Genomic DNA, 114,486 nt, shown 5'->3' with positions numbered 1-114,486 from the left:
TATCTTTATCATCCTCCCATCATCCTCCACTATCATCCTCCCCCACCACCTCCCCATCATCTCCCCTATCATCCTCCCCTTCATCCTCCACTATCACTTCCTCCCCCATCATCCCTCCCCATCATCCTCCCCCATCATCCTCCCCATCATCCTCCCCAACATCCTCCCCTCACCTCCTCATCATCCTCCTCATCATCCTCCCTCATCATCCTCCCCATCATCCTCCCTCATCATCCTCCCCATCATCCTCCCTCATCATCCTTCCCCATCATCCTCCCCCATCATCCTCCCCTATCATCCTCCCCATCATCCTCCCCCATCAACCTCCCTCATCATCCTCCCTCATCATCCTCCCTCATCATCCTCCCCATCATCCTCCCTCATCATCCTCCCCCATCCTCCTCCCCTATCATCCTCCCCCATCATCCTCCCCTATCATCCTCCCCCATCATCCTCCCCCATCATCCTTCCCCATCATCCTCCCCTATCATCCTCCCCCATCATCCTCCCCCATCATCCTCCCCTACATCCTCCCCACATCCTCCCCCATCATCCTCCCCTATCATCCTCCCCCATCATCCTCCCCCATCATCCTCCCCTATCATCCTCCCCCATCATCCTCCCCCATCATCCTCCCCCATCATCCACCTCCTCTCTCCAGGTCCAGATCTAGTCTGGAGCCTCCAGGGTCTACAGTAGGAACACCAGGGAGACGACCAGGAGGCTCCAGGACCTGCTAAATTGTTTACTCTCCTGGTGTCCAGAAGCAAAATGAAAAAAAGCTCCTCCGTGAATAAATATTTCTGCTCGTCTTCAAGTCCAATTAAAGGCAGAAGACGCCGCGAGAGGAGGATTCGACGGAGATTGAAAGAGAAACTGAGGGAAAAGTTATTTATGGTGAAGCCCAGAAAATAAATAAAAGTCGCCGGAATGAGTTGAGATCTTGTGAAGTCCAACCATCTGGAAAAATACTTCAGATGCTGCTTCCAAGAGTCGAAGAAAAAAGAACCAAAAACATAAATAAAGAATTAGAAAATACATTTAAACTCTTAAACATTTTTGGCAACTTTTGAAAGAATTCACACAAATCCTTGAACCTGTTTTATTTCAGACATTAAATACACACTTTTTTACTTAATGTTAAAGTTTTATTCGTTAAAAAAACACAATCAATTCAACTAGAAGAAAAACAAAAGACCTGGAAGCGTTTTCGGGATTTTGAGTGATTGAAAGTTTTGTTGGTGAATTTGTAGTTTGTTTAATTGATTGTATGTATATATATATATATATATATATACATATATATATATATACATATATACATATGTATATATGTATATATATATATATATATATATATATATATATATATATATATATATATATATATATATATATACATATATATATATATATACATATATATATATATATATATATATATACATATATATACACGCCTGGTCTGTGATACCTGGTGACATGAGGTCACAATACAATATCAAACATGTTTTTAATACTTTTATCAATATTTTATCTCTAGTATCAACATATAACTTGATAAATATCTTTTTTTTCCTGTTCTTTCTTTTATTTTTCTGGGTAACGTTTTCAATTTCTTTGGGAAATAAAGAGCTTTTATATCACATTTAAAAAGGAATTTATATAAAATAAATGATGACGAAACGTATTTAACATTATAATATATATTTTTAAATGACATTTATTTACTTTTACTATTGTAATATTTGTAAATATACCATTTGTTTCTATGGAATCTTAAAAATAACTAAATAGAGAGAAAAGAATGAAATGATATTCAATCAGAATAAAACTTAAACCTATTCAAGAATGTACTTTTATATTTCCCCTTAAAAAAAGAGGGTCCCTTGTGTCTTTCGTGTTGACGGCCCCTTATATTAGTCACGGTGTCTATTGTGGCCCCTGCTTTAGTATTTGCCTTAGCACTATTAGGTCTCTTGTCTCGGGAATGTCTCGGGGACCCTCGGGAAGAGCTGGACGACGTAGTTTTAAAGAGGAAAGTCTGGGCTTCTTTGAGAAAACCTGCTGCCCCTGCGACCTGCCTCTGAATTAGCATAAAAAAAGGACCACAAGGATGATTTTCGTTTTTGTTGTTGTTTCTTCTCGGGTGAATTTCAAGTCTTTGGTAAATGAAACGAGACAAAAGGAGTTTGGAATCGATCGCTGATGAAGGGAAACTGAATACTTCCTCGAGGGCCGAACACAGTCGAGGTGTGAAACATTCGTGGTCGACGCCGAAAAGGAAAGAGGTCTTCGGACGCACTCCTTCAGACTAACTCGCCTCGCAGTTCAAAGGGAAGATCTGAGGCTCTCTGGATCCGCGGCTCCCGCCCAGGACCGGGACCCTGCTGGGACACGAGTCTCATCAAAGACCAGAAGATCCCGACGTCTTTAAAACATCACGGTTTTCACGTGATCCCACTTAAACCAAAACAAAGAGCCGGCGGTCTCACCTCGCGCCGCTCATCCTCGAAGCCCTGCCCCGGCAGACGAGGACAGGAAGGGAGGACATCCTGGTACAAGTCCCTCACGTCCTCGTAGGGTCGGCTGCGAGGGTCCCGACAAACCCCCCCGCCGGCTTGAAGCACGAACGGGAAAAGCAATCACGTTCCCCGAAGACGCCGCGTTATGAATGACTTGTTTACTATTGGCCGCTTAAATCTGCGTCATATCGAACTCACCCGCTTCCTCAGGATGTGGACGCAGCGGCGGCAGGTAATCAACGGACGGATAATAATAATGGGAACTTTCCTAAAATGAACGTGAGACAAAGGAAAGATTAGGTGACGTCTCCAGACGACACTTCAAAATGTGTCTCTCGGGTTAGACTTAAACAAAGAAATCAGTTCTGGTTTAAAGTCACACATTTTACTTGCACGTCAATGAAAAAGTAAAACAGAGTTTACATGTCAAATGAACTGAAGCGCGGAGCTGTTAGTTCGCTGTTATATCCCCGTAGCAGTTTCACAAACCGTTAATTATCGTACTCTAAAAGTTTCCACCGAAAACAAAATCGGATCAATTATTATCCTCAAGGTCGGGGTGTGGAGTTTACTCCTTCAGAGACGTGTCACAGAGACAACAAATGTGTTTGTTGGATCCCTTGTTGTCTCAGGGTCAAGGTAACCTAAAGGCCTGAAAATAAATGTGCTATTATTATTATGTGCTACTAAAACAGAGTTTACATGTCAAATGAACTGAAGCGCGGAGCTGTTAGTTCGCTGTTATATCCCCGTAGCAGTTTCACAAACCGTTAATTATCGTACTCTAAAAGTTTACACCGAAAACAAAATCGGATCAATTATTATCCTCAAGGTCGGGGTGTGGAGTTTACTCCTTCAGAGACGTGTCACGGAGACAACAAATGTGTTTGTGGGATCCCTTGTTGTCTGAGGGTCAAGGTAACCCAAAGGCCTGAAAATAAATGTGCTATTATTATTATGTGCTAGTAAAACAGAGTTTACATGTCAAATGAACTGAAGCGCGGAGCTGTTAGTTCGCTGTTATATCCCCGTAGCAGTTTCACAAACCGTTAATTATCGTACTCTAAAAGTTTCCACCGAAAACCAAATCGGATCAATTATTATCCTCAAGGTCGGGGTGTGGAGTTTACTCCTTCAGAGACGTGTCACGGAGACAACAAATGTGTTTGTGAGATCCCTTGTTGTCTCAGGGTCAAGGTAACCCAAAGGCCTGAAAATAAATGTGCTATTATTATTATGTGCTAGTAAAACAGAGTTTACATATCAAATGAACTGAAGCGCGGAGCTGTTAGTTCGCTGTTATATCCCCGTAGCAGTTTCACAAACCGTTACTAAAAGTTTCCTCCGAAAACAAAATCGGATCAATTATTATCATCAAGGTCGGGGTGTGGAGTTTACTCCTTCAGAGACGTGTCACGGAGACAACAAATGTGTTTGTGGGATCCCTTGTTGTCTGAGGGTCAAGGTAACCCAAAGGCCTGAAAATAAATGTGCTATTATTATTATGTGCTAGTAAAACAGAGTTTACATGTCAAATGAACTGAAGCGCGGAGCTGTTAGTTCGCTGTTATATCCCGTAGCAGTTTCACAAACCGTTAATTATCGTACTCTAAAAGTTTCCACCGAAAACAAAATCGGATCAATTATTATCCTCAAGGTCGGGGTGTGGAGTTTACTCCTTCAGAGACGTGTCACGGAGACAACAAATGTGTTTGTGAGATCCCTTGTTGTCTCAGGGTCAAGGTAACCCAAAGGCCTGAAAATAAATGTGCTATTATTATTATGTGCTAGTAAAACAGAGTTTACATGTCAAATGAACTGAAGTGCGGAGCTGTTAGTTCGCTATTATATCCCCGTAGCAGTTTCACAAACCGTTAATTATCGTACTCTAAAAGTTTCCACCGAAAACAAAATCGGATCAATTATTATCCTCAAGGTCGGGGTGTGGAGTTTACTCCTTCAGAGACGTGTCACGGAGACAACAAATGTGTTTGTGAGATCCCTTGTTGTCTCAGGGTCAAGGTAACCCAAAGGCCTGAAAATAAATGTGCTATTATTATTATGTGCTAGTAAAACAGAGTTTACATGTCAAATGAACTGAAGCGCGGAGCTGTTAGTTCGCTGTTATATCCCGTAGCAGTTTCACAAACCGTTAATTATCGTACTCTAAAAGTTTCCACCGAAAACAAAATCGGATCAATTATTATCCTCAAGGTCGGGGTGTGGAGTTTACTCCTTCAGAGACGTGTCACGGAGACAACAAATGTGTTTGTGAGATCCCTTGTTGTCTCAGGGTCAAGGTAACCCAAAGGCCTGAAAATAAATGTGCTATTATTATTATGTGCTAGTAAAACAGAGTTTACATGTCAAATGAACTGAAGCGCGGAGCTGTTAGTTCGCTGTTATATCCCGTAGCAGTTTCACAAACCGTTAATTATCGTACTCTAAAAGTTTACACCGAAAACAAAATCGGATCAATTATTATCCTCAAGGTCGGGGTGTGGAGTTTACTCCTTCAGAGACGTGTCACGGAGACAACAAATGTGTTTGTGAGATCCCTTGTTGTCTCAGGGTCAAGGTAACCCAAAGGCCTGAAAATAAATGTGCTATTATTATTATGTGCTAGTAAAACAGAGTTTACATGTCAAATGAACTGAAGCGCGGAGCTGTTAGTTCGCTGTTATATCCCCGTAGCAGTTTCACAAACCGTTAATTATCGTACTCTAAAAGTTTCCACCGAAAACAAAATCGGATCAATTATTATCCTTAAGGTCGGGGTGTGGAGTTTACTCCTTCAGAGACGTGTCACGGAGACAACAAATGTGTTTGTGAGATCCCTTGTTGTCTCAGGGTCAAGGTAACCCAAAGGCCTGAAAATAAATGTGCTATTATTATTATGTGCTAGTAAAACAGAGTTTACATGTCAAATGAACTGAAGCGCGGAGCTGTTAGTTCGCTGTTATATCCCCGTAGCAGTTTCACAAACCGTTAATTATCGTACTCTAAAAGTTTACACCGAAAACAAAATCGGATCAATTATTATCCTCAAGGTCGGGGTGTGGAGTTTACTCCTTCAGAGACGTGTCACGGAGACAACAAATGTGTTTGTGAGATCCCTTGTTGTCTCAGGGTCAAGGTAACCCAAAGGCCTGTAAATAAATGTGCTATTATTATTATGTGCTAGTAAAACAGATTTTACATGTCAAATGAACTGAAGCGCGGAGCTGTTAGTTCGCTGTTATATCCCCGTAGCAGTTTCATAAACCGTTAATTATCGTACTCTAAAAGTTTCCACCGAAAACAAAATCGGATCAATTATTATCCTCAAGGTCGGGGTGTGGAGTTTACTCCTTCAGAGACGTGTCACGGAGACAACAAATGTGTTTGTGAGATCCCTTGTTGTCTCAGGGTCAAGGTTACCCAAAGGCCTGAAAATAAATGTGCTATTATTATTATGTGCTAGTAAAACAGAGTTTACATGTCAAATGAACTGAAGCGCGGAGCTGTTAGTTCGCTGTTATATCCCCGTAGCAGTTTCACAAACCGTTAATTATCGTACTCTAAAAGTTTCCTCCGAAAACAAAATCGGATCAATTATTATCCTCAAGGTCGGGGTGTGGAGTTTACTCCTTCAGAGACGTGTCACGGAGACAACAAATGTGTTTGTGAGATCCCTTGTTGTCTCAGGGTCAAGGTTACCCAAAGGCCTGAAAATAAATGTGCTATTATTATTATGTGCTAGTAAAACAGAGTTTACATGTCAAATGAACTGAAGCGCGGAGCTGTTAGTTCGCTGTTATATCCCCGTAGCAGTTTCACAAACTGTTAATTATCGTACTCTAAAAGTTTCCTCCGAAAACAAAATCGGATCAATTATTATCCTCAAGGTCGGGATGTGGAGTTTACTCCTTCAGAGACGTGTCACGGAGACAACAAATGTGTTTGTGAGATCCCTTGTTGTCTCAGGGTCAAGGTAACCCAAAGGCCTGAAAATAAGTGTGCTATTATTATTATGTGCTAGTAAAACAGAGTTTACATGTCAAATGAACCGAAGCGCGGAGCTGTTAGTTCGCTGTTATATCCCCGTAGCAGTTTCACAAACCGTTAATTATCGTACTCTAAAAGTTTCCACCGAAAACAAAATCGGATCAATTATTATCCTCAAGGTCGGGGTGTGGAGTTTACTCCTTCAGAGACGTGTCACAGAGACAACAAATGTGTTTGTGAGATCCCTTGTTGTCTCAGGGTCAAGGTAACCTAAAGGCCTGAAAATAAATGTGCTATTATTATTATGTGCTAGTAAAACAGAGTTTACATGTCAAATGAACTGAAGCGCGGAGCTGTTAGTTCGCTGTTATATCCCCGTAGCAGTTTTACAAACCGTTAATTATCGTACTCTAAAAGTTTCCACCGAAAACAAAATCGGATCAATTATTATCCTCAAGGTCGGGGTGTGGAGTTTACTCCTTCAGAGACGTGTCACGGAGACAACAAATGTGTTTGTGAGATCCCTTGTTGTCTCAGGGTCAAGGTAACCCAAAGGCCTGAAAATAAATGTGCTATTATTATTATGTGCTAGTAAAACAGAGTTTACATGTCAAATGAACTGAAGCGCGGAGCTGTTAGTTCGCTGTTATATCCCCGTAGCAGTTTCACAAACCGTTAATTATCGTACTCTAAAAGTTTACACCGAAAACAAAATCGGATCAATTATTATCCTCAAGGTCGGGGTGTGGAGTTTACTCCTTCAGAGACGTGTCACGGAGACAACAAATGTGTTTGTGAGATCCCTTGTTGTCTCAGGGTCAAGGTAACCCAAAGGCCTGAAAATAAATGTGCTATTATTATTATGTGCTAGTAAAACAGAGTTTACATGTCAAATGAACTGAAGCGCGGAGCTGTTAGTTCGCTGTTATATCCCCGTAGCAGTTTCACAAACCGTTAATTATCGTACTCTAAAAGTTTACACCGAAAACAAAATCGGATCAATTATTATCCTCAAGGTCGGGGTGTGGAGTTTAATCCTTCAGAGACGTGTCACAGAGACAACAAATGTGTTCGACCCAGAGACAACAGGGGATCTCACAAACACATTTGTTGTCTCTGTGACACGTCTGTGAAGGAGTAAACACCCCAACCTTGAGGATAATAATTATAATCCGATTTTGTTTTCGGTGGAAACTTTTAGAATACGATAATTAACGGTTTGTGAAACTGCTACGGGGATATAACAGCGAACTAACAGCTCCGCGCTTCAGCACTAGCACATAATAATAATAGCACATTTATTTTCAGGCCTTTGGGTCACCTTGACCCTGAGACCACAAGGGATCCCACAAACACATTTATTTTCAGGCCTTTGGGTCACCTTGACCCTGAGACCACAAGGGATCCCACAAACACAGGTTTCTCGCATTGGTCTCAAAAGAAGTCTCGGCTAAACAATGTGAAACGTGTCGCTAATAAAATCATGTTTCGAGCAAAAGCCTCAGAACTCTATCTATCAATACTCTAAAAATATTAGAAATTGGTCTGATGGTGGAAAAATATTTTTTTAGGAAAACCTGTGTTTTGTTCAGTGAACTCTGACAAGATACTCTTTACACACCAGACTCGTGGCGACCTTGAGAGTCGCTGCCTATTCATGGCTGCGGGAATAAAAAGGTTTCTATTGAGCGTCTTTGATAAATTCATCATCATATTACACTTCAGAGGTTTTTTCCTTTTGGTAATTCAAGTGTTTTTATTCGTTTTTTTATTCACAAGATGTGATTTTGACAATTTTTCTGGACACATTTTCACGTCCAAAATTAATTTTTACATTTCCTTCAAAGGACGCAATGAAGAGTTGAGTGCAAAATATTTGAGGAAAATATTCAAACAACATCCAAATTTAGAAAAAGAGGAACATATTGTTTGCTAAATTTAGCATCGATAGATACAAATGGAGAAAACAAGTGTTTTTTTGTTTGTGTTCCATCAATGTGTCAATCACACAAGGGCCCAAAATATAGAAGTCAAGGTTGGGGCCAAAAACAGTAGGATATTTATCCTAAAGGTTCAATTTATCAGAAATATTTCCCTACAAAATATGTTGGAATCCAGTTTTATCATTATTGGATTATCTTTGATGTTTGTTGTTTTTTATTTTATCTGAAATTTATCTCAAACACACAGATCATCAGATCAAAATATATATATATATATATATATATATATACAATATATATATATGTATATATATATACAATGCGATAAAATAATGCGATAAAATAATAATATTATTATTTATCGCATTGCTTATATATATATATATATATATATATATATATACAATATATATATATGTATATATATATACAATGCGATAAAATAATGCGATAAAATAATAATATTATTATTTATCGCATTGCTTATATATATATATATATATATATATATATATATATATACAATGCAATAAAATAATAATATAATATCAAAACATTCCTTAATTATTTATTTTTTCCCCCATTGATATTCTCATTATAATAATATAAAAATATAAGTTTTAAATTCTATATATATATTTTTTTAATTTGTAGACATTTAAATTCAGTATAAAAATGTAGTGTAATAAAGAAACTATTCCATTAATCCACGAATAATCTACTGCAATAATAAACACTGATGTACTTCCATGTAATCTAAGCAGAAACCAACAAATTAACAAAAATCCTCGTAGCTGAAGAACACGAAGCATTAGTTCAGATAAAAGTACAGTTTGGATGTTTTCCTGAAGCTTGTGTGCAGAGTGAATGATAATGACGGAGCATTGATCCGAACATCTGAAGCTTTCATTAGTTTACCTTCCATTTCCCCTGAATGATGATGGGCTGCCAGACTCATCACATCCCTCAACCCTGTTGACTCAGCGCTTCTTACCGCAGCCACGCTCTCGTAGATATTACTGTCCGTCTCCGACCCCGAGTCCACGAGCGTCCGTCGCGCCGCCGCGTTGATTCTCTCGCCGCTCGAGTACCTGTTGCTGGACCGGCTGGACCTGTGGATAATGGTGACCTCTGACCTCAAAGTAGAAGCAATAAAAGCGCCAAGACTGAGGAATCAGAGACGGATTTGTGCTGCTGATGAAGGATTTATGTCGACGCAGTCTTGTTGTTCTCGCCGCCTCCTAATCTTACTCTGGATATTTGATTTTAATACCTCTCGTCCTCCGTCTTCTTTCCTTCCTGCAGGCTGGCTGCTCTGGCTGCTGCAGGGAGAGAGGGAAGAGAGGGATGAGAGGGAAGAGGGAAGAGAGAAGGATGAGAGGGAAGAGTGAGGGAAGAGAGAAGGATGAGAGGGAAGAGAGAGGGATGAGAGGGATGAGAGGGATGAGAGGGAAGAGAGAAGGATGAGAGGGAAGAGAGAGGGAAGAGTGAGGGAAGAGAGAAGGATGAGAGGGAAGAGAGAGGGAAGAGTGAGGGATGAGAGAGGGAAGAGAGAAGGATGAGAGGGAAGTGAGAGGGAAGAGAGAGGGGTGAGAGAGGGAAAAGAGAGGAAAGAGAGAGGGATGAGAGAGGGAAGAGAGAAGGATGAGAGGGAAGAGAGAGGTGAGAGAGGTAAGAGAAGGGGAGAGAGGGATGAGAGAGGGGAGAGAGAGGGATGAGAGGGATGAGAGGGATGAGAATGAGAGAGAGAGAAGAGAGGGATGCGAGGGGAGATAGAGAGAAGAGAGGAAAGAGATGGAAGAGAGAGAGAAGAGAGGGATGAGAGGGGATAGAGAGAAGAGAGGAAAGAAAGGGAAGAGAGGGATGAGAGGAGAGAGGGAAAATACTTGTTCTTTAAAATAATATATGAAATAAACATAAACAAACAACACACTTGTAAATAAATACATAAATAAAATTGATGCACAAATAATATTGACGATGGAAAAAAAATCCTTAATTTCAAATCCAGACAAAGTGACTATTTTTAGTGAATCAATCTTATATTTTATGAGAAGTGAAAGAAGAAAAAAAAATTTTAAACGTCAAACAAACTCTATTATACTCACAAGTATTTCTTATCTTTGAAACCAGTGTTTGAAGGTCATTAAAAATATATGTATTTGATAAAAGAACGACATCATGTGACTCAGTGTCCCTGACGCTCTGGCTCAGGAATGTGTCGCAGCCTTCAACTTGTTTATACTGCTGAACGTGACCTTGTTAGTTAACTGACTAACTAGTCCTGACAAGACGTCGCCATGGCGACCACTGAGCGACGCGTGGCGTCACAGTTAGGATCATGTTCTAAACACCTCGTAGTTTCTTCTTCCTCCTCCAGCGGATTCCCAGGTAGCAGCCGAGTGAGTTGAGGACCAGCAGGACTCCTGAGACCACGGTGAAGACTGAGGTCAGGTACATGGACAGACCTCGCACACCTGTCGCACACAAGAACCACAACATCATTTGTACAATCTGTTCATTTTTGTGTTGCAATCACACTAGAGGCCACTAGATGGCAGCAGTCATTACGTCCTCCGCAGATAAATGAACAATTAAATCGTACAAGATCCTAGGGATGACTGAGGATGAGAGGATACAGCTTTTAAAGCTGATGTTTGGACATATTTTTGTTTGAAAACAAATGAAATTAGTTACGACTTCGTCAAGAGTCATGTGGTCTGTAAATACTACAACACCAGAGTCTGGTACCAAAGTACTGGATAATACTACACATATATACTTGTTACTACACTATCACAACACCAGAGTCAAGTACTGGACAATACTACACATATATACTTGTTACTACACTATCACAACACCAGAGTCAAGTACTGGACAATACTACACATATATACTTGTTACTACACTATCACAGCACCAGAGTCAAGTACTGGACAATACTACACATATATACTTGTTACTACACTATCACAACACCAGAGTCAAGTACTGGTCAATACTACACATATATACTTGTTACTACACTATCACAGCACCAGAGTCAAGTACTGGACAATACTACACATATATCCTTGTTACTACACTATCACAACACCAGAGTCAAGTACTGGACAATACTACACATATATACTTGTTACTACACTATCACAACACCAGAGTCAAGTACTCGACAATACTACACATATATACTTGTTACTACACTATCACAGCACCAGAGTCAAGTACTGGACAATACTACACATATATACTTGTTACTACACTATCACAACACCAGAGTTAAATCCTGGACAATACTACACATATATACTTGTTACTACACTATCACAACACCAGAGTCAAGTACTGGACAATACTACACATACATACTTGTTACTACACTATCACAACACCAGAGTCAAGTACTGGACAATACTACACATACATACTTGTTACTACACTATCACAACACCAGAGTCAAGTACTGGACAATACTACACATATATACTTGTTACTACACTATCACAACACCAGAGTCAAGTACTGGACAATACTACACATATATACTTGTTACTACACTATCACAATACTAGAGTCAAGTACTGGACAATACTACACATATATACTTGTTACTACACTATCACAACACTAGAGTCAAATACTGGACAATACTACACATATATACTTGTTACTACACTATCACAACACCAGAGTCAAGTACTGGACAATACTACACATATATACTTGTTACTACACTATCACAACACCAGAGTCAAGTACTGGACAATACTACACATATATACTTGTTACTACACTATCACAATACTAGAGTCAAGTACTGGACAATACTACACATATATACTTGTTACTACACTATCACAACACTAGAGTCAAATACTGGACAATACTACACATATATACTTGTTACTACACTATCACAACACCAGAGTCAAGTACTGGACAATACTACACATACATACTTGTTACTACACTATCACAACACCAGAGTCAAGTACTGGACAATACTACACATACATACTTGTTACTACACTATCACAACACCAGAGTCAAGTACTGGACAATACTACACATATATACTTGTTTCTACACTATCACAACACCAGAGTCAAGTACTTGACAATACTACACATATATACTTGTTTCTACACTATCACAACACCAGAGTCAAGTACTGGACAATACTACACATATATACTTGTTACTACACTATCACAACACCAGAGTCAAGTACTGGACAATACTACACATACATACTTGTTACTACACTATCACAACACCAGAGTCAAGTACTGGACAATACTACACATATATACTTGTTTCTACACTATCACAACACCAGAGTCAAGTACTTGACAATACTACACATATATACTTGTTTCTACACTATCACAACACCAGAGTCAAGTACTGGACAATACTACACATACATACTTGTTACTACACTATCACAACACCAGAGTCAAGTACTGGACAATACTACACATATACACTTGTTACTACACTATCACAACACCAGAGTCAAGTACTGGACAATACTACACATATATACTTGTTACTACACTATCACAACACCAGAGTCAAGTACTGGACAATACTACACATATATACTTGTTACTACACTATCACAACACCAGAGTCAAGTACTGGACAATACTACACATATACACTTGTTACTACACTATCACAACACCAGAGTCAAGTACTGGACAATACTACACATACATACTTGTTACTACACTATCACAACACCAGAGTCAAGTACTGGAAAATACTACACATATACACTTGTTACTACACTATCACAACACCAGAGTCAAGTACTGGACAATACTACACATATATACTTGTTACTACACTATCACAACACCAGAGTCGAGTACTGGACAAAACTACACATATATACTTGTTACTACACTATCACAACACCAGAGTCAAGTACTGGACAATACTACACATATATACTTGTTACTACAGTATCGCTGTATTATGATACGTATCAACAGATTATTGTCAATACTCACTCCTTCCTCGCAGAATCAACATTCAGATGCAGACATTATCAAGTTTTAACCAATAGAATCAGGTGAAAATTATAACATCCCCGGGAAGAGCTCCCTCTGGAGGCTGCACTGGTGAATGACATACCCTCTGCAGTGATGTCATCCTCGGTGAGGGTCTCGTCCAGCTGTGGTCTCTCTGAAGATGAACAACACAAGGTCAGATGAAGACGTGAAAACATGAAACTGGTCTCAATCCTATCTGTGACGCCAAATCTGGTGGGTTCACACGATGGACTGGGTTAACTTGACCGACCTGTGGTTGTGACGGACAGAAGCGCCTCGTATCTGCTCTCGCCCATCTTGTTGCGGGCGTTGACGGAGAAGCCGTAGGCGGCGAGCGGCTGCAGGTCGCCCACCGTGAAGACGGTCGCCCCGGGCGGGAACACGTCCACGTACTGGTAGCTGCGCGACTGGTTCTGCAGGAATCTGTACCGGGTCGGAGAGGAAGAACGCTCGCGGCCCGACCTTTGACCTCACGACGGATTCTTCATACGGACCTGATGCGGAACTTCTGGCGCAGACCGCCGTTGAAACCGGGGATCCATTCCAGAGTGACCGAGTCATGGGTCACGCTGACCCGCTGCAACATGGAGGGAGGGTCGGGCGGACCTGCAGGAAGACACGCGACACTCTAGGATCTGTGACTTTAAACACAAATCATGTTCAAAGTATTACAGTTTTACAGGTTTTTATCTTGGTCAGATAATACATTTAAATAAAGATAAATACTTTACATTATGGATCAGAGAAACGAGGGTTTTGGTCAAAGACTCTTTACTCTCTGTGGTGCAGCAGGAGCAGCGGAGGAAGCTCCACGTCTTGCTCTCTTCTGAGGTAAAACTCCGAAACTCTACTGCCCCCTGCAGTCCCATCGAGATTAAGGATTTTTTTTTTAAATGATGCAAAACAAAAACAAAAATAATAAAAAATCTGTTACAATTTCATTCATTTTAAACCAATAAACTATTATTTATATACAATTACATACATTTACTTAATCATTATTCTTATACAATTTATTAAATATATATATGTATAAATAATTGTTATTTTAGCTAAATACGTAATGACTGCTGCCATCTAGAGGCCTGAGGTTGAATTTCAACACAAAAATGAGCAAACACCGTGAATATTTAGACGTTTATTGTAAAAAACAAATCTTTAAAACTGATTTGGTTGTTCTTTTGTCATTCTTTATATATATATATATATATATATATATATATATATATACAGTACATATATATATTTATGCCACTACAAGGACGAGAACGAGGCCAGTTATATATAACTAGATATTTTTACTTTAAACAAATACTGCGAAAAATAAAGCAATCACCATTAAAACGTATTTTACATGACATTTTATTTAAAATGAAGTATTGAAATTATGGAATAATACAACAATAATGAAAATTAATATATTTTAACGAAATGATACTTTAAAAAAAATAAATAGACTTTATTAATAATTGTATCATATAATAACATTTTGTCTGAGTTTATCAAAAATTACATTTTAAAAACGTTCTATATAGTAATAGAAAGCACTCAACTAAGGAAAATATATCACTTGATTAAGAAATACTACACAAAAACGTTTAAATTACTTGTTCACTTTCAATATTTTGTGATATTTTCTATTACTGGTTTAAAAAAACACAATTTATTTATCGTGAAACTTCCAGAACGAAGGGATTTCTGGTGTTTTTACTGTGGAGTCGTGGAGACGAGAGAGAAGATGTTCTCGGACAGAGACGTCAATACTTCATATGAAAAGAGACAATTTAGACGGTTAAAGATTTGGGTTTGACCTGAAACTAGGATTGTCTCGGCGAGCAGCAGCAGCTCGACATCAAGGTCACGAGGGTCGCGTTGATTATTTCATGAGAAACTCCGACCGACGAGCCAAACGTCGTATCTTCTGGAAACAAAAAAATCGTCGATTTGGCGTTCCGGCCGCGTCGACCAATCGGAGGCCGGGAGAGCCGGGGCGAAGTTGAGGGGTGTCAACAGTGTCGGTCTCGCTCCCACAACAAGCCTGTGTTGCCGCTCCTCGCCGCGAGCGCCTGATTCTGCATGTGGAGCATGGAGAAGCTGCTGCTGCCGGGCCACGGGTCTGAGATAGTGCGGCCGGGAAACGCTCGATTCGTCTCTGGCTGCAGGCGGCGGCCCCGGTTTGTGGAGTAAATAATTCCCACTATCGGCTCGGCTCTTTAAATTCAGGGGCGAAGGGGTCAGACTCGTCTCCATCTCCCTGATAGGCAGAAGGAAAAAAAAACCCCGGCGGGCTCCCCGAGATAAGGAAGCATTTGAAACTAATTATACGTGGGTTTAATTGGGATTATTTACAGGGAATAACAGACTTTATCATGGGATTGTACTGTTCTGGTTTCTACGGCGATGTTAAACGTGTCGAGTGGCGTCTGCGAGCGGAGGTTGACGATGGCGGCGGCGGCGGCGGCGGCGGCGGCGGCGGCGAGGACACGGCGCTCCGAGGCGTTTTTAAAGCACGTCGGCGGCGCCACGAGATCGGAATTAAGTGCCGATAAGGTCCGACCACGAGTTATTCGAACCGCCGCAAACCGACGCAAATCTTCGATCGGTCGGACACACCGCTCCGTCGCCGCCGTGACGGCCCTGATAACGCCGCTGACGGCCCTGATAACGCCGCTGACGCGTGGCGTGATGAGAACGTAAGAAACGAGAAAAAAACGTCCAGTGATTGAACACGAAGAGTCAGTTTGATGATGAGTCGAACCGGATCTGGATTGCAAACATTCATGTTTTCACGGCCGGATCAGGAACAAAGCCGGCGTCCCGGGATCCGACGTGTCCTCCCGGCGTCTGGCCGTGACCTCGTCGGTCGTAACCGTCGACCTTGAGCGACTCGAGGTGCCGATAATCCCCGGAAGATTTCGGTTAATTCCTAAAAGCCCACCAACCACGAAGCGGGCGAAAGAGACACTTAATCTCTTAATTCACAGGATTAACGAGCTTTTGTTTGTGGCTTTAATGACCGATATAGTCGAGTTGGCGAGTTTCCTTTCATTTTCAATTTGTTTTTGAGGGGAAATAATTCTAGCTGTTTGTGTAGAAGAAGTTCACGTAGTCGGGATCAGAGTTCAAGAAAGGCGAAGAACAGAGTGCAGGCGGGGTGGACGGAAGAGCGAAGGAGACGCTTTCGTGACTGGCATGAAGGCGAACCGTAGAGTTGGAAAAGGTCGGAGTTGAAGAGGTCACGACGAGGAAAGACAAGCTCACGGCCATTCTGCTTTTATTTTGAAAGCCGGACAAATTCATTGTTCATTTTTATTGAAAATTATAATCGCATTACAGCTAAAATCTAACAAATTTGATAATCAGTGTCATGTCTTGTCATTTTATTGTGACACACTTCCTGTTCCGCTTCTACTAGTTTGAGTTTGTTCAGCACCTCGGCGCCTGTTGCTGCAGCTCTTCAGCAATTACTCCATCGGCTGGAGAGTTTAAAGCCGAGCCTTTTCCCAGCAACAGGCGCCAGATTATAATCTACGATACATGGTTTTTATTCTCCACTCATTCGACTTTCTGGATTTCCTCTTTTTGTTGTTCTCAGTTGATCCAGTGCCTGCTTTTTGTTGTGTTTTTTCCAGTTTCCCTTAGTTTGTCCTCAACCTGGTTTGTTGTGCGCTTCACGTTATCTTGGACTGAGATGTTGACACTTACGATTCTGGACAATTCTTCGTAGGAATCTTGTTTATTTTGTCGTAGTTGTTATCTTAATAAAAACGTGTGTTAACTCAGTTTTTGTTGGGAAAGTCGTCGGTTTTCTTGAACCACTTTTGAATCACAAAAAGCAAATCTTCCCTTATTCCATACTTTCTATTCAAGGCCAGAAGAGACGGAAGCAGAAGAAAACACGACATGAGAGCTTGAGGAATGTGGTGAAAGGAGAGGACAGTCGTGACTCCAGAGGACAGGATCAGAACCTGAACTTGATAGCTTCCACCGCCGGGAGCGACGTCAAGATTCCAAGACGCCACAATAATGACGCACGGACGGAGGCGACGAGTCAAGAACGGTCCGTCGTGAAGGAATACAAAAAGGAGGTACAGAACTTGTGCTGACGAGCTGGACGGCCAGCTTGTCCTCCCCCAGGACGTTGCGGGCGATGCAGGTGAAGACGGCGTAGTCCAGGAGGGCGCTGACGTTCATCACTCTGACGGTGCTGGTGTAGAAGGATCCTTCCCGGACGCTCCGCTCCTCATACCTGCTTCCAACACGCCGGAAAATGTCCGTTTTCAATTGACATTATCAAGTAACGTGAAGATAATGAGTAGATTAATCATCTGGATTAATAATCTGGATTATGTAAACGAGTGGACGGGTCTTAGGTTTTGGTTTCCTGCAGAATAAGGTCACGGGTGTCCATGAGTTCCCAAAGAAATCAATCTTATTGCTCAAGTTTTCCCCCATTTGTGTGTCATTTCCAAATCACTCTGTTCATCTCGAGCCGTCCTTCATCGTTAATCTCAACTAAAACATAAAGATTTTCTCATTATCAGACACAGATTACGGCTCACGGCGAAAGAATATTTGAGGATTAATCTTCATTTCGCTCGGCGGCAATTTAACATTCCTTGGCTCCGATCCCAGCAGCGAGTTGGTCTCATTATCCTTTTATTATTTGACTTTTCACTGACATTTTCTCAACGATTTCAATTATTCTTTTGGACTAAATATACAGTTTCTAACTACAATGTTTTTTCTCTTGTCAGTTTACTTTGATCACGGCGTACATTACTTTCTTGTGCAGTTTATTAACGCAAGTGTAGATTATTTCTCTTGAACTGCAGGTGAAGAGAGTTATCGACGAGTTCCTGCGTTCATTATTTTTAGATTAATGACATCAATGTGTTGGGATCACTTTAACAGCAATATACTCCGAGCATTAACACTTGGAGTGCGACTGACTTCCAAGATGTTTCTGCCATCAGGCAATTAGTCACGACACGTTTGAAGACCTTTATCTGCTCGACACGTGCAAAACTCCACTGTTCTCGCGTGCAATCTCTCAACTTCACTTTTAATCGTAAACTTTGGTCGTACATTTTATATAACGCTCACGAGAGAAACTTCCTTCAGGCTTGTCCACGCGTGAAACATCTAGTCTTCAACAGAGTGAATGTAATACACATGCCAGGCCTGTATGTGGCACTATAGTGCTCTCTAATAAAACAAAAAGAAGGAGTTGGTTTTTGAGTGAGATAATAAACGGCTGCCATGATGATCTACCGGCTCTACGCTTCGAAAACCACATGTCAACTCTGTGATTCTCAAGAGATGATGATCAAGGTGACAACGGAGGCCTGAAAACAAATGTGTTTGTGGTATCCCTTGTGTTATCTCTGGATCAAGGTGACCCGAAGGCCTGAAAACAAATGTGTTTGTGGCATCCCTTTTGTTATCTCCGGTCAAGGTGACAACGAAGGCCTGATAATAAATGTATTTGTGGTAACCCTTGTGTTATCTCTGGTCAAGGTGACAACGGAGGCCTGATAATAAATGTGATTGTGGTATCCCTTTTGTTATCTCTGGTCAAGGTGACAACAAAGGCCTGAAAACAAATGTGTTTGTGGTATCCCTTTTGTTATCTCTGGTCAAGGTGACAAGGAAGGCCTGAAAACAAATGTATTTGTGGTAACCCTTTTGTTATCTCTGGTCAAGGTGACAAGGAAGGCCTGAAAACAAATGTGTTTGTGGTATCCCTTGTGTTATCTCTGGATCAAGGTGACCCGAAGGCCTGAAAACAAATGTGATTGTGGTATCCCTTGTGTTATCTCTGGATCAAGGTGACCCGAAGGCCTGAAAACAAATGTGTTTGTGGTATCCCTTGTGTTATCTCTGGTCAAGGTGACAAGGAAGGACTGAAAACAAATGTGTTCGTGGTAACCCTTTTGTTATCTCTGGTCAAGGTGACAACGAAGGCCTGAAAACAAATATGTTTGTGGTACCCCTTTTGTTATCTCTGGTCAAGGTGGCAGTGAAGGCCTGAAAAAACAAATGTGTTTGTGGTATCCCTTGTGTTATCTCTGGATCAAGGTGACCCGAAGGCCTGAAAACAAATGTGTTTGTGGTATGCCTTTTGTTATCTCCGGTCAAGGTGACAAGGAAGGCCTGAAAACAAATGTGTTTGTGCTAACCCTTGTGTTATCTCTGGTCAAGGTGACAATGAAGGCCTGATAATAAATGTGATTGTGGTATCCCTTTTGTTATCTCTGGTCAAGGTGACAAGGAAGGCCTGAAAACAAATGTGTTTGTGGTATCCCTTGTGTTATCTCTGGATCAAGGTGACCCGAAGGCCTGAAAACAAATGTGATTGTGGTATCCCTTGTGTTATCTCTGGATCAAGGTGACCCGAAGGCCTGAAAACAAATGTGTTTGTGGTATCCCTTGTGTTATCTCTGGTCAAGGTGACAAGGAAGGACTGAAAACAAATGTGTTCGTGGTAACCCTTTTGTTATCTCTGGTCAAGGTGACAACGAAGGCCTGAAAACAAATATGTTTGTGGTACCCTTTTGTTATCTCTGGTCAAGGTGGCAGTGAAGGCCTGAAAAAACAAATGTGTTTGTGGTATCCCTTGTGTTATCTCTGGATCAAGGTGACCCGAAGGCCTGAAAACAAATGTGTTTGTGGTATGCCTTTTGTTATCTCCGGTCAAGGTGACAAGGAAGGCCTGAAAACAAATGTGTTTGTGCTAACCCTTGTGTTATCTCTGGTCAAGGTGACAATGAAGGCCTGATAATAAATGTGATTGTGGTATCCCTTTTGTTATCTCTGGTCAAGGTGACAAGGAAGGCCTGAAAACAAATGTATTTGTGGTAACCCTTTTGTTATCTCTGGTCAAGATGACAACGAAGGCCTGAAAATAAATGTGTTTGTGGTATCCCTTGTGTTATCTCCGGTCAAGGTGACAACGAAGGCCTGAAAACAAATGTGTTTGTGGTATCCCTTGTGTTATCTCTGGTCAAGGTGACAACAAAGGCCTGAAAACAAATGTGTTTGTGGTATCCCTTGTGTTATCTCCGGTCAAGGTGACAACGAAGGCCTGAAAACAAATGTGTTTGTGGTATCCCTTGTGTTATCTCTGGTCAAGGTGACAACAAAGGCCTGAAAACAAATGTGTTTGTGGTATCCCTTTTGTTATCTCTGGTCAAGGTGACAAAGGAAGGCCTGAAAACAAATGTATTTGTGGTAACCCTTTTGTTATCTCTGGTCAAGATGACAACGGAGGCCTGATAATAAATGTGATTGTGGTATCCCTTTTGTTATCTCTGGTCAAGGTGACAACGAAGGCCTGATAATAAATGTGATTGTGGTAACCCTTTTGTTATCTCTGGTCAAGGTGACAACGAAGGCCTGATAATAAATGTGATTGTGGTATCCCTTTTGTTATCTCTGTTCAAGGTGACAACGAAGGCCTGAAAACAAATATGTTTGTGGTACCCCTTTTGTTATCTCTGGTCAAGGTGGCAGTGAAGGCCTGAAAAAACAAATGTGTTTGTGGTATCCCTTGTGTTATCTCTGGTCAAGATGACAGTGAAGGCCTGAAAACAAATGTGATTGTGGTATCCCTTGTGTTGTCCCTGGGTCAAGGCGATCGACCTCCCTGGCTTCCAGAAATACATATGCAGTGGTGGATGGTTGCTCACCTTGACCCAGAGACAACACAAAGGATACCACAAACACAGTTGTTTTCGGGCTTTCGGGTCGCCCTGACCCTGAGACAACACGTGGGTTGGATGTAAATTTGAAGATTCCTAACCTGACAATATACAGTTAAAAAATGTTTAACCGTCTTTTTTTTATGTCCTTTTTTGTGAAAAAGTTTTATAAACGTACAAAGGGATAAAGCGAGCTTGTGTTGTCGTCAGAGAGGAATACTTTAAAAAATTTGCGGATCCAGATGATTCCCTAGAACACAACCATAATGTAACGCATTTTTGACCCAACATGGTCTGAACATTTTATGCAAGCGAAAGAAAAATATAACATCCTTGACAAAGATAACATAGAGACACAAAATAAATAACAAAAAATAATCATTCCGACCTTGGGTGTCCGAAATCCATGGCCACGCCGTTTCTCTCCCAAAAGAATTCGACCTGCGGAATCCCCTCAGCGCGGCACGCCACCTCGGCCGTGGTGGTCCCGTCCCCCCTGCTGGCCACCTTCCTCCACTGGACCCCCTTCAGCAGCTGGGGTTCGACTGCGCGGGAGAGAGACGGCGGACACAGAGGTCACTCGTGCACGAAAAGAGATACCGCACCAGAGTAATTGCGAGGCTCGTCCATATTGACAGGTACAAAGGTTTCAACATGTTCGGACAGATTACTCTGCTATATATTCACAGCGAGATCCAATTACACCAACAACACACACATTGCACCACCAGCTGCACGTCGGCGGCGGCGGCGGGCGCCGCGATGCCGTTGCTGGCGACGCACTGGTAGAGTCCGGCGTGAGACCGAGTCACGTCGTAGATGGTGAGGATGCTGGATTCGTCTTCCTGCAGCCCCTCGTCTATCTCCACCTCCCCTTCACCCTGGGGAAGACGGAGCGAGGGTGAGGGAGCGCGAGACAGCGGCGATTCCTCAAAGCTCCCGACCGGGGCGAAGGGGGTGCAAGGGTAGAAGTGGGAGACGGCATTGGGAGGTAAAAAACGAGAGGGAGGTGGCAACGGGCACGGAGGACAAAGAAGGATAATAGCGACAGCTGGAGAGCGACGGGGAAAAAAGAAAAAAAGGTTCCGTTCAGGTCGGGAAACACGGCATCACCAGGAGGGAGGGCGAGACGGTAGAAGGCATCAGTAGATACAGCGAAACCGAGCGCATTGACGAATGTGGCCTTTAGTCACGCGGCAGTAATGAAAGCTATTTTTCTGGATTTGGGCTGAGGGTGAAGCGGAGAGAGAGGGGTGAGGCGAGGGGGGATAGTTAGGCCCGGTGAAATATAGAGTGTTTAGAAAGGTCAGTGATGAATGAAAAGAGAAGGGATGCGACAAATGAAAGGAAGCTTGGCCGAAAGGAAATCTAAAAACGCCGTGGTGTAATCGTGTTTCCCCCTCACCTGCCAGGTCCAAGAAAACATGCCCGGCATCACGGGGTTGGCGTCGGCGACGCATATCAGGTCGGCCGTTCCCCCCAGGACCACCGACACCGGGTTCCTCTCCGCCGCTACGCTGGGAGCATCTGGGGTGAGGGGAAGCAAAAAAGGGCGACCGATGGTAAACATCATCCGACGAGTCATTAAACAGACTTTTGCTATGATTAATGTTACGTGTGCGGATGAATTGTTCACGACCCTGAGCTAATTCCTTTAGTCACAACGCAATTAACCCTTTCATGTCCCGGCGAACCGCAGATGCTTTTACCGGCGACTATCAGCCATGTGACCCAAATTCCAGCAGCTCTCTCCTCCGCCTCCCCCCCCCCGATCCCCTCTCTTTATCTATTAATCCTGGAAATTATTTAGGCACCTACAGCCCATCTCGTTCAGCTCCACTTGTTGTCCTTATTTGCCGCAAACGACCGAGGCTTTCCCAGGAGTGCCGTGTTCTCGCTCCGGGGCCCCGACGGTACTTTTTTCTAAGCTGTGTTCACACTCGGAGTGTTGTGGTGGAAGGCACTTGAGAGAACACAAACTTCAGCTGGGTCCACCCATGCTGGCCCCCGCTAACCCACACCGACGTGGTTAAGTGGGCTACATCGCCGGGCGTAAGAGCAGCTACAATCCTCCATGCATTATGAATATATACAACTGTCGAGCACCGTTAGAGAGAGAGACGGTGGAATCCATTAGGCTTGTACCGAGGGCTTTGGTGAGGAAAGCAGACCAATATGTTCAAGCCTCCATTATTAAATTATTACTATCCGGGCTGCAGACCTGGAGCTGGAGGCTGAGCCCGGGGCAGAGCCGACGAAAAAGCACCGGCCTAATGAATCAGTGGGGTTTTGTCTTTGAGCATCTGTAGGTGGCTTTGGGTCGGACATAGTCTTCTGAGTGATGCCACTTAAAGAAGCAGTGTGTTTGTAAAAGCTAGATCATGTAAGCATTAAAAGGTAAGTTGGAAAATAACATTTTTACATTTTTATTATTACCTTATTTCTCTAAGAGATTCTCCCTTGGGGGAAATAACATTTTTCTATCCATATAAATAAGAAATTCTTTTTAATTTCATTTTAATTTCGTTTTTATATCAAGTGCAAACTTAATTTTGTGATTCATAAAAAATTAAATGATACATTTGGTGTTTATTCTTTGTGGGACTTTGTCAACACAGGGAAATTATTTTGTCAAATAACTTGCAAACACAATTTATACATTTAATTAAATTTTTCTTAAAAACATTTTTCATCATTATCAACCCTTATATTAACAGCTTTGATAGTTTTCAATACATTTAAAGACCATTCAGAGAACTTTAGTTTCGCAGAACTACCCTAATATTAGCTTTATATGCTAAACTAAAAATATTGTTTTGTACTTTTCATAAAGGTACTACATACATTTCTTGCTTCATAATTAAAAATATATATATTAAAGGTTTACATAACCGTGTTAAGAACCACTTAACTTCAGAAACTGTAGCAAAACTATAGAGCAGGGGTGTTGAACTCATTCAAGGGGCCACAATCTTTTAGCAGACTTTGTTATAGTATTAACAAAATAAACATAAAGTGTGTTCAAAAGAAGGTATGATTTTTGATATGGTATTTTCATTCTATGAGGCTCCATCTATCTTGGACTTGAATCTACTTTTATGTCCAGCAGGACATAAAATTACCTCTCGCGCCGGATTTGGCCCCCGGGCCATTGTTCTAAAAAAAACAAAAACCCACGTTGTTTTTGCTTGTGTTGTTTGTGTTGTTTGTGTTGTTTGTCTTACACTGCACGTCCAGCATGATGGAGGTCCGTTCGGCGCCCTCCTCGTTGGAACACTCCACCGTGTAGACGCCGGCGTCCTTCCTCGTCACGTTCCAAATCTCCAGCGAGAAGTCTTCGGACCAGTAGATGCGAAGAGTCCTCTCTGGTATTCAGACACGGACGGCAAAAGCCGAATTAAAAATTCACCGTGTGCTCTTCTGGTGCATGTCCTCCGGCCACTGGTCTCCAGGTGAAGCCTCAGCCTGCATTATTGATGGACCACAGTCTCGCATTAAGCCAACAATGGACTGCGTCGACGCAGCTAATGTGCCTGATTGGAAGGATGCAGTTCTGTTAGTGAAGGAAGTTTCTGCCTGGAGGAGCTTCCAGGATCGGACCTGTTGGGTTCTATTCTGAAGAACAGCAATCCTCATCCAAGCTGGATACATTAGCGAGATAATGAAAGTCACATTTGACGGGGGGTCCCTTGCTAGCTAACCTGCCATGTTTTATTCAGACCCCTAACCACGGCAGCACTGAGCGCTCGCCTGCTTGCTCAGCGAGACTAGGAAACGGCAAACACAGAAGCCACGGCGTCACCTTTGACCAGCTTCTCCGTCCGGTGGAGCCAATCGCACGAGACCTCCTGCGGATTAGCCGAGACCAGGAGGGGGATCGTCGCCACGCCGTCCTCCACCACCTGGATCCGCCTGGGCTGGTCGGGGCTGAACTCCGGGGGATCTGACACAGAAACAGATTAATGCCCCTTTAAAACCGGTTCATACTAGCTCTTCTTGACTGGACTCTACCCGGGTAGTGTTCCCACCAGCAAAGTACTTTGTACGTAAACTATTTTAGTACCTGCTCTGCTGTGGGTCCAAGCGAGCCGGTACTAAGAAAGGGATGTCAACCAACTGCTGGTCAGTGATTGGTCAGAGACGTTACTGAAGAGTCATCGCTCAACCCCAAGTGTTTAAAATGCCCGACCACTGCCTGCTCACAATATCATCTGCTTCCTATACACTATTTATATATATATATATATATATATATATTTATGGGGTGGGAATGTGTCCAGGAGGAGGTCAAAAGGTTGGACAGAAGCTCTGTGGTTGAAGCATGAATGCTCCTTCCATGATTCAACACTAATAGACTCAGGGACTCATTCATTCCTCGGGCTTTTAGATTGTTTAATTCTGAGTTTGGGGGCAGGAGTGAAGTGAAAGTATCTTGATGTTCTATTACATGTTAATCTTTGTATCCTTTGTCTTTGTTATTTTTCTTTATTTACTTTACTTTATCTGTAGACTTAGATTGTATCATCTTGTTCTTCCTCTTTATTTCTCTTTGTTCTTGTTCTTGTTTTTTTTATGAATAATTGCTGTATTGCTGTGTCTCATTGGGAAAAAAACAGTATCAATAAAGTTCTACCTAACCTACACACGGCAAAAACAGGAATAACTATTTGGAGTGAAATCCTATACCAAACAGCACCACATACCCTTTTAGAGAAAGGTATGTCACCCCAAAAAGTTGTTCTGGGGTTGAGGTCCAGACATCTGTGTACACTATTGCCACAAAGTTCTGGGACACTGTGTTACGAGGGTAGCGGGGCGGGTGGAACTACACACTACACTGCACCAGCTAGAGTAGAATATGAAATTGTGTAGTGAAAAAAGCGCCAACAGTTCCACACCGTCACCGCCGCAGATTCTAAAAATAATACTCGAGAAGAAAGAGACGAACTGACGTAGAATCTGATGACACCGAAAACATGTTGGGTAAGCGAGCTGAGAACGACACTAATGACATTCAGAGCAGTACGGAGAAGACAAGCCAGCAATAATTCAACATCTTAGCAAGTGCACACACAGAGGAAGACGGGGGAGTCGGAGGGACAGGCATAAAAACGACCAGTGACAGTGTTGTTGTCCGACGACTGCTCCACATAAACACACAGTGACGTCCCTTCATGCTCGTACACAGACGCCAGCTTTGAAGCGGCGCTTCGGCTGCTGCCTGTGAAATAGCATCAAAGACAAACATGGCCGTGCAGCAAAGCAAATGCACAATTAGGACACGCCGCTGCAGAGCTACACACACACACTCACAAAGCACAACAAAGGTGTCCTGTAAACACGAAAACACACGACGTGCGAAGCAACACCAGCTAAAACGCTTACAGCGATGCAATTATTCCTGGTCCGTTTTTTTGATCTGGAAACAGTCATATTTGGAAAGATTTGAGCAAACCAAGGAGCAGGGTGAGCGGGCAGAGGTCTCAAATTTTCAGGCTCCAGCTAAGATTCAAAAGGCTGAGCCAGTGAATCCACAGATCTGCTTAAAGCCGGCGGATGATGGACGATGATGCGCTGACACGAGGAGCAAAAGTTCACACATCCTCAACCGAATGTTTTTTTTTTTATAAAGTTGCTTGTTTTCTGGTGTGAATACTTAATGAGTTCTCGCCCGGTCCAGAGTTCACAGGACCCGCCGTGATCCGAAAAAAGACGAAAAAACAAAAACATGGGAAATGATCGGGTCTTTGGACTCACAGAGCACGCGGAGCTGGAAGAAGGTGTTGGCGCCTTCTTCGAGGACGGCGCTCCAGGCCTGGCAGACGACTCTCTGGTCGTGATGCCGCGAGCTCAGATTCAGAGACAGGAAGCTTCGGACCACGACTCCGCCGTACTGAGCCTTCTCGGGGGGCCGGTCCAGCCCTCGGAACCTGAACCACGAGTCCCACAAACACTGACAAGTTCATGCACATGGAGTCTGTTTCAAACCTTGCGAAAAAGAAGCTGATCTACTGCTGGGTCTAAAGTAAGCGGAAAGTCAAAATGGCTGCGATTTCGTATGATTTATTTCTACGAAAAACCACCAACTGTAGAAGCAAATCTGTCGCCTTTAACAGTTGCTTCTGTTTCACCAATTAATAAACTTTAAATCGTGTATTTTGCGATCGTTCAGTAGCAGACGTCACATTTGGTATCAGAGGTGGGATGGTAACCTGATAAAAAGCATAAGATGGTCGATGCAAATGAGGGAGCAACAGAGATCGAATGCTAGCATTTGATCAACGTTACAACGCAGTCTTGGAGTATTTTCACGTACTCTTAAAACGTCAAGGTCAACGTTATTGAAGAGTTTTTGATCTAAACATTTTCAGCCACTTTACTCTTCTTAACAACCATGAAAAATCGTCTCACCATCATCCTACTCGTCAGTCTTTATAGTTACATTTTAATGACTACTTTTTATCGTTCATTATTGTCTGTTAGTTTTCTGTATGTCAAAATGGAGTTCAAATAAACAATTAAATACTAAAACTAACATTATTAGAATTATTAATTGTTAATATATCATGCTACTGAATTTTTGTTTTATTTAAAGAGGAAATTTCATCATCGTGCTAATGCTAACTGACGATGCTAATACATTCATGCTAGTATCCATTTGACTTCAAAAGACAATGATTTCTACCAAAAGATCGTACCTTTGCGAGCCGATGCTCCAAGAGATCTCAGCTTGAGGGTGACTGGGTCCGGACAGACACTCCAGGGTCATCATCTGACCTCGTCTGGGATGTTCCCGTGACGCTGTGATCTTCATACTTATAGCCGGAACTTCACAATCAACCAGATTATTTGAGTGGATCTCACACAGTCCGGGTGAAAAATACTCAGAGATGTTCTGCGACTCACAGTAAACCATCAGCCTGGTTTGAGCAGAGATGGTCTGCTCGGCCTCGTTGGTGGCGTCACAGCGATACGTGGCCATGTTGTCACTTGCACTTAAGACCAGAACCAGCTCTCGTGTCACACCCCTGTCGGAGGTCGTCGGCGTCATGGCGTCTCTGACCAGCCTCCCGTTCTGCAGCGAGATTTTCACCGTGAGCTTCTGTGTCGGATTAACCACAGTTTGTGACTTGATTTAATTTTGCAGAACACGCTTCTCTTCATCTGACTCTGAGCTGTCAAACTGACAGGAGGATGAAAACACGCAGTACATGTCAAATACCCAACAGTTTATTATATTCTCTGAGGTTTTAGTTGAAATACTCTTGGCTCTTTGAGCTTCAATCCATCATGAAGGTTGATTCTGCTGCAATAATCACGAGCATTATTGAAAGATGATGAATGTTTAAATAAAACGTTGTAAATACTACGTAATAAAAATGTGTTGAACTAAATTAGTTTTTATAAACATGTATAACTGGTCCCAACGAAGTTACTATTTATTTTAACATTTTTGGTTTGATAACAATATTTAGTTCATTATATTATCCATCCCAGCATGCATTGCAGGACTAAGGGGTTCCTCTAGCATACTGTTTGTATTTTAAAGTGTTTATTTCTGTGTTTCCATGTTCTTTTACATGGAAATACATGGAATTATTTTGGTGACATAGTCTATTCCGGGACTATATCAAGGCGGATATATTCCCAGATATACCAAGGGAGAAATATTCCATGATATACACGGGGAAAAATATTCCTGGATATACCCAGGAAAAATATTCCTGGATATACCAAGGGAGAAATATTGCATGATATACCCAGGGAGAAATATTCCTGGATATACACAGGGGGAATATTCCCGGATATACCCGGGTAGAAATATTCCCGGATATACCCAAGGAGAAAAATTCCAGGATATACCCGAGAAAAATATTCCTGGATATATACGGGGAGAAATATTCCCGGATATACACAGGGAGAAATATTCCCGGATATACCCAAGGAGAGAAATTCCCGGATATACCCGAGAAAAATATTCCTGGATATATACGGGGAGAAATATTCCCGGATATACACGGGGAGAAAAATTCCTGGATATACAAGGGCAGAAATATTCCCTGATATACCCAGAGAGAAATATTCCTGGATATACACAGGGGGAATATTCCTGGATATACCCGGTGAGAAATATTCCCGGATATACCCAGAGAGAAATATTCCTGGATATACACAGGGGGAATATTCCTGGATATACCCGGTGAGAAATATTCCCGGATATACCCGGGTAGAAATATTCCCGGATATACCCGGGTAGAAATATTCCCGGATATACCCAAGAAGAAAAATTCCCGGATATACCCGAGAAAAATATTCCTGGATATATACGGGGAAAAATATTCCTGGATATATCCGAGGAGAAAAAATCCTAGATATATCCGGGGAGAAATATACCCAGATATACCCAAGAGAAATATTTCCAGATATACCCGAGAGAAATATTCCCAGATATACCCAAGAGAAATATTTCCGGATATACCCGAGAGAAATATTCCCAGATATACCCAAGAGAAATATTCCCGTATATACCCGAGAGAAACATTCCCGGATATACCTGGGTAGAAATATTCCCAATAATACCCGGGGAGAAATATTCCCAGAAATATAAGGGAGAACATATTCCCAGATATATCTATTAAAAAATATTCTTGGCAATTTTTATGGACGATATATTATCTGATTAATACGGGCTAACATATTCCCGAATATATACCCGGGGGGAACATAATCCCAGTTTTATCCGGGATGAATATTCAAATCTAAAAAAGTAGTTCATAGTTGGATTTCTTTTGTCAGTGATTTATGGTTTTCTGTAATTAAAAGTAAAAGGTAAATATTTAAACTTGTATCCGGAGGATCATGTTCCGTACGATGGACTCATTAGACTTTTTTTTTTAATTTTTTGTTCTTTAGAAACCAAATCCATTTACCGCGGCATCATATTTAAAAGAAAGGGATGAAAAAACACGAGCACCTTGTAGAAGATTAAAGTTCCGGCAGGATTCCCTCCACTGGAGAAGCAGATCAGACGGGCTTTGGTCCCTGAATGAAGAGGAACATCTCCAGGAGGAGCGTCCAGCCAAACCTTCTGTGGAGGATCTGAAACCAACAGGAAAACTCATACTTTCCAGACTCCAACACAGCTGTTAAAAAGCTCTTTTTTGGGGGGTTTTCGATGAATATTTTATGTAAATTTTACATTTAAATCAAGGATTTCCAAGGAACAGATGCAGATAAAACCCTCTGACAGTTTTATTTTATTTGTTCATCATCAGCACTTCAAATTAAGCTTGTATTGTTCAAGTTTTATTCAACTACAGGGTTCATTTTAATATAAAAAGTTCACCAGAATTATTCATTTAACTTAATTAAGTTCTTACTTTTATTAAATAAAATGTACTTTTGTCAATAAATTAGAAGAGCTTCTTTTCTCTCTCACATCTTTGGAATTTAAAACTACATTTATATATTTTTTTCTTATAAAAAGGGAACTTTAATCTCTAAAGAACTTAATTAACCTCCTGACATCGCAACACAATCCGTTTAAAAAAGCGCCACAAAGAGCGCATTGAAAACCAATGAATTCATCGAGTGCTTGAAAAAGTGCTGAAACCCGGTTGGATGTCGTACAATAGACGCTCAGCACCGACGTGCTGGATCTGGAGACTCGCGTTCCCTCGTTGAAGGCCTCGCAGGCGAGCGTCAGGCCGTCCTCCTCCCTGGACACGCGGTGGGTCACGTTGGACGTGGTCGTCATCCCTCCGTTCTCCGCCTGCGGGCAGATGGAGGACGACAAACTTTTTTTGTCTTTGGGACGGAAAAAAACGTCGACCGGGTCAAGCTAAGTGAACGCAGATGGCGAACGAGCTTGAGCGGTAACTGATGTCGCATGTGCTCGTACGCGAGCGCGGCGCGCTAATGGATGGCGCCGGGCGTCGCTCTTGCACCTGCCCGTGCGGAGCATCTGCTTGTTCAGGCCATTATCGCAGGGATTGCAGTCGGACGCTGGCGGTCGCGGGACGCCGGCATCGGTCTTCATTAACCTCTCGCTGTTTCACGTGCATTCCGGCTCCGGCGCCGACATCAAAGGAACGCGGCGCCGCCGCCGCCAGACGCACACGCCGCTTGTTTAATAACGCTCGTCTTCGGCGTCAGCTTTTATTCACTTTGATCTCATTAACAGACACAAAAGAGCAGCACTGTTTTTTTTTCGGGGGGGGAAATGAATGCTCATTCATTTGTGGAGAGACTATTCAAGAGTTGCTGGAGCCTTTCATCACATTACCGAGAAAAGAGGTTCAATTTCACGTCGAGATTGACTTTAATTCAACTGGATCTTTGTGTTTTTTTGCTTTTTTTCTGGGTCGGCTCACGTCTTCTCTCTATTGTTTTACAACTGAGACACTGGTGCTAGTTAAGATAGTCCATGCTGATTTAGCTAGTCAATGCTATTTTTGCTAGTACCTGCTAGCTTAGCTACTTCATGCTATCTTAGCTAGTCCACGTTATCTAAGCTATTCCATGCTATTTTAGCTGGTACATGCTATCTTAGCAAGTCCATGCTATCTTAGCTAGAAGATGCTATTTTAGCTAGTCCATGCTATTTTAGCTAGTACATGCTAGTTTAGCTAGTCCAAGCTAGCTTAGCAAATTCATGCTATTTTAGCTAGTCCATGCTGGCTTAGCTATTCCATGTTATTTTAGCAAGTCAATGCTATTTTAGCTAGTATATGCAATCTTAGCAAAGTCCATGCTATCTTAGCTAGTGCCTGCTAGCTTAGCTAGCACATGCTAATTTAGCTAGTCCATGCTATTTTAGCTAGTCCATGCTATTTTAGCTAGAATATGCTATTATAGCTAGTCCATGCTATTTTAGCTAGTCAATGCTATTTTAGCTAATCCATGCTATGTTAGTTAATCCACACTGGCTCAGCTAGTCTATGCTAGCTTGGCTAATCAACATATCAAATGTTAGCATTTATACTGCTTTCATAATATACTTTCAAAAAACAAAAGAAATGTAAATATGCTAATTTATTTAGATTTTCCAATAATGCACTCTGGGTTTAGATAATTATAACCGACTATAATATACGTATTCAATCTCTGGATGGCCACGCTCTTAACATTTACACGCCATGGAATGTAAACCTGGCGTCCCATAATGGCCCACAGATATTTTTCCTCATGCTTGTGATGAACTACATTTGAACTTGAAGATCCGAGTCGCCCTTTGACGACTTTTATTAAAACAACTTAGTTCAATCTAAGAAGAAAAACAACATGATCCTCAGGGTCAGCCTCCTTCCTCTCCTTCCACTGTACGACTATAACATTCCGTGCACACTTCCTACCTCTGCCCACACGACGACCGTGGTGTTCAGCTCTCGGTGTCCCAGCCACCAGCGGATCTGTGCGGGAGGGTTGCTGGAGGTGGCGAGGCAGCTCAGGCTCAGCATCTGGCCCTCCACGGCCGCCGGAGTGCCCAGCAGGACCACCTCGGCGGGATCGACTGGACACAGAGACAGTTTAGAAAACATCCCGCCGGCCCTCGCCTGTGGCTGGATGCGAGTCGTGGCGTTGAATCGATGGTGAGAATCACTTCGAGCGCCAACTCGCTCGCGACTTCTAAAGCGTGTTTTACAACAGGAGCTGCGGTTCTAAACCCCTCGAGGCGCGAGGCGTGCGGAGAGGCCTCCGGGCGAACAGGGAGACGTGGGCGGAGCCACGTACGTTAACCCGTCCCCGTCCATGTTTTTTTGGGGAGCAAACGTGTCGTATGGATACGACGCCACATAAAGAGTTCTGTTCACCGCGGGCGCCGCGAGGTAGAGGACGACCCATCGGTGTTACACCAACCACACTAGTTCCGTGCCCCGGAGCCACAGCGAGCGCCTGGAGCGCCGTCAGAAGCTCGAGCGCTCAGGTTTTTTTTCGACGCCGTGACTGGGAGGCGTCTGACGAGGGACCTGTTGAGACGAGGATGAGACGAGCGGCGTTCGGAAGGGAGAGGCGGCGCCGTTGACATGAAAAGCGGAACGATTTCATTACCAACACCAGCAGTCGCGGTTAAACATCACGTTCGGCTTCATTTACTTTCCTCAGGTGACACGTTTACGCCGAGTCTCTAGGAGCGAGGAGAAGTAAACAGAGGAAATAAATATGTTTGAGGATTTAATCGCAGTTTTCGGTGGCGCCCCACACATAAAAAGGCTTTGGCTTCCTGGTAAATAGGGAACAAACCAGAGAACAAAAATATAAAGCAACCAGTCTGCAGTCCTGACACCACCACAGCATGCAAGCATTATGGAAGAAACATCTTAAGATCTTTTTTTATCCGTGCAGGCTTTTCCATGATTTTCTGGGACACCTGTGTTTTTCTCGGTGTTATCTTGATCTTTAAAGTATATATTTTTCGAGTATTTTTTTTGGATTGTTTCAGCGCTTCGTGACCCTGGTCTAAAAAAGCTGCAAACATTAAATTACACCTGGGGTCACCGACCTTTGTACAACTGCGAGCACCATCTGACCCGTAGGGCATTGGTTTGTTACACACACTTCTGTAACAATTTACATACAATACACAATATCGCACTTATACACTAATCAAATGTTTGATCTTTTGAGGGCTTTCGTGTCCTCATTTGGCAGCTGTTAATTGTTTCATGCTATCTTAGCTAGTCCACGCTATCTTAGCTAGTCCATGCTATCTTAGCTAGTCCATGCTAGCTTAGCAAGTCCATGCTAGTTTAGCAAGTCCATGCTATATTAGCTGGTCCATGCTAGCTTAGCAAGTCCATGCTATCTTAGCTAGTCCATGCTAGCTTAGCAAGTCCATGCTATCTTAGCTAGTCCATGCTAGTTTAGCAAGTCCATGCTATCTTAGCTAGTCCATGCTAGTTTAGCAAGTCCATGCTATCTTAGCTAGTCCATGCTAGTTTAGCAAGTCCATGCTATCTTAGCTAGTCCATGCTAGTTTAGCAAGTCCATGCTAGTTTAGCAAGTCCATGCTATCTTAGCTAGTCCATGCTAGCTTAGCAAGTCCATGCTATCTTAGCTAGTCCATGCTAGTTTAGCAAGTCCATGCTATCTTAGCTAGTCCACGCTATCTTAGCTAGTCCATGCTAGCTTAGCTAGTCCACGCCATTTTAGCTAGTCCACGCTATTTTAGCTAGTCCATGCTATCTTAGCTAGTCCATGCTATCTTAGCTAGTAGACGTATCAACATCGCTCTATAAATATAAATTACCAACTTACTTACTTACTTAAATAGGATTGTAGTGTTTTTTTTCCATCACGTTGTGAACATCTTTCGAATAATTCTACGTTCAGACCAAGCAGTTTACTTATGGTGAAAACATTAAATTACACCAGGGGTCACTGACCTTTTTGCAACTAAAATAAGAATCCAGAATAAATCTAGTATTAAACTATATGTACCACTTTGGTGAAAGAGTTTATCTTTCCATCCATTATGACATCAAGAAAGAAAATGCAGAATTCAACGACCATCACGAAAGACAAGTTCCTGGAAAGCGTTGACAGATCCTAAAAGGATTCTTCAAACATACATTAAAGAATGAAAAACACTCAAATTTTGTCCAGAAATTCCAAATGAAAACTACTTTGATGAATTACTTCTTTCCCTCTGGTGTGTTTTTCTACGAGTCGATACATGTAGAATACACGAGTGTCTCTGCCTCGCACGAAGAAAACTGGTGGAAGATGAATCAGAAAACCATCAAAACACTGTTCAGCCCTCAAGTTCCACAGATTCCATCAAAGAAGCTTCTCAGAAGGCGAGACACTGACGGGCAGGTGAATCAAACCTCCTGCTGACTGGACGCTTCAGGAGAACTTTAATGGTGAGAAATACACCTGGACACACTGTGGATCATTTACTTAAAAAAAACATTCTCCAAATTTTCAGTTCACAGTTTGTTCTTCCATCATTTCCAAACATCTCAGCAGGAGAAACCTTTATTTTCTCATCGTTCTCTATTGAGCCCCAGATGTGACACGGTAGGAAAAAATTAAATTGGTTACGGCCACAAAAAAATAAAATGCTATCATGCTATTTTAGCTATTCCATGCTAGCTTAGTAAGTGCATGCTATCTTAGCTATTCCATGCTATTTAAGCTAGTCCATGCAATCTTAGCTATTCCATGCAATCTTAGCTATTCCATGCTAGCTTAGTAAGTACATGCTATCTTAGCTATTCCATGCTATCTTAGCTAGTCCATACAATCTTAGCTATTCCATGCTAGCTTAGTAAGTGCATGCTATATTAGCTATTCCATGCTATCTTAGCTAGTCCATGCAATCGTAGCTATTCCATGCTAGCTTAGTAAGTGCATGCTATCGTAGCTAGTCCATGCTAGTATGTCTATTCCATGCTAGCCTAGCTAGTCCATTCTAGCTTAGCTATTTCATGCTATCTTAGCTAGTCCATGCTATCTTGACCACGATAAAATGAGGATCCTGAGTCTGGGGAAATTGATCGAGCTAGCGACATCGGGGAAGTAGATTTCAGTCCACAAATTAGATAGTTGTGATTAATTTAAATAAATATTTTGAGCCGCAAATGTGTTTTATATCCGCGTCATGTATGTAGTTATCGAATACGGATGATACTTCTGAATGATTCCAAGTTCTTACCCAGCAGGTAATTTATGGTGCAAACATTAAGTTATACCAGGGGTCACCGACCTTTGTACAGCTGCGAGCACCATCTGACTTGCAGGACATTAGTTCGTTACACACTCTTGCACAACTTCATATTTATGTTATGGATAATACATGATATTGCACAAATACACTAATCAAATGTTCTTTTGAGGGCTTTTTTGTCTGTGTTGGTGATCCTGAATTAATGGTGGATTTATCTGCATTTAACACCTCATTCAGGCAGCTGTTGATTTTTTCATGCTATCTTAGCTAATCCATGCTAGTTTTGCAAGTCCGTGCTATTTTAGCTAATCAATGCTATTTTAGCAAGTTCATGCTATTTTAGCTAGTCCATGTTATTTTAGCTAATCAATGCTAGCTCAGCTAGTCTGTGCTATTTTAGCAAATCCATGCTAGCTTAGCAAGTCCATGCTAGCTTAGCAAGTCAATGCTATCTTAGCTAGTCCATGCAAGGTTAGCAAGTTCATGCTAGCTCAGCTAGTCTATGCTAGCTCAGCTAGTCTATGCTATTTTAGCTAGTGCATGCTAGCCTAGCTAGTCAACATATCAACTTTAACGTATCAAAGTTACAAAGTCAAAAAAAATGCAGCAACAGTAACCGCAGCAACAGGCTCCTCTCCATGCACTGCAGAACGGAACATTTCAAGACATAATTTGTTCCTTCTGCTATTAGATGCTACAATAGAACTCTCTCTCATGCTTTTATATGTTTGTATGTATTTCTTTGTTGGATTCATGTGTTTATTTGATTGTTTTTACATGTATTTATGGATGTTTGTATGGATTCATGTGTTATTGCTGCAGGACAAATTAATTTCTCCTCCGGGGGATCAATAAAGTATCAATCCGTGCATCCAATCCTGATATAGGAATGTGCTAGAAGACGTGATTCTTGACTTAAATAATCCACCCTGAATACAAATTAACGGTGAAACATGTAAATATCCAGAGTGGTGTGAATAATACGAACGGTGAATAAAATCATTGTGGTTTAAATGTGAGCGAAAAAAGCTCTTATTTAAAGCCTTGAACGAGTGAATGAACGCTTACGACTGATGAATATTCATCTGGAATTTACATCAGATATCTCAGTTCAAAAGGGAGAAGCGTGTTGACCGTGGGAACGTCTGTCGGCCTCCAGGCCTCAGGGTTGTGCGCTGAAGTAATTTGGCTGAATTAGCAGCAGCGACGGCGACACAATGAGATGCAGCTCGTCTGGAGGCGGCCGGGAAAGAAAAGTAACCATTAAGTTCATTAATGATATTAGCGTTTGGATTTATGCTGGGATAGCAATTTGTTTTTGGAGCTAAAAACTCTTATTTTATTCCCCCGAGCCTGGTGTCAACATGCTTAATAATCCATCGGGTTCGCTGCCGGGCTTAGATCCAGGATCGTCGGCACTCACAGAGGACGGCGAGGGTGCGGCTGACGGACGCCGGCGCCCGAGACACCAGGTTGAGACTCTCGCAGCAGAGGACCGCCCGGTTGTCCTCGGGGGTGATCCGTAGCCTCACGACGCTCGTGGACCTCTGGGCCACCGCGTCCTCTTCCCACGTCCTGGACAGAACCTCCCCGTTCTGACGGAAGCACAAAACAAAGATCACCTGAAAGAAAAACATCCTGAGACCCGACTCCCTCTTAAGCGTCACTCGGTGACCGCAGAGACCCGTTCGGCTGATTGAAGATTTGTGTTTCCATCAGACCTCCGGGTCGGAGCCGGGCCCGGCTGCTCCTGCGGTCGCACCAGAACCACCGTCTCATCAGCTCTCCGGGCGGTTGATTGCAGCCGGGGCTCTCCGGGGAGGGCGAAGGATGTGGTGTGTGGTTTTCAAGCATGTGGTTGATGGTGTTCGGGGCAGTTTAAAACCCAATTAAAAGTCCAGGAAAACAATCTCCGGGACAGTTTAATGTTGGTTAAAATGGATTTCGTGATCCCGCCCAGTGGAACACTTCAGTCATTATCGTAGGAAAAGTATACTTTACTCTTTTTTTTGGGGGCGTTTTCAAGAAGGGCTTCGCAGTTTTCTTTTCCATCATAAAACATGTTTCCAACTGTTGTTAAAAACTAATTTTACTGGTATTTGGCCTCTTGGTTTGTGACCTTTAACATGTGAACCATGGAACTAAAATGCATTTTTGTTCAAGAAGCTTCATTGAGATGATCGGGCTTTTGTACAGTTGCTAATATTGGTTTAGTTGAAATAGAATTTAAGAGGTAAGACATCTGAGTTTAGTTAAATACTTTTATACCTGTTCCTTATCTCAGCGAATTAAACAAAATTAAACATTTTACTAACTTGCACAATATTAACTTCAGTGGATTATTAACAAAAAATACTGTAAAGTTACCTATAGACATCGTCCAATCATGTTTAGTTAAGTATAAATCACTGGTTCCTAACCACCGGGCCACGGACCAGTACCAACCCAAGAGGCATCTGATACCGGGGCGTTCATAAAGAGAAAAAGTAAATGATTTAAGTTTATTTGTATTGATTTGATTAACTAAATGTGAGGCCACATCAACAGGCTCCTCTCCATGCACTGCAGAATGGAACGTTTCAGGACGTCCTTTGTTCCTTCTGCCATAAGATGCTACAATAGAATCATACTTGACATGCACTTTTTACTTTTTGTTTGCAACTTTTGATATGTTGATTGTTATTTTGATATCTTTGATTGGATTTATGTACTCATTTTGATTGTTTGTACATCTATTTATGGATGTTTGTATGGATGGATGTGTTTTACTGCTGGACAAAATAATTTCTTCTCCTGGATCCATAAAGTCTAATTTCTATCCATACATCATCCATCATTTTGTTGAAGAGAAACCTGTCGAGTCAGCGATATCCTGACACGTATTTTTAAGCACTTAACGTTAGTTTTTTGCAGATCCTGCCGTTTTATTTAAGTTGTTTTTATCAGTAGAAAAAACATAAAATTAAACCATTTAAAAAAGGTAAAGATGAAAGTAGTGAAACAAAGCAAAACACAAACAAAATGTGAGGCCGCATCAACAGTAACCGCAGCAACAGGCTCCTCTCCACGCACTGCACAACGTTTTAAGACTTTGTTCTTCTGCCATAACCTGCTACAATAGAACTCTCCCTCATGATTGACATGCACTAGCCATCCATCCATCCATCCATCCATCCATCCATCCATCCATCCATCCATCCATCCATCCATCCATCCATCCATCCATCCATCCATCCATCCATCCATCCATCCATCCATCCATCCATCCATCCATCCATCCATCCATCCATCCATCCATCCATCCATCCATCCATCCATCCATCCATCCATCCATCCATCCATCCATCCATCCATCCATCCATCCATCCATCCATCCATCCATCCATCCATCCATCCATCCATCCATCCATCCATCCATCCATCCATCCATCCATCCATCCATCCATCCATCCATCCATCCATCCATCCATCCATCCATCCATCCATCCATCCATCCATTGTCTTGAGTGTCTGCGATATCTCGAAACTTATTTTTTCGCACTTAACTTTTGGTTTTTGCAAGTCATGTCATATTATAAAAGTTATTTTTTTTAATCAGTAGACTAGAAGAAAAGAGAGTAAACCGTGCAAAAAAAGGTTAAAGAAGGAAAGCGATAAGAGAGTCGAGACAGTCTCGACAGCAACGACGTGAATAAAAGCTTTTCTACTCTACGGTCCATGACATATTTGGTTGTAGAACTTCAAACATGGAGCCAGGAGGGAACATGCGGAGCAGATGGATTTACACAACAACACCTTGTTCATGGCGTTTGGTCAGTTCACGTTAAACCTGTTTTTTGGCTGATAAATTCCTTCCTTTCATCTCAAACGCAGCATATCCAACAAAACTTGACCCGATATTGCAGGAAATATTCGATTTAACGGTGACCCCCCCTCAAATAAAAACACCTGCTGAAGAAAGCGGCGTCTATTACCAGGTGTCAGACTGTACCTTGGTCCAGTGGAGGGTTGCCAGAGGGTTTCCTCCCTGAGACACACACTGCAGAACCATCACTCTGCCGGCGTCGACTTCATCTTTCTCCAGGCCCACGATGAGCGGGGGCTGAGGCGGAACTGTCAGGCAACATTACACATAACACTTCTTGACAAATAAGACAATGGTAGAAAACATAAAAAATGGATTTTCAAAAGACATGAAAATGGTCGTGATGATAAAAAACTCTCCTGGAGCTCGAGACACGCTCGTAAATTGGGCAAATCGGGAAGAATTGTGGGTCCAGACCGCGAGGGCAGTGAAGCAGATCGAGGATGTAAAGACTAAAACAGATTCAATAAATAATCAAAGGCTTATTTCTATTAAACAGTATCATTTACTCTTACAGTATTCAGTATAAATAATGAAGAAAATGCATTAAAAAACTGATCTAAAGTCATAGAAAACATGTATTACCAGTAATGTAAAATAAAATAAATAACAAGAGATGAACAGAATAAATGAACTTAAGTGAAAAAAGGTAATGTGACATTTTAACACTAATAATAAATAAATAGTTAACACGCATAGCATTAGCCAAGTATACGTTCATCTTGTCACAGAAATTCATCTCCAAACAATATTTTCTTTGAATATAGAAATAATATTTTCTGAAAATTATAGATTTGTTTTTTTCAACTGAAGATGTACACAATTAAAAAACATATCCTCAAAATATATTGAAATGTAACGTGATGATAAAGTTATGCAGCTAGCACCTTCATTAACCTATGTATGCTAGCAGCTAAGCTAACAAGTATAGCATAGAGTTAAAATGTTCTTCATGTTACATAAAAGTTTAAAAAATAAACTTAATATTAACATCTATCAAGTGTACTCTGTTTTATGCAGTTGTGACGTTGTACTTATATGTCAATTAAACAATTATTTATTTGTTATGTTTTAAAGCTGAACCTAGAACTAGCATTATGCTAACTCTGGTACGTTGCACTAATTGCTAACGTTGTAAATGTTCCCTTTAAACACAAACAGATGAACAATAAATAACAATAATTATGTTACACTAAATATTTAGAGGACAATTTAATTTGAAGAACATAATCGAAAAAGAGATCAGCATGTGAGTATCGGATACTGTATCGAAATTCTACAGCACTTGTCATTGTGATTTGTGTCCTGAAAATCCTGTTTTATTTGATACTGTAGTTTTTATGGTTTTAGTTCAATAAAGTGTGTTTAAAACAAAATTTTATTTTTTATTTTATTCACCATTGACATGCAAATATTCACAGCTTGTTAATTTTTGTGTTGCAAATAAACCGCTAGATGGCAGCAGTCATTACCTCCTAATCAGTTAAAGGGAAAAATGAAATCTTGACGATGACTGAGGACAAGAGGATACAGGGAGTCCAGCAGCTTTTAAAGCTGTTTTTTTGACATATTATGGTTTAAAAACAAATAAAAGTAGTTACGACTTCGTCAAGAGTCATGTGGTCTGTAAATACTACAACACCAGAGTCAAGTACTGGACAATACTACACATATATCCTTGTTAATACACTATCACAACACCAGAGTCAAGTACTGGACAATACCACACATATCTACTTGTTACCACACTATCAAAACACTAGAGTCAAGTACTCGACAATACTACGAATATATACTTGTTACTACACTATCACAACACCAGAGTTAAGTACTGGACAATACTACAAATATATGCTTGTTACTACACTATCACAACACCAGAGGTAAGTACTCGACAATACTACACATATATACTTGTTACTACACTATCACAACACCAGAGTCAAGTACTTGACAGTATTACACATATATACTTGTTACTACACTATCACAACACCAGAGTCAAGTACTCGACAATACTGCACATATATACAGTACTTGTTACTACACTATCACAACAACAGAGGTAAGTACTCGACAATACTACACATATATACTTGGTACTACACTATCACAACACCAGAGTCAAGTACTTGACAGTATTACACATATATACTTGTTACTACACTATCACAACACCAGAGTCAAGTACTCGACAATACTGCACATATATACAGTACTTGTTACTACACTATCACAACACCAGAGTCAAGTACTCGACAATACTACACATATATACTTGGTACTACACTATCACTATATATTGTATTGTTGACCCTGTATGGTGATACGTATCGTATTGCTAGATTCTTGCAGTAAAGTTTTGTGTAAACCATTATTTCAAACGTGTAGGTTTGAAAACACAACGACTGCAGCATTGAACCCACAACACATTTTTAAAGGTTGAAATCACAGAACGGTTCATAAAACAAAATAACACATGCAGTCAAAGTCCAGCATCAAAGACGTCAACTTTATGTACGACATCAGCCATAAAGTTTGTTAAAAGACGTTGTTTTCCCGTCAGTCCGCTGCAGTCTCCGGACCCGTGTGACAAATTGCCTCCTCGCTAACAATCCGGCCGAGTGAAAATGGCCGCCGCGCCGGCTTTGATGGGCTGCCATGCTGAGTAAGACTGCGGCGGCGGCCGTCACAGTTCTGCAACATTAGCACTAACCAGCCGGCTCTGAGTTACAGAGTCGCAGCCACGGAGCGCCTGGTTATTGGCGATTGTTAAAGGATCTCGTGTGGAGGAGGAGAGAGCGGCGACATGAAGGTGTCTGCTCCGCCCGAGGACAACACTCGCTGCACGAGGTTACACTGCTCCACATAAATCAACACAACGAGCAACACGGAGCGCACTAAACTAACTCCTCCAGTCCACTATTAATACACTGTGATCTCTGGCGATAAGTGACGCTTTGACACCGATAAATAAAAACATTAGATACATAATGTATATGCTGCGTGTGTCGAACAGCGCTTTTGTCGTCACTTCTGCAGTGTTGGTGGAAATAACATGAAAGCAGACCAAAGGAAATCAGCTCCTGCCTCAGTGGATTCTAAATTTAATTTGGGCTGATCCGCACAAATGTTTCTGGGTTATTTTCACTCATTATTATTAACGACAACATTTCAGCGGCGGATGATCTTCTCTTTGTTGCTGGAACGACGTGAAGGACGTTAAGGAGTTAAACGTCGGAATTAGAATGATTTTTTATTGACATTGTCAGCAATTCAACAAGGGTATATGTGTAGTATTGTCCAGTACTTGACTCTGGTGTTGTGATAGTGTAGTAACAAGTATATATGTGTAGTATTATCCAGTACTTGACTCTGGTGTTGTGATAGTGTAGTAACAAGTATATATGTGTAGTATTGTCCAGTACTCGACTCTGGTGTTGTGATAGTGTAGTAACAAGTATATATGTGTAGTATTGTCCAGTACTTGACTCTGGTGTTGTGATAGTGTAGTAACAAGTATATATGTGTAGTATTGTCCAGTACTCGACTCTGGTGTTGTGATAGTGTAGTAACAAGTATATATGTGTAGTATTGTCCAGTACTCGACTCTGGTGTTGTGATAGTGTAGTAACAAGTATATATGTGTAGTATTGTCGAGTACTGGACTCTGGTGTTGTGATAATGTAGTAACATGTATATATGTGTAGTATTGTCCAGTACTTGACTCTGGTGTTGTGATAGTGTAGTAACAAGTATATATGTGTAGTATTGTCCAGTACTTGACTCTGGTGTTGTGATAGTGTAGTAACAAGTATATATGTGTAGTATTGTCGAGTACTGGACTCTGGTGTTGTGATAATGTAGTAACAAGTATATATGTGTAGTATTGTTCAGTACTTGACTCTGGTGTTGTGATAGTGTAGTAACAAGTATATATGTGTAGTATTGTCCAGTACTTGACTCTGGTGTTGTGATAGTGTAGTAACAAGTATATATGTGTAGTATTGTTCAGTACTTGACTCTGGTGTTGTGATAGTGTAGTAACAAGTATATATGTGTAATATTGTTCAGTACTTGACTCTGGTGTTGTGATAGTGTAGTAACAAGGATATACAGTATGTGTAGTATTGTCCAGTACTTGACTCTGGTGTTGTGATAGTGTAGTAACAAGTATATATGTGTAGTAGTGTAAATAATAATAAAATGTTAAATAAAAATAAAATAAAAATTTATAATCTCATAAAATAAGGTTTTTCAGATATTAAAACATATTATGAAACATTTCCCTCTAGTAACAAAACATGTTGCTTCTCAGCAAAGAGGATTTAATATATATGTATATAAATATATAATAAAGTGTTGCACTCACAGTACACACTCATGGTCATGGAAGACTCCACGGGTCGAGCGATGGCAGCGTTCTTAGCTCGACACGTCAGCAGCTTCCCGTGGTCAGAGCTCAGAGGGACGATCCTGCGACAGACAAACAATAAATAAACAATCGGTCGTCATTATAGTTTCACTTTCAGCAGAATTATTAAAGGACACAGACTGTAACACAGTGTAAAGCTAATGGGCTAGCGTTAGCTTCATAAAAGGAGCTAATGCTAACATAACATGGCGCCTATAAATCACAAGGACCATCTTAATGTTGATATTTCTATTGAGGTTTTTTTCTGCCAAAACTTTATTTTTACTTCCTTCTTTCTCAACTACTTTCAACAGCAAACGTTCCGACTCCAACAATTAAGAAAAAATAGTCCCTTATATCCTTTATTTAGTGTTTTATTTTTTGGTTTTGGCTAAACAGACAACAGCGGATCGCTCGATAAATAATGATAAATAATGATAAATAATGATAAATAATGATAAATAATGATAAATAATGACTCCCTGATAGAAACAACGACTAATTAACGGCTATAGAGATAAACAATATATTAATAATATATAATAGATCAGTCAAGAAAAAGCAATTCTCTGACACAAGATGCTTAAAACATATACGATAATAAACATGTTTAAGATTTTCATGCGGACAGTCGGAGAGTTTCATGCAACAAATTTGAAATTCAAATGAAGGGAGATTTTTACTGAGAGCAAAACTGAAGAAAGAAAAGAATAGTCTTTAGATCTGGAATCAGATAGATTTTCTAAACATTTGGACACTAAAGGCTCGTGGGCCAAATCCGGCATAGAATTTTATGAAGTCCATGAGATGGTCGATTCAAAATGAAATTTGCTAAACATTAAAATAATATTTTGACATAAAATGCCAGTTTTAAGATAAATTAAGGAACAAACTTTCTACCATAATTTTCCACCCTTTGAACCCTGAGGCCTATACGACGGTGTGGCTAATTTATAGATATTTCCTGGTTTACGGCCACCGAGGGGCGCTCTCTAGCAGTGAACGCAAACGCAAGAAAGATTACGCGCTAAAGAAGACACTAGTTTTGATAAAAGATTGAATCCTGCCACTAGTTTGTTGTCACCACGGAAACCTTCGGCTTATATTCAAGTGCGGCATATATATTTACAAATTCATTTTCGAAACTTATGGGGCTTCAAATACGATTCCTTAACTGGAAGTACGAGTTTGAATGTTATCTTTTCCTGGTCATCAATCATCTCTTTTCCGTTGCTAAATTCAAACACCAGATCGTACGTCAGATCTGGAATAACCACAAAATGTTTTAAGAATTGAAAAACTCGTACTGAGAGCTAGAAGATAACAGTGAACTGACTATTCAGTCGATACAATGTGTTAAAAATGTACGGATTTTCGATTCAAAAATGTCGTTTTTCCGGTCGTTCCAACTCCTCCTGCCTCACGTCGAGCCACATTGTTGAGTCTAATCTGTTCCACGCCAGAGCCTAAACCTCATCTAACATCCACACCGATGTTATCTCAGGCTATGACAAGAGGTTTTATATCTTCGCCCAGATTAAAGTCATCTTCGGGGCCAATTTTGGAACGTATAGGTAGCCGGCAAACTAGCCTATGTGCGCGGGAATGCAATTTTGTGGCTGTGACAGGAGCTAATTCAATCGCCGGCGTGCCAGAGAAGCGCTTCGGCGCGAGCCGGAATCCATTGTGTGCTCGGGAAACAGAGGGCGAACGTAAGAAGAAGAAACAAAGACAGATTTGGAGGAGGTTGCTTGAAGAGAATGACTCCGGCGGGCGGATGAAGACGTACGTGGCTCGGGCGAGCGTGTTCACGAGCTTATCCTCGGAGCCAGACTCGCTGACGGACTCAACACCTGTCAGCTCCACTCCGTCTGAAAGACACCGTCCACGAGAGAGAGAGTCGGACGCCGAACACCGTTCATGTCCAACACAAATGTAATTCTAATTCTGCTATATAGATAAATAATATAATAATAATAATATATAATAGATCAGTCAAGAAAAAGCAATTCTCTGACACAAGATGCTTAAAAATATATATGACAATAAACATGTTTTGGTTTTCAAATGCAATACCATTTGCAACTTTAGGCAAACAGGTTCAAAATATATAATTTAGCCAAGTGTCTCCTCGTGTTGTACTCCTGGTTGACGGTGCAGACGCCATGACTCGAGAAGAAACCTGAGTGTAAGTACAACACTGCAGAAAAACTGACCAATACACCTGAGGAAGGTATCTAAACTGACAAAATGATGTCACAACATGATCTGGATCTTATAATCCATGTGTTTGTTTCTTCTCGTCTGGACTATTTTAACAGTTTATTTTGTGTCTTAACAAGAAGGATGTGTCTCGCCTGCAGTTCATACAAAACTCTGCAGCCAGAATTCTGAGCCGCTCTAATAGAAGAACTCACATTTCTCCTTCAAACTCTTCACTGGCTGCCAGTTTCTTTCAGGATCAATTTTAAAAATTCTTGTTCTTACTTTCAGATCTATTCATGGTCAGATCTTCCATCACTGATCTGGATATTAGAGACTTTGGCGATATTGTCTTATGTTTGTGACGTTTTTTTTTGTGCCAGATTTCAAGACGTTGAAGTGACGAAAAATGTGGATTTGTATGGACAAAAGCTCCATCTAACCGATGACTTCATGAGGACTGGTCTTTGGTCGTTGTTGGTAAGAGGCGAATTTCGGAAAAGCCTGCGGAGACAGATTGCGGTTTTGTCCTAAAGACGAAGACGTGGAACTGGTGTTTTTTCTAACGATCCACTCTTGGTCATGGTTGCAGAAAGTTGCAGTGCTCCTTATTCAAGACTATCTTTGTGTCTCTCCTCTGAGGTGATCACAACCGGTTTGTTCGAACCCATCAGCAGTTTTTCTTCTGCCAGTCACAGGTCAGAAGTCACGAGAAAGTCACAAGCATTCATCTTGAATTGGTTTTCGTGGAGGGATGTGGGCTCGGCTGTTTTGAGCCAGAGGTCCTGAGGGTTCGTCTTTAAATCAACCGTTTTTTTTTTAAACTGGCTCAACTTGGATGTTGTTGTTTTTTTGTCAAACGCACAACTCACCTTTAAAAAGTGTGATGTCAGCTTCAGGCTTGGAGTCGCTGGTCACGCAGACGACGCTGTACTTCCGTCCGGCCACCCACGGCTCGGCCACGTCCACCTGGAAGTGCGGTCTAGACGGAGGAACTACACGAGAGAAGCCGTTTCAGTGGAATCTCTTTCATGGTGGATCCCATCTGTGGCTCCGACACTTTATGATCGCGATCGTTTTGCTACTTCTGGAATGAAGTGGAACGTCAGCGACAGCTTTTGAGTGATTTGCAACAGTTTAATGTCGTGATTCAAAACACATTTGGACAAGAAAAAGGATTACGTTTGTAATGACGCCGCTCCAATGCTAATCTATCATAGCGAACACTTCTGGATTCGCCCCCCGAGCTAAATACGTGGGTTCTGTTTGGATCAAAGCCGTCCTCACTTCTGCGCCGTTCCACTCGTCAATCCCTTTATCTGACCATAAATAGTCGTTTCAGCGACGGGAAGACACAAAGGAACGATTTATGTTGGCAGTAAATTAAGAAATGTGTCATGAATGTTCCATCAAAGAGACTTTTTGCAGATTCGCTCGTAACAAACAGCTCAATCAAGCGTCTGCTATTAAACCTGCGCATTTAATTAAGCAACCTTGGGTGCGTGGGTTGGCGGCGCCAACAGTACGGAGGCTCTCCACGGGTAGAAAGACGGCGGGCAGAGTTCAGGCTGATTTAGAAAAGGATGGGCGAACACAAAAGAATCATCAAGTGCAGACGTGAGAGTGCGCGGCAGCCTTGCCCAGAGTCCAACGTGAAACTAAACACAAGTGTCATTCATCTGGTGTTTAAACGTCTTTTTATTTCTCACTGATCATTTTCTGATAAAATTCTCGTTCTAAAGATGCTGGTGCAAAACTACCATTACTGCTGTGGTTTCAGTGCAGATCTGATGCATTTCTGTTTGAAAACAATCATATATTTCTCATATTTAATGCCTTATGTTGTATTTGGACGTGTTCAACCGCCACAAATCCCAGGTCTTAACACCTGCTGAGAAGCTGCTTGGCTGCTTCCCCAACCTCTCTTCTTCCTTATATATTCTCTGTACAAGAAAGTAAGATGTAGGTAGATAAACTTTATTAAAACGTCTGGAGATCTTCTCCGGGAAATTGGGTTTCAAGTTCACAGCAGACTATAGTTTCATAAAAACAAGAAGAAAGTGCAAATAAAGAAGAAAGTGCAAGGGATGATGAAGTTCAAATATAAAGAGCGTAGATCAAAGGAAATAACACAAAGAAAATGAGAAGAAAAGAAAGAAAAATATATAAATAAAGATTTGGATGCATAGTTAATTTGAATGTATTTTAAGAAGGATTAATACCTACAGTAGATTTACTTTCCAACCATAACCATTTTATTTTCATCAGAAAAAGAGAATATTTGGCTGTTTATTTATTTTTCTGTCATCTTCAAAATAAAGACTGAATTTTCATCTGTAACTAGTGATGAATCTATAAGATCTATAAGAGGCTAAATAATGATGATTATAGGTTCAAAGTTGTTATCTGTTTAGATACAGTTGAGAAAACAAAACAACAATCTATGATGTGTTACAGGCGCTAAGATTCAACCAATGTAATATAATTCGCAAAAAGAGACAATAAATCAGATCAAATTGTCTTCTAGAGGATTTCTCTTAAACACATTTTTATTTTTATCAAGGAAAATAATGGAACTTGTTTAGTTTTTCATTATTTTTAAACGCTTTCAATCATCACTAAACACGCACATTGCACATCCAACCAAACACATTTCCTTGAACTACTGTACATTTCCCTTAAGGTCGACTCGCTGCTCGTCCAGGCGCGCGTCACGGCGCCACTAGGAGGCGCTGTTGCTGTGCGCAGCATCAGCATCAGCAGCAGCAGCAGCGCCTCCTCCTCCTGCTATTGAGACAGATGAGATGTGGCTCAGCTTCAAACTGATTTAAAAGAAGCAATTGAATCTGTGTGGACTGTGATGGGTTACCCGGAGCCGGGGCCGAGGCACACACCGCGGTAATGAGATGCATTTGTTTACCCCCCACCATCCATCCCTCTACTCTCCACCCCCCCCCCCCCCCACGAAGACCGGCCCATCTATTGACAGACCTGCACTCTCCATCTACTCCGGGCCTGGACCACTGTCACTTGTTGTCGCTCCACAAATCCTCAAATAATGATACGTTTCCCAAACGAAGTGGGCAGGTTTCTAATTCCTTCCGGGCTCGCCCCATTACTCCCCCCTATCCCCCCCCCCCCCCACACATAGGGCCATCCTTCTTGACCAGGTCTCGCTCCATCCATCACCTCCAGACCACGGGACCTCGTCCCCCCACATCGGCGATGTACAAACATGTGAACAACAACAACAATAAGGAGTGAGAAGAAGGAAACAAGACGAGCAAACACGCCTTAATTAAGCAAGTCTTTCTGTGGGTCTGACAGCTTCTCCCTCGTCTCTTCGTCTCCACCTGTCTTCTCACGGCCATTTATACAAACACAGCGAGTGCTGCCATACATGCGCAGACATGTGACTCCATTCATTAGACAAATACAGATGGATGGAGCCGATGAGAAGCAGATTAACAGGCGCATCTATATGCACAAGCAGCTCTTTTCACTTATCTTGTTCCTTTCGGTGCCGGAGCGTGCACGGAAAATCTATTTTTCCTGCCACTATTTTCGGTGCACGAGTGTGTGCACAAGTGTGTGCACGAGTGTGTGCACGAGTGTGTGCACGAGTGTGTGCACGAGTGTGTGCACGAGTGTGCAGACTCGCACACCGGTGTGTTGACTTGAGGGATCAAAAGGAAAAAAAAGATGTGGAAATGCTGTTTTTTTTTTTCTTTCTGCTGAATAATGGCGATAATGGAGAGTCGAAGATCAAACGTCGTGACAAGATCGTGTCTCGACTCATCGAGGCTTTAATCTCCTGGAAATGCACGCGTTTGTGTTGTTGTTGATGTTGTGAAGGCGGTTGTTACACTTTGTGTTGACGTAAGAAACAGACTCGGGCGCTCGCGGGTCAAGAAAATGGTTCGATCTATTAAAAACACAGCAGAAATTTATGTTTATTTTGCTTAAAAAAACCTGACGAACTAAATAAACGAATGAATAACAAGCAAATCAAGGCCATGTGGTAAAAAGTATAAATAAATAAACTAAAAGAAAATCACCCAAACATTTTTTGGGAGGATTTCTATGACCTTGCTGTGACTGAGGGATTCATATTTGGAATTTAGAAAAATCCAAACAAGTATAGCAGTGAATGTTTAAGGAAGACGGAGACTCTAATCTCAACGAGGTCAAGAGAATCATAAACAACTAAATTCAACTGCATCCAAGTTTGATCAAAATCCACCTGAATTTACTATTTGCTCTTCTTCTCCCCTGAGTTTTTGGTTTTCAAATCTATTTTTAAATCGGGAAATATCAGGTATTAACCTAGTATATATATATATATATATATATATATATATATATATATAATAAGGTAAGGTAAGGTAAGGTAAGGTAAAACTTTATTGATCCCTCAGGAGGTCTCCTTTGGGAAATTGTTTTTTTACAATAGCCAGCAATTTTTCATAAACAATAAAAAATAATACATAAAAAATAAAATAAGAAGAACATAAAGAGGAAGAACAAGATGACACAATCTAAGTCTAAAGACAAAGACAAAGAACATAGGTCAAGGAAAGAAAAACAACAAAGACAAAGATACAAAGACTAACATGGAACAGAACATCCAGATACTCTCACTCCACTCCTGGAAGTGAGAGTAATAGGGCTGTGTATTGTCAAGAATCTGTTGATATGATATGTACAAGAGTCAACAATACAATATACAGTATCTTGATAGTGTAGTAACAAGTATATATATGTAGTATTGTCCAGTACTTGACTCTGGTGTTGTGATAGTGTACTAACAAGTATATATGTGTAGTTTTGTCCATTACTTGACTCTGGTGTTGTGATAGTGTAGTAACAAGTATATATGTGTAGTATTGTCCAGTACTTGACTCTGGTGTTGTGATAGTGTAGTAACAAGTATATATGTGTAGTATTGTCCAGTACTTGACTCTGGTGTTGTGATAGTGTAGTAACAAGTATATATGTGTAGTATTTTCCAGTACTTGACTCTGGTGTTGTGGTAGTGTAGTAACAAGTATATATGTGTAGTATTGTCCAGTACTTGACTCTGGTGTTGTGGTAGTGTAGTAACAAGTATATATGTGTAGTATTGTCCAGTACTTGACTCTGGTGTTGTGATAGTGTAGTAACAAGGATATATGTGTAGTATTGTCCAGCACTTGACTCTGGTGTTGTGATAGTGTAGTAACAAGTATATATGTGTAGTATTGTCCAGTACTTGACTCTGGTGTTGTGATAGTGTAGTAACAAGTATATATGTGTAGTATTGTCCAGTACTTGACTCTGGTGTTGTGGTAGTGTAGTAACAAGGATATATGTGTAGTATTGTCCATTACTTGACTCTGGTGTTGTGATAGTGTAGTAACAAGTATATATGTGTAGTATTGTCCAGTACTTGACTCTGGTGTTGTGATAGTGTAGTAACAAGTATATATGTGTAGTATTGTCCAGTACTTGACTCTGGTGTTGTGATAGTGTAGTAACAAGAATATATGTGCAGTATTTTCCAGTACTTGACTCTGGTGTTGTGAACGTGTAGTAACAAGAATATATGTGTAGTATTTTCCAGTACTTGACTCTGGTGTTGTGATAGTGTAGTAACAAGTATATACTGTATGTTCAGGGTGTTCTAAAAAGTCTCTCAGAACTCTTCAGCTAATTCAGAACTCTGCAGCTCGTGTCCTGACTAAGACTAAGAGGCGCGAACACACCTGTGCTGTCTTCCCTACATTGGCTTCCTGTAGAATTTAGAATCCTTCTCTTAACCTATAAAGTCTTACATGGTCTAGCACCAACATACATTAAAGATTTAATCCAAACTTACCAACCCTCTAGGACCTTACAATCCTTACACTCTGATCTATTAGTTATACCACAAATCTCTAAATGTAGATTTGGAGCCAGGGCCTTCAATTTTCAAGCTCCTCTGCTGTGGAACCAACTACCGGCTTCAGCAGACATCCTCTCTACTTTTCGATAAAGCCTATAACTAACTTAACTGTTTATCTTTAGCTGCTATAACTAACTAATAACAACTAATAACAACTAACTTAACTGTATCAACCCGGTTCTTGTACAGGTCTGGTTCACTCGTGCACCGACACCCGGGTAGACCCGACTGTATCAACCCGGTTCTTGTCCAGGTCTGGTTCACTCGGGCAATGGAACCGGGCAGACCCGACTGTATCAACCCAGTTCTTCTCCGGGTCTGGTTCATTCGTGCACTGAGGCCCGGGCAGACCCGACTGTATCCACCCGGTTCTTGTCCAGGTCTGGTTCACTTGTGCACTGACGCCCGGGCAGACCCGACTGTATCAACCCGGTTCTTGTCCAGGTCTGGTTCACTCGGGCAATGGAACCGGGCAGACCCGACTGTATCAACCCGGTTCTTGTCCAGGTCTGGTTCACTCGTGCACTGAGGCCCGGGCAGACCCGACTGTATCCACCCGGTTCTTGTCCAGGTCTGGTTCACTTGTGCACTGACGCCCGGGCAGACCCGACTGTATCAACCCGGTTCTTGTCCAGGTCTGGGTCACTCGTGCACTGACACCCGGGAAGACCCGACTGTATAAACCCGGTTCTTTTCCACGTCTGGTTCACTCGTGCACGGACACCCGGGCAGACCTGACTGTATCAACCCGGTTCTTGTCCAGGTCTGGTTTACTCGTGCACTGACCCCCGGCATACCCGACTGTATCAACCCGGTTCTTGTCCAGGTCTGGTTCACTCGTGCACGGACACCCGGGCAGACCCGACCGTATCAACCCGGTTCTTGCGTGTCCCGCGATACGCTGGTGTCAGCAGCATCTGTCGTCACCGTTCACAAGCGTCTCTGCTGCCCCCGTTTATTAGCGCTTCCATTATTCATCACACAGACTCATAAAACGGTGGCTCATTAAATACTCTCAAGTGATAAACTCATTAACTGGCGAGGAAGGGGGAAAAAATACTCTAAAAATTGTGTACTTCCGCTCCGACACCCAGACGTGACACATTTGTGTCGCCCGGCTCTGAAGGCAGATTGAAAGAAAGCGTTGGCGGGAGCGTGGAGCGAAATATTCATTAATGGGATTAAACGTGAAGGCTAATGGTGTCGAGCGAGACACAGGATGTGTCAGGTGTGTGGCGGGTTATGGTGCGCCGGGGTGGGTTCTCGCCCGGGAGAGAGAAGGGGGTTCCACCGACGGGAGCTTGTTATTGTCGTGGATTACTCTCCGACACTTGATCTGCCTTTTGCCGTAATCCCTTATCTGCGGCACGCAGAGAGCAAAACACGCTTTTTTACCCGACAAATACGTCTTCATAAAACATCTTTTTTTGGTAAAAGATGCACTTTTATTGACAGGCGGTGCCGCCGATGTTCACCCTCTGTTCGGACTGGAATGAGTCCGGACATGATCGGACTCCCGTTGACCGAAACATCCAATTATATGATGAGCGAGCTCTGTTTGCTCTGGACGTCCCTCCCTGTCCTGCTCATAAAGACTTTATGGTGTTTTGATTTGATGCAGGGCTTGATGGGATGTGGCCTCGGTTGAGCGGTCAGGGGTGAGGAGGGGTGAGGCGGCGGGAGGAGGGCGGGGGGGTCTCGGTGATGTAGAGGGCCGTGGGGATCTCATCAAAGACGCCGCTCGTCCAAAAAAGACGTCCAGTTCTCGGTCCCAGATCAGCGATAACAGGAGATTGAATTCATCAGCTCATTATCCTGCGCTGGATTAGTCATGTGCTCGCCATCGGTTTATCTGGCGAGGTGGAACAAACGAGCCTTTGGAATCAAGACACGACTTCTCTCTCCACATTTTTTTCCCTGCGACCGTCCGTCTACCTCCGCCGACCACAGCTGATGCGTGGCACGTGGAACATACATGTGCTCTCGTCCTTCCATGACTCAGAGATGAAAGTACGTTTTACGATCATTTAAGAAACAACACATTATTCTATGAGTCATTCAACCATTTGTCTGCACTTCCTGTTACAAGAAACAAGTTAGCATCGATGCTACGTCACTCTAGAGAAGTGGCTTCGGAAGAAGTTTGTTCAAGTTTTGAAGAAGATCTACCCGACCTTTAAGTAGCAGTTTGCAGATGAAACACATTTATTGACACTTATTGATTATCTTCTTATGTGTCATGTGATCATTTATGTGTGTCATGTGATCATGTATGTGTGTCATGTGATCGTGCATGTGATCATGTATGTGTGAAATATGATCATGCATGTTCGTCATGTGACCGTGCATGTGTGTCATGTGATCATTTTTGTGTGTCATGTGATCATGTACCGGTGAGATGCTTTCATTCATGTATGTCATATGATGTACGTGTCAGATGTGATCATTAAGTGTGTCATGTGATCACTATGCGTCATGTGATCATTAAGTGTGTCATGTGTTCATTAATAGTGTCATGTGATCATTAAGTGTGTCATGTGTTCATTAATAGTGTCATGTGATCATTAAGTGTGTCATGTGTTCATTAAGTGTGTCATGTGATCATTAAGTGTGGTATGTGTTCATTAAGTGTGTCATGTGTTCATTAATTGCGTCATGTGTTCATTAAGTGTGTCATGTGATCATTAAGTGTGGTATGTGATCATTAAGTGTGTCATGTGATCATTAAGTGTGTCATGTGTTCATTAATTGTGTCATGTAATCATTAAGTGTGTCATGTGTTCATTAAGTGTGTCATGGGAACATCAAGTGTGTCATGTGATCATATTTGTGTGTCAAGTGATCATTAAGTGTGTCATGGGAACATCAAGTGTGTCATGTGATCATATTTGTGTGTCAAGTGATCATTAAGTGTGTCATGTCTTCATTAAGTGTGTCATGGGAACATCAAGTGTGTCATGTGATCATATTTGTGTGTCAAGTGATCATTAAGTGTGTCATGTCTTCATTAAGTGTGTCATGGGAACATCAAGTGTGTCATGTGATCATATTTGTGTGTCATGTGATCATTAAGTGTGTCATGTCTTCATTAAGTGTGTCATGGGAACATCAAGTGTGTCATGTGATCATATTTGTGTGTCATGTGATCATTAAGTGTGTCATGTGTTCATCAATGTGTCATGTGTTCATCAATGTGCCATGTGTTCATTAAGTGTGTCATGTGTTCATCAATGTGCCATGTGTTCATTAAGTGTGTCATGTGATCAGTGTGATGAACGGGTCAGAACAAAAGTATAATGTAACACCAGGTGAAATCTTTAAACTAAATGTAAAACCTGAAATATATTCCAGTCATAAACAAAAGGACCTGAGAAGCGAACACATGTCCTGCGGTCGTCAAGGACGAGTCACGACCAGCACGTCTACACAAACAAGGTTCCCACACAAGTGGACCTTGAGCAGCAACTGTTGACTCGGACGGAGCAGGAATGTGGGAGTCCAGCCTGCTGGGCTGCAGGTGCTGACCACGCTTGTCTGAGGTCTTTATCCAGAACCTTCCTCCTCCCTCCGGCCGCTGATGCCACAACAACCTGCTCGCTTCCCAGAGCCCCCCCCCGACCCCCGACCCGCGACCCCCGACCCCCCGCCCGATAGAACAACATCTCGCCGTCAACAAAGAGGAAGCGAGGGATCAAGAGAGTGAATGAACTTGTTGAAAGAGAGTCTGCGCCGCATATGGGTTTGTTCCCACAAGAGGCGGGTTCAACAGAACCACAGGCGGTCCTGTTGTTAGCGTCGGATCCGTCTCTCTCTCCGAGATCACGTCTGGAACAAAAGCTGCGTTTGAAAGTCGGAAAAAGTTTGCGACGAGCGCCTCCGGTTCCTGTCGAAGGTCGAGAAGAAGCTCTAGCTGTTAGCGTCTGCGCGGGTCCAGAAGGTTAGCGTTAGCGTTAGCATTAGCTAACTGTTGTGAGGGGCCGTCAAACCAACAGTAAAAACAATAAAAAATAAAATAAACTCAAATATGCCATTAAACTATTGATAAGTAATGAATTATATAATATTTTTTTTCTTTCTCAATATTCACTTACTTTTTATGCCAAATAGAACAAAGAAAAAAAAGGAAAAGTGCAATTAAGAGTTAATACAATAATACATCTAAATTAAATTGTTATTTAACTCAACAGTTTGACTCTGACCTCACGCGGTCGTCTTTTCTAAAGAATTATCCACTTGTATGGCTTTTAACTGCTGCTGCTCACACGCTAAGCTACGCTCAGAGTTAGCATGAAGACGAAAAACATGACAAGTTTTATGAAAAAAAACAAAAAACGATTTAAGTGTTTAAAAATACGTAGGCACGGACATTAGCGTTGGTCTAGTAAGAGCGAGTAACGTTCTTATAAATGTTTATTTAATGAGGCCCTTGGAAGAGGCATGCATGGTCACAGTGCTTTTTTCAAGTTTAATGTTTTTTTGTTTTTTCAATTAAGACTGAATCTCAAGTATTATTTGATGTTTTTTTTGCGCAAAACTGTGTCTGCTAATAACTTTTTATCATTCTGATTATCAAGTATTTCAAGTATTTAAGTATTTTCTTTTCTTCTTGGCCAAAATCCGTGTCCAGCAAAGGTGTGTAAAATGTTTGTGTCGTCATGTATGGTAGAATTTTACATGTCAAATGTTGAAACTACTTTATTTAAATGTTCTTTTCTTGAATCTTTTTATTTTAAATATATATGTATAATTGTATTCAATCATTTGTATATTGAAGGGTTCATTTTTATTCTTTTTTTTCCTCCAAAACAGTTTATCTTCAGTTTTTAACATATATTTAGATATTGAAACTAAGAGTGATATTATTCCCCCCAAAAAATCACTTATGTTCTACTCCCATGTCGACTAAAGTTTGGATTATTTTCAGAGTATTTGCAGTTGAACAGAACTCTGCAGTGAGAATTCTTACCCGCTCTAGTAGAAGAACTCACATTTCTGCTCTGGAAAAGCGCTCTACAAATATAGTTACTTACTTAGTTAATAATCTGTTCTTTCTAGAGTTTTAGACAAAAATATTTGTTCATGTTAAAGTAGCCACTAGAGCTCAGTTGTCTTCGTCCAAAAAGACACTTAAAAACATCGAAATCTACTGCTCGTCTGTGACGTCCATCTTGGATTGAAGCCTCGACACGAAGATTTGTTCCAGAAAAAACTTAAATAAGTCAATATTTTAATGTGTATGTAGCGGAGGCTAGTAGGCTCGATGCTACGCTAACATCCTGCACGGACAGGAAGTACTCTGGGTAAATATCACAAGTGTAGACATTCAACTTATTAAAAGTAATAATAACTTTGATCAGTATAATGAAAAATAAAATAAAATGTTAAATTCAATCATTCAATATTTGATGGCACTGATTTACTTCCAAAAATATGAATTCAAGGTCACAAGACAAAAGAGCTGAGCCAAAAGACTCTTGATTCACAGCCACAAGTGGCTCTAATGAGTTCCTGCGTTGCGTCTGATCAATATCTATCAAGGATGTTCGATCGATCACACGTGCGAAGTGAAAATCCTCAAAAAGTTAACGCCGGCCCTGATTGAAAAACCGTCAATAGCGGATCCAGCTCCGGGTTTTCGCCGCCGTTAGAACCGGACCAGAGATCGATGGAGAGAAGATTTCAAGTTCTTTTTCCATCAGTATTCACCTGTTCCTGCCTCCGGTGCAACAGTATGGAGCACGTGCACGGACCAGCATCAGTGCACGACTCGTGCACGGACCAGCATCAGTGCACGACTCGTGCACGGACCAGCATCAGTGCACGAGTCCTGGCTGCAGCTTTCGTGGCACGAACGCACATTAAATCCCGACACACACACACACAACTCTTTCTAATGGTCGCACACTTCCTCTCATATTCCACTCACGCCCACGATGTGTGTTTGGCTCCGACGACCAACAGCTTTGCCAAAAACCATTTGATTATCTCAGGACTGTAAATTATTTCTATTAGAAAATACACACTGAGAATATTTCAATGCTGGTCCAGTCCAGGCCGGAGCTCGACGCACAAGCAGCTTCGACGTGTAATAAAACATTTATTATCGGGAATATCTTCACGTAAATGTGTCGGTTTGTCTCGGATTTATAGATCATTATGAAAACAGTAAAAATAGTAAAATAAAAACAGGATTTTAATGCATGATTGTAACTTATTTTTTGTGGGTGTTTCTAGTACTTAAAAAAAACTTTTGCAATATTTATAATTAATAATACAGTATACGATGGAAAGACAGTTCCGTTTTGTACAAAATAATTATGGGAACAAATAATTTGTATTTTTTTTAAATATTTTATATCATTTTGTATATGATATGAAACCATCTTTATGAAACGTAATGTACAAAAACTACAAAGACGCCTTATTTCACAACAAAAAACAGCATAAAAATACATTTTAAAACTCGTTAATATGTAGATATTTGTTTATGACATTCTATTGCAAGTTTTAGGGCTTTTAAAGAAAGAGAGGATGGATGATGATGTTTGCAAATTATATAGTGATTTGTTCAAGATATTATAAACAGAAACACAGCATAAATAAAATTAAAACAAAGAGTAAAAGTAAAATAAACTTTCAAATTAAATTCGATTTTAATTGAAATAATAAATAATAAAATTGAAATAAAATAAAATAAAAATAATAAATAAAAAATAAAAACATAAGAAATGTTTTAAATAATAATTGAAATTAAAATATAACAACCTACTTTCTTCTAACTTCATAAAAACAAAGCTTACATTAACAATGATTAATTTCATCACTTTATAAAAACACAGAAAACAATAAAATGAATAAAAAAAAGAAAAAAAAAAGTTTCAGGATTTAAGAATCATGTTCTTAACCACTGAGAAAAACACTGAAAAAGACAAACCTCTGCCAATAGCATAATTTAAAATAAAATAAAAATAATAATAACCGTCAGGATTCAAGAACTATGTTGGCTAATGAAAAATAAATAAATGAGTTTGTATAAAGACTTTACGTTCGCTACTGCCCCCTGCTGTCTGATATTTCAAATGCTAAACAAATGCCACATAGATAATAAATGTAGTTGTGTTTAATAATGACAATATGGCCCGAAACGAGCTGCTTGTCTGAGGGCTGCGAGCGCACGTCTGCTTACTCAGCATGTGGATCCAGGCCGTCACGGACATGATGGCGTCGCTGCTCTCGGAGCGTCCGGCCTGACACTCGTACGACGCCTCGTCCTCGAACCGGGCCTGTTGGATCCTGAGGTGATGCTGTCCTGCAACAGTCCAGGAAATGTTTGAAGCATTTATCGACTCAAACATCGACTCAAACATCTTTTTCAAATGAATGTTATTCGAAGAATCACGAGCAGGTGCAGCTTCTCTGCATCAGCCTCACGCCCGAGGAATGATGGTTTGATTCGCTGCCATAACCTGTGGGGATGAGACGAGGCTCCGAGACGCTTTCCCTGCCAGTGAATTAGGAATCTTTGGCTCGTCTGCTCACGTTCCAGAGAAAAAAAAAACGGAGCCGAAAACACACGTGTCGAGAAACGACGGCGATAATGAACGAGAACCAGGAGCGACTCTCAGGTCCAGGTTCTCGTGGAGAAACCAGGATGTTGTTCATCACGTTCCTGAAATGACTCCAAGTCGCAGCGCTCCTCAGGATAGATGGCGCCGTTTGCCATCTAGCACGTTTTTTTTGGGTGTTTTTTTTAAGTGTGTTTTCAACTAATGATACAGTACATCTTCATAATCGCCACGTCTGCCGCGCTGGAGATTATTTAGCCAAATGTGCGGCAGAACTGTTGGGAAATCACTAATGACTGATCCGGCGTCAGCGCGGCTTGACAGACGGGAGGCAGACGCTCGACAGATCATCTCCAGTCACATGTTACTACCATTGTTGCCGCACACACTGGAAACCATGTTGTGATCTGGAATGACTGACATTATGGTCTGTTTCGAAGTCTACGACTATTTATTCCACGTTTGTAACGTCGTGAAAATTCTTTTTTTATTCATCGTTCTAATGTTTTTACTGTTCTTGTATATTCGTTAAACCCCCACAAAAATATTTGTTTATCTGACTAATTTTCAACTGTTGCAAGGCATTATGGGACGATTTGTGCAAGTTTTCTTGGCCATATTTACAAATCACGAGACCCAGATATTTCCCTCGAGCCTTGAGTTTGTAAAAACAATATGTAAATGAAGGAATCAACCTTGAGAAAAGTAACAAGAATCAAATTTAGTTCAGTTTAGTTTATTTTTCTTACACTTTAATGACTCGGTTTTGTGGAAGCTTCATTTTTTGTTTACTAGTCTTTGATTTGCTTTTGTTTTTTTTATCAGCTTAAGATACTGTTATCGACACTTACGTTATAAGCGTCGATGATGATGTTTGCTCATGATATAGTGATCTGTCGATGCTAGGTTTCGTGAAATTATCTACTTTTCTACGAGTCTTTCAATCCTGATTTTGTGATTTTTTTCTTGGCTGCAAGTTTTCGGTATTTGAAGAAGAGTTAGCAATTATGGATGATGATGTTTGCTAATGATATAGGGATTTATTTGTAATCTTGATATTGCAATTCATTTTTGTTATATTTATATTGACAGGTATTCGGTATTTGAATAAAAGTTATGGATGATGATGTTTTCAAATTATATAGTGATCTGTCGATTTTGTGAAATCATCAAATTTTCTACGTGTCGTTTTGTGTATTACTTGATGATGATGTTTTCAAATGATAAAGTGATTTCTTTCAATCTTGATATTGTGCATTTTTCTTTGCTACTCTTACATGTGCAAGTTTTAAAGAAGAGATCGCGATTATAGATGATGATGTTTGCAAATGATATAGTGATCTGTTTAAATTGTGAAATCATCTCGACCAGGGTTATTCATAGGAGGACCACGATTCCGTCCTCAAGCCTTGAGTTTGTAAAATACTGTATGTAAAAAATGTAAATGTACCTTAAACCCGACTCAGTTTTGTGGGTATTTTTACTTTCTCTCTTCAGTGAAAAAGTCTTTGTTCAGGTTCACTTCCAGGCTGAGGGAATAACGGACTAATCATCGGAAAATAAATGAAATAAATTCGTTAACAGCTGAGATTCAACTTATATAACATTCGTGCTTCACAGATGTGATGTAGGAGCAGGATTTAGGGATTTAAAGAAAAGTTAAAGAGGGCGGAAGATGATGTTTTCGAATGATATAGTGATTTTTTTTGTGTGTTAAATTAACTTGGAAATATTTTTTAATACGTGGAAGGAAGGTTTTCAACCTCAAGGTGAAGAAAAATGATTTCATGAAATTGACTTTTACTTGTCGTTGTTTAAAGTGTTGATTTTAATTATACTGTCAAGTCTAGTGTTAATAAATGTGTGTTGATTTAAAATGAAAGAGCTCTCGGACTCTTAAAAAGTAAATTAAAAAAAAGTCTCCCTGGATGATGATGTTTTCGAATGATGTAGTGATTTCAACCGGACGCAGCAAGATGGAGTGAGTTTCTCGTCAATGAAGAAGGAACCGGCGAAAGAAAAAAAATGAGTCATTCTCTCCAAAACAAACGTCTTATTTCTTCTTAATGTCTGGTTCCAGCAGAGATTGTTCTTCGCTCGGCGCCGCGTCCAACACTTATTTGACGAGCCTTTTTCCCGGCCGACACGATTTATCGCGCTACAGCGCAATTTCATCTGCGGGAGGATATTTCAGCCGCGACAGTCGGGAGATTCAGGAGCGGAGCGATGATCTCCGGAACCTCTGATGAATCCTGCGTTTAAAACACGGCTCTAAGTGTCGACCCGTGATTTGCGAGTATATTCCTGGTCGTCGCGGGATAATCAAGGAGCGAGTGCCTTCGGAAACCGTCTTCCCCAAACAGTTCGGGGGTCGATGGCTCACGTTTAGGAGGCGAAGAGCCCTTCATCAAGTCGGAGTGTTTTTCGGGGGGAATCAGCTCCGGCCCCCTTTGTGTCCGCCTCCTGCTTTTCACGGCTTTTTTTGTTGGAAGCGTCAATAAACATCCGGGACGGTGACAATCAGCAGGAAAGTAATGGCGTGTCGACCGCAGTCAAGTGTCATCTAAAAATGATTTTGCTCTCGGGGCCGCGGGAGAAGGTGATTGCATAAATCAGCCGGAGTTCTTAGCCCCGGTCGAGTGTTCTCTGATGGGCCTTTTATTCAGAGCTTTGTGTTGAAGGGTTTTTGTGTTTGTTTCTCTGATTTTTAAACGTGTTTTTTGTCGACAATGCTTTTTTAACAAGCTGCCGAAACTGACCCCCGGCTGGGAGGGAGACTTCTTCTGCTTTTCCTACATGTGTTTTCGTAAACTCCCGTCAATTACGAGCGCTCGCCGTCAGCGCATGCGCGGTGGCGTTTTTTTTCTTTCCCCTCTGAGTGTCGAGCTGATCGGGAACAGATGCTCTCGTCTTTCCCGGGGACTGCCTTCTAATTGGCCATTACTTTTTATAGACTGTGGTGAAGATTGTGAGGCACGTTTCTTCATTTCGCTGATTTGTTGACACCGAGTAGCTTTTAATTTCTTCTACCTGTCAGCGGCGGCGCGAGCACAAGTAAATGTTGACAATCGCGTCGCCCTCGTATTCCCCGGCGCCGCCTGCTCACACGACAAACCTTTAAGGTTCTGTCGACGTCTAGCTTTGATGGCGTAGCCACGGCTTTTAATTGCGCGTTTGCATGTGTTCGACTCGCAAACTGCTCGAGAAAATGTCTTTTAAATCAAAAATACTGACTTTTCTGTGAAGGTTTAAAAGGGGGGTGGAGGGGCACTCAATCAGTTGAAAGTAAAGGGGGCGGAAGGGGGGGCAGAAGAACCGTATAGAAATTAATATAAGTAATAATGTTAATGAAGTCTAAACCATACACACAGATTTTTTCTGGAAATGTAAGGGGGCAGATAGGGGGGCAGACGACCCCCCTAAAAAACAAAATAAGTCGAATTCTGATGAACTCAAGAAGGTAAAGGGGGCAAAAGACCCCAGTATAAATTCAAATAAGTCTAAATACAATTACATTTGCAATATATTTATTACATACTCAGTAAGTGAGATTCCCGGAAAAATGAGAACCCTTTGTCAATTTTCTAGGGGGTGGAAGGGGAGCAGACGACCCCCCTGAAAATCAAAATAAGTCAAATTCTGATGAACTCGACAATGTAAAGGGGGCACAAGACCCCAGTATAATAAGTCCAATACCAATTACTTTTACAACATATTTATTACATACTCAGTAAGTGAAAATGAGAACCTTTTGTCAATGTTCTAGGGGACGGAAGAAGACCCCCATGAAAATACAGAAACATCATATTTAAATAGAATTTGAACCAGATACACAACATACTAAATAAGTTAGATCAACATTAATTTGAGCTCTTTATGTTAATTGCTAGGGGGCAGAAAGGGGGTAAAAGGCCCCCATTATAACTTAAATGAGTGAGGAAAGGTTTTAGGGTGGGGGGGGGGGGCAACTCCATCAGGTCAAAGTCAAGGGGGAAGAAGACCCGCATGGAAATTCACATGAGTCCAATTTTAATAAAGTTTAAACCATACACACAACATGCCAAGTAGGACAAAATAAAGATCAGGGAAGATAGGGGGGCAGAAGATTGCTTGAAAACGATGTAGACTACAGTCATCTCTGTGAAGGTTTTAGGGGGGAGGACAAGTCCGTCAGGTCAAGTTAGGTCATAGTAAGGGCTTTCAAGGGGGCAGAAGACCCAAAAGAAAATTCAAACAATTTAAGTAAAACATTTTTAAAACCAATTAGGTCAGATTTACATAACATTTCTTTCTTTCTTGTTTTTTGTCAAGGGGCAGAAAAGGGGGTGGGGGGCAGAAGACCCCCATGACAATTCAATTACACTACATTTTTACCATATACACAACATAGCAAGTAAGGACGATATCTACATTATTTCAGATTGTTATCCTAATTGGTAGGGGGAAGAAAGGGGGGCGGAAGACCCCCATGAAAACTTAAATAAGTCAAATACGGATGTACAGAAAATTGCATGTAAACTACAGATCTCTCAGTAAAGGTTTTATGGGGGAGGACGATGCGATTAGGGGTCAAGGTAAAGGGGGCACAAGGGGGGCAGAACCCCAACCCCAAATACAATAAATTATGTCCAAGTTGATTAAAATTCAAACCATATTTATTACATAAATATGGTTTATTGTTGGGGGGCGAAAGACCCCATGAAAATTCCAATGCATACAATTTTGATGGAATTTAAACCTTATATTATAACTATACTATATATAGCATTGCTACTTTACTATAGTAGTATAGTATTACTACTATATACTTTAGTGCTACTACTATAAACTAAGATTATACTACTATGTAAATTATATTTAAAAAAAATAAACAGACTTAAAGAATTTCAGCTTCTTTTTGGAATTCTTTTCAGGTTTTCATACCTTCCTTCAGTATTTATTTGTCTTTTCTATAGATTTTTTAAAATCTTTAAATTGTTTCAACAAATGTCCCCGACTTACTTAGGGAACACAGAGCATTCAATGTAGTATTATATATATATATATATATATATATATATATATATATATATATATATAAACGACCAGGTTTTTTCCTCCTCACACTTTTAAATGCCACAGGAAACATTAGCTCATTATCTAGTAGCCATGGCTACCAGTGGTACAGATACTCCAATAATGGCACGAGCTCTGACAATGTCAGTAGAAAACCAAAGTTTTCCACTTCGGTCTTTGGTTGGCCACCAACGACACCGAGACACCTGCCATCGTATCGTAACAGATTTTCGGGGTTTGTTAAATGGCACCAGAAGATTTGTTAGCATGAATGCTACGTTATGGGCATTCAATGTTAGGTTTTGTATCTTTTGTTATTTTTCTTTGATCTATGTTCTTTATCGTTAGACTTAGATTGTATCATCTTGTTCTTTCTCTTATCTCTCTTTGTTTTTGTTCTTATTTTTACTTTTATGAATAATTGCTGTATTGTTGTGTCTAATTGGAAAAAACAATTCCCAAAGGAGACCTCCTGAGGGATCATTAAAGTTCTACCTACCTTAAGGCAGTTGGACCATCCTCGAATGATTATGTAACTAGCTTGACATCAGTCGTTATTATAAACTGTTGTTGATGTAAACATCGTAAAGACGTGTCGTTAACGTGTTATTTTCTTCGTACACTTCTGGACCTCGTCATTCCATACACCCTCCCGCTCACCTCTCTTGGGATTCCCGATCACACTGTAGCGCGGAAACCCTGGCAGAGTCCTCTGCGGTCCCAGGAGAAGTCCATCCTTCACCCACTGCACGGTCCCCGAGGCCCTCAGCACCTCGCACTTCAACACAGCTGTGTCCCCCATCCTCACGGTCAGGTTCCCGGGCTCGGTCCTGAAGGCCTGCTGGGCTCCGGCGCCTGAGGACGCAGAGCGAGGAAAAACGCCATCGTGAGGACGGTGTTTAATAAAAGAAGGGCAGGAGGGAACAAGAGTGTTTAGACGGGAATAAAGGATCCAGTCGTGTGGTCTTTTGTCTCAGACAGACTCCCATTGTGTCCGGACACATTAGTCATCCTGGCATTTGTTTTATTGACGGGGAACTGCTGTGATATTACCCTGAAAATGAGTCAATAAAGTAATTACCGCGAATTAAATCCCCTCCGGCCGTGCGTATAGGATATTGGTAGAAGGGAAATCAGGGGATATCGGGGACCTCCTCCACCTCGGTTTTTCTTCAATATCGACGTCCCACCAGCTAATACCTCCGGGGAAGAGTAATGATTATCACTTTAATCCGCCCTGTTTACCATAGCCGCCGTCGGACATCTTTCAAGCGCCGTCTTAGGCGGCGAAATCCTGGAGCGGCGCCGGAATATTAAAGGTAATCACGCCGCGGAGCCTCAGACGCCGGGGTTACGGTTCCACCGTCGGATCTTAAGGGGAGCGCGGCCAGATAAGTACGACTGTACGATCCAATTAGCGTCGGACGCCGACCGCGTGAGTCACGGTTAAAGCGAGCCCCACAGAGAGTTCCACCGGGGCCGAGCCAGTCCTGACCTTGATGGAAGCAATGACCAAGTTGTTTGTGAAGTTCACGCTCCGGTGCATCTGACAACATGAGTGAGAGGCAGCGCTCTCAAGATCAAGGCTGCAACAGTCACCTCACGTCAAATATGAAGGGCAGGATTGGTCATTACCGAGGACGGCGTGCGAACACCAGACGCCATTTGCATAGAGTTTACATAGATGAATAATCCGGCGCCGTCCACGGGTCTCACAACGCTGTTTATCTTTTCCTTTTTAACTAATGACTTTTACACCCACGTTCCAAGATTTAATGATTTTTGACGAAAATTCAAAAAATGGCTGAAGGAACACGATGAAGTTAGACGACAGGAAGTGACCAGGAAACTCAAGAGGTTGTCGCTAACGGGAGGAACGCACCATTTCAGGATGATAATGAGTCGGGTCTAGATCCTGGCACAGGGGCCACAACGTCATTTTTAAGTGGCCTGCAAGAGCTTTAACTACCAAATAAATACTAGTAGTTTCCCCCAAAACTACTATTATTTTAGGGTCAAGGTGACCCGAAGGCGGTATCCCTTGTGTTATTTCAGGGTCAAAGTGACCCGAAGGCGGTATCCCTTGTGTTATTTCAGGGTCGAAGTGACCCAAAGGTGGTATCCCTTGTGTTATTTCAGGGTCAAGGTGACACGAAGGCGGTATCCCTTGTGTTTTATCTTAGGGTCAAGGTGACACGAAGGCGGTATCCCTTGTGTTATCTCAGGGTCAAGGTGACCCGAAGGCGGTATCCCTTGTGTTATCTCAGGGTCAAGGTGACCCGAAGGCGGTACCCCTTGTGTATTCTCAGGGTCAAGGTGACCCGAAGGCGGTATCCCTTGTGTTTTATCTTAGGGTCAAGGTGACACAAAGGCGGTATCCCTTGTGTTATCTCAGGGTCAAGGTGACCCGAAGGCGGTATCCCTTGTGTTATCTCAGGGTCAAGGTGACCCGAAGGCGGTATCCCTTGTGTTATCACAGGGTCAAGGTGACCCGAAGGCGGTATCCCTTGTGTTATCTCAGGGTCAAGGTGACCCGAAGGCGGTATCCCTTGTGTTATCACAGGGTCAAGGTGACACGAAGGCGGTATCCCTTGTGTTATCTCAGGGTCAAGGTGACCCGAAGGCGGTATCCCTTGTGTTATCTCAGGGTCAAGGTGACCCGAAGGCAGTATCCCTTGTGTTTTATCATAGCGTCAAGGTGACCCGAAGGCGGTATCCCTTGTGTTATCTCAGGGTCAAGGTGACCCGAAGGCGGTATCCCTTGTGTTATCTCAGGGTCAAGGTGACCCGAAGGCGGTAACCCTTGTGTTATCTCAGGGGTCAAGGTGACCCGAAGGCGGTATCCCTTGTGTAATCTCAGGGTCAAGGTGACCCGAAGGCGGTATCCCTTGTGTAATCTCAGGGTCAAGGTGACCCGTAGGCGGTATCCCTTGTGTTATCACAGGGTCAAGGTGACCCGAAGGCGGTAACCCTTGTGTTATCTCAGGGTCAAGGTGACCCGAAGGCGGTATCCCTTGTGTTATCACAGGGTCAAGGTGACACGAAGGCGGTATCCCTTGTGTTATCACAGGGTCAAGGTGACACGAAGGCGGTATCCCTTGTCATGTTGAAAAACCTCCACCACTGGTAATGTATTTATGGAAGCCAGGGAGGTCGTTCACCTTGACCCAGAGACAACACAAGGGATACCACAAACACATTTGTTTTCAGGCATTTAGAAACTATAGAAAAATACCCTGGAAAAGAACATTTTTTAAAGAATCATATTTGGACCATATTTATTTGGACCATAAGAAAACAAATAATTATAAAAAGGTTAGAAATGGGGGAAAAGTTAAAAAACTCTATGGGCTTAAACAAAGCACCTCTTCAAGAAATAAACAAAACTTGAAAAGATAAATCGACAACCACTGTGAAAGAATACGACTTCTGCAACTTGATCTTTTTTTTTAACAATGACAGCTTTTAAATAGTTTTTACTTGATACTAAATTTAGGTTCAAACCTGCTTCGTGGGTTTTTAATCACACCATCTGTGTCTTTCATTGATTTATCAACTATTGTGTTCAGTAATTTGAATTCAAAGCTAAATTTATGTTTAAGAATATAACTTTTCAAAATGGCTTATTTTTGCTGTGGTAATATTCGCTGTTGTGTTGCATACTTTGAATTTTTACCTGTAACTATATGTTTTTGTGTTTAGTCATTTGGTTGTGTTGTGTAAGAGAAGCATCATGTTTGGAGCCAAGTTACTAAATTGTGATGAAAAGAACTGGGCCCGACATTAAACCTTGGGGCACACCACGAATAATTTAGATCTTTTTTTCAGAAAGTGAAGGCAAAAGTTATGTTTATAAGGTACTTATGTAAGTAAGTAAGTAAGTAAGTAATATTTATTTATATAGCGCTTTTCGAGACCAGGGTCACAAAGCGCTTTAACAACCAAAACAACACTCAAAACAGTACACACTTCAAAGATCAAGACAACACCGAGAACAACACAGGAGTTCGAGAAATTCAAGGAAAAGCCTGAACAAATAGAAACGTCTTAAGATGTTTCTTAAAGGAGTCAGTAGATCCATCAAGAGCAAAGAGAGAGAAGATCGTTCCAAAGCTTAGGAGCAACAGCCTGAAAAGATTTCTCTCCTCTGGTCCTGAGCCGTGTGCGTGGAACCATAAGTAGATTCTGATCCACAGACCTCAGAGACCGAGCTGGGGTGTAAGTCTGGATCAGATCACTGATGGAAGGTCTGACCATGAATAGATCTGAAAGTAAGAACCAGAATTTTAAAGTTGATCCTGAAAGAAACTGGAAGCCAGTGAAGAGTTTTAAGGATCGGAGAAATGTGAGTTCTTCTACTAGAGCGGCTCAGAATTCTCGCTGCAGAGTTCTGAATCAACTGTAGACGAGATGCATGTATTCCAATTGCATTGGTTCAAGTAAAAATAAAAGTATTATAAAAGATACATTTTGGAATGATAGGGATTTACGCTTTAATCGGATTAATGTACACGTGAAACAGCCGAGAGAATCTCTGCATATAAAACAAGATTTCGATTATTCATGAGATTAATCCTTGTCTCTTAAACGTCGCAGCCAAACTTGTTGTATTTCAGTCAATAAACGCGATATGAAAGGCAACACTTCAAAGATGTCAGGGTTCTGCGGGCCCCGGGTTAAGGGGCTGCACGGGGACGTGGGTTGAAAAGGCCACGGCGGCTATAATGATACCTGCACGCTGACATTTGTGTCTCTTACCCCAGATGAAACAGAGAAAGGGTAGTGCTGAAGTAGACACAATCCATGCTGACAAGACGGCCATTCCACGGTGACACCTGACCTTCCGCGAGCCTGGAACAAATGAGCAGAAAAAGATGACACCTCGGGACAAAAACCCGACACTTGAGCAAGATTTTTTCTCGTCTAATATTTGTCGTCACGGTCATTAAAAATAATAAGTACCGTCTCCGACACTTGCCGAGTAATTATTCAGAGTAAAACTCACCTTGAACTGTAATATAAATGCTAATCACGATCTATGGCGGAGATAAGTGGAGACAAAACATCGGAGCGTCGGCGCCGGCGATTCTCTGGTAATCATTAAGCGCTTTATTTTCATTGATCACGACCCTGACGTGTTCGGTTGGATCCGAATGAACTCTCGTAGCTTCGCATCAACAGGTTGTCGGCGATCGTCACGACGGCTGTGAGAATAGATTCCGTCGAGTCCTCAGGATCAGTTCTTCTTCCACACGTCGACCCGCGGGTCCAGCGTGGGTTAAACAAACGAACAGTAGCTCCAGTTATAGTCCAAGTTTAACGCCAGAACTTGTGTAAAAGTACTTTTTATATATATTTTATATTCATGAAATGAAGTCACCCCGAGGGAATTCATGAAGGTCCATATTGATAAATCACACATTTGCATCTCGAGACGTCTCGTCTGGTATTTTCATATCCTCCGACCTCGCACCTCCATCATCATCTTTGTGTGCATCTTTAATAAAGGTCTCGCTCTCGCGTTCATTTGTTTATTCCTGGAGAGCATTTCCAAACATACCATAAAGCACTGAAGTCGATAAGAGAAGAAGGTTCCAGCGATTTGTCCCGAGGACAGAGAACGTCAACTCTTTCTTTCAATTGGTGCCGTGACTTTCTTAATCATTATTGATACACAATCCATTTTACTAGTCATTTTCTACCTTTTATCAACACTACTTTGGTCGTGGACATTTCCAATACAAGCATATCAGTATTTTCATTATATTTGTGTCAATGGTCTCTTTTATTGAACCTTAAATGCCATTTATCTGTTATACCTGCCATGTGAAGATCTATTTAGACCAAGAACAGCTATAGAAATTTCTTTAAGATTACATTACAATACATTGTGTAGAAAGTCAACAGTTTGTCCTCAGTTATCTCTGCGTGTTGCAATATCCTCATCATTTGGAATATTCAAATAACTTCATGAACCCAACTATTTCTATGAAAATCTCCTTAAAAACCTGGAGTGAGATACAACAACAAGGGTACGGTGACCCTGATATCGTAGAACCTAGTCCAGGCCTGAAGAGTCCTTTATGTCTCAAAGATCCTGTTATCGTTGTAAAACGTGATAGAACTTGTAACATGACTTCGAAATATATCTGACGATATGAGGACTTTACTGGCCCTGGTGGTGACGAAGCGGTACTACAGCACCTTAACATAGCCTACTGTTCAGAGTTTACTATACATATCTCTGTATATTTCAGTTTATATTTTTCCCTTTTGTACTTATTAAATTGTGGTTATAGTGTATTTTCCATATCTTAGTCGATGCATATTCCAAATTATATCCGCGCCTTCTTCGCTTCAATTTTTCATTAATGGCTCGTTTTATTTATCTTAGTTTCTGTATGTTCTATACATTATATATACAAGTCTGTATAATTCAGATTTTATACGAGCCCTTTTTACGTTTATAACCTATTTAAAGTTTTTACATAACTTGATTTTAGTCAATTTCACTCATTATCCTGCCTGTTTGTTATATTTTATTGTATATATATTTTTGCACATTTCCAGAAGATTGTAAAACGTTGTATTTTGTAATTGTGTTATTTGTAGACTTGTTTATCTGTAACAGGCGCTGCTAAGAATGTTTCTCTACAGAGATCAATAAAGTTTCTATTATTATTTATGTAATTATTATTATTATTATTATTATTAATGATAATAAAACTAAATAACATGTAATTTAAACTTTTGTTTAAAATATTTTATACAGTTTCGTATCATATAAAAAGCCCCAGGCAACACCAAAATATATCCTTTAAAAGTTCAAGACAACCGAGAGACAAACACAGCAGCAACGAGACAATTAAAAAGGTCTCAAGATGTTTCTTGAAGGGTTCAGTAGATCCATCAGTAGATTCTGATCCACAGACCTCAGAGCCCGAGCTGGGGTGTAAGTCTGGATCAGATCACTGATGGAAGGTCTGACCATGAATAGATCTGAAAGTAAGAACCAGAATTTTAAAATGATCCTGAAAGAAACTGGCAGCCAGTGAAGAGTTTAAAGGAGAAATGTGAGTTCTTCTACTAGAGCGGCTCAGAATCCTCGCTAGTCTAGTGTATGTAGCAAAAAAAAGATTACCGTATTTTCCGGACTATAAGTCGCTCCGGAGTACAAGTCGCTCCAGCCATAAAATGCAAAATAAAGAAGGAAAAAACATATATAAGTCGCACTGGAGTATAAGTCACATTTTTGGGGGAAATTGATTTGATAAAATCGTACACCAAGAACAGACATGTGATCTTGAAAGACAATTTAAAATAAAACTAGAGGCAACAACAGAATAATTGTACGTTACGTTACATAAACTGAGAACCTGGTATGTTAACATAACATATGAAGAGTTATTCAGAGAACTATAGCATAAATAACTAACAAGTTTACCAAACCATCCGTGTAACTCCAAATAACTCTTCATCCTCGTGTCACTTTTAAACAACTAACTAACTCCGGAGGTAGAAGATGCTTCCTCTTCTACGTGGAAATGATCAACACAGGCCTAGAGCGCCCTCTTGTGGTTTAGTGTGCAAATAACATGTGAAATGATATACCTCTAATAATGTGTTAATAATTTCACACATAAGTCGCTCCAGAGTATAAGTCGCACCCCCGGACAAACTATGAAAAAAACTGCGACTTATAGTCCGGAAAATACGGTAAGTTGATTTTTCAAGATGAATTTAAAAACAATTTATATTTTTTTCTCTATGATTTCTGTAAATGAAGCAATGAACATTTGAATTCAGAGTTTCTATTGAACGGTAAAAAGGTTTTTCCTGAGCGTCGGTTGCGAGCTGGTGTTAGTGAGCGGGGAGGAGCCCTCGGAGTTCGACGGCGCTCCGTAATCACTTTAATTTATCCGCCGCAGTCGTGGAACAAATAATAGTGGTTTGCTTAATTGAAAACCAAATATTTTCTCATCGGAGCAGACGAATGAATGGAAGGCAACAGCACTTTGACGCGTCTCCTCACAGTCGATTAGTTGCACTCCAACAGGCTTTGATAAGAATTAACTCGCACTCAATTATTTTTCGCTCTCACAAAAACATTTGTGTATTTCAGAGCCTCCAGGAGACTCTTCACAACGCACAGGGGCAATTACCTCGCGCTTTAAAGAACAGACGCCTCGGGTTGACGAGTCTTATCTTTCCCTCTTTGTCTTCGGGAGTCGGCGGCGTCAACACTCGGACGGCCATTATCGCCCGGACGACGCTTCCTCCTGGATCTTATTTACATCCGGACTGAGGAGTCAAAGATTGCTTTTTTTTCCCCTCAAAGTGCAGCAATGTTTGTGCGGCGAGTGTTTTCTGAAGCGAGAAAACAGTGGATTCTATTGTTAATGCGCTTCTCTTTGTTACGCCGTTTATTCCTGATATGAAAGAGACGTTTGTCGCCAGGAAGCGTGGAAAATATGAAGTGGTTGTTGTGCCTGATCTCAATATCTGCGACCGCCTGACAAGTGTCTCCAGGTTTTATGGCAGAGTGCGAGCAGTTGTTTTTCTTCAGGGGCCACGTTCTACAGCGTGGCTGTTGTAAGGGGCCGTCAAGACTAAATACAAAAAGGAAAAATGAAGAATTTTAAGATAAATTAATTAATAAAAGGACATTTAAATGTATTTATTTATTTAGATTTAATGCGTGTGTTGTTCTCAGTATTATCTTGACCTTTAAAATATATACTTTATTAAATATTTTTTTGATTGTTTAAGCACTTTGTGACCCTGGACTAGAAAACCGCTTTATAGATACAAATTACTTACTTAGTTCTTAATTTCATTGTATGTAATCTTTAATTCATTTTACTATAGGATTCTAATAAACATATTTAAAATATTTGACCATTTAAAATGAAATAAATCAAATGCAAAACAGAGAGAGTTATTATGCCATTATTTAATTTATTTTGATTAATTTTATATTTATATAAAAGTACTAAAAAATTATTCAACAAAAACCCAGTTGTGGGTTTTATGAACCGCCTGAACTTCACCAAGTATTCAAGCTACCGTACCTTTAAGAAAAATAAAAGTTTTTAAAAAGGCATTTCAGAAGAAAACACCTGACAAAAAAGTCGTGTTCGCCGGTCTGTAATAAAAAGCTAATGGCTACAGTTGAGTAGGAACCTGGCGCTGGTGTCCGTCAGAGTCATTGTTCCATTTTTGAACAACCAGTCGTTTCGCACAAAAAGGATCGTGCGACCTTGACTCTATTCTCCGACTTCATAAGAAATACAAAAAAACATTTAACTATTGAGCCCAATGTAATTTTCTTTGTCAAAAAAAGTGTACTTTCGAACTGGAGAAGAAGGGATGAGTCATCAGTTCATTTTTTAAAGGTAGGAAAATACACAGATTGGTATAATTTCTATCAAATCCATTATTTTCTAATTCATAAAGAAATAGTTATTTCCTTAACTTCAGCTCCTTCTGTCAATTGCAAGACCCCGCCTGGACTTTACTGTGTACTTAAGCTAGCATATATTTTTCAAGTTTTTAAAGGTATCTCGAAAATATACCAGTAAAAAAAAAGGATCCACAATCGTGTCCTTACGGTCTCCAATAAAAAGCTAATGGCTACAGTTGAGTAAGAACGTGGCACTGGTGACTCTATCCTCCGACTTCTGTCATAAGAAACACAAAAACCATTTATCTTAACGTAATATTCTTTGTCAAAAAAAGTGTACTTTCCAACCGGCGAAGAAGGGATGTGTCGTCATTTTTTAAAGGTAGGAAAATACACAGATTGGTATAATTTCCATCAAATCCATGATATATTAATTCATTAAGAAATAAGAATTTCCATAATTCCAGCTCCTTCTGTCAATTGTAGGACGCATAACCTGCCTGGACTTTACTGTATACTTAAGCTATCATATATTTTTCAAGTTTTTAAAGGTATTTCGAAAATATACCAGTCAAAAAAAGGATCCACAATCAACTTCTTATGGTCTCCAATAAAAAGCTAATGGCTACAGTTGAGTAAGAACGTGGCACTGGTGACTCTATCCTCCGACTTCTGTCATAAGAAACACAAAAACCATTTATCTTAACGTAATTTTCTTTGTCAAAAAAAGTGTACTTTCCAACCGGAGAAGAAGGGATGTGTCGTCATTTTTTAAAGGTAGGAAAATACACAGATTGATACAATTTCTATCAAATCCATTATTTTTAATTAATTAAGAAATAAGAATTTTCTTCACTTCAGTTCCTTCTGTCAATTGCAAGACCCCGCCTGGACTTTACTGTGTATTTAAGAGAAGTTTTTAAAGGTATTTCGAAAATATACCAATAAAAAAAAAGTATCCACAATCGTGTCCTTACGGTCTCCAATAAAAAGCTAATGGCTACAGTTGAGTAAGAACGTGGCACTGTTGCCATCAGAGTCATTGTTCGTAACCAAAGGATTGTGCGACCTTGACTCTATCCTCCAACGTCTGTCATAAGAAACACAAAAAACATTTATCGTGACGTAATATTCTTTGTCAAAAAAGTGTACTTTCGAACCGGAGAAGAAGGGATGTGTCGTCATTTTTTAAAGGTAGGAAAATACACAGATTGGTACAATTTCTATCAAATCCATTATTTTCTAATTCATAAAGAAATAGTTATTTCCTTAACTTCAGCTCCTTCTGTCAACTCCTTTACTGTGTACTTAAGCATATCGTTTTCAAGTTTTTAAAGGTATTTCGAAAATATACCAGTCAAAAAAAAGGATCCACAATCGTGTCCTTACGGTCTCCAATAAAAACTAATGGCTACAGTTGAGTAAGAACGTGGCACTGGTGACTCTATCCTCCGACTTCTGTCATAAGAAACACAAAAACCATTTATCTTAACGTAATTATCTTTGTCAAAAAAGTGTATTTTGGCACCGGAGACGAAGAGATGTGTCGTCAGTTCATTTTTTAAAGGTAGGAAAATACACAGATTGGTATAATTTCATCAAATCCATGATATATTCATTCATTAAGAAATAAGAATTTCCATAATTTCAGCTCCTTCTGTCAATTGTAAGACCCATAACCTGCCTGGACTTTACTGTGTACTTAAGCATATAGTTTTCAAGTTTTTAAAGGTATTTCGAAAATATACCAGTCAAAAAAAGTATCCACAATCAACTTCTTATGGTCTCCAATACAAAGCTAATGGCTACAGTTGAGTAGGAACGTGGCACTGGTGACTCTATCCTCCGACTTCTGTCATAAGAAACACAAAAACCATTTATCTTAACGTAATATTTTTTGTCAAAAAAAGTGTACTTTCCAACCGGAGAAGAAGGGATGTGTCGTCATTTTTTAAAGGTAGGAAAATACACAGATTGGTACAATTTCCATCAAATCCATGATATATTAATTCATTAAGAAATAAGAATTTCCATAATTCCAGCTCCTTCTGTCAATTGTAAGACCCGCCTGGACTTTACTGTGTATTTAAGATATTTTTCAAGTTTTTAAAGGTATCTCGAAAATATACCAGTCAAAAAAAAGGATCCACAATCGTGTCCTTACGGTCTCCAATAAAAAGCTAATGGCTACAGTTGAGTAAGAACGTGGCACTGGTGACTCTATCCTCCGACTTCTGTCATAAGAAACACAAAAACCATTTATCTTAACGTAATTATCTTTGTCAAAACAGTGTATTTTAGCACCGGAGACGAAGGCATGTGTCGTCAGCTCTAGACAAACACACGGAGAACGCGGCGCCTCCTCGAGCGTCTGCAGTCGCTTCAAACCCTTCACTGATGTTCTGCGGCGTCGCGCTCCTGCCCTTGCTCTCTCCAGGAAACCAAAGTTCAGAGGCAGAAATGCAAACCTTGTTCTAACCTCCAGCAACTCCGCCTAACTATGGGGTGCACGGAAATAACACGACAGAACAACACAGGAGGAGGAGGAAGGTGTGTTGATTTGCATCAGAGGAAGAGAGCGAGGCTCACCTGTTGAGCGGCAGCCGAGGCTTCGGGAAAACGTCTTCTGTGACTTCCTGTCTACTGACGCCTCTCTGAACACGAGCCAGGGAGGGAGATGTTAAAGAATGCCGGCGGGACTCCACCTTTCTTCCCTCCTTAGTCGAAAACAAACAGCAGAAAAGGGATGGAAGGGGGGAGGGAAGGTCATCTCACGAGAGTTATGAGCGACAACCAAAGAGTCGTCTCATCGCCGACGATGCTAATTGATGCCATTGTGATTCAAGCCGGCACAACAACACCAAAGCGACGCCATTAACTTTGAGGAATATTCAGCGATCCCATCATCGCCGAGCCAGATTGGAAGGAGCGGAGCATCCCTGGAAGACACGGAGGCAACACGGATGTGTTCACAGTTGCCAGTTTGTAACATTTATGCTCATGCATTATGAATGGAATGGAGAGTATCCACAGAACTGTATTTGTGAATACTCCTGGGGTGAGGCGCTCTGTTGCAGTGGGTACAGACACAGACCTGCCAAAGAGAAATAACCCCCCCCACCCCACCCCACCACCACCACCACAAACCATTTCCCCTTAGTCAATTATACACTTCCAACTGAACGGTGGCTGGAGAATACCAGCATTTTCACTGAGAAGTACCTTGAAAGGTTGTGCACTTCTTTTCAGTCTGTATTCTGATAGTGTTCTTTGTCGACCACGGATGCACTTAGGATCCACTGGAAAGCATCTGTTGCACGAGTTGCAAATGGTTTCCAACGGAATCATATGCATCGCATCGTCAGTGTTTTCCGTCCTTCAATCCTTGCCAACCGTGTGTCAGACAGGCGACTATATTTCGAAGGTAAAAAAAAGAAAGAAGTATATAAAAGAAACAGGAATTGTTAAATGTTCTTGTTGCTGCATACGAGGTAAACCTTGGAGATGACAAGTCATCCCTTGAAATTTGGAATCATTCCATTCTTTAGGGATGTGAGTTTAAAGTTAAACCTAAATTGAAATTGCCTCCTGATTTGTGTGTATGTTGTGATGAGTGATTCTATTGTATCATCAGTGTGTGTGTGTGTTGTTGTGATGAGTGATTCTATTGTATCATCAGTGTGTGTGTGTTGTTGTGATGTGTGACTCTATTGTATCATCAGTGTGTGTGTGTTGTTGTGATGTGTGACTCTATTGTATCATCAGTGTGTGTGTGTTGTTGTGATGTGTGACTCAATTGTATCATCAGTGTGTGTATGTTGTTATGATGAGTGATTCTATTGTATCATCATTGTGTGTGTGTTGTTGTGTTGTGTGACTCTATTGTATCATCAGTGTGTGTTGTTGTGATGTGTGACTCTATTGTATCATCAGTGTGTGTGTGTTGTTGTGATGTGTGACTCAATTGTATCATCAGTGTGTGTGTGATGTTGTGATGTGTGACTCTATTGTATCATCAGTGTGTGTGTGTTGTTGTGATGTGTGACTCTATTGTATCATCAGTGTGTGTGTGTTGTTGTAATGTGTGACTCTATTGTATCATCAGTGTGTGTGTGTGTTGTTGTGATGTGTGACTCTATTGTATCATCAGTGTGTGTGTGTTGTTGTGATGTGTGACTCTATTGTATCATCAGTGTGTGTGTGTGTGTTGTTGTGATGTGTGACTGTATTGTATCATCAGTGTGTGTGTGTGTTGTTGTGATGTGTGACTCTATTGTATCATCAGTGTGTGTGCGCGTTGTTGTGATGTGTGACTCTATTGTATCATCAGTGTGTGTGTGTTGTTGTAATGCGTGACTCTATTGTATCATCAGTGTGTGTGTGTTGTTGTGATGTGTGACTCTATTGTATCATCAGTGTGTGTGTGTGTGTTGTTGTGATGTGTGACTCTATTGTATCATCAGTGTGTGTGTGTTGTTGTGATGTGTGACTCTATTGTATCATCAGTGTGTGTGTGTTGTTGTGATGTGTGACTCTATTGTATCATCAGTGTGTGTGTGTGTGTTGTTGTGATGTGTGACTCTATTGTATCATCAGTGTGTGTGTGTTGTTGTGATGTGTGACTCTATTGTATCATCAGTGTGTGTGTGTTGTTGTGATGTGTGACTCTATTGTATCATCAGTGTGTGTGTGTTGTTGTGATGTGTGACTCTATTGTATCATCAGTGTGTGTGTGTTGTTGTGATGTGTGACTCTATTGTATCATCAGTGTGTGTGTGTGTGTTGTTGTGATGTGTGACTCTATTGTATCATCAGTGTGTGTGTGTTGTTGTGATGTGTGACTCTATGGTATCATCAGTGTGTGTGTGTTGTTGTGATGTGTGACTCTATGGTATCATCAGTGTGTGTGTGTGTGTTGTTGTGATGTGTGACTCTATTGTATCATCAGTGTGTGTGTGTTGTTGTGATGTGTGACTCTATTGTATCATCAGTGTGTGTGTGTGTGTTGTTGTGATGTGTGACTCTATTGTATCATCAGTGTGTGTGTGTTGTTGTGATGTGTGACTCTATGGTATCATCAGTGTGTGTGTGTTGTTGTGATGTGTGACTCTATGGTATCATCAGTGTGTGTGTGTGTGTTGTTGTGATGTGTGACTCTATTGTATCATCAGTGTGTGTGTGTTGTTGTGATGTGTGACTCTATTGTATCATCAGTGTGTGTGTGTTGTTGTGATGTGTGACTCTATTGTATCATCAGTGTGTGTGTGTTGTTGTAATGTGTGACTCTATTGTATCATCAGTGTGTGTGTGTGTTGTTGTGATGTGTGACTCTATTGTATCATCAGTGTGTGTGTGTTGTTGTGATGTGTGACTCTATTGTATCATCAGTGTGTGTGTGTGTGTTGTTGTGATGTGTGACTGTATTGTATCATCAGTGTGTGTGTGTGTTGTTGTGATGTGTGACTCTATTGTATCATCAGTGTGTGTGTGTGTTGTTGTGATGTGTGACTCTATTGTATCATCAGTGTGTGTGTGTTGTTGTGATGTGTGACTCTATTGTATCATCAGTGTGTGTGTGTGTGTTGTTGTGATGTGTGACTGTATTGTATCATCAGTGTGTGTGTGTTGTTGTGATGTGTGACTCTATTGTATCATCAGTGTGTGTGTGTTGTTGTGATGTGTGACTCTATTGTATCATCAGTGTGTGTGTGTTGTTGTAATGCGTGACTCTATTGTATCATCAGTGTGTGTGTGTTGTTGTGATGTGTGACTCTATTGTATCATCAGTGTGTGTGTGTGTTGTTGTGATGTGTGACTCTATTGTATCATCAGTGTGTGTGTGTTGTTGTAATGTGTGACTCTATTGTATCATCAGTGTGTGTGTGTTGTTGTAATGTGTGACTCTATTGTATCATCAGTGTGTGTGTTGTTGTGATGTGTGACTCTATTGTATCATCAGTGTGTGTGTGTGTTGTTGTGATGTGTGACTCTATGGTATCATCAGTGTGTGTTTGTACAAAACTCTCTTTTCATTGAAATATTGACATTAGAAAATTATCTTAAGCTCCGCCCACTGAAAACACTTGTTTTTCTGGAGATTAAATATTTTTGACCATAACAACACCCACTCTGCTGTGATTAGTTAAGCATGGAGGTTAGTTTGTTATTTTCAATGCGTGCACATCAATCCCGGAAGTCTCCACCCCCAAGAGTCTCGTTCTATAAACAAAGCGGGCGTGATTACAGCTGGAGGAGTGAAGCCATTATAATGTCATAATGGACTCTCGTAACGATTCCTTGACAGTTCTGTGATATCTCTACACTGTAGTTTTTGAAGACAAGATGTGACATGTTTACAGCCAAACAAAAGATACATGATAAAAGTAACATGTTCATCCCAAGACGCACATCACAGTGTTGTTGTTTAATGCCGACTTCATATCAGTGGGTTTCTTTTCATAGTTGACGATGTGATCATTTTAAGTCTCTGGTACGAAACTCCTACATTTCTATCCTTACGATTTGACCTGAATGCAGCACACGGATGCTAGCCCTCTGATCCAGATGTGTATCATCCCACCGCTGTATTCTTTTTGTCTTTCAGGAGCAATACATCACGAATTAAACTCAAAACTAATTCAAAGTCACAAACCTTAAACACGTACCTATCAGTACAAGTTTAAAACTATTTGATATTGGTTCACATTATTCGTTAGATACCACGATTCTTTGAAGACCTGAAATTGTTCACCTCAGTTTGCTAGCTTAGCTAAAACACACATCTTCACTGGACACAAAAACAACACAAATACACACTGAAGTTCTGCCAAGAAAACGATCCGAGACATTTCCGTTGGCCGTCATTTTTTTTGAAAACGTGTCGAGCAAATGAGTTTGTGGCCCAGATGTTCCGCGGCCCAACCTCGGTGGTTCAGCGATGGCCCAACAGGCAGCCATTAAGCCCGGCAGCCCGGCTGCGAGGTTAACTCCCTGTTCTCTGAGTGGAGTGTAGGTGGGAGGCTGGAGGTAACGAGGGAGGAAAGAGTGGTGTGGGGGCTGTGGAGCTCAGCAAACGGTCCTGGCGAACAGCAGAGTCAGCAAGAGCCGAGCATCTCCTCTGCCAAATGAAGGAGGAGGGAGTCTGACAATGAGGTGGTGGCGGCGAGGAGGGAGGGAGGGACGGACAGAAGACCTGATGAATGGCGAGCACCAGGAAGGGAAATGTAGTAAGATGGGAGCGAGAGAAAAAAAATATAATGTGAGGAAGTTGGACGAGGGGGAAAGGAGCGAGGTAATGGAGCGAGGGAGAGAAGAGATGGGGGAGGTATTGTAAAAATGGACTGTGGAATGATGAATAGAAGACGAGGGAGGAGCGGGAGATGGGCAGATGGGGAGGAAGGAAGGATGAGAGTTGTTTTGAAAACCAACAGGAAGTGCAGTGACTCACACCAGTGCAGCAGGGAAGGGGAGGAGGAAGATTAATCAGAGGAAGCAATAAGGAGTGCAGAGGAGGCAACAATACGTGGAGGAGGCAGACACGGGTCCGGCCCGGGAGATTGATTCTGCGCAGAATCCTCTGATTGAGACGGATTGTTTCCCATTATTTAACCTGAGAGGAGGTCAGGAATGATCCAGGAGCAGGTGGAACATCTCTGGTTGGTGTTGGCTTGGATCTGACCAGAGTATGAAACAACTAGTTAGCGACCAACACTGAAAACAACATGAAGTAAGTTAATAATATATATTTATAGAGCGCTTTTCAAGACCAGGGTCACAAAGCGCTTAAATAATCGAAAAATACACAATAAAATAAATACTTTAAGGGTCAAGACAACACAGAGACAAACACAAGAGTCTCAGAGAATCAAGGAAAAGTGAAAATCAAAGTGTCTTGAGATGTTTCTTGAAGGAGTCAGTAGATCATCAAACACAGATGTTTCTTGAAGGAGTCAGTAGATCATCAAACACAGATGTTTCTTGAAGGAGTCAGTAGATCATCAAACACAGATGTTTCTTGAAGGAGTCAGTAGATCATCAAACACAGATGTTTCTTGAAGGAGTCAGTAGATCATCAAACACAGAGATGTTTCTTGAAGGAGTCAGTAGATCATCAAACACAGATATTTCTTGAAGGAGTCAGTAGATCATCAAACACAGATGTTTCTTGAAGGAGTCAGTAGATCATCAAACACAGATGTTTCTTGAAGGAGTCAGTAGATCATCAAAAACAGATGTTTCTTGAAGGAGTCAGTAGATCATCAAAAACAGATGTTTCTTGAAGGAGTCAGTAGATCATCAAACACAGATGTTTCTTGAAGGAGTCAGTAGATCATCAAACACAGATGTTTCTTGAAGGAGTCAGTAGATCATCAAACACAGAGATGTTTCTTGAAGGAGTCAGTAGATCATCAAATACACATGTTTCTTGAAGGAGTCAGTAGATCATCAAACACAGATGTTTCTTGAAGGAGTCAGTAGATCATCAAACACAGATGTTTCTTGAAGGAGTCAGTAGATCATCAAACACAGATGTTTCTTGAAGGAGTCAGTAGATCATCAAACACAGAGATGGTTCCAAAGCTCAGGAGCAACAGTCTGGAAGGATTTCTCTCCTCTGGTCCGGAACCGTGTTCAGGAACCATCAGTAGATTCTGATCCACAGACCTCAGAGCACAAGCTGGGGTGTAAGTCTGGATCAGATCACTGATGGAAGTTCTTCTACTAGAGCGGGTCAGAATTTCTTGCTGCAGAGTTCACACGATGCCCTTGTTATTGATGCCAACGATTATCAATACGTTCTCGAAAACCAGAACATATGATAGAAGGTGGATGTCGATATGAGGAAGTGTGTAAGCTAAGATAAGACAAACACAGATAGTTAAGCTAATATCCAACAAGTGTAAAAATAGTCTCATTGCAATATAATGTTTTGTTCAAGCAGTGTCGCTAAGAGATGGTCAATTTGTTCCGAGCCGTTACTTAGACTTGGATTATAGATTTTGGCCGTTTGTTTGACGCCCGTGTTTTAAAGATATTTGGCTTAAAACACAGAAGTCCTGGCCAGAGCATTAGCTCATCATCGACTTCTCCAAATGGCAGATTTGGAGAAGCTTCTGTTCTAAATCTCTGGACAAGGTCGACATGTTTTCCCACTGAAGGGGATTTACCACTGAGCCCCAGATGGAGACCACCAGTGCAAACGGGGAAAAAAAAAGGACAGAGAAATGACAATTAAAGTGATCCTGAAATAACCGCGACCAAAGATAAGACAACTTTGTAAAGTCTGACAGCAGCGATTGTTGCTTAATCCGCCTCCGCAGCACTTTCTCTTCAGAACACCAAGAAGTCTCGACTGAGACCAAAAGCGTTTTGAAATGTTGGCAAGTTTGTGAAGGGATATTCTCGAGTTGCTGCGCTCCGGGTGATCTCCGGGCCAAGTGATGCTTAAGCATGTGGAAGGACTCGCATCGAGGTTAAGACAGATTTTAAAAAACCCAATTAAACACACCGACACACGCCGCCGTTCCTCTTCCAATCCCCGGCACCGTCTCCCTCTCGCCTGTTGGCAGCGCCGCGGCTTTCAGCAACTTGTTTGGATCGACGGCTCTGACGAAACCAGCTGTGGTATCCAGATTGGGAGGGGATTATTCGCACAAATCCCCCCCATTTACCTCGTCTGTGTAACCAGCTCCCACAGCCGGGGGTTCATTTACTGATACCGCGACTCGGTCGTCAATAACAAGCCGTCGTCCAATCGCGTCGCATCCCACGATGAGCTTTGATTCCGATCTGTGTCCACGTACAGTTCCAGAGGATTAGCCTGTCAGTAGGGGGCGGCCTATATTAGGTTAAACAGATTTGATCGGGACCATTAGTCTGATGCATTAGACTAATCAACATCATTAGTTGGACGGAAGTAATTGTTATCTGGACGTCGCTAATTCAATTCTGCTGAGTCGCCGCGAGAAGCGACTGCCAAAAGTTTCCAGGCCCCGAAAATCTTTTCTGAGAAAACTTTTCATCAAACGGGTTTCCGACGGTGGAGTCAGGAGGTCAGAGGCTGAACAGGATCGCTAAGACAATATTATTAGGTCAGCGAGGGGTCACGTAATAAGGCTCAATCTGGCTGAGTGAAAATGCATACGGCGGGCGAAAGTGCTGACGCCTCCCTCGGTCTCGCTCGTCCAATTCCACCGCGTTACACCCGAGCCGCTGATATTCATGCCCGTCCACGGACCACAAACTTCTAAGTTCCGCCGCCGAATCAATCATCCCGCCTCGGTGATTGACAGCCGGTGTGGAGGGAACGTGGCGACGGCGTCGAAAAAAAAAACCTGAGGTCAGGAAAAGACGATTGTCTTATTCAATCATGTGTGTATCGCTCATGTATTCACAGCAACATCGTTGGTGTCATATAAAAACAAACATGACTGCATGAGTCCAGGCGTTCGTTCTCACATGCGGCAGGAAGGGGAACAGCATATGACAACATCCATAACACGAGCGCCTCCCCATCACAAGAAATTCAATATGAAGACACACAGCGCTCCGGCAATAACCTGATCCTGGCGAGAGATGGGATTGGTTCTGACAGTGGGGGGGGGGGGCTGAGCCGCACAACCAGGCCGACTCACTAACAACACCGAGGGATTATAGGATGAAATTAAAATGAATCTGGACATGATGCAATGGGAGCCGAACAAGGGAAGAAGAAAAAGAGTTCATTGAAATGGAATTCATACAAAAATTTGTTCCGTACAACAAAAGGTTTCCCTGTCGCCACTTGTGTGACACTGAGAGTTATTGTGTGATGAAAAGTGCAGCAACACTGCTACCACAATAAAATAAGATTGTTCGCTCACCGGGACACGGGTCGACCGGGTACTCCCTCTGGAGCAGCTCCAGGGAGGCGAGCGCCTGGTGGCAGGGACTGGACCGAGCAGTAAAAGGGATACGAGCGGCCCCCAAACCCATGGGCTCACCACCTGTGGGAGGGGTCAATGGTGTCAGGTACGATGTGAGCTTAGCAGTAGTCGGTGGTGGGGACCCTCAGGGGGGATCCAATTCTTGGCAGGGAAAGCTAGCTTTAGCGACACGGAACGTCTCCTCACCTAATGTTGTAAATAACTGTTAGACACAACTGTCTTAACAAGAAGGATGTGTCTCGCCTGCGACTGATTCAGAATTCTGGTTCTTACTTTCAGATCTATTCATGGTCAGACCTTCCATCAGTGATCTGATCCAGACTTACACCCCAGCTTGGGCTCTGAGGTCTGTGGATCAGAATCTACTGATGGTTCCTGAACTTTAGGACCAGAGGAGAGAAATCCTTCCAGACTGTTGCTCCTAAGCTTTGGAACCATCTCTGTGTTTGATGATCTACTGACTCCTTCAAGAAACATCTGTGTTTGATGATCTACTGACTCCTTCAAGAAACATCTGTGTTTGATGATCTACTGACTCCTTCAAGAAACATCTGAGTTTGATCATCTACTGACTCCTTCAAGAAACATCTGTGTTTGATGATCTACTGACTCCTTCAAGAAACATCTGTGTTTGATGATCTACTGACTCCTTCAAGAAACATCTGTGTTTGATGATCTACTGACTCCTTCAAGAAACATCTGAGTTTGATCATCTACTGACTCCTTCAAGAAACATCTGTGTTTGATGATCTACTGACTCCTTCAAGAAACATCTGTGTTTGATGATCTACTGACTCCTTCAAGAAACATCTGTGTTTGATGATCTACTGACTCCTTCAAGAAACATCTGTGTTTGATGATCTACTGACTCCTTCAAGAAACATCTGAGTTTGATCATCTACTGACTCCTTCAAGAAACATCTGTGTTTGATGATCTACTGACTCCTTCAATAAACATCTGTGTTTGATGATCTACTGACTCCTTCAAGAAACATCTCTGTGTTTGATGATCTACTGACTCCTTCAAGAAACATCTCAAGACACTTTTATTTTCACTTTTCCTTGATTTTCTGAGACTCTTGTGTTTGTTCTCAGTGTTATCTTGATATTTTAAGTATTTATTTATTAATTGAGTATTGTTTTTTATTGTTTAAGCGCTTTATGACCCTGGTCTGGAAAAGTGCTCACAAATATAAATGACTTACTTACTTACACGTCTCTGTCGTTTGCTGCTCATTATAATGAAGGTTTTTGTGGCCTCTAGCTAGCCGGTGTCGCATTAGCTTCGTCACATGTGTAAAACTTAACCAACCGAGGGGTGAAAATCTTTAAACCCCGTTGGGGGCCGAACAAAAGTATGTTTACCAAACTGTAACAGGAAGTTTGATTGTGATTTTGTCTTTTTATCATCTGAGGTTCAATCCATTCCTAACGGGCTGTACCATGACATCTATGTTTCTTAACAACACAGGACCAACGTTTAGGAATTCATCCACGATGGGACCTTTAAAAAATAGGGTTCGCTCCAGTGAAATCTGATTGGACAAACTGTAAATAGGGGCATGGTATTCATGTGGTTGGGTCCTCAGGCATGTCCTGGGTCCTCCCGCCTGCCACCTTGGTTTGTCGGATCACCTAGTAAAGCAAGAGCAAACACTTAGCGTGGCTAGAAAAAATGGTTCTGTTTCATATGTGCTGTGTTTGAAAGGCTGAAGAGAAGAATCCACTAAAACATATCTTAAAACTTGGCAATGATGTTGAGGTGCACATCACTCGTACTTAGTCATAAAAGAAATCCGATTTTTCCTTTTACCTCCGTCTCTCTGTACAGACTCCATGTGAAGCAAGGTCAATGCTTATCCTCCCCCTCACCTCCCGAGTGTTGCCACAGAGAGGTGAAGAATTCTCAATTCATCACTGAGACAAACATTTTCTTTCTGTTGCAGGCCGAGGTTAGGTAATGTTCGTGACGGATTCCATTCAGATGCTTCGGATGTGTCCGAAGCCGCCGGAGCAGCTCTGTCGCGGCGCTAGTAGACCCAAGGCTATCCCACCCCGGTGCGTCTCATTCTAGGATTTACCCCGAGGGTTCTTCGCTCACATGTTCCACACGGAACTCAATCTCTGACCTCAAGTGTCATTTTGCATCTTTACTGCATTCTTAAGTGCGAGGAAAGGAACGAACCCTCGTTTACGGTGTAGACGCGAGTCACAAATCACCCAAATGACTTGATTCTCAGTCGATCAGGTCAATAATCAATTGTTGACAGTGATACATGCACGTTCAAGAATGTTAACAAAACTGCCCACTTTGCCTTTTAGCTGAAATGAACCCATTTATTGACTTGGGAGAAATAAACACTCTGACGCCGCAACATACTGGTCTCCTTCTCACTCCCTCTCAGTGAACTCATCACTGCAGCAGAATTCCATTTGAATACTTTTTCTCTCTAATATACCATACAATCAATAAAGGCTTTTATTTTCTACCTTCAAAAATCTTTTTTTTTTTTTTTTTTAAACAAGAACATGAACCTGAATCTGGTCTAGTTCTGCGGCTCTACCACAGAAATGTATCGACTCAGCAGATGATTTTCTCAAGAGCAACTAACAGAGACTCAAGTAGACAATCCATTCTGGCTATACAAGTAAAATAACGTTTTAAAATGAAACAAAAGTATTGCTGATGATTTCCCAGGTCGTGAACTGTCACTATGTCATGCTTATCCTTTGCTTTTGTGTTAAAAGCATCCCTTTTTGATTCCTTTGACCACTTGTTTGTGCACTTATTGTTTTAAACAATCGGTCAGGTACTCACCACGTCCTGGTTTGGGGAAGAGAACCAGTGGGACTGAACCACCCACTTAAAATAGGGGTGTTCTGGAGTGTGTGCGGTACGTTCCATTTGGACAGGGGTGTTTTTTGGGTGTCTTGTGAGGATTTCCTTGAAATAAAGCCTGGCGGACATTCTTTTTTTTTTTGATGAAATGAATGAAGAAAATGTTTTTTGATTCATTGAAGATAAAAAACCGCTGACACTATCCTGTCACTCACTGTAATAAACTACGTTTTCTTCAGAAATCAATTTGCAGTAAAAACACGGCGAATCAAATCATTCCGAAGATTTCCCAGATCGTGTACTGACGTTATCCAATGAAGGAATGTGAAGCAAACAACGTCTTTATGTCTAAATGCTAATTCCTAAATACCGGAACATTTTTTTCCGTCTGTTTTTTTAGGTTCTCAAAGTTGTGTTGAACTGAATTAAAGGTATGAACCAGAATCGGACGCAACCAGGGGCCAAAATATTTTGCGTGAAGTATAAAGTGGATTTTGTTTTATAGTGAAGGTCATAATCTTCACAAAACACGTTGAAACAATATTAACTAAACTTCCTTTAACAAGAAGGATTAAACTCCAAAATCTGTTTTCCTATCTCAAATGCTTGCATATTTATAGGTCGCCAACATTAGGATGTTAATCTTTGTTTTGTTTTTTCTTTTGAGCTCTTTATATTTGCACTTTGTCATCCTTTGAACTTTGTTCATTTATTTGCACTTTGTTCTTGTTTTTATCCATCCATCCATCCATCCAACATGAACTATAAAGATGTCATTGTTTAAGATAAGACAAGGAACAGACTATGAGTTTACGTTTACAACTGTAATCTGTGATAATGTAGAACAAACAGTTATCATAATAAATAAATAAGTCTCCCACTTCCTGTTTTTTAAATAATAAAATAATATGGGCTCCTGTTTGTTTGATCTACTTTGACGAATGTCCAATCGGGCCTCTTAAATCAACATGTGATAAAGACACTTTTATTTTGATATTCTCAATGATACGACTCTTTCATTGACATTTGGCCCCATTTTGATCACATGTTTTACATCTTACACCTGCCAAGAGAAAGTCTACAACTTCCGGTGTTTTGTTTTTTCAGCTCCCCTTCGACGCTCGTCGACCCTCTGACCGAGGAACCCTCAAAATCCTCTCCATCCCATTCACTTGTTCATTTTTTTTCTGTTGTTATGTTTATTTTACCCACGTCCAGAGACCGGCAATAGCTGCTTAACAACCGTTGCCTCCGTCTGAAGAGCGATTCCTCCACATCTGCCGTCATTAAAAAATGTCCAACACAGCACAAGAAAATCATTTATAGTTTGCCTGTTTATCTCTGCGCGGCGCACGCCAGTAACACATCATCAATATCCATTTTGGATCTCAGCAGGACTCTTAGTGCCGTGTTTACCAAAGGCTGTCATTACTCACCGGCTCGGCTCGCGTCAACGTCGTTGCAGCTTCCTACGAAGTTGCGGGTGTCCTTCAGCCCTCGGAAACTGCCGTGATTGAAGTGAACCCGCCGGTTCTCGCTGGCGTCCTGGTTGTTTGTTTCTGCTTCGGCGGCGGCGGGGGGGCGCCGATGTGCGCCGCATCAAAGATCATTTTGGCCGGAGATATTGTGGAATCTCGTTGTGTTCCTCCTGCGAAAACAACCGTCGTCGCTTCTTGTTGCAAACGCGGCAATTTGGGCTCAGCTGCGCCGGTCGATGTCTTCACGGACGGAACGTCGAGGAAAACCTGATGCTGGGAACCGTGAGGCCTGGAACGACTGCGACTTTACAAGATAAATATAATCATTTAGAGGATTAATGACACAAATCCTCGCACAGAACAAGCAAATCATGTCTGTTCAGCTTTACCACCCGTGACGCAAATTACACTAGAGTGAAATAAAGTTCTTTATTCTCTACATAAAGTCAAGAGTTCTTTACTGAATGCTAGTGGATAACAATGCTAGCAGCTTTAATTCTAGAACACGACCTCAATAATGTATCCAACCACAGCAGAATTCTCGTGCACATGATATGAAAACAAACCAAAGCATCGACCTGTGAAATAATCCAACAGACCTTGAACACGGAGTACATTTTGAATATGACGGCAAATAAATCTAAAGTAACAGGTCTTTGTTGGTCCAACACTTTAGCTGTGTCTCAAAACACATACCTGTGTACTTGAACTTAGTATTTTTAGAGCATAAGTGCTTCTCAATTCTTAGTATGTAAATGTAGTGCTCCATACACACTAAATTGTCACTAAAACACCCACAAAACTGAGTATGGATCGATGGACACTTTCTACACTAAACGACTCCATCTTAGTGACGTTGACGTTGTGAATGGAAGTTACGTCATATATATATATATATATATATATATATATATACAGTATATATTCTTACAGCAGTATGAGGATGACACGTCTTCTCTGCTGATACCGGCGTAACTATTTCGCCAATATTTCTCATATTTCTTGATCCAAACCAAATGTGCTGCCAGCAGGTGGCGCTAGTGTTCCTACAGCTGGTTGAAATCATCGTTAAATAGTAGTAGAAGAAGAAGCTGTCACGTCATTTCCTGTTAGCGCGTAGCAGCAGAGTTTGATTTGAGACATACTATCTGTGGAGAATTAGTTACTAGTTAGTACGTACATCGATGATGTTACGTACAGATGAGGGCGCTGTCTTCGTTTTATCGTCGGCTTCACTCACTTTAATATTGTTCATGAACAGGAAGTGAAAAAACGAATGGCGGTTTGATAAGATTGATTGTCAAATGTTCATGTTCTCAATTATTCTGTGTGAACCGTTGTCTCCAAATCATAGTACATTAATGTTCTTGTTGATATAGTGACCTCTAAATATGTGTCTAAGATAAGATAAGGATCAAAGAATATACGAGTAAATAACAATCATTTAGATAAATTGACAGTATCAAAATATAAACATACAAAAAGACAGTTTCAAAATCAGACCCTACTTCCTGTTGAGAGAATATACATGTATTGTTATTACCGCTGCTAAAAGATGTTTGTTTGTTTGTTCCATCCTTTAACACTTTATATCTTCTGTACTTAAAAGATTACAACATATAATCTTGCAAATATCAAATAAACTATGAGTCATAAGATGAAATGAGGTAAAAACAGGTAAAGGAAGAAGAAGAAAAATATATTTGTTCTTGTGTTATCAAGTTCTCCTCAAAGATGAGCGTCACACTCATGGTGCCACATTTTAATGCCACGTTGTATTATAGAGCGATGGATCAATCTGTGTTCGAGCTGAGGCGTCCCAGCATGCATTGCAGGGATGCAAGGTGTCATTGGCCTTTATCGACGGCCACATGATCGTTACTGTGAAATCACTAGTGTGGTCACATTTTCTTGTGTTTTGGTCTTCTCTCCACCCCATTACACCCACTACGAATCACTATGTCATCCACAAACATCATCGTCCACGGGGAGCTGAAGATATTTAGTCCAAGAACAATGAGAACATGGTTTGAGGAAGGATCGACGGATCTTGGAAGAATTCACAAGTTGATTTTTTTTCATCATCTATAGTGGGATTGGAAAGCATCCAACACAAAGTGATCCTCGTCCATTTATCTCCAAGTCTGGAGACCAGGAGGCCAGACCAAGATTTACTTAAGCAGGAGGATCTTCAGAGACTCTGGATCTTAGTCTCAAACACGTCCGGAGGGAAGAGACTTTCTTTCGCTTGAACTGATGTTTGTAACCACGACTCTCGTCTGACGCACTTTAATATTCTGGTTTTTAAGATCTGAAGAACATTCAGGACCAAAGTACTGCGTTTATTCTCTGATCAGACCGTCTCGGTCACCGACACACTACTGCCCCCTGCTGGTCCATTGACCTCGTTGTTAGCCATGATTTTTTGCAAAGCCTAAAAAGGGAATGAATTGTATAGAATAAAAGATGATATAGTTGAATATAGTTGCAGATAAGGGTCTTGGCAGAGGTATGTGCTCTTTGAGTTAGTTTAAAGTTTTGAGTTTTCTAGTAGAAACTACAGTTGTTTAATTTTGCTGATTTTTTTACACAAGTTTTCTGAAACAAAATTTACATTTAGGGGTTGTTTTTTTTGGGATCGTGGCAGAATCATTATTAGGAACGTAGTTAATACTGGGAAAGTACTTCAGAGACTTCTGCATTCAGACCCTTTTTAGATTTTTACTGCAAAGTTTGTCATTTATGTGCAAAACTAGTTACCTTTTTAAGCATTTGAAAAAAAAAGGCTGAAAGCAAATAGCTTAACAGAATACGAGGAGACAGTAATCATAATAATAATAATAATAATTTTATTTCGAGGCAGCAAGCATTAAAACACAATTAAAACATAAAGACACATAAATCATCATTAAAACACAGTGATTACTTGAAATAAAACAATTTAAATAAACACGTTTTAAAAGGTGATTTAAAATGTGTAGCGAGCAAGTACATCTCCCGACTGACGACTCAATACTCAAATAATTTGTGGCGCCGGATGGTAAAAAATATCTATATTAAGGTCCACTGAAAATGTCATTGAATAACAAATCTGTTTGAGCCATTTGGCTAAAAGACAGACGTTGAAAGAGGGAACACAAAATGTGCTAAAAAGGTAAAATTTCAGTTTTATTGTTTCTGAGAGTATTTGTTGTTCCGTTTCAGGTTGTTCCCTTTCCCAGGAGACGTCTTAGTTTTTGGACATTTCGCAAGAGATTTTGGACTTCGATTAATTTGTGAGAATTTGGACTTGTATTCATGTGTAATATTTTAGACTCCTTCTGTGAGATTGTGAGATTTTGGACTCCTATACTGAGAATTTGGACTTTGGATTCACAAGTGAGATTTTAGACTCGTATGTATTTGGACTCTTATACATGTGTAATTCTTTAGACTCCTTTTGTATGATTTTGGACTATTCAAGTGAAATTTTGGAATCATATAGTGAGAATGTCAACTCATATAGTGAGAATTTGGACTCCTATAGTGAGAATCTGGACTCCTATAGTGAGAATTTGGATTCTTATAGTGAGAATCTGGACTCATATAGTGAGAATTTGGACTCCTATAGTGAGAATCTGGACTCCTATAGTGAGAATTTGGATTCATATAGTGAGAATTTGGACTCCTATAGTGAGAATCTGGACTCCTATAGTGAGAATTTGGATTATTATAGTGAGAATCTGGACTCATATAGTGAGAATTTGGACTCCTATAGTGAGAATCTGGACTCCTATAGTGAGAATTTGGATTCTTATAGTGAGAATCTGGACTCCTATAGTGAGAATCTGGACTCCTATAGTGAGAATCTGGACTCCTATAGTAAGAATCTGGACTCCTATAGTGAGAATCTGGACTCCTATAGTGAGAATCTGGACTCCTATAGTGAGAATTTGGACTCTTATAGTGAGAATCTGGACTCCTATAGTGAGAATCTGGACTCCTATAGTGAGAATCTGGACTCCTATAGTGAGAATCTGGACTCCTATAGTGAGAATCTGGACTCCTATAGTGAGAATCTGGCTCCTATAGTGAGAATCTGGACTCCTATAGTGAGAATCTGGACTTCTATAGTGAGAATCTGGACTCCTATAGTGAGAATTTGGACTCTTATAGTGAGAATCTGGACTCCTATAGTGAGAATTTGGACTCTTATAGTGAGAATCTGGACTCCTATAGTGAGAATCTGGACTCCTATAGTGAGAATTTAGACTCTTGTAGTGAGAATCTCGACTCCTATAGTGAGAATTTGGACTCTTATAGTGAGAATCTGGACTCCTATAGTGAGAATTTGGACTCTTATAGTGAGAATCTGGACTCCTATAGTGAGAATTTGGACTCTTATAGTGAGAATCTGGACTCCTATAGTGAGAATCTGGACTCCTATAGTGAGAATTTGGACTCTTATAGTGAGAATCTCGACTCCTATAGTGAGAATTTGGACTCTTATTCATGTGTGATATTTAAGACTCCTAGTGTAAGATTTTGGACTCTTATAGTGAGAATTTGGACTCTTATAGTGAGAATTTGGACTCCTATAGTGAGAATCTGGACTCCTATAGTGAGAATCTGGACTCCTATAGTGAGAATTTAGACTCTTGTAGTGAGAATCTCGACTCCTATAGTGAGAATTTGGACTCTTATAGTGAGAATCTGGACTCCTATAGTGAGAATTTGGACTCTTATAGTGAGAATCTGGACTCCTATAGTGAGAATTTGGACTCTTATAGTGAGAATCTGGACTCCTATAGTGAGAATCTGGACTCCTATAGTGAGAATTTGGACTCTTATAGTGAGAATCTCGACTCCTATAGTGAGAATTTGGACTCTTATTCATGTGTGATATTTAAGACTCCTAGTGTAAGATTTTGGACTCTTATAGTGAGAATTTGGACTCTTATAGTGAGAATTTGGACTCCTATAGTGAGAATCTGGACTCCTATAGTGAGAATCTGGACTCCTATAGTGAGAATCTGGACTCCTATAGTGAGAATCTGGCTCCTATAGTGAGAATCTGGACTCATATAGTGAGAATTTGGACTCTTATAGTGAGAATCTCGACTCCTAGTGTAAGATTTTGGACTCTTATAGTGAGAATTTGGACTCTTATTCATGTGTAATATTTCAGTCATATTCCGACATGTAGGAAGTACAATACAATTATTAGTACAATTATTACCATGGAACTGAAACGTCAATCATTTCTTCTCCTGCTCGTCCCTTTGTCTTTGTTCACGGTGTCATCGCTCAGAACCGCGGGGGTCCGTTTGGTTAAGTCGGTGATAAAAGTGAAACTAATTAGTCGGAACGTTTCACTTGAGACACGGAGGAGCTCCTCACGAAAAGACGAGGCTCCGTGGAGGTGGACTTCCCCCATCCTGGACTCTCGACTAACGGAGCTCCGGACCCGGATAAACCCGGTTCTGCGACTGTAATCTGAGCGACCGAACCACGGCACCGGGATCATCTCGGACACCTGCTTATGCGGCAGCCGGCATTGATCTGACAGGCTGGAGTGGAAGCGCTTGCATTGCATCTTTTCTTTATCTTAGCTAAGTGTTTTGATTTACTTTTATCATCCGGCGCCGTCAACGAGACACACTGTGCGATGTGAGCCTCTGGAACAATAAGATTAAGTATATTGACTGCTGCTGCTCGCCCGTTATTCCTCCCTGGCGTCTCCCAGCGTCGGGTTTTTTTTTCCACCTGAGCATCTCGCGTCTCTCCTGGTCAATCTGGCTTAATCGTCTGACGCCGAGCCGTCTCTCTCCCCGCCCGTCATAAATCCTATTTCCCTTTATCTGAGTCCGACGCTAAAATGCATTTTCCCGCCTCTCCTTCATCCGGGCCCGGAATATCTGCGGCGATAAGGAAGGAATCCCCGGAGCGACGGCTGCCGCAGGAATTCTCCTGATCACGAATTCAAATGTGGCAATTCCTCCGTGAAGTCGCTTCAACTTTTATTTTTCTCGACGCTCAGCGGTTCCTGGCGATGGGTTTCGGCCCGGACCAGGTTATTTTCCCTAATGTTTGGGTTCTTCACTCGTTTAAAGAAACCTGCTGATGATTAGAAGATTGTTTTGTTTCAAAAACCAATAAAGATTTAAGCAACGCTTAATTATTGATTGATATTTCACTTGTTTTTGCTGTTTTCCTATTTTTCTCCCTCTGCTGTGGTACTTCTACCACCTGCCTCCAGAACACTGTGTCTGACCAAAAAAATTACTTGCGTTGTGATACTTTGTCAGTTTATTTTTGGGATTTTTGTCTCTGTTACCTGAGTCTAAAGTTGTTTACGAGAGTATTTGTTTTCACGTTTTCACGTTTTTCCTATTTATTCCCAGGAGATGTTTTGGATTTTGTACATTTCATATGAGATTTTAGAATTCTATTAATTTGTGAGAATGGACTCTTATTAATGTGTGACATTTTAGACTCCTATTGTGAGAGTTTGGACTCTAATTCGTGTGTGATATTTTAGAATCTTATTGTTCGATTTTGGTCTCTTATTCATACGTGATATTTTAGACTCCTTTTGTGAGATTTTGGACTCTTATTCATGTGTGATATTTTAGACTCCTATTGTGAGAGTTTGGACTCTCATTCGTGTGTGATATTTTAGAATCTTATTGTTCGATTTTGGTCTCTTATTCATACGTGATATTTTAGACTCCTTTTGTGAGATTTTGGACTCTTATTCATGTGTGATATTTTAGACTCCTATTGTGAGAGTTTGGACTCTCATTCGTGTGTGATATTTTAGAATCTTATTGTTAGATTTTGGACTCTTATTCATTCGTGACATTTTAGACTCCTATTGTTAGATTTTGGACTCTTATTGTGAGAGTTTGGACTCTCATTCATGTTCGATATTGTCGACTCTTATTGTGAGAGTTTGGACTCTTATTCATGTTCGATATTGTAGACTTTTATTGTGAGAGTTTGGACTCTTAGTGTGAGAGTTTGGACTCTCATTCATGTTTGATATTGTAGACTTTTATTGTGAGAGTTTGGACTCTTACTGTGTTATCAGGTATAAACCATTTGCACATATAGTTTGTATTATTTGAAAACTTTTACTGGTGTGAGGAAAATGACAGAAAAGCTCATGATAAATAAATCAATAAAATGTAATATTTTGACATGAAAAAAATGTAAATGAATAATACTTGTAATGCAAAATTATTCTCTGATTTTTGCCACATAAACTGAGATTTAATTTTCTATTCTCATGTAGTTTTCTTGTATGAAAAAGAAAAGAGTTCTGAACGTTCACTGAAGCACGATGTTGTAAAAGAACAGTAACTAACAGTATCTGCGACAGCAGGTCCGAGCGACTTCCGTTCTGCGACAAACTTCTCAGATCAGTGCCTCACTTTGATTCTTGTCGTCTGTGAGAAGTTTGTGTTGTTTTGTGTTGTTTCTGTTCTTATGATCTTCTTTCCTCACGTCGTGTCTCTCAGCCGTCAATCACACCTGTGTCTGTTCTCGTCTTCATCAGCCCGCCTCCCCGCGTGTCACTTCCTGTCCAGGCGTCACAACAAATGTATCGTTTTCACTCAAGACTGAAGTTCAGCTTCTTTTTGACTGACGATCATACACAGAACATGACAAGACAATTATATCAAGTTTTCTGAAAGTAAATTGTGACACGTGGAGAAAACAACAATAATAATCCAGATAATATGCTAAAAATTAGCATCTGGAGAAATGACAAAGATTGGTGAAATACAAAATATGAAATTAAAATTTAACTTAAAGTTAATTCTATATATACTTAATATTAATAAAGATACTATGGTTACTAACAGTTAGCATTACTAGCAATCTTAATTACCACACAATGAAATATTTACAATACTGTATTTTTAATAATCCAAATACTATTGTTGCTAACAGTTAGCAGTATTAGCAATCCAAATGTACACGATTAAAATGTACATTTTTTTATTATTCAGAATAATACAGATACTATGATTGCTAACAGCATTTCTAACTATTTTAATTAATAAGATATTTTATTATTCATTAAAATCCAGATACTATGGTTGCTAACAGTTAGTATTTCTATCAATCTAAATTAACACAATGAAATATTATCAATACTATATTTATAAAAATCCTGCTACTATTGTTGTCAACAGTTGGCAGTATTAGCAATCTAAATGTACAAAATGAAATATTGTCAATACCATATTATTCCTGATAATGTGGATACTATGATTGCTAACAGTTAGCATTTCTAACAATCTTAATTAGCACAAGGAAATATTATCATTACTATATTTATAATAATCCAGATACTATCTTGCTAACGGTTGGCAGTATTAGCAATCTAAATGTACACAATTTAATATTTAAAATATTTTATTTTTAGGAATAATCCAGATACTATGGTTGCTAACATTTAGCATTTCTAACATCTTGATATGATTTATTATATATTTATTTACTATATTATTTATAATAATCCAGATACTATGGTTGCTAACATTTAGCATTTCTAACATCTTGATATGATTTATTATATATTTATTTACTATATTATTTATAATAATCCAGATACTATGGTTGCTAACATTTAGCATTTCTAACATCTTGATATGATTTATTATATATTTATTTACTATATTATTTATAATAATCCAGATACTATGGTTGCTAACATTTAGCATTTCTAACATCTTGATATGATTTATTATATATTTATTTACTATATTATTTATAATAATCTAGATACAATGGTTGCTAACATTTAGCATTTCTAACATCTTGATATGATTTATTATATATTTATTTACTATATTATTTATAATAATCTAGATACAATGGTTGCCAACAACGAATGGACAAAAATCAGTAAAATTCCCAAAAAGTGAAATAAAAAATGTAAATTTAAGATTTATCTGTTACAGTTAGCATTGTGAACTAAGTAAATATGGTTGCTAACAGTTAGCACGACTGGAAATCTAATAGCAAAAAAAACAACAAGATACGTTCTATTAATAAAACAATAGCAACAGTAAAAATTGACAAAGTCGGTGAAATACAAAATAGTGAAATAAGAAATGTAAAGTCTAGATTCATTGTAACATGCTAACAGCTAGCATCTCTAGCACAATACATTGTCAAAGTAAATAAATAATTAAACAAATATGTTAACATCCTGACGACAAGTTGCAGTTTCTTACACGTAAATATATATTAAAAAATAATAATCTATAAACTCCTCAGAGAACCATGATCTCAGTCATGACTATGAGACATAATTCCTGTGACCCGCTGACCCATTTAAAAAAAACAACAACATGGCGGTCAGATTTAAACCTCATACTTATTTACATTCTTTCACTCTAACTGTCTTCCTTTCCAGGGTGTCCCCGACCCCCCTCCCCGACTGGAACCAGCCCAGCTATTGTCAGGTGCAGAGATGGTGGAGCGAAGACCTCCAGGGAAAGTTGGACGAGGCGACAGATGGAGACTATTGTGAGGGCGAGTGCCGGGTCGAGGTGTGAGGTTGAGTGGGGGGTGTTTGGTCGTCTGCACACAGCCTGCTTTCATTTACCAGTCTTGTGTGGAGGTCTGAAAGGGCAGGGGGGAGTCTTGGAGGGGGGGGTGAGGATTGAAGGGGGGAGTCGGGGTGGCAGTTTAACACAAGCTGCTTTAAATGTGTTTGCCTGTCGAGTCAACGGCGTCTCCTGGAATGTCGTCTCCTGCCGTTTTAATGAAGCCCCCCGAAAACCAAAAGGAGCTAATCAGCCGTGACCCGGTGTCGCCCCGGCGGTCCCTCGCGGGCCCGACCTCCGCCGAACCCCTCGCCACTCCCACGCCACTCGACGTTTCCGCGGCAACAATAGAGTCTTGGAAGAAAAACAGTTGGTGAAGAACTTGTGTTTTCTTCTTGTCATCCGAGGGGGGGGTAAAAAAAAAAGCTGTTTTATTCTCTTAACAAGCTTCGCCCCTGGTGTCGGCGTGAAGACGCGGGTCTTTGTTTGCGCGAGTGTGTTTAGTATGAGTTAAGGACTAATAAAGAGCAGCTAATTAAACAGTCTTTGTTTATGTGGCGCTGCAGCGCCGCAGAGAAGCTGAATACATCCACAGTCACTGAAACTAGCATCACCACGTGAGAGGTTCATGCTACGTTTAAAGAATGATCATTGAGAACGGAGGACATTTGTTTCGTGTTTGTTTAGCATTAGCTAAACGTCTTAGCGTCGGAGTTTGACGCCAAAATGCAGGGTTAATATTCCAACTAAAATCCCCCAAAAACATCGCATTTAAAATGTGTAAACAATGTAAAAACTAGTACATGTTAAAACTAAACAACACGTACAAAAAGTAAACGATAATACAGATAATATTGTGGCTAATTGTTAGCATCTCTATCTTTAGCATACTATAGTTGTCAATAGTTAGCATTATTAAGAATCGAAATGAATAAAAAAAAGTAAAACAATATATAAAATGATCTCAAATATATTAAAATGATCAAAATGACTACATGTTAAGATGAATCGATATTTAAAAAAGGAGTAATAATCCACATAATATGGCATTTAACAGTTAGCATTTCTTGCTATGTAAACATTAAACAATACATACAAAATAATGGCAATAATATGCTATGTAACATACTATGCATAGATAACATACTATGGTAGCCTATAGTTAGCATTACTAGCTATCTAGTTTTCTTTTTTTTTAAGTACAATAATTATCAAGATATTATGGTTGGTTAACAGTTAGCTTCACCAGAAACAACAAGAATGATTTATATATTGATATGATGATCGTATTACGTTTGAAGTGTCTGTTAAGCTAACATTTATAACCCGTAACACATACTAGACCAAAAATGTTTAGATTTTTTTCAGCCAAAATAAATAAAGTGAAGTAAACTGGATAGCATGCTCGCTAACTTAGCTAGTGGCTAACAGTGCTAGCTACAGTCATTTAACACTATCTTAATCTGTAAACAGAGAAAGTTGTCCGCACAAGTTTGGTTGTGCTCCAGGTTTCTGCCTCTGGTGATTAGACACTTTAAATCCAAATGTACATTAGAATTAGAATCTAGATCTCCAATTAAATACTCGACCTTAATACATCAAATTGAGAACATTGAATGTTTATTCATTTTTATGCATTATGTCATATTTTTCTGGTCCGTAACGGGTGTTTAATTACAATAACAATAACAAAAAACAAATAATCAACGAAAAAAAATGTAAAAAATGATTAGTGCTACATTAGCATTAGCATATCTATAACAGAAATGTTTTAATTGTTTAAAGGTGTTTCAAACTTCAACCTGAATTTTTAATGATGTTTTCTTCGACAACAATAACAACTTCACTAACCTTTATCTAGTTACCTGGTGACCTCACCAACAGACGCCATCCTGTAGATCCTGCGACCAAAAAAAGAACGTTCAAAGAACAACAAGAGTGAGGATGAAAAACGTGTCCGACCTCTCAGACGACTGTTTCGGGGTCAAAGTGAACGAGACGCCGCGGCGTGGACGACTGGAAGGATTTTAATTATACTCCGTCTTTACAGAAAACAAGGTGCTCGACCCGAATTGGCAATCAGTGTCTTCTCCTGGCGTTCATTAAAAAAAAAAAAAAAAACGTATTAAAAAATAAAGCGGCTTCAAGACTCGCTCTCCAAACACAATCGGAAGGTGAGGAATGAACAGCGCTGAGTTATCTGCGTAACCTCTAACAAGCGGCGCTACACGTTCGCCGATAAACACCAATCAAGGTTATTTAAATGAGTGCGCGGGAGACGAATACACACCGCCGATGGTAAGGAACGTGTCCGTGCATTCACACATCACTCGCGGTGAGTGAGGGGGAGTCCAGGGTGGGCGGTTCGGGTCCATTTAGCCACGTCTATATGCAAGTGTACACAGTATGTATAGTATTTTTAGTACGTTAGTGTGTCTCAATTCTTAGTATGCGAAATTTAGTGCGCCATGCATACTAAATTGGCGCACTAACACGCCCACAAAACTAGCATGGTTCGATGGACACTAACCATACTAAACAGCCGCCATTTTAGTGATGTTTTAAACGGAAGTTACGTCATATATAAATGCATATATATGCATATACTTAAATGTGTATTTTCAGCAGCAGTAGGAGGATAAACACGTCTTCGCTGCTGATACCAGCTTAAATATCTCGCGATTATTTAGATTCTCATATTTTTTCTTTATTTCTTTTTCCAAAGTTGCAATACGTGCTGCCAGCAGGTGGCGGCGATAGCGTTCAAACAGCTGCTTGAAACATCGTTAAATAGAAGTAGAAGAAGAAGCTGTCATGTGATTTCCGGTTAGTGTGTAGCTTCAGGGTTTGATTTGAGACATACTATCTGCGGAGAATTTGCGTACTAGTTAGTATGCATACTAAACTGATGCATACTAACTTCTAGCATACTAAGAGTAGTATGCGATTTGAGACACAGCACAGGTGTGAAGAGCATGTTCATGAAGATCATGGACTCCAGGGTTCCTGGAGGTTCTTAAGGGGGGGCGTGCGGTGGAGGTCGGGGGCGCCCCCCGAGTGCTACCAGCTGACGTGAATCCCAAAGACTAATTGAGTGTTATGGAAATGCGGCGCGTGACGCACTTGTGCGTGGCAAATATCTCGCCGTACGTTTCCGAGGGAATTGAACCTTTAGCGACCGAGCGAAGACGGCGGGTAATATATCAGCGCCGCCCCCGGAGAGAACGCACATCACACACTAATCTTCGGGGCCGTCGAGGAAAAGCCGAGAGAGAAAAACTATACGTTTACGAGTGTTTATTCGAAAACTGACGTGTTTTTTTTTTCGCTGAGAAATGTTTCATCGGTTGGTTGTATTTAAAAATTACAAGTAGTGAGAGAAGTAAAGATTGTGGCCCCGGAAACTTGTTTTACAAGGTTGGTTTAAGCAGCACGACTTAACATTTTAGACGCGATATCATCACATTTTATCAACTTTAGTCAATATAATAAAGGTAGGCTTTATTCTGACAGTCATTATAATGATAGAGGCTGTACTTTTTTTTTATTATACACTATTTTTAAGTATAAAATTTGACAAATATGGCTTGTTTTTGTAAATTTCCATCAATTCAAGGCGACCTAATACTGCAGTAAAGCGCTCCATTTGTTATTAAGGAAGCAAGATGAAACATTTTTGACATTATTTGATTACATTTTATCAAATTAAATTCATAATTTTGTGATATAAAGCTTTATTTTTGAGAATCATCACGATTTCAGATGTTGAATTTTTTAGATATTTATAAACTTGAAAAAAAGAAAAACGTTTTTTTTACAAATATGGTCTAAACTTTGGTTTCATTTGTTAATTAAAAGAGATTTTTTGATAATGACATGCAGAAAATAAAGTTTAGCGAAAGTGTGGCTCCATAAAAAGTCTTTTTATAATGTCGGATGGTTAAAGCAACACAATGTGCATTGTTTGTATATTATTTCATCAAATCTATTTAGAAAAAATTGCAATAGATGCTTCATTTCTTACAGTCATGGAAGTATCAGATCAAAGACGTGCAAAAAAAACATTCAGCCCTTTATTAATAACATTTTATCAGATTTATTTAAGCTTTATCTCTGAAAATTCCAGATGTAATCATTTTTTTTATATAGTTTTATTATTAACTTGGAAGGAAAAAAAATCGACCGTATTTGAGAAAAAAATGATCCATCAAAGTTTCATTCTTTTACATTATTTGTTCATTGCTGTTTCCCAGTGCTAAAACAAAACAAAACAGTAGCACTATTATTTGACCTGGCTCATCTAAAAGCTCTAATGCTAATGCTAAAGAACTAAACCTAAAAAACTACACAAGTAAACCTAAAGAACTAAACAGTAAACAAAGTATCTGAAGCCTTAAGAGAGAAGATTTCAACAAATAAACCAAATAATCAATGATTCATTTATTTGCCTGGAAGCGGTTGTGGTTGCAAGAGGGTGTTGAGTCTATCCCAGCTACTAAGGGTAATAGGTAGAGGACCCCCGATAAACAAGCGCTCGCACAAACCAGCACCCAAAGTCACCAATTAACCTCAGTACATGTTTGGACTGTGGGAGGAAAGCGGAGTGCCCTGAGGGGCCACAGGTTCAGCACAGGTTCAAACCAAGAGTTGCCTTGAGCTGAAATGTTTTTGCTGCCAGGCTTCAAAAGTTACCACAACAAGAGACTTAAATCATTGAACAATCTCATACTTTTAGATGCTCAACTTTCTTTGGAAGGCGTCTCAGCCAGAAGCTGTTTGTTTACCATGTAGCATATTAGCATTTAGCACATACTTGAGACAAAGACTCGCACAAAAAAACATGACATTACTGTATACGATCAGTGACAAATATTAAATATAGATTTGAGTCATTTTCATCCCTGAAAATACAAGTGTTTTAGTGCTAGAGTTGCTTAAAAGTATGTTAATACATGTCAAGATAATATGGTGTATCGTCAGGTTCAGTGCTTTTAGCTTATTTTGTGCTTGTTTTTATTTTATGGTAACATATTGTATCAGGGTATTTAAGCCTTAAGCCTTCACGCAACATTTTAGTCTTGACAGCCCGACTAGTGCTCCTGTACGTTGCCTATCCCGAGATACAACTATAAACGAGGCAAGTAACCAAACGAGACGCTGTTAGCATGGCTAGCATCTTAGCATAGATAGAAATGTGTCGGTACAGCAGCAAAATCTATTTATTTATTTATTTTCAAATTGCAAATCGTAAAATATATTTTTAGCCATCAGTAATTTGGCTAGCATTTCACAGATTGGAACAGAAGCAACTTTTCTGTGGCTAGACACCCTATAGCGGCCATGTTGTTTTCTTCCTATACATCCAGTCCGTTGAATACAACTATAAACAAGACAAGCAACCAAATGGGATGCTGGTCCATCGGTTAGCATATTAGCATAGATAGATAAATGTTGTTAAGGCAGAGAAATATGCGCAGCATTGCCAAATTACCAGTTGTTAACGTTTTTTTTAGCAACTACAAATGTAGCTAGCAAGAAACGGATCGACTTTTCAGTGGCTTAAGACAACCTTTAGCGGCCATTTTGTTTTCCTGACAACTATAAACAAGGAAAGTAAACAAGCGAGACACTGGTCAATCTGTTAGCATTTTAGCACAGATAGAAGCGATTAGCGTAGCATAATCTGAGCAGCATAAGCATGATTTAGCCAAGCGACTCCTTTGAAATAATTAATCGGTGAAAATGTTAAATAAGTAAAAAAAACAGGACAGTTTGTCAAATCTGCTAGTTTCATGACCCATTTCTAAAAGTATATAAATTAAAAAATACAGGCTTTTGTTAAATAAACGAAATAGATCATAGGATTCTATGATGTCTTCTCAGCACATAAATTGTGAAAATAACGAATGATTATTCGACAGAAAGAAAACCTTTCATCTTGCGCGCACATCAGAAAGCGCTTCAACAAGAGTGCGATTGTTCGGATCAAATCGCTTCTCTGCGAGGGATTCGCAGAGTATTTCGGACACAAGGGATCCATTCATTGTTATGCACAAGTTCTGAGCTCAAAGTGAGGATTAGCTCCACGTTGTATCGCCGTGTTTTTATTCCGCCAGAAATGGACTTTCGGGGGCAACTGTTGGATAAATCAACGGCACCAAATCGAGCTAATTGCGCCTTCTCCGGCCCGGCGGACCCGGTCCGGGACTCGGGGGGGAAGAGACAAGAACATTAGTGGATCGGACTAATTGCTCACACCTGTTCGGAAGAGTCCACCGGGGGTTTCGGGGGGTGTATGGGGGGAACAATAACCACCAAATGGAGCTGCCGACCTCAAACCTTTTCCACCTTTTCCTGCATCAGTCGACAAGACAATGACATTTTTCTGAATTTATTCACTGAGTCGATGCACGAGAATATTCTTTGTAGACGCACAGCAAGGGATTATGGGTGTTTACAGAAAGACATTTAAAGATTCCATTTAAAATAAAAGGATTTGTTGCTCATGAATCAATGGGCAGTTGATTCCTGAACTTTTAGTTGATTCGTACTCAGTCGTATCCTGGGAACTTACAATATCTTCAGGTTTATCTATTTATTTCTTAGAAATCCAAATGAAAGCTGATTATATGGTGGACAGTATTACTTCAAACGTGCTCCGGTGGTCTGGCTGGTCCGGCTGGTTCCTTCCTTATCTTCTGTCACTGAGATTCATCACGAAAAGACGATAAAATAAAAAACACATTGAAGGATTATGTTCGTCAATTTTTCAGAACTTATTTCCCCAGTGTTTCCAAGGAGGAAAAGATGATTTCGGGAAGTTTTACTTTGCAAACCCAAATGTGAGCCTATGAGCAGAAGGAACCTCAGGAGTCGAAGAAAAAAAAAAAAGGGTTATAATAGTTATAATAAAAGTTACAGCCAAAAAGAGTGGAACCCTTGTAGGAGAACAAAACAGTCCTTAAGCAGCTGTCACAGAATACTATATAATACTACCACGTTAGAAGAATACCACATGAAAGAGAAAACAGTCAATAGAGAGAAGAACAAAAGTAAGTATGTTCCTCATCATGACCATGTTTTGAACGTAGTACTGTATAAAGTTGCTCTGAAATCTGGACGAATGAGAGGTTATGAGAGTCTATTATGATGTAATAATGGTCTCACTCCTTCTCCAGCTGCAATCACGCTTTGTTTATACAACGAGTCCCGTTCCGAGTTGGATACAATTGATGAAGCCCGGTGCTTCCATGCTTGACCAATCACAGCTGAGTGGGTGTGGTTATGGTCAACAAGATTTGATTTCCATAAAACCGTTGTGATGTGAAAGAGAGTTTTGTACAAACACACACTGATGATACAATAGAGTCAGACATCACAACAACACACACACTGATGATACAATAGAGTCAGACATCACAACAACACACACTCACTGATGATACAATAGAGTCACACAACATATATACACACTGATGATACAATAGAGTCACACATCACAACAACACACACTGATGATACAATAGAGTCACACAACAGATATACACACTGATGATACAATAGAGTCACACATCACAACAACACAAACACACAGTGATGATACAATAGAGTCACACATCACAACAACAACACACACTGATGACACAATAGAGTCACACAACATATATACACACTGATGATACAATAGAGTCAAACATCACACCAACACACACACTGATGATACAATAGAGTCACTCATCACAACAACACACAAACACACAGTGATGATACAATGGAGTCACACATCACAACAACACACACGCTGATGATACAATAGAGTCACACATCACAACAACACACACACACACACTGATGATACAATAGAGTCACACATCATAACAACACACACTCACTGATGATACAATAGAGTCACACATCATAACAACACACACTCACTGATGATACAATAGAGTCACACATCACAACAACACACACACACTGATGATACAATAGAGTCACACATCAAAACAACACACACACACTGATGATACAATAGAGTCACACATCACAACAACACACAAACACACAGTGATGATACAATAGAGTCACACATCACAACAACAAACAAACACACTGATGACACAATAGAGTCACACAACAGATATACACACTGATGATACAATAGCGACACACATCACAACAACACACACACTGATGATACAATAGAGTCACACATCACAACAACAACACACACTGATGACACAATAGAATCACACAACAGATATACACACTGATGATACAATAGAGACACACATCACAACAACACACACACTGATGATATAATAGAGTCACACATCACAACAACACACACACTGATGATACAATAGAGTCACACATCACAACAACACACACACACTGATGATACAATAGAGTCACACATCACAACAACACACACTCACTGATGATACAATAGAGTCACACATCACAACAACACACACTCACTGATGATACAATAGAGTCACACATCACAACAACACACACTCACTGATGATACAATAGAGTCACACATCACAACAACACACACACACTGATGATACAATAGAGTCACACATCACAACAACACACACTCACTGATGATACAATAGAGTCACACATCACAACAACACACACACACTGATGATACAATAGAGTCACACAACAAAACAACAACACACAGTGATGATACAATAGAGTCACACATCACAACAAGACACACACACTGATGTTACAATAGAGTCACACATCACAACAACACACACTCACTGATGATACAATAGAGTCACACATCACAACAACACACACTCACTGATGATACAATAGAGTCACACATCACAACAACACACACTCACTGATGATACAATAGAGTCACACATCACAACAACACACACTCACTGATGATACAATAGAGTCACACATCACAACAACACAGACACTGATGATAAAATAGAGTCACACATCACAACAACACACACTCACTGATGATACAATAGAGTCACACATCACAACAACACACACACACTGATGATACAATAGAGTCACACATCACAACAACACACACACAGTGATGATACAATAGAGTCACACATCACAACAACACACACACACTGATGTTACAATAGAGTCACACATCACAACAACACACACTCACTGATGATACAATAGAGTCACACATCACAACAACACACACACACACTGATGATACAATAGAGTCACACATCACAACAACACACACACACTGATGATACAATAGAGTCACACAACAAAACAACAACACACAGTGATGATACAATAGAGTCACACAACAAAACAACAACACACACTGATGATACAATAGAGTCACACATCACAACAACACATGAAGAAAACTCAAGTATTGAGCTGAAACGCAGATGGAGGCAGAATAAAGGGAAAAAGTTTAGCAGGTAATCAAGGTAACTCCAGAGTCAAGAGTAGGTAGGAAGAGAGAGAAGAACATGTTGTTTTCTCCCAAGAATGATCTAAACTGACGACAATCCTGGCCTTGACTGATGAAGAACCACATCAACAGTTTGTCCTCAGAGACTCGTCCTCCACAGCAGGTGATGGAGCCAGTTTTACTAAAAATACGATATTTTGTAGCATATTAAAGAGGTTCCAGCCCAGAACAAAAAGCCAGGACGTGAGGAGGATCCACTCGGGGCGGGAGGGGTGATGCTGGGAGAGCAGTTGTCCGACCAAAGACGTCCTGGGCAGAGCAAAGATGATCTGTTGTGTCTCCCAGCAGGAGGTCCCACACTCTTCAGCACACAAGCAGCGTGAAGCCGCCGCTCTGCATGCCAGCGCACCCCGCAAACTATCGAGCGCAACAAATAAACACACACAATAATTACCAATTCCAAAGACGCTTAAATATCAGATTGTCTCTTTTTTAAAGAAGCCATTAAAATATCAACAACTTGAAGGAGCATTTCTTTTTTTTTGTGTGTTTAACGATTCATTTTGTTGATTTTCTCGCCTCACACCAGATGCTATTATCTGGAGAATAGAAGAGAAATCTAATCGACAACATCAACAAGAAACAAATACAAACGACATGACAGGTGAATTAAAACTCTGTTTTCTACAATGAAGGATTGATAAAAGATCGCATTAGCATTGTGAACAAGAAGCGTTAGCGTTAGCATCACCCAGCCGGATCAATTCCTTCACCCGAAAAGAAAAATCTCTTTTATTTGCATCACAAACTTCCAAATGTGGAACAGGCCTCGAAAAAAAACAAACCAGTCTTTTCAAGGAAAAAATCTAAAGAAAATCTGACTTTCTGTCAATTTAGAAACGCAACCTTGTCGGTTTGACAGGCCTTTATTGAACAGAAGGGAGCGTCTGAGGAATGCAGGGAAACGGTTTCCGCTACATTTGAATAAAAAAGCCCAGAATATAGCAGAACATTTTTTTTTTTCCAGCGCGGCGACAAGAACATATTTGACTGAGGTATTTATATTCTCTCGCTCCCATTTAGGGAGAGCGCGGAAAATCTCAAGTATGTTGCCAACCTTTTAGACAACAAACGTCCGGGTTCATGACTAATTTAAATCCGGGGGGATGGAGAGAAGGTTTGCGGAACGATTTCTAAATCACCTCTGAAGACGCCGCACACATAGAGACGGTCGAATTAAACACAACAGTCGTAGCATTTCATACATAATGACGGCGGCGCGACGATGGGTGATCTCGCTTATCCAAAGTTATTCTCTTTTTTCGCAGGAAAACACGGTTAATATTTGATGAGCTGTCCACGAACAGATGCTCCAACCTTTAAGAGGAACCACTCGCAGAGTCGATTAAAGTCTGGTGTGTTCTCGGGGTCTGAGGAATCGTGCCGGGGCCCCTGAGTGGTCGCCGTCCCCCCGGAGACGGAGCGAGACATAAAAGGTTGTTAACAACACTGTCACTCGTGAAAATGTGTTCCGAGGAATATTTTGTCCAAAAAAAAGAGGATCAAACACTGGCGACACTTAAAAAAAAAAGTAAACACATTTGACAAAAACCAACAACAAACAAATCCTACTTGGCTCAGAGGCGACGCCAGGAGAACTGAAAAAAAAACAACAAGGTCTGTTAAACAATATAATTCAAAAGAGACACAAGCAGACAAGAGAGAGTCTTACTTTCATTGACAAAACGTGATTTTTTTAAACAACAAAATGTTTATTAGTACAAATGGAAGGAGAATATCCACAGGACGGGTGTTAGGATCAGCTTGGCGGGGGTCCTCGCCTTCTCTGGTGTGGATTAGTTCACTTGGTTAATGGATAACAAAAGTAGTTACCGGCAGTATTTGGCTCAAACCTTTACCATTATAATGAGAAGCAAACTACCACTGAGACAACTTTGAGGTGGAGAAAACAGTTGAATATTTGGATTTTAATACCTCAAACAAGAATTTAACTCAATAATATGAATAACTCGTCTGCAGACTTCAATGTCACCAACATTTTTACAATATTGTTTGACTCACTCTTGTTTGTTTGTCTGCACTAGTTTACCTTTTAAACACTTTATGCTCTTCAATAGAAGTAATGTCTACAGTTTCTCAGCCAAATCTTCCACCGACATTGTGATCACAAGAATTTAACTCAATAATATCAATAACTCGTCTGCAGACTTCAATGTCACCAACATTTTTACACTATTATTTGACTCACTCTTGTTTGTTTGTCTGCACTAGTTTACCTTTTAAACACTTTATGCTCTTCAATAGAAGTAATGTCTACAGTTTCTCAGCCAAACCTTCCACCGACATTTTGATCACAAGAATTTAACTCAATATAATAATATAAATAACTTGTCTGCAGACTTCAATGTCACCGACATTTGACTCACTATTGTTTGTTTGTCTGCACTAGTTTACCTTTTAAACACTTTATGCTCTTCAAGAGAAGTAATGTCTACAGTTTCTCAGCCAAACCTTCCACCGACTCCATTGTGATCACAAGAATTTAACTCAATAATATCAATAACTCGTCTGCAGACTTCAATGTCACCAACATTTTTACAATATTATTTGACTCACTCTTGTTTGTTTGTCTGCACTAGTTTACCTTTTAAACACTTTATGCTCTTCAATAGAAGGAATGTCTACAGTTTCTCAGCCAAACCTTCCACCGACATTTTGATCACAAGAATTTAACTCAATATAATTGAATAACTTGTCTGCAGACTTCAATGTCACCAACATTTGACTCACTATTGTTTGTTTGTCTGCACTAGTTTACCTTTTATACACTTTATGCTCTTCAAGAGAAGTAATGTCTACAGTTTTTCAGCCAAACCTTCCACCGACTCCATTGTGATCACAAGAATTTAACTCAATAAAATGAATAACTCGTCTGCAGACTTCAATGTCACCAACATTTTTACAATATTATTTGACTCACTCTTGTTTGTTTGTCTGCACTAGTTTACCTTTTATACACTTTATGCTCTTCAATAGAAGTAATGTCTACAGTTTCTCAGCCAAACCTTCCACCGACATTGTGATCACAAGAATTTAACTCAATATAATAATATGAATAACTTGTCTGCAGACTTCAATGTCACCGACATTTGACTCACTATTGTTTGTTTGTCTGCACTTGTTTACCTTTTATACACTTTATGCTCTTCAAGAGCAACACTACGCCTCATACTGGCCTTGCACTTGTACTACATTCAGCAGTATTCATCGGTATGCGTGGAAAAGGCTCCGCTTTAGTATTGCTTTTTTAGCATTTGAAATGAAAAAAGGTGTCTTTTTGTTCGGATAAGTTCCTCGTATATGATCGAATATATGCGAGTCGTCCACAGACTTCACCGACATTCGACTCACTCTTGTTTGTTCGTCTGCACTAGTTTACCTTCTACACACGTTATGCTCTTCAAGGGAAGTAATGTCTACAGTTTCTCGACGCAGGTAGACGACTTTTTACCAAGCCATCTGCTCCGTAATGAAAACTGTGTGTTTTTTCTACATATATCTGCATACCACGGCACACACCGCCATCCCTCACGACCCATTGCTTCGCTGGGATACGACTCCCGTTACGCCGCCTATGGTTGCTGGGGGAATAGAGGCACAATATGGCTAATATTTAACTAATGAATGTGCCTCCTAGACTAGGCCGCCCTCCTCCCAACCAACTGGCAGATCCGGGTTTCCATCCCTGCGAGTGAGTGTCGCTGAAGTGTGAATTAGAATGTGGAGGGATGGGGCCGCGCTCGGCACCAGGGGAGACTGGTGTGGGAGAAAATAACTGTTGGAGAGCCCATAAAGGAGCTGTGACTAAGGGGAGATGGATGCGAAAGTGTTGTGTGGGAGGCCAATGAGTCCAGCAGTCTGAGAGAATGCCATATGCTACCTTGAGGCAGGAGAAGTCTTGCAAAAAAAAGAGAGCGGAATTGCGGAAGCGAGGGCGATCGAGAGAGAGAGAGAGAGTGGCGAGCCGACATCAGAACTGATATGTGTCAGCCTTCACATTTCCCATCAACAAGCGCACTCATCGTACGATGGGGGGGGGGAGTCGAGTGCGAACAGGGTGATCGGATGAAGGCGATCGGTACAGGCGTCGCGATAATTAGTTTGTCTTCAGGAGCGAAGGAAGAGAGAGAGAGGGAAGAAAGAGTGACCCGGAGAAATATAGGGGGACGGAGGAGGGATATAAAAGATGCAGCAGGGCTGATTATTGTTATGGTGCCACCAATGTGGACCCGGAGCCCTCGGCGCTGCCGGGCAAATGTAGTATTACTCACTTCAATAATTAATCAGCCCGAGAGCGCGGCGTCGCAGTCATGCACTGACCCATTTCCACGCCGTTTTTCGACTCAACGTTCCCTAAAAGATCCGCGAAAGACGGAGCCACCCTTTAAGGTCCCCGGGGGTCGCGACCCCCTCGCCATTTTTTTTCAAGCAGGAATAAAAGTGATCAAAAATCTGTGGACGGCCTTTCAGGAGAAGAGGAACCAGGGCCTCGCTTCGCTGTCCTGTCCTGGTGAAATATGGACCCATATGTAGGACATCTGAAAGAGGAACCCAACAGGGAACCTTCAGGCTTTGATGCTCACCACCACAAAAGCAGATGGCAGCGTTTGGTTCCCAAAACTTTTGTGAAACACCCTTTTATCCGATCCTAGCCGGCCTATTAGCCCCCTGCCTGTCAGTGGGTAGCAGCTCAGGCTCGCCTGCAGGGAGCTTCCAGAGCTATGGAAGGATGTCAAGCATCCCCCATTGACACGGGTCTCACTGGGAACCCTGTGAATGGAAGTTAACCGAGTGAAAAGGCATTTTTAAGACGACCAAATGGAAGAGGTTAAAATGTTTAGTGGCGTGTGAGCGCCGACAAAGAGGCTCTGACGGCAGGTGGCGAAGATGTTTTAGGTAAAGTGAAAGAGGACCATCAAAGCTGAGGAATATTCTTCTCTGGATCTCCTTTGGAGGCCTCGACACCGAAAAAACAAGTTTGCTTTTAGCGAACAAAAGTGATGAGTGAAGCTGTTAAAATCCATCTCAGAGTGAAGCGGAATGTCAAGATGTTGACTCGACCTTGTGTTAATGAAGTTTGAACATGAAAAGTATTTTCGTAATTTGATATTTTTTTGTAACTACATCAAAGTGGTAAAATAATCTTTTGCTGAAATAATGTTATTTTTTAATAGAAAACGACAATATTCTTCAACATTCCTTTCTTACAGATAGTTCACCCATATTTCACTTGTTTTCTTTTCACCCTCAAGTCAACTAATGTCAGCACTATTTTCAGAGGAATCTGTTCTTTATAGAGTTAGAAAAAATGTTTTAATTCACATGATTGTCGTGAGTGGAACTCAATTTTCTTGTCCAAAAACACTTAAAAACATCAGAATACTGCTCGTCTCTAAGGTCCCTCTTGTGTTGAAGCCTCGACATGAGAATTATTTCAGGAAAGTTAAACATTTTCAGGCAAATACAGCGAGAACTTCCAGTGTCTACTGTCTACACACGGAACAATATGTTATTCCTGTCTGTGTAGCATGTTAGTGTAACCGGATGGTTATTTTTAGTCATTTTAGCTTCTGCAACAAACAAGCTTTAAATATAGATTGTTTACATTTTTCATGAACAATTTCTATTGTCGAGGCTTCAATACAAGTACAGTAGTACATACGTATTTGTATGTTTTTACGTGTCTCTTTTTGGACGAACAAAATGACCGTCATATGAACATAGATTATTGCCTTTAGCTCTAGAAAGACACGGATTACTCTGAAAATAACTCCATAGTCCACATGATGAATTGGAATTCCGGGAGAACTGTCCCTTTAAGTCCACACACAGACAACATCACTCGGATTTAAACTCACAATTG

The 114,486-nt window shown here is 40.7% G+C and overlaps 1 protein-coding gene across 1 annotated transcript; it reads right to left on the bottom strand.

Annotated features, from left to right (window-relative positions):
* Positions 1 to 2,309: 2,309 nt before the first annotated feature.
* Positions 2,310 to 69,767, bottom strand: nphs1 (NPHS1 adhesion molecule, nephrin). The gene is made up of 29 exons (XM_087779054.1): positions 69,678 to 69,767; positions 65,580 to 65,774; positions 59,486 to 59,608; positions 47,249 to 47,371; positions 45,964 to 46,045; positions 44,133 to 44,236; positions 39,887 to 40,008; positions 37,319 to 37,490; positions 32,579 to 32,736; positions 30,855 to 30,996; positions 30,199 to 30,323; positions 28,131 to 28,299; positions 27,923 to 28,052; positions 26,982 to 27,154; positions 25,027 to 25,167; positions 24,449 to 24,589; positions 22,630 to 22,751; positions 21,943 to 22,105; positions 21,613 to 21,769; positions 17,619 to 17,770; positions 14,016 to 14,127; positions 13,772 to 13,944; positions 13,604 to 13,654; positions 10,810 to 10,932; positions 9,729 to 9,777; positions 9,450 to 9,567; positions 2,724 to 2,793; positions 2,496 to 2,620; positions 2,310 to 2,387 (listed from the first exon to the last, which is right to left on the bottom strand). Exons 1-29 carry the CDS (start codon positions 69,739 to 69,741, stop codon positions 2,310 to 2,312), a joined length of 3,657 nt encoding a protein of 1,218 aa, XP_087635180.1. The 5' UTR covers positions 69,742 to 69,767.
* Between the last annotated feature and the right edge of the window lie 44,719 nt (positions 69,768 to 114,486).

The sequence above is a fragment of the Callionymus lyra genome, chromosome 17 (genome assembly GCF_982586985.1).
Source record: "Callionymus lyra chromosome 17, fCalLyr1.hap1.1, whole genome shotgun sequence".
NCBI lineage: Eukaryota > Metazoa > Chordata > Actinopteri > Syngnathiformes > Callionymidae > Callionymus > Callionymus lyra.
This window is presented reverse-complemented; position numbering and strand designations above follow the sequence as displayed.

Coding starts and splice junctions, on each gene's coding strand:
- nphs1 (XM_087779054.1), bottom strand. CDS start 69,741: ATGGCCGTCTTGTCAGCATGGATTGTGTCTACTTCAGCACTACCCTTT. Junction 27,155..27,922: donor TGGAGCATCGGCTCGCAAAG/GTACGATCTTTT, acceptor CTCGTGGTTCAG/GTTCCGAGGGCTGGACCGGC. Junction 22,752..24,448: donor CATCATGCTGGACGTGCAGT/GTAAGACAAACA, acceptor CCCTCACCCCAG/ATGCTCCCAGCGTAGCGGCG.